Consider the following 135366-nt stretch of genomic DNA (forward strand, 5'->3'; position numbering starts at 1 on the left):
AATCCGATACCTCCTCAGCAAGCCTGCTCTAACCGGGAAGGTGGCAAGATGGTTGTTAGCACTAGGTGAATTCGAGATCACATGTGTAGCCCCCAAGGCGATCAAAAGCCAAGCCTTAGCTGATCTCCTTGCCCAATTTCCAAGTGGTGACTATGAACCAGTGAATGAAGAATTAAGAGGAGAGGTGCATGCAGCTATGGCTTCCGAGGAAAACTTCTGGACATTGAGCTTTGACGGAGCAGCAGCCGGAGGGAAGGGAGGAACCGGGATAGTCCTTACAAGCAAAAGTGGGGAAAAGTTATATTTGTCTTATAAACTGGATTTCCATTGTTCGAATAACGAAGCCGAGTATGAGGCTCTTATTTTAGGCTTGATAGCAGCTGAGAAGCACAGTATCAAGAAGATTCGGATCCGGGGGGACTCAAAGCTGATAGTGAAGCAAGTTTCAGGACAGTTCGTCTTAAAGGAGCCTGCCTTGGCCACATATCGAACAACAGTCCAAAGGCTTCTTGACAAATTTCAGAAGGTCGAAATAGAGCATGTGCCTCGCTCCGACAACAAGTTTTCAGATGCCCTCGCAACATTAGGGGCAAGAGTTGACATTCCAGAGGAAGAGGCAACAATTGTTATCAAGAAGAGAACAGAACCTTCAATAATACCCGAAGACAAAGGCCTTCCGGAGGACTGGAGAGGAGAAGTCCTCGAGCAACTCAGAAGCAAAGTTGGAAAACTGACTATGGCCAAGCTTGCCCAATTCACAATTATTCAAGGTGAACTTTACTTCCGAGGAGGTACCGGATTCCTAGCCCGGTGTATTGGCCAACAAGAAGCAAGCTTCCGACTACAACAGATCCATGAAAAGTCTTGCGGGGATGGGGATATCAGTCTGTATAGAAGAATCCAAAGACAAGGTTATTATTGGCCCGAGATGGAGAAGGACTCAAATCAATTACAGAGGGAATGCCCCAAGTGTCAGTCATACATCCGGGAGGATGAGAGTTGCTTTGAAATTGATACCCCTGACTGGAGGCAAGTCTACATTGACTATCTCAAAGAGGGAACACTACCTGAGAGCCCGAGGGACATTGCACACCTCAAGAGGAGAGCGAGGCGGTACTTTCTTGATCAGGACAAGCTGTATAGAAGAAGTATTGAGGGCACTCCCCTGAGATGTCTCTCCAAGGAGGAGTCAGATCTAGTCCTCGGAAGAGCCCACGAGATTGAACATCAAGGAGGGGCTCGGCTGTTCGAGCAACTTATACACCTTGGGTATTACTGGCCGACCATGGAGTCAGATGCATCCCATCACGTGAAGAGGTGCCAGACTTGTCAGAAACACGGAAATTTGATCCATGCTCCAGCTGTAGACCTGCATAGTATCCGAACGCCATGGCCGTTCCATACCTGGGCTTTTGATCTGATAGGGCCCATCTCTACATCTTCTAAGGGGTACAAGTGGATTCTCGCAGCCACAGAATTGAGTACAAAGTGGGTCGAAGCAATTCCTCTGAAGAACGCTACGGGGCCTGCAGTTGCGAACTTCATCAAGGAGAATATCATTTGCCGATTTGGAGTACCAAACACCATCCTCTCGGATAACGGCACTCCCTTCATAAACAAAGATGTGAAGAGCCTCCTAGAGACTTACCAAGTGAAGCATCACAAATCCACACCCTATTATCCAAAAGGGAATGGGCAGGCGGAAGCCACAAACAAGACACTGATAAGGATTCTGAGCAAGATGATGGATGAGTTTGGGGGGACTTGGTCCGAACAGTTGATAGTAGCCCTATGGGCGTATCGCACTTCGAAGAGAAAGCCAACTCAAGCAACTCCTTACTCCCTTGTGTATGGGTCCGAGGCAGTGTTGCCTATAGAGTTGGAAACGCCATCTGCTCGAATGGCTCTCGCCTCGGGAATGGTATTGGAGCCTCGAACCACCAGATTGGAAGCATTAGAGGAAAAGCATGACAGAGCTGCAAAAGTCATGGAAAGGTATCATGAGTCCATCGCCCGAGCCTATAACCAGACTGTGGTACCAAGGAAGTTTGAAGAAGGTGATCTAGTATGGAAGATTGTAGACCCAATCATGCGAGGACAGCCTTTACCCAAGTTTTCTCCAAAATGGGAAGGGCCCTACAAGGTGGTTCAGGCAAGCTCAAGCGGGTACTACAAACTTGTAAGGGTTGAAGACAGCTTCCGAACTGGCCCGCTCAATGCAAAGTTTATCAAGCATTACTACCCATAGTTGGACTCATCTATGTTGAAATTCATTTTCACTTTCTTACTTTGTCTAAAGGTTGTATTTCCCTTGCGTTATGAAGAAGCTGGTTTTCTCTATGGTGTATGTTTTATCCCATCACTTACAGTGAATCTATTATGCTTTTGTCAAGAAAGTTGAAGAACTAATGAGAATATTTCAGCTTTTATAAACATGTGCATATGATTGTTCTATCATTCGAAATAAATATTTTATCAAGTAGAATGAGAAAACAATGCGAAAATATCCAAACAACAAAAATTTTGTCATTTCATTGCATTGTCCTAGATAAAACATTTTTATCGAAAGGGGCAAGAAAGTAATGATAAAAAAAAACTCAATCTTTCCTAAAGACACCTTCGAAGAAGCTGCCCGTCACATCTACATGTGGAGGACAAACAGTAGAGTGTGCCTCTAAAGTCTCCAAGGCCCGAGCATAACCCGACTCAAGTTCACGAAGAGTTGCCTTTGTCTCATCTATAGAGGTGCGATAAGAGGCAAGCACAGACATAAGTTCCAGCCGATGACTGGCGTTCGAAGCTATATCCAGGCGCTTCCGAAGCCATGATAAGTCCACTTGGTGACGCTCCATGTCAGAGATCCCCTGATACGCCGTCTCGACTACTTTTCCATTAAGGTCACACAACCGTTGCGTGTCCAAGCTATATAAGATAGTGGCAAAAGACTCGAGAAGAGCAGTCTGAATGAGTGGACACTGGCAAGCAAATGAAGCAAAGGTCTCCGGGTAACTTGAATGCACAAGCTGTAGAACTGAAGCAAACTCAGGAGCTACCCAATAATGGAGAAATGATACTTTGCCAGAAGTCGAAGGAGGAATTGGGGCCGGAAAGTTGCTAGTCTCAGGAATCTCCCCAATGTCTATCGGGTTAGATGAACCACCCGGAGGGGTAACTCCCGGCAGAGGTCCCGAGCCTGAGAATGCCGAACGATAAGGGGACAGACCAAAAGCATCACTATCAATGTGGAAATCACTGAGATTCAAATCCAAAATATTTGAAGGCACTGGCGATGAAGAACCTCTGACAGTCGTCTCAAAGGCAGGTGTTCCCCCTTGAGAAGGAGAACCGTGAGGAGTTACAAAGAGAGTCGGAGTAGAGTCCGGGGCAGGTGAAGACGGGACCCCGGTAGCAGCTAACACTGGAGCAGAGTCCGAGGCAGGTGAAGGCAGGACCCCGGTAGCAGCTAACACTGGAGCAGAGTCCGAGGCAGGTGAAGGCAGGACCCCGGTAGCAGCTAACACTGGAGCAGAGTCTGAGGTAGGTGAAGGCAAGACCCCGTTAGCAGCTAACACTGAAGAAAAGATAAGAAGGCCTTATTAGAGGTAGGGAACAGGAAAGTCATTTAAGTAAAGATTTCTCACAGATATAAGTAAATGACAAACTTCAGAAAGAAAGATTACCAGAGGGAGAATCAATATGCAAAGCAGGGGCAACTGAAGGACTCCTAGCATCAACAAAGTCACTTGGTCGTGTAGAGACCACCTGATCGATCTCAATGTCTGATGAAGCCTGAACAGTAGTAGTCATCCCTGAAGAAGGAAGGAGGGCCGGAGGATGAGAATCACCATAAGTGCCAGAGCGAGTCTCAGAGATCTCTAGCACATCCACCTCTACACCATTCCCAGAGGCGCACCTCATCTCTACATCGCCTCTAGAAGCATGGCCCGCGACATCAATTTCTGTGGCATCAGTCCCTCCAGCAATCTCAACATCAGAACGGTGAGCCCCAACAAACTCGTCACCAAGGTAGTGCTCCTCCTCAGCTACGGTAGGGCGATGACGACGCGTGCGTGGAATAAGGTCACAAAAATGATCGGAGGACTCAGCCTCATCATCATCGTCATCTATAACTGCTATACGAGGGGTGCACATCTTCACAAGTCTTGCAGACAAAGGGAGGGTGTCGTCCAAGTCTGAGTCCGGCCTGGGGGAGGCAGCATGGCCAGGAGCCACGGTACCGAGAACGTCAACAACCGCAGGATCCTACATAACATGGGCAAATAAAAGTTTTCATTTTAGAAGGTATAGTCGCAAGAAGGAAAGTAGCTTCAAATCAAGAATTTCGGGTACCTCACGAAGCCTTTTGGAAAGGCGAGGAGCGGAAGGACTGGCATCAGAAGTCCTCTTGTGAGCCATCTTCTTAAGGCGGGTCGTCCGAGGACCAGAGGCCTTATTCAAAGGGACTGGCTCTGGAGAAGTAATTGCCAAGCTAGAAGCAGATGCCCGAGCAGAAGGGTCAGTTGGAGCAGATGAAGTGAAGAAACCCTCGTACATGTGGTCAGATTTTCGGCTCTCGGGTAGCCGAAGAGAAGAATCCTTCTTATAAATCGGCGGCAGGCAAACATACGGTCGGTCTGCTCTGGACAAATGCAATAAACGCATCGATATTCTTCTGCCAATACCGCCTGAAAGAGGGGGTGAAACCCCCTACTCGGCTCAAGCCTGGCATCGTCAAAGAGCCGGATATGGGAAGCACGGTGTGTATAAGCCGGCGACTGAAGCGCCCGTAGCTCTCTGAAAATGATAATAAATGAGGTGCTGGCCCCGGGGCACATTGATCAAACCCGAATTGACATGCTACACGGTCAGGCCTATAAACGGCACTATCAACGCCTTCCTCATGCCACACCGGTAATGAACTCGGACGGATCATAATTAGCATATCAACAAAGGGTGCAGGGATGTTCTTCGGCAAAGGAAAGGACACCAAGCGGGAGGAACCATGATAGATAAACGGTGTGGCCACACCTACAGGTGGGCATACATACGGCCGTGCCACAAAGCGTCGGGGATCATCCACCAGAGTATTCAAGGATAAGGTGGAAATAGTACGTGACCAACGTGTAATCAACGGCTGGCAAGACTTCGCTTTCTCAAATGTCCGAGACCCATCAGTATCGAGCACGGGGAGGCCATCTTTATCCACTATCTCCCGAAGAACTTCCGCCTCAAATACAGTCGGAGCAGGGGCAAATTTTGGGAACCTCTCGAAGAAGAAACATAGCAGGAACTGGCTGTGAATAAAGGAGACAGGCTCATATCGACCCACGGAGCGAACCATATCTCGATGTAGCAGATCCAGCCGATAATAGAGATTCCCAAGAAATAGGGGAGCCAAAGGGATCCGATCTCCTCTGAAGAGCCTGACTGCCAAGGGGAAGACGAAAGGATTGAGGGAATCCGGAGGTGTGCTCGGAAGAATGAAGAATGAAAGGAAGCAAGCCAGAAATCCCAAGAAATAGAGCCTGGAGCCATACATCGGACCGGCTTCATACTCCCGAGAGTCAGGATCAGCATCTCTGGCCAAGGGCTGAAGATCCTTGAAGAAGTGACGGATCCATGCAGTATAGGAGGCACGGTCCGTCCTTACTCGACTAGTCCTCCTCGCTGAACCATCAAAAACAGAACTCCACCGACCACAAGTTTGAAGATTTAGCTTCAGAGATTGGATCAAAGAATCATCTTCGGGGGGTGTCTGCTCAGGGTCGAAGGCATCAGGGCCGGTCACTTCCAAACGCAGCAACATGAACACATCCTCAAGGGTGGGCCCCATCTCGTGCTGGCCAAGTATAAAGGTGTGTGTCTCGGTGCTCCATCGAAGAGCCATGGCTTCCAGGCTAGCATTGTTGCGACGGATGGATAGAGATCTAGATATTTTCACCGGGATCAATAGCCGGGCCTCCTGAAGTCGTTGACAGAGGCTCCTGTCCGAGAGGACATCATCGACCCACTCTTGCCAACCGAAAGGAGGGTTTGAGAAGGCCTTGAACTGAGGATAACAGTATGGAAAGTCCCCCTGCTCAATTCGAAAGCGTAGCACCGAGGAAGGAGAAATGAGGGCCTCATGTCCAGAGTCAGTGTCCTCAGTGAGACATAATGGAGCCGCCTTCGGAGATAGAAGAGAAGTGGTGGAGGTAGCCGCCCGCCAGAAGGGGTCCTTCCGACCAAAATAAGGAGATTTCCTCCACTCAGATACCGGAGGTACATCCCTCTCTTTCATGAGAGCCGGTTCCGATGACCCCGGGACAACGGGTTTCTTTCGAGAAGACATATGGCTGAAATAACCTGTATAAATATTAAAGAGTTGACCGTATTAAAATTCAGAATATTGTTACATGCAACATGATGGGTTTATCAACAAATTCAACTTCGGACGTCATCAACAATTCATTTTCTTGGATATTCTTCAAGCTCAACAAATTTTAATACCAATGGGTGCATCATCAACATATAGATTTTCGTCTTCTATCATCAATAAGAGGTGCAATGTCATAGGTCGCTTCATGATGAAGTTCAATTGGGTCAATTTCTTAAAGTCACTATGTTCTATATTAAAGGTCCAATTTATACGGGGTTCAAAATTTGGACAGAGTGAAGTTCAATAGCAAATTTCAGGCCCAAGATCCGAAGTATTTTACATTTCTCATCAGTAGCAAGATTCAATGGATTGTCATGTGAATTACAAGAGTGTTCCTCCCAAGTCAATATTATTTGCTCAATTCAAGTGGCAAATATTCTATTACGAGGGCAAAATTCAGCAGCAATGGTTCAAGTTATGCAATACTCCAGAATTTCTTTGGCAAATTTCAAGTCAGAAAAATCGTTTAAATAAATCCCATAGCCTATTTCAAAAATTGCAAAATCCAAACAAATTCAGGCCTCACATTGGAATTTCAAATCATCAATATTAAGGCTTAGTATATCAAAGTCTTTGAGCTAAAAAAAAAATGGGAATTAGAAATTCTGAAAAGCTTACTCTACAAAAAAAGTTTACACCAAGATTAAAATATATATTTATATATATATATATATATACTTACCCACAGATTTGACGGAGTAGATTTAAGCCAACAATGACAAAGAAGAAGCTGAGAAATAGTGCCAACCGAGAAATGGTGCAAACCGGAGCCGGAGCAAGCCGCAGCTAGAGGCAGTGGCAAGGCCGCAAGTGTGAGACGCACAAGCACGGATCGTAGATATGAAACAAGCACACTCAAAGCCGACGACGAGCTGTGCAGTGCTAGGCAAGACCATACACGTCGCGTTGAGTGGGCGGACGTGTGTGGTCAATGTCGGACAATCCGAAGCCGGAGGCAGCAGTGTTGTCGCAGAGGAGTTGACAACCACACGGGTCCCGTTGAATGGGCAACGGTGTGGTCGTCTCTGGGCAGTCGGGATCGATGGCGAAGTTGCAGCAGAGAGGCCAACAGTGGTCGAGCTCGGCAGCCTAAGGCCAGAAGCGGCAGTGACGTCGTTGAGGAGTTGGTGACCACACACGACGCGTTGAACGGGCGACGTGTGTGGTGGGTACCGGAACAACAGTCAAGGTTGGCGGAGAGGTCGCAACGGAGAGACCGACAGTGGGTTGGCGATGAAGCTGCAGCGGAGGCGATGAACAACGTACAACCAGAAAATTTTCGATAGTGAAGTAAGGAAGACGAAGCTTGGGTTGATCTTAGTTTGCAGAGGAAGTGTGCCGAAATGGGTCCTTGGAGTTTGATCTCCTGCAAATAAATTAAAAAAAAAATTCGTTACTGAGGTAAGGAAGATGAAGCACAGAAAAGAAAATAAATAAATAAAAGAGATGCCGTGGATGCAAGTAACTGGGGTCGGCCTCTGTTATTACAGAAACAGAGCTTTCTTGAAGATGAAGAAGCTGGGTCTCTCTTTTTAGAGAGAGGAAGGGTGCTGCCGAATAGGTCTTGCCTAAAAGAGAATTAGGGTTTTTGTCCATATCTCCAAAAAGGAAAAAATATAATATAAAAAGAAAAAGATAAAGTTTGTTTCTGGTGATAAGGCTATGTATATATAAAATATGTGATTTTGAAACTTTACAGGTTGTTGAACGAAAGTAATAAAATAAAATGTGTGTAGCCGTTAAAAAAAAAAAAAAAAAAAAAAAAAAAAAAATTTGCTTGTCAATTTTTTCTGTAAATTGAAGTGCGTCATCAGCTTTATCCATAGGCTCTGTCGTGACAAAACGTTTTTTTTTTGGGGAACGTGGTGCGAAACAGGGTCGAAGAAATGACAGTATGCATGTCTGAGAAATTTAAAATTTCTCATACACGCAAGGGGCAAATGTAAGAGGGGCTAATTTGAGCCCACTAAATTATTTAGGCCCAATAGCCCAAGATTAGTGGGCCCGAATTTATCGCAAGTCCAAGAATCGATGGGCCCAGATTTATCGCCATCAAACGGATTGAATCGCTGTAAGCCTCGAAAGGGTTCGGGTCCACGAACATAGAGACTTACTCGGGCCCGGACTCGAAAAGGTATTAAGCAAGCCTAGAGATCCGAGGCACTCGGACTCGAAAGGATTCGGACCCACGAATCTAGAGATCCGAAGTACTTGGCTTCGAACGGATTCAGACGCAATCTAGAAGTCGCTCCGTTAATGAGTCCCAGAATACTTGCGGGCTCGGAGCTTTCCGGGATCTACGCACCAGAACCATGGGCGTAATGGAGTTCGAACAAAGGACCCGATCCCGAGGACGGTGAGTGGAGACAAATTCACTCTTCGGTTAAACTAGCCTATACCCGGGTCGAGGTGGCACGACCCCGGGGGGTCCATGAGACTCGGCAATATTTTTGCGGCAGGACGTCCTCTGGGACTACCCCTGACCCTTTGGGATGATTGGGGATCATTGGTTAGGTGTGGCTAAGAAGAAGGGTTCGCCGAGGGAGTGATCTCCTCTTCGGGGTTTTCTCATCCTCGGAGAAGTCACCTCCTCGGAGAGGTCACCTCCTCGGACAAGGTGGTTAGAGAGAATATCCCCCATGTGCCTTGCACATGGGCTCCATCCTATATCATGAGGTGCCTATAAATAGCACCCACCCATAGCTTTACAGGGGATGGATTTTGGAGATTTTTAACTCTTGGGAAAGAACTAATTTCCCTTCTCCATTATCAACCTTGAGAGTGAAAGTGGGAGATCAATGGGAGAGCCTTGCCATTATTCTATTCTCTAGCCATTTTGCCTTCTTCTTCACCCAATCTCTTATCTCCATCATCTCCTTTGTTGTTGTGTTCCTAAGTTGAGATTATTGAAGAATCTAAGCCTCTCATCATATTCTAGAGAATTTGAAGTTGTTCTTCAAGGATCTTTGAAGATCTTCGAATTTTCCAACTCCTTTCTTGAACCCTCTCCTACACAGACCACACCTTCCAAACAAATGGGCAAGAAACCAACACATGATTCACAGTTTCCAACTCAGCATTACAAAAAACACACAGTGTTGAAGTAGAGCTGTGAAGAACACCAATTCTTTGTAAGAAAACTGAAGTCTTAATTCTATTTCTCCATGCTAGCCAAGTAAAGAATTGGACTTTTGGTGGCATGTGATAAATCCACACTAATTTAGTAGACCTTAACATAGGGCCTGCTGAAGCCAACATACCTTTACAAACAGAGTAGATAGAGATCACCCTTGAGGATGTCGCATTCCACACTGGACTATCTATCGAATCTGATACAGGACTTGGTGCATAAACTTTTACATTATAACCAATAACTTAGACCATCTCCAACGTTATATCAGATGTTTCATCAAATTCAAATTTGATGAAAAAGAAAGAAATGTCAGTTCCAACGTTGTCATTAAACTGATATCAGATAGAGGGGGAATCAAACATTTCATCAAATGAAGCGAGCGTTATCGTTCATCAAATTTGTAGGTGACCGTTAGACCAGACATCCTCTAAACTCAGTTTTTGCCCATGTCCGGACATCTTTTCGGACAATCGGGCATTTGACGAAAATTTTAAATTTAACGTTGTTGTGCACCATGTCAGATTATACTTTTTATAAAATTTTTATTTAAATTTAATGAAAAATTTGACACAATGCTAGAGATGCTCTTAATAATAAATAATTAACTTGATGTATTACTGCCACAAAGATGTTTGACATATTACCGTATGTCATATCTGATTCTAATTTTTTTTCTAATAGATATTTTTTTTAATTAAAATTCTTATATATTATGAATTTATCCCATTCAAAAATTATTCATATCATTAACTTCGTATCAATTCCATCAATTTCTTATTTAAAAAGCATTATTACACTAGATAAAAATAACGTGTTCAATTGCTAATTAAAATAGGGATTGTTTGGGAATGAATTATTTTAGTAATTTTTTTTTTTTACCAAAAGATGTGCAATGTGATAGAGATATAATGTGACCTAAATATAAGGTGATATGGCCAAAATAAAAGATAATATAACCCAAATAGAATATATAAAAAAAAATAGAATAAAAAGACAATAAATATATACTTTTTAATAACTTGACAAACAAACCCTAAATAAATAAAACAGCTAGTAGCTGCACGTATGACCACTTCGAATTTTGCATGAATTTTTATGCCTAATTAATGAAAAATTATTTGATATAGATAGAGAACCACATGATGTTGCCCTGTGACACTTTCACACAAGTTATTAATCGTGATGAGTAATGTTATAATGCACACTTTTCAAAAGATGTGTATATATGTAATTTTATTATATATTTTTATGGTATGTATTATTTATTTTTATGATAAATATTACGTGTTTTTCTGGTAGAGTTATGATAATTTGTGATTTAAAAATAAATTACACATTTTGTAGTAATGCTATGCATTTTTGTAGTAATGTTGCATACTTTTTTGTTAGAACATGCTTGAATAAAAAAATGTGTAACATCACCAAAAAAATACGTAATATTACTACAAAATTCGTAATTTTATTTATAAACAACAAATTGTTGTAACTTTACTAAAAAATTACATCACATTTATCAAAAAATAGATAACATATACCGTAAAAATATATCATAGGTGCGTATAGGACACACCCTTTGATTCGGCCCAGCCCAGCCCAACCCACCGTCGAGCTGCGCGGGCTTTCGCCAAAATTCAGGCCTGGTCGGGCAGGCCAATGGGCCAAAAAATTAGGCCCAACCCCGAGGGTATTTGGGCCTCAGGCGGGCTTGCTGGCAAACCGGGCTTGGCTTCACCATTTTTTTTTCCCTATTTTTTTTCCACTAAATTTTTTTTTTCCACAAAAATTGAAACTAAGCCTTGGGCGGGCCAGGCCTTGAGTGGGTCAATGGGGCGGGCTCATGGACCATACCAGACAGGGTAGGGCTTCGAAACAGACTTCCCAAGCCTAGGGTCTCGGGTTCGGCTCGGGCCCAAGCCTTGTTGGGCCAGGCCGAGTCACAGGCCAGTCTGCTAAATTTACACCCTTACTTTGTGTGAGTGTGTAACATAGAGTTTCCCATATTCATGTTTTTAGGATTGGGTTTAGGTTTTTTGAAGTTGGCCATCCAACTTGAGAGAATAGTTTAGGTTTGGTAAACTCGTTAGGGCTAATTTTGCTAATTCGAACCGTTCATTTTTTAAGATTCATTGAATAAATTCATAAAAGAAAATTAAGTTCATCAAATATCGGTAAATATATGTTTGAATTACATTTGTATTACAAAAAATAAATGTCTATTATTGAAATTATATTTGTTGTTCATTTTTGTAAGACAAATGTAATTCAAACATATAACCACTGATATTCAATCATCATTATTTTTTGCATAAATATTTTATTTGAATCACCAAGACCAATCTTAAATCAAACCCACACTACAACATATAAGAGTTTTAGAGACCAAATGTTTTGGTCTCTAAAACTAAAAATTTTGTTACAAAAAACAGTTATGGACTAATTTCTATTGTCACGAGGATAGTCGCTAAAAGGTCGTCCCGAAAAGTAAAAATAAGACTTTTGGCAATAAAATTTTGAAAATGTCACTAATAAATAGATTTTTAGGGACAAAATAATTTGATCTCAAAATGATTTATTTTTTGTGACAAAAATAATAGAATTATTGAGTTTACAATTTAAAATAAGACACTTCAATAAGAATAGAAATTTGTAAGATTTATTAATTTATATTGGACTACTCTCATTATAAATGTCATGAATTCGAATGTTAAGTAGTCACCCTAACAAAATCGGTACTCAAAGAAAATGATTTGCAAACAAAATTATCATATAAAAAAGTCCATTAAATCTTTCTTTTAATTTAAAATGAATGAATATTAATTTGACATATCATTTTGTATTAATTTTATATATAATATTTTAATTTGTATATTATTCCTCGTGTCGAAAAATTACGAAACAATGTTTTGTACACAAAAATATATCAAGAAAAATTATTGTATGATCTAAATTTCATTTTAAATATGAGCCAACAATATGACTTAAATTTAAACCATATATTTTTTCCAATGCAGATTTTTAGTAAAAAATTATTCATAAATAGAAAACAACCGAGTGCCGGTGCCGAACTTTTATTGCGGGGTTAGAACTTTGAAGGTGTGTATTATGAAATGCATAAAGACCCTTTAACTTTAAACAAAAGCTCACTAGGACAACCTAGTTTTCCCATCAAAAAGAAAAAAGAAAAAAGAAAGGGTAAATTACACTTTGTACCTTTATACTTTGTATTAAATTTCACTTTGGCCCCTATATATCAAATCATAACAGCCAATCCCGTACATTTCTAGTCAAATCTCACTTTGCTCTCTACATGTGAAACCATGACAATCAACTCCCTACATTTTTGTTCAAAATCTCACTTTGGTTCTTACACATGTGTTAATATCTCTCTTCTGGTACTTTATTTTTAAATCTTCAATAAAATCTAATCATGTGACAAAAATATGAGTACGAAATGAGGGTAAGAGAGAAAAATTATCATTGTTTTCCACCAATGCACTTTATTCTACGTGATAAGCATGTATATATATATATGTGTGGGGGGGGTGCACGCGCGCTAGCTAAAAATTAGGATGAAGAGGTAAGAAATAGAACTTTTGAAATAAAAAAATGAGACAAATAAATTAAAGAGAAAGAAAGATGAATAAACAGAAGACTGTTTTACTGTGAAAAACAAAATTTCGTGATTCTAATTTATGCAAAACCCTAATTCATTTCTTAATCGTTCATAATTTGCTTTTTGTTTTAACCTTATATAGTCATAATTTGATTTAAATTTTAGGCCAAAGTGTGTATTGGTGAAAAATATGAATGATTTTTCTTTCTTACTCTCATGTGGTAGTTACATTCTTGTCTCATGACTAGAGTATGTTAAGGATTTAAACAATCACTACAAGAAAATACACCTTTGGCGACTAAATTTTTAGTCGCCAAAGGTCCTTTTTTAGTCGCCAAAGGTCGAATTTTCACTTTTCCCGACAAAAACTTTTAGTCGCCACTGTTGTCGCGAATTCATGGTCGCCCATTCCTTTGGCGACTAAAAACCTGTTAGTCGCCAATTCACAGGTCTTCAGCGACGAATTTTTTTGTCGCCAAATGCAATTCCATTTTTTGAAATTATACATTTAGCGACTAAATTTTTAGTCGCCAATAGTGATTTTTTAATTTATTATTTAAACATTTCCCGACTAAGATTTTCGTCGCCAAAAGGTATACCTTTCGGCGACCAATGCCTTTAGTCGCCAAAACCATATTTCACAAAAAAAAAAAAGTTGCCTCTGTGGAGGCCCCCAAGGTTCGAACCTGTGTTCCCAACTTGCACCCCACTACGCCTTCCTAAGGCTAGCACATTTGGCGACTAAACTCAATTTTGGTCGCCAAAACCTCTACTTTGGGCGACTAAAATATATTTTAGTCGGCAATTCTTGACCTTTAGCTACTAATTTTTTTTTTGTAGCCAAAAAACGTCACTTTCAGTGACTAAATTGTTTTTAGTCGACAAAACTACTATAATCAGCGACTAAACCTGTTTTTTGTCGCCAAAACCATAACTTTTCGCTACTAAATTATTTTAGTCGCCAAAAACCGTGACTTTTGGCTACTAAACAAACTTTAGTCGCTAAAAACCCTATATTCGGCGACTAAACTTCCTTTTAGTCGCTAAAACCCTGCTTTTCGGCGACTAAACTCTTTTAGTCGCTAAAACCGTTATGTTCGGCGACTAATTCCATTTTAGTCGCCATTTCATGCACTTTCAGCGACGAATTTTTTTTTTTTAGTCGCCGTTTGTGTTTTTTGTTGTAGTGAATTGAGTAATAGAAAAGAGATATTGACACTTGTGTAAAGATCAAAGTAAGATTTGACTAAAGGTATAAGGGGTTGACTATCACAATTTCATATGTAGGGACCAAAGTCGGATTTGACCAGAAATGTAAGAGATTGACTATTGTGATTATATGGGTAGGAATTAAAGTGAAATTTGATACAAAGTGCAAAGATTAAAGTGTAATTTACCCAAAAAGAAAAGAACAACCTAACATGTTCTTTCCATTCTCAAAAAAATAAATAAATAAATAAATAAATAAAATAAAATAAAATAAAATAAATAAGGTGATGTTTGATTGTTAGATTAGTTAATTGGCATTATGATTACAAAAATGTTAGAAATTTCAAAAAAATTGTCAAATGTCTCATATGGGTGTGGACATTTAGTAGAATTTTTGGAATTTCTATCATTACTCTTATGAGTGTAGAAAAATTGACAATGTAAAACATTTCATTATATAAAAAATGACTATATTATTTTTATAATGTGAGAGTAAAATAACTTGTTTATTTCCAATCTAATGATTTACAATTTATTCATGTTAATCTTATTACTGGAGGATCCATAGTTTTATGACATTTTTTTTTTTCATCTAACCAAACATGTTTTTTTTTTTTGGGGTAAACATCACGGGACTTGGGGATATTGCTGTGACCATTGTCACAGTAAGGTCCTATAGTGTTTTGGCGGAAGATTTTTACGAGTCTTTTTCGATGATTTAAATTGTTTATTTTGTTAAATTTATTGAGTATATCATTTTTGTAAAAAAATTAAGTTAGTTGAAAATCCATTATCCCATGATCCGATTCTAATTGTTTTAAAAAAATTATCAAAATCATATTAACCATTTATTTTTTAAAAAATAAATGTGCTTCTGTCACGAAACTATAGATATCCAATCAATTTTTTTTATTTTTTTATTTTTATTTTTATTTTACATAAATGATTTATTTAACAAACCCTACAATATGAAGAATTTGAATCATTGAAAAAAAATTTGAAAATATCCTCCATCGGGAACCACAGGACCTTGCTATGACCTACTCACAGTAGGATCCCTAGGTCCATCCCGACTTGGGTAGGCTGCAGATTCCTAATCCCAAAAATTAAGCTAAGTTGTAGAATTAGGCTTTGTTTGGAATATATTTTTTAAATAATTTTTTAGCTAATGTATGTATATATATATATATATATATTTTGTCAAGATTGTAGGATGTTACTAATTATTAGTGAAGTTAAATTATAACTAATGGGATCATTGTTGCTTCATCAGTTGGAACCCTTAATATTCCCTTCATCATACCTTAGGTGTGGTTACAAGACCATTGGATCAAACCCAAGGCTTAGTCATTAGTAGGTTGTAAAATTAGAGGAATCATATGATACATATATTGAAAAAGGTGTATAGCATATGGCCTAATTATAATATTGTGGCTTTTGATTATGATCCAATATGGCGTTAGTTTTGAAGTATATATAGTGATTATTATTTTGTTTGTGATTGAAGTGATATTTAAGAATGGTTTGGAATGTTCTAAATAAGTATTTTTTTTGACTTTTTATAAAAAGATGTGTAGAAAAGTAGAGAGGAGATGTTGATTGATGTGACCCAAAAAAGATAAAAAGATAAAAAGATGAACTAAAATAATATATGCCAAACAACCCCTTAGTTATGCCTCAAGTAAAGTTTGGTTATGACTCTTGATTGATTAAGATACATTGATGTGTTAGCTATAACTCAGTTATAACCTAATGTGATTGTAATTCCAGTCATAACAGAGGTGTTTAGTTATGTTTTAAAAATATTTGATTATGATCCAATCAATTTTAACACAAAGTGATTTGGTTATGAGATTTTGTCATATTAACATTAAAAAATTATCATAACTTATATATAATATACTTTCTTTTAAAACGGTGTATTATAACATTATCCATAAAATTAACTTTAATAGATAAGATTGTAAGTCATCTCAAATTAATAAGATAAACCATAAGATTGGATAAAATTGACAACTCACATTGAGAGTGGATATAAAATCCGCCTCACTCGTTCGTTTTTGATAAAATCTTATTAACTACGAGAACCACGACTATGCAAACTGTCAACTACCTCTTGATGAAAGCTCCCTTCTCGTGGCAACGTGGTGATTGCTATACCTATTGCACAACGGTTGTTGTTGTATAGTCATATCATATATGTTTTTTTTAGGTTTGTTTTGATAATTCAAATTATTCACTTTTTAGAGTATAAATAGTATAATATATTTGTAAAGAATTAAGTATATTTAATATTATTAATCCTTTCATCCACTCACATTTTTATTCAATTTTGTAATTCAAATTACATTTGTCATTTATTTTTAGATACAAATACAATTCGATGAAATAGTTATGATGTCCGATCAACTTAATTTTTTACTAATATATTTTACTCGACATATCTTAAAAAATGAACAGTTCGAATTATCAAGCGGTCTCCGAAATGGACCCATATAGCTCCACAACAGTGACTGCTGTGCTGGAGGTACAACAGTCACCTCATTTTCCTATATCATTATCTCTTCATGTCCCTCTTATAGTCCTAATTCAGATCCGAACCAATGATCCAAACTGTCTATTTTGGAAATTTCATAACCAATTCATGCAAAAAATGAGCTTTATTGAAAAATTATAAATATAGGAACATAAATATTTTATTTTATAAAGTAGATGGTTTAAGTTTACAATCCCATTTGTCATTCATTTTATAAAACAAAATGTGATTTTTTTCTGAAGTTAATAATTTATAATGAAACTCATTTTTTGCATTGATGATTTTTATTACGAAACTTACGAAATAGATGGTTCAGATAATTAGTGCGGATCAGAATTGGGGTTTACAAAAGAAATATGAAGAGATAAAATATCTTACATTTACAATAAATATTATAGTAATTAATTTGATAATCAATTTCTGAATACCATCTTATTCATGCATTGATTGAATGTCCCCTTTCACTAATTACCCGAAGAATGATGCTAGGGATCTCAAATAATTTATTAAATTTTCTATCAAATCTTTAGATGGGTGTGAGACCTGCGCACATGTGAATTTGTGTGGGTCTCATACTTATATGAGAGATTTGGTAAAAAATTAATAAATTATTTGTGATCTATAACATTTTTCTAATCGAAATAATATTTAAGTTTTGATACCAAAATTTGGTCAGTGTAACCATTTATTACTGTAAATATTAAATTCATTTGAGCTGCATAGGTTCAGAGTTTCCTAAGTTCTCTTCACTTCAAAGTTTTAGAAAAGATAAAAATAAGTAAAAAGCAGTGAATTTTTTGGACTAATTTTGACTTTTTCACTATTTTATTTGGATTTTTTCAAAAAATAAAAAATAATGTTTGAGAGTTCTAATATAACTCTAATGATATAAAGGTGGGCCCGCACTCCTCTATCTATCTCTCTCTACTCTCTCTTTCTTCCACCTCATTAGAGTTATATTTAGAGCTCTAGTAGTAGAGCTATGTATCATCACCCAAAAAAAAAATCTCCTCAAATTTGTCTACACTAGATTGGAAAAAAAAAACTGACATAATTTACCAAAAAAAAATATCACTGAAGACAATTTTTTCTTGTATATTTATAGAAAAAAACAACTTATTCGACAGATTTAAAACAATCCAAAAATTAAAGTGAATGCATAATGGTCCTATTGAGGGTTCACAAAGATCACATAATATCAAATGTGGTACCAACTTATAAATCAGCCTTAAATTCAACCTCAAACCTATAATTTGGTGGTTGGCACAATTTACACGTGAGGGGAAAGTTTGCCTGAGAAATTAATTGGTAAACTATCAATAGGTATTAATAGTTGAATTTAATTAAAATCAAATTTTATTGAAAATAAGTCTGAGTAAAATTATTAAAAAAAATAATTTTTTTGTGTTAATTTTTTACATGTCGTTAAAAATTAACAATTAGTGACTTTTTTTGTTTACAATTTTTATAAATTATCGTTAAAACCTACAATTAGTGACGTTTTTCTGTGATGAATTTTTCAAATTGTTGTTGAAAGTTAAAAATTAGTGAATTTTTTTATGACTATTTTTTTTAAACTATTACTAAAGTTTAAAATTAGTGATATTTTTTGTGATAATTTTCAAATTATCACTGAAAACTAATAATTAGTGACTTTTTTAATAGTGTTTAATATCATAGGACCTATTGGACAGTAAGTCCATCAATTAAGACCTACACGTAAATTTCCAAAATTAATTAATCAAAGACTAACTGATTTCATCAGGTCAGCGGTGTTGTTTGGAAATTTTGAATAATACTACATATACCAATTAATGTATTAACTAGTATACTAACGGATGATGTGGTATAATTTTAGAGGTTTTGGATATTTATAATTTCTATAATAGGTGGGGTTAGTACTAATAGCATAACATCAATTGGTACATTAGTGTGTATATTAATTGGTGCATGTAATACCACCGGAAAATTTTAAAATATGTAATAATTTTTTTTTTTTTGGTCTTTAGTGATTGTTATTCAAAATTATATTAAAAATTTGAATAATGTTATATGCACTAATTAATGTATTAACTAGTATACAAATTGATGATGTGACATAATTTAATATTTTTGGGTATAAGTAGTGCTAGAAACCTCAAAAATTTTACTAAAATTTTTACCAAATATTTCACATGGGTGTGAGATTCACACAATGTGGGTCTCACACTCATGTGAGACATTTGGTAGAACTTTTAGTAAAAATTTTGAGGTCTCTAGCATTTTTGTTTTGGTATTTGTAATTTGTATAATGAGTAGGGTCAATGATAATTTTATAACTAGTGTTGGTATACTAGTTAGTACAATAATTGGTGTATGTAGCACTACCGTAAAAATTTTTACCTTTCTGGTCCATTTTGTGTAGATGAATCTAAAAGATAATTTTTTTTAAAAAAAAAAAACCAAAAAACAATTTAAAATCTAAAATAAGCCAAAAAAAAGTTTACTATTTTTTGTGTGTGCTTATTTTTGGTTTTTTTTGGGATTTTTTTAGAATTTTATTTTTTTTTATTTTTAAAATTTTCCATTCATCTCGTTGAGTAGAATCTAAAAGGCTAAACCTTTTGGAAAGAAAAAAAAAAAAAAAAAATTACCAATGATGAAAATAAGCTAACAAAAAAAGCAATCCCCAAACATACACAGTTGGATTTCTTTCAAATTTAAATCTCAACTTGAGAGAATTTGAGAGATTTGTGAAACTCATCATGGTCCCGTTTTGATAATTTAAACTATTCATTTTGAAGGGCATTCCATCTATATTATTTACGAAAAAATTAGATCAATCTAATAATTCTAACTTTTTATTTTTTTATGTTTGTATAAAAAATAGATAGTCTTTTTATTTTATCTGTCAATACAATAATACAATATTAATGCGAGGGTAATTTATATATAAATTGGGCCGAGCTGGGTAATGGGCCGTTATGGGCCACAGTACGAAGGGCTGAGTAAAAAGGGCTTGAAATTAGTCCGGTCCTAGAAGGCCTTAATTAGTCCGGTCCTAGAAGGCCTTAATTAGTCCGGTCCTAGAGAGCATATTGTTATCTCGGACTAGGAGAGCACTGCGGATAGCTCGGTCGGAAGGTTGCCACATTCAGAATTAGCCCGGTCATGGAATACCGCAGCTAGCTCGATCAGCACCATGCTAATTGTCAACCTAGTCTAATCGCGCCGTGGTCTGTATAGGAGGAACCGATGTAAGAGCAGTAAAAGGAAGAACCAGACTAGCTATAGTACGGTCTATTCTGCGGCTCAGCATAGCCATGCTTATCTCGATCATATTGGAATCCGACCATGGTAAAACCATCTCACTTGGTTCAAGCAGTGAGGAGGGTATTGAAGGATAAGCATTATCTTTCAGGAATATGACTCCTAGGAGGACTCTACATGGAGGAGTAAGAGTCCTACTAGGATTGTGCCACGTGGAACCTATAAAAGCTCACAACATCACCTATGAAGAGGTAACACAACTTTGATTCCCGAATACACAGAGCTTTTCGTCTATTTGTCTGTTTTGCTGACTTAGGCATCGGAGAGGTATCCGGCACACACCCGTCGGCTAGCTCACGTTTGTGTTTTCAGGGAGTAAAGCGACGTCGTACGGAGGAGCGCAGACTTGATCAACAGGATTATACGAGAAGGTTTATTTCTTTCCCGTACAATTAACATAACGACTCTCATCATTAATGTATAATAAACAATGCTAATAACTGAATACACATTAGATGGTAAGTTATAATAATAAAAATAAATAAGAGTTGCAAATTTGTTCACGATGTTCAACCAATGAAAAATACACACCATCTAATTGGTTTATTTTGTGTTTTTGGTGGGTCTATCTCTATGTATCAGCCAATAAAATCTTGTGCACTGTTCACAAGTGTTTGAATAAATTTATTTAAGGTTGAGTTCTTCTTCCGTTGGTGCCAACTAGAGAGATATTGTTGGGCTTAGTAACCTGTAAAAGGTCAAAAATTAAACCCCAAACTAAGTACGGACCTAAGTACTGAGATCGCCCCAAAGAGGCGACTAGGGATAAGAAAGGAACATGGGCCAAAGCCTAAGGGAAGTGGGCCAACAAGTGGGCCGAGGCAGGTCCGACCCACCAGGGATCCAGATGGACTCAGCAAGGAAAAAATGCCCAAGTCAAGTTGCAGAGGCAACACCTACAGTAGTGAAGTTGCGGAGGAAACATGTGCAGCGGTAGAGTTGCTGAGGCACTTTGCCTCAGTGCTTCCATTCCTATTAACTTCGGTTCCGCCGCTATTTGAAGTTGCCGAGGGAACATGTGCAGCGGTAAAGTTGCTGTGGCACTTTGTCTCAGTGCCGCCATTCCAAGTATCTTAGGTGCCGCCGCCATTCCAAGTAATGTCGGTGTCACGATCATCTGGAGTTGCCGAGGGAGAAAGAAAACCGAGGTAACTAAGTTGTAGAGGAAATACTTGTAGTGCCCAAGTTGCGGAGGCATTTTGTCGACGCCACCATCTCTAATATTTTCGGTCATGCTGTCTGAACTGGCCACGGGAAATGGCTACCGCAGCAACTAAGTTGCAGAGGGAATATACTACAAAGGTGATAGCAGCCTTTGAGAGAGGCTTCCCTCTGCAAGTAGAGGCTAATGCTTGGCGCCGATAGCAGGCCCCAAGACATTATTAGCCTAGGACTGATAGCAGGTCCCACAGTCTATTAACTTGGTACTGATAGCAGGCCCTAAGACTTACTGATTGAAGCTGATAGCAGGTCCAGAAATACCAGTTTACCGCGACAACCCCGCGAAGATGGGAACAGGGTAGCCCGAACATAAGGGACTCACTTTCCATTACCCAGGACACAGACCTGCCTTAGTCGCACAGGCAGGACTAAGGAAACCCCCTTGGGCTTGGTACTAAGGCACGGTGTCACGAACCCATTCCACCCCTAGTAGAATGATACTATGATGGCCAGTAATCCGAGATTACCAAAGGCCAACTTGCAAAGTCACACACAATCAGAGTATACATATGGGGCTCACATGCGCGGAAGCAATAAATTTAAATCTAAATAGTCCATAAGAGCTGTGCTTAGATCAAATGAAATGTCATACATAATGTGGTTTTACAACTTGAGTACAAATAAAATAAATACATATTACATCTTGATCAAAAGGCTTCTCGAGCTGACATATAAAAAATGAACTACAATGACCAAGCCAAGAAGCATAATCTTCAAGATACTACAAAATATGAATCCAAACAACTTGCAAATAATCATCTAGGCGTCACCGCCTTCTTTCTCGTCACCTACATATATATATAGAGAGGGTGAGCTTGGATACTCAGTGAATGATATTAGAAATAAACGTTTAAATGAATGATATCCGAGATCTTTATTAGAACAATACATATCATAACTTGTACAAAATCAAGGGATGAACCAAGTTCATCTATCAAGTCTTTCAAAACTTCAAGAGATGCTTACTAGCATCAATATAATACAAAGGATGACATTCCGGACAAACCCACGCGGTAAACCATCGGTGGCAAGACAAAGGGGATATCTCAAACAAACGCGCTAGTTGCATTATAGTCCCTTAGCACTAAGGACTTTCCAAGACAAACGCGCTAGTTGCATTATAGTCCCTTAGCACTAAGGACTTTCCAAGAATGTCATCAAAACAAGATAATACTTGATACAAAAACTAGGGATAATCATTCATGCTTGATCAAATACTTTTCTAAAACAAAGCAAAGCTTTATCGAAACTTTATAATATAGCTTTATTAAAAATACCACTCACATAGCTCTTCGGGTGTGGGGATTAAGACAAGAGTCCAAGACCTACAAATACATGGCAAAGTCCACTGAATGCATTTCAAGAAGTCAAGAAGAGATGCTCAAGGATGGGTATGAAATGCATTCTTAAAACAAGCTTTTCATGAGTGTAAATGATCTCGGCATTTCTTTCAAAACTAAGTCAAGACAAAGCAAAACATGTTGGGGGTTAAAACACTGTCTTTTCATCTCGGGAAAACATGCTGGGTACCAACCAGGTCTTGGCTGAGGTCCTACACCTCTTGACCGAGGTATGGTCCCGATGACCACATTCAGGGAAATGGAGTCTGAAAATTCTGGGTTTCTTTTTGAAGAACATGAAGGACATGAATACTAAAGTCTAAACTTCTTTATTCAAAATCTGAGATTTCGTGAGATGAGTTCGAAAACATGGACCTGGGTACCCATATTTGAAGATCTTATGAAAACCAACACAAAAACATAAATCTTGATACAAGCTTTCGGATCAAAACATGGTTTTTCTTCAAGAACACAAGAACATTATTTTCTTTTTCTAAAACAAACTTTAAATCAATGCATGGCTCATGAATCATGCTAGATCATGCAATGTGATCAAATAAACATGAAGAACAACAAGAGCAAATCAAGAATCTAACCTCAAAACACGGATTAAACGGTTTAGACTCTAAGGATTAAGCTTGGAAATCTACTTCTCTTTCAAGAACTCCTTCTTTCTCTTCCTAGAGCTTTTCTCTCTTCCTAGGACAAAGATATAACAAAATGATATGTTTTCTCTACTGCCGGCTGACTTAACCCTCTGCTGGGACACGTGCCAACGACTGGTTGGTTCACCTCAAAAAGGTGGCTGATTGACAAGACAAGTGCATGACAAAGTGTATACCATAAGCAAGGTGACATGGGCACTCCGGCAGGTAATGATCTCGGGTTAGGACAAGGCTTCAGCAAGTAAGGTCTCAATGATCTCGGCTAGGAAGGATAACACTTGGCCTAGCTGTGCCACACCTCGGCCTAGATGTGCCACAGCTCGGTCTAGGTCATACCAGTCCCGGCACAAGGTCACTAGGTGCAAGGTTCAAGGATGTCGGATGCCTAGATGATAGCATCTCGGCCTAGATGATGCACATCTCGGCCTGGGTGATGCACACCTCGGCCTAGATGATGACATCTTGGCCAATATGCCAGGGCGAAGGTGGAGGTCAACCGAAGCGGTTCCAGGATGGTCCTAGGTGTAAGAAGTTCAAAGGTGCGACCTAGGCTTAAGATGACCTCAGCCTAACACACGCAAGCAAGGAACAAAGCATGCAAACAACACTTAGATAAAACAAATCAAAGTCTGCAAATAGGCAAGCTTATTCAAGACAAGGATCATGCAAGCATGACTAAGACAAGGTGAGGGTTGTTACACGCGGCATGGCTGATTACAGGTTTGGTTGTGGCCTTCGCCCTGGGAAACTGGGGTGTTTGTGGTTAGGTGGCTAAGGGTGGAGGTTTCGTTGAGGTGAACACGAACATGGCTGATAGCAGGCTATGGAGTCCTGAGAATGCATGTACTGGCTAAATAGAACTGAGAAGGCAACTACAGCGACAAGGTTCACCGCTGCAAGTGCACTTGCTGAGGTTCAAGCTGATAAGGCAAGTGCAGAGGGAAACACTCTCGCTGCAACTACATTTGCTGAGGCTCAAAAGGGAGTTGCAGCGCCACACACTTCCGTCGCAACTACACTTGCTGAGGCTCAAAAAAGAGGCAAACAGATAGTACACAGTACATGCAAAGGGACACGTGGCACCTTCAGCCTGGTGGCTTAAGGCAGAATATTCCATGTGATCCTCTGGGATACATGTCTTCTCTCTATTTGGCCACTTGGTGTCCTCTTGACAGCAAGGAAAAGCCAATAAATAGGACCCATTTCCCATGGTTCAAAAAAAAGGAGGAATTTTGGGAATATGGGAGAGATGTTGCTCATTTGTGCACTACCATACATTTCTTCTTGAGCCACTTACTTCATCCTCACCCAGCTATACACTTTCCAATTCCCAGATAGTTACTGTGTGGGTAATTTTTCGACCACACTGCCCGCTTAGTAACCAGCTGGAAAGCACCGGCAGAATAGATGGCACCTGACTGACCTGCAACAGAAATATAAGAATCCCGCGGTGGTTTCGACCACCCGAGGGCACTCCAACGATCAAGTCAGTATATCTCTCAAAGATAAATCAGAAGAGTTATGAAAGATTGAGCTTAATAGCAAGTAAAGAGTTTATGAACCTACAATGAACGCCGATATGAAAATCGCCGGAGTCAAATAGATGACTGGAAATCGGGAACTCACCAGAGAGTGTGAGTGGAACAGTTGCAAAGCTCTTGGAGTTTACGAATTAATGGAACCAGAACCTCGGCTAAGAGATGCGATTTCAAGTAGCTTGGAAAGCATGAAACTTGATTCTTGACACCAGTGGACAGTAAAAGGGAACTTTAAGGTCGGCGAGTTTGATCTCAGACAGAGGGGCACAGATGAACGAACAGTGTAGGTTCCATCACCTCAGAATGTCGAGGTAATAGAACCTAGGGGGTAGTTGTGGGGATATATTTTCTGAGTACCAACACGTGGCAAGGTGACGCCTACGTGTCAGCCGAGGTGCCATGTGTCCTGGTCGTGAAGCCGAGGTGATCTCGGTAAAGCCGAGGTTATCTCCGAAGATATTGGAATTCGAGATAAGTGGATAAGGGACAAGAGTCATAGAATGAGAGAAGACTTCAGTTTGTATTAAGATAAGACTCTTAGAGAGTTTATCCTAATCTTACTGGGAGTCCAAAATTAGCAGTAATCCTGAGTCCATAGAAGTTAGGCGTCTATTGGGACTAGGTTTATGTTGGCTATAAAAGAGAGGCATCCCCATGGGTCTAAGGTATGCTTTTGATACTCAAGCTTGTGAGTTTAATACTTGATTTATCTTTGAAAGATATACTGACTTGATCGTCGGATTGCCCCCGGGTGGTCGAAACCACCGCGGGATTCTTATATTTCTGTTGTAGATCAGTCAGGTGCCATCTATTCTGCCAGTGCTCTTCAGCTGGTTACTAAGCGGCAGTGTGGTCGAAAAATTACCCACACAATTTGGCGCCGTCTGTGGGAAAGAAAGAAGAATAGATGGCCAATGACAGACAGAAGGATCAGATTAGAGACAATGCCCCTGCTGGGAGTGGGAGACCTATCAATCTCGACATTGAAGGGGACGATCGCAACACAGAAACTCGTGACCAGAGTCACGGAGTGAAAGATGCCGGCCAGGAAGGTGACGCACCAAAGACAACAGATCGAAGCGGATACTACAACGAAGATGACCTCCAGGTATGGAAGGATAGATACCTGCGGAGGAACGAAGACCTTTCTAGAAGGGATGCAAAGACAGGGGGCATGAGCGCTCCCAAGGAGATAACATTCAAGTATAGAAGAGCTCAACCTGAGTGAGCAAATCCCGGATCCCAGATCCCAGAATACATGATCTTGGCCTAGATGAGTAGGTCCGAGAAAAGAAGAGCTCAACCTGAGTAAGCAGATCCAAGATTCCAAAAGATAAGATCTCGGCACCTGAGTCCGAGAAGAGAAGAGCACAATGAGCAGATCTCAAATCTCAGAAGATAAAAAGGAAACACACAAGATCAGACTAAAGTTGGCCAGAATTGAGAAGTATGCTAGGGCCGAGGAGGACATGCCGGGAACAAAGGCGTCGGAACAAGAAAAGAGAAACGGCTCGCCGATGCGAGGGCGAAAATCAAACTCAGGTTGGAGCCAAGTAAAATCAATAGAGAAACCAAGGCCGCCAACCTCGGCTTGAATTAAACCTCGGCGACAAGGTCGAAGCTACATGTAGGATGAGAACCCAAGTGGATTTTAAGTTCACACTGGGGGGGTAGAGAGAAGAAGAATGCGTTTACCACTTGTTGAAATTTGTAGCAATTTACAAGTTGGTTAAACCAATATGATGCTTAACCGAAGTTAAGCCCAGATGATGTTTAACCGAAGTTAAACCGAGACGATACTTAACCGAAGTTAAGCCGAGATGATGCTTAACCGAAGTTAAGCCCAGATGATGTTTAACTGAAGTGAAACCGAGACGATGCTTAACCGAAGTTAAGCCGAGATGATGCTTAACTGAAATTAAGCCGAGATGGTTCCTTATCTTCACTTGTTGAAATTTGTAGCAATTTACAAGTCAAAGTTAAGCCGAGATTATTCCTTAATTCACTTGTTGAAATTTGTAGCAATTTACAAGTTGGAGTTAAGCTGATTCCTTATATTCACTTGTTGAAATTTGTAGCAATTTACAAGTCGAAGTTAAGCCGAGATTATTCCTTAATTCACTTGTTGAAATTTGTAGCAATTTACAAGTTAGAGTTAAGCTGATTCCTTATCTTCATTTGTTGAAATTTGTAGCAATTTACAAGTCGAAGTTAAGCCGAGATTATTCCTCAATTCACTTGTTGAAATTTGTAGCAATTTACAAGTTGGAATTAAGTTGATTCCTTATCTTCACTTGTTGAAATTTGTAGCAATTTACAAGTCGAAATAAAGCCGAGGTCATAATTTGCACACTTATTGCAATCTACAGGTTGGCCCAACCAAAGAAGATGCTTAACACTTGTTGAAATTTGTAGCAATTTACAAGATAATGTTAAGCCGACATGTGATCATCTGTTGAAATTTGCAGCAATTTACAGGTTGAGGAAAGAGCTAAGTATATTTAAACACTTGTTGAAATTCGTAGCAATTTACAAATAGATTATTGTTTAACACTTGTTATGTTAATCCTTGTTGAAATTTGTAGCAATTTATAAGTAGGCTAGACCGAGATCACCGTTTACACACTTGTTGAAACTTGAAAAAAAGTTTACAAAGTTAACATTGAGTAGTATATGTTTCACACTTGTTAGAATTTATGAAAAGTTTACAGGTCAGTATCTTGTCGAAGTAAAAGTTTTGTAGCTATTATACCCGAGGTATGTAACCCCGGGAAGATTGCACAAAGGAGGCAAAGTATGAAAGGCATACAAAATATTCTAAGTATAGAATCATGCAAGAGCAGTTAGAAGAAGATCAAAACAGAATTCGTCGTGATTGACACGCCTTCACCTTATAACATCATCTTGGGAAGGCCATAGTTGCATGCAATGGGGGCAGTTCCCTCAACGTTGCATCAACTATTGCGGTTCCCCACAGAACACGGGATTGAAGAAGTCAGAGGAGACCAACTGTAGGCAAAGAATTACTCCATGGCAGCAATGAAAACTACCTGCAAACATTCGGGAACCAGGGAAGGCAGAGATTAAAGACGAGGACATGGAGGTCCTAGATGATGTCGGCAAGGAGCCAGCCGAAAAGAGTGAAGAGACACTGAAGAAAATACTCGTCCAGGGGGGCGACGAGGAGCGCTTCTTTCTTCTCGGCTCAGGCTTAGCCGAAGAAGAAGAAACAGAATTGAAAACAAAACTACTCGGCATCAATGACAGGATATAGAAGACAGTTGGGAAGACTTCTCAGCAGCCTTCTCGCCCTCAAGCTCAGCCTCGATCTCCTGAAGAGTTTGATCAAGGCTCTTCTCGGCGATTGGCACCTCGGAGTTTGAAGGCAAAGATTGAAAGCAAGAATTTGGAAAAAGACACAGAAAATAGAAACATGAATGTAATTCGTAATCAAGAATGATGATGAAGCTATCAAGAAATCAAGACAAAAAGATTGCACAAGTATGTCAAGCCAAGAACAGTGGTAGAAATCAACAGATGTGTGAACAGTGTGTATTCAAGAAGATGATTTGGAAATAACGGGTAAAACAAGCAATGGTGATTAACAATGAAGCAGAGCTTCTTGGAAAGCAACAATAAATAAAACCAGGAGGAATAGTGGCTTACCAGAAAGAGGGAAGCCAGAATGAGAATTGCCGAAGTCTGACGACAATGACAGAATGACGTAAAGCTTCACCGAAGGAGAGAAACGAAGACAGTTGCAGAAGCTTGAAAGCTTGGAACAAATGACGGATTTAAGCAAAAGAGCTAGAAAGAGAAGAAGCCAGAGGATTAAATGAAAAAAGAGAAAAATAGTCAAGAAGACGACAAAGTTCAAGAATAAAGCCAAGTGCACAGGCACTAAGTAAGTATGTAAAGAACAAGAAAGTAATAAACCAGACATGATGCTAGCAACAGAAGGCGGATATGACAAAGAACAGTTCCAGGCATTTTAGCAATAAGAAATCAAAAACTTGAAGACAGACGAGAACAGAAGGCCACAGATGGAAAATAAACAGATTCAAAGTAAATCAGAAGAGTTATGAAAGATTGAGCTTAATAGCAAGTAAAGAATTTATGAACCTACAATGAACGCCGATATGAAAATCGCCGGAGTCAAATAGATGACTGGAAATCGGGAACTTACCAGAGAGTGTGAGTGGAACAGTTGCAAAGCTCTTGGAGTTTACAAATTAATGGAACCAGAACCTCGGCTAGGAGGTGTAACAACCCCCATACTGTTTACTGATTAATGACCGATTGATTACCGATAATCACCGATTACTGTTAAACGAAACTGATAATGACTGATAACTGACTGATAATTGAACTGATTAAAAGTACTGAACTGACTGACTGAAATTGAAAACCGAATTGACTGAGTACATGTTAGTTAATTGCATTTTATCTGTTGACAGTATGATTATCTGTTCACGTTCATATGTTTAAACTGCTAATTGAAGGCCTTATCGGCGGCCGAATCCGAAACCGATTAGTGTTCTATGACCCTCGTAATTTATGTGATTTTATTGTACAATTATCTGAAAATTGATTAAGTATGATTAAATTAGATTAAATAAGCTAATTAAAGAGTTGGACTTATTTACCGTTATGCCCTTGAGTGGGCCACTATCTCAAATACACACACTTGAGCCTTATACTTGAATCAAAACACATTTGCTCAGCCATTTCTTCTTGTTCTAGCCGAATTTAGAGAGAGAGGAAGTGAGAGTCTTGAGTTCATTTCAATATTGCTTAGAATTTGAAGAGAATTGAAGGTTGATTGTTGCTTTGTGGTCCTACACTTGTAATTGAGGCTCTAGGTAAGAGAATTCAACCCCTCTTTGTTGTGTTTAAGCTCATTCATGTAAGATTCTTGAGCCTCTAGTGATTCAAGTCTAGAATTGGTTCATTGATGTTGATTTGGAACCCATTTCATGCATGCATGTTAGTAATGTAGATGTTTGAGTTGTTTTCATGGCAAAAGGTTACATGCATGTCCATCTTTTGGTCATACTCCATGAATTCATCATGTTCTTGAAGAAATGAGCTCATTTGATCAAGCTTTGGAGCTTTAATTTGGTTTAAAACTCATACATGACATGTTTGAATGTTATTCTTGAAAATGGGTTTGAATGTGGTTTTAATTGACTCACCTTTGGGGCTTGAATTCATAAATTGAGCTTTGAAACTTGTTATACATTGAATTTAGTGATGTTTTCCAGAATTTGGGCCCAAGAGGTCGAGTTTGGAGTGGTAGAATGCTTGGTTTGAGCTTGGGAGGCAGATCTGGAAATTCCAGATTTGGCTTCCTCGCTCGAGCGAAGGATTCCCCGCTCGAGCGAGCACCTTTGTCCAGGGCTCCGCTCGAGCGACCATCGAGCGACCATCGCGCGTAAAATCTCAGCATCCAGTACTTTTACTGTTTTGCAGACCGCTCGAGCGAAGGATTCCTCGCTCGAGCGAAGCCTTTGATTTTGGACTTACGCTCGAGCGGAGAAAGTCTCGCTCGAGCGAAGCTCCTATTTTCAGCAAACTTTGCGAAATGTTTTCTAAGTGTATTTTTGCATCCTCATCCCATCCTAGGCATTCTTAGGCCTAGTTTAAGACATTTAGATGAGGATATCGTTGTAGAACACACCAAGGCAAATTAGGGATTAAGTTATGATATTTCCCAACTGTGTAGCTTAGTGTGTGTTCAACCTGTGAACTGTGTAGGGTTGGCAACTGGGGAGACACGCTCTAGCATACCGTAGCCCAAACTCTGTGAGTAACAATTGTGTAAAGATATGTTCAACTGATATCTTTTGAATACTGAACTGAACTGTTTACTGAACTGGTATTACTGAATGAATGTATGTCCTTTATTTCTGAACTGTACTGTGGCATCCTTAGTACATACTGTTTACTGTTACTGTTACTGTTACTGTTACAGAGATCTCTGTCGGTTCCCTCGTGGAACCACTACTGTTTACTGACTGATGGCCATCATTACTGTTCGGTCTTTTAAGACCTACTGTTACTGTTATGCTAATGGATGTACCACATATGACTGTTTACTGTACTGAACAACTGAAATACTGATTGGATTGAACTGTTTTCATTACCGTAAGGACATTCATTCTAAACCCCTTTACGCTTTATGTTATTCACTGGGCTTTAGCTCACTGCTCATATATATATGTAGGTGTACAGGCACCAGATCGGAGCTAGGAGCGTCAGGGTAACTCCAGTTTTGTCAAGCCAGCCTTTGTGCCTCACTGCGAGGTTCCGAGTTGCCATGCTATGGCTTTGGGGTGTTTTGTTTGTTTTCCCCCGTCTGTCTCCATACTGTTTGGACTACTGTACTGTTATAAAGGGATTAGGTCCCTGTACTGTGTGACTGTAAATTTTGTATAAACTGTACTGTTTGTATATATATGAATGCATGAAAAATCTTTTTGGCATACAGACTGTCACAGCTCATTGGACACTGTTTAATTACTGTGTTGGCTTCCGCCAGGCCCTGTACTCTGTTATACTGTATTACTGTTAAGCAGGCCTTCGGTAATCTTGGATTACTGGCCGGTTACGGTGCTAAACCCATAGGGCCGGGTTTGGGTCGTGACAGGAGGTACGATTTCAAGTAGCTTGGAAAGCATGAAACTTGATTCTTGACACCGGTGGACAGTAAAAGGGAACTTTAAGGTCGGCGAGTTTGATCTCAGACAGAGGGGCACAGATGAACGAACAGTGTAGGTTCCATCACCTTAGAATGCCGAGGTAATAGAACCTAGGGGGCAGTTGTGGGGATATATTTTCTGAGTACCAACACGTGGCAAGGTGACGCCGACGTGTCATCCGAGGTGCCACGTGTCCTGGTCGTGACGCCGAGGTGATCTCGGTAAAGCCAAGGTTATCTCTGAAGATATCGGAATCCGAGATAAGTGGATAAGGGACAAGAGTCCTAGAATGAGAGAAGACTTCAGTTTGTATTAAGATAAGACTCTTAGAGAGTTTATCCTAATCTTACTGGGAGTCCAAGATTAGCAGTAATCCTGAGTCCATAGAAGTTAGGCTTCTATTGGGACTAGGTTTATGTTGGCTATAAAAGAGAGGCACCCCCATGGGTCTAAGATATGCTTTTGATACTCAAGTTTGTGAGTTTAATACTTGATTTATCTTTGAGAGATATACTGACTTGATCGTCGGAGTGCCCTCGGGTGGTCGAAACCACCGCGAGATTCTTATATTTCTGTTGCAGGTCAGTCAGGTGTCATCTATTCTGCCGGTGCTCTCCAGCTGGTTACTAAGCGGGCAGTGTGGTCGAAAAATTACCCACACAATAAAGTTCCCTTTTACTGTCCACTGGTGTCAAGAATCAAGTTTCATGCTTTCCAAGCTACTTGAAATCGCACCTCCTAGCCGAGGTTCTGGTTCCATTAATTCGTAAACTCCAAGAGCTTTTCAACTGTTCCACTCACACTCTCTGGTGAGTTCCCGATTTCCAGTCATCTATTTGACTCCGGCGATTTTCATATCGGCGTTCATTGTAGGTTCATAAACTCTTTACTTGCTATTAAGCTCAATCTTTCATAACTCTTCTGATTTATTTTTGAGAGATATACTGACTTGATCATCGGAGTGCCCCCGGGTGGTCGAAACCACCGCGGGATTCTTATATTTCTGTTACAGGTCAATCAGGTGCCATCTATTCTGCCGGTGCTCTCCAGCTGGTTACTAAGCGGGCAGTGTGGTCGAAAAATTACCCACACAGTTACTGCTACTCATTCTCCAGCCATTTCCACCATTAGTGGACCATTAGCATAGTTTTGCCTCTCTAATCACCTCTCTAACCTTGAACCCCCCTACATAAACTTATTTTGGAGTTCACCTTAAATGATTCAAATTTTTAATTTTTTGAATTCATCAAAAAGAATATTTATGTAAAAAATTAGATTGATCAAATATCGATAAGTAGATGATCGAACTACAATTATTTTTTTTAAATAATTTATTCTTAAAATCATATTTATAGTTCAATTTTAAGAGATAAATGTAATCCAAACATATAATTACCAATATTTGATCAATTTAATTTTTTATATGAATTATTTTATCAACAAGTGTTACAAAATGAAAAATCCGAATGACTAAGATGAACCCAAAATAACTCGATCAAGCGCAACAACTCCTCTCTAGTTTCAACTAAGGAAAAGCCATCCTAAATAATTACTCACATTTGGAATTAGGATGGCCATTTGAAACCCTACTCAATCAAACAACATAAGTTTCTAAACACACTTTATAATTTTTTTTACTGTAGTTGTTATATGCATAATGCTACTATTACCTTAATATTGTACAACTAGGTGTATAGACATAAATTTCTAAATACACTTTCTAAAATTTTTTACTGCAGTTATTACATGCATCATTCCATTATTACTTTGGAAAGAAAATATTGTACAACTAGGCTTTCTCAAATAGGCTTTCTGGCTTCCATTTAGGGGTGTAAACAAAGTCCGTGGCCTGTGGTCGGCACAGGGTGGGCTCGGCCCAGTTAGGCTCGGGCCCGAGCCCAGTCTGAGACCTTGGGCTTGGGCTTGGACCGTCATTTTGAAGCCCGACCTGGCCCATGGGCCCTGCTCACCTAGCTCGACCCATGACCTAACTCATCGGCTCACTCAAGACCCATTTAAGGCCCAATGTCATTTTTAGTAGAAAAGAATAAAATTTTGATAGAAAAGAAAAATTAAAAAATGTTCAGGCCAGGCCCAAGCTCGCTAGCCCGCCCAAGGCCCGAATACCCCCTGGGCTTGGGCCTAATTTTCTGGCCCGTTGCCTAGCCTGACCCGACATGGGCCGGGCCGAGCCCAAGCTCGGGTGGGCAGGGCTGGGCCCAATTTACACCCCTACTATTATTATCATGGCAAATTATTCAATGCTCTATATGCATCGCATGGCCTAGGAATAATATCATGTTTTTATATAATGTTAGGTTGATTAATACAATATTTACTAATGACATATTAAATTATGAGGTGCACTTCTCTCAACTTCAATTCTAAATTTTAGAGAATTTGAGGGTCTTAAGGCTCACTACAGGTTTTGTTTTGATGATTCGACCCACTCATTCTGTAAGACTCTCTATATATATCATCCATGAAAAAAATTAAGTTGATTAGATAATCGTAACTTTTTTTATTTTATCGTATTTATTTTCAAAAAAATAGACGATGTTGTTGAAAATAGACCATTCAGTTTTATTTTTATTTTTATTTATATATATATATATATATGTATATTTTTGTGGAGAATGATGCAGATGAGATTTAAAAATATTATATATTTTAGAATTAATATTTAGTTAGGAATATTTAATTTAGTAAAGAATAGTATAGATTTATTAGTTTCTTAATTTGATTTGATACAATTTCCTATTCTATTAGTTTTTGTTTTTATTTCCTATTTCATTAGTTTCTTGTTCTCCAAAAAGTATATTTATTATATATAAAATTGTAAGTTTTAGGGCTATTCAATTTAAATTATGTTTGATTAATAGGATTTGAGAGTTTTCTCAATATTGTTTGTTTTTAGAGAGAGTATTTCTAGTTCGGATATGTTTGTGGTTCGATCTTATTGTTTGCTATTTTTTTCTGATATGATTATTTGTATCAATTGGTATCAGAGCATAGACTTGATTCTGACCATGGCGCAACAAAGAGTATGTGGGGTTTAATGTGATGTTGTTTAAGAGAGATATGTCAGAGATAATGTGGCATGAGATACCTAAATAGAGGAGTAATCTCAACGTTGAGAGCACCTTGAAAGAATGCTTCCAACCTTGTTGAAGTGTTTTGAGGCCATGGATGTTAGAAATCGACTTGGCAACCATCAACCAAATCCATGATTTGTGGAGGAGGAGGATGTATATGATATCAAGGATAATGATGAGAACCCGTTTGGTGCATATGAAATAAAAGAATTTATAACTAAAGTTCAAGGGTTGTTTACAACTTGAAGAATTTATAAATTGTGTAGATGTAATAAAAGAATCCAATGAAATATTTTTGGACACATTTTTTATCATTACAATCACATATTGATTGGAATTTGCCTCTGAAGTACGATGAGTACTTAAAGGAGGAAGAAGAAATTGAAGCTCATGAAGTTAGGACCACTAAAATCAATGAGTTACAACTTAGAGAAAAAAAATTCGATGCTACACAAAGTAAATCAGAGCTTCAAATAATATTGGTCATGTCATTGTCCATTGATATAACATGTTCAACATACTTCAACTTATATGACAGTTTAACCAAGGTCATGATTAGACGATTCTGATGAAAAGATAAAACTTGATAAAGAGGTAGCAACAAAATTCTCGCCATTAAACTACAATATGTGAAGCTTCCAATATTGTTCCATTATTTGAAGAGGAAAAACAATGTTTGTCTATATAAATTCATGCTTATGTGAAGATGGAAGAAATTCATTTAAGAAAATTATTTCTTTAATTTGGAAACACCATATTTTGACATTTAGGTTTGAGAAAATAAATCTTAAATACAGGATGGATGCAGACGAGTTAAATTGTTTCAAGTTATGAAAACTCAAGGACGAGTTTTTTTAAGTGGAGGAGAATGATGCAGATGAGATTTTAAAATAGAATTAATTGTTGAAAAGTCCAAGCTAAGGAAGGTACAAGGCATTACGTTCAGTGGATATTTTTTTATTGGTAAGATGTCCACCTTTTGTGAAATAATTTGGTGAGAAGTCATTTTGTTGTTTTGAAAGTCATTTTATTTTCAATTTTATCCCTTAATTTATTTGTTGACTATTTGTTCAAATTATTTTCCTATCTGTTCAAAAAATTTCCCTCTCTGTTCAAAATTTTTCTTATTTGTTTAATTTTTTTCCTATCTATTTAATTTTTTTTACCCTATATGTTTAATTTTTTAATGTTTTCAATTCAAATTTCCTTTATTTGTTTAAATATTTGTGCAAATAAAATTTTATCTATCCAAATTTATTATTTGTTCAAATTTTTTAACTATTTATTTAATTGTTTTCCTTTATATGTTCAAATATGTGACCAAATTTGATTATCTGTTAGTTTTTGTTCTATTTGTTCAAAACTTTCTTTTCTCTTCCTCTCTGCTGCAATTTCTTTCATTATTAACAAATAACAAAAACTCAACAACAACCACTACCAGAAAAATCAATACCTATCTGTTGCAATCTCATTCACCAACATCAACAAACAATAACAACAAAAAAAATTAACGACAACAAAAAACTCTTCAAAATTACTATTATCTGTTGCAATCTCCTTAAATGAAAAATCAAAAGAAGACAAATTGAAAGAAGAGTATTATCAAACATAAACAGATCAACACTTCTTTTATTTCTTTAAATCAAACATATAAACATATCAAACACAAACATAAACAAATCAACTCTCTTTTTTATTTTTTATTTTTTATTTTTGTCTATTTAAAACAAACACAAACAAATCGAACTCAACGATTTCAGAATCAAAGACAAGTCCATGGTGGAACCGACGATTTGAATTGGTCGTGGAACAAATTTGAGCCTCAATAGATCTGAGCTCAAATCTGAAAAAGAAGAAGAAGAAGAAGAAGAAGAAGAAGAAATATCTGAGGTGGAGGAGAGAGATCGGCAGATGAGGGACCTCACCACCATCAGGCCGGCCATGAGATCATGTAACTGAAAACACCGCCTTCAGATCAAAGTTGAAAACGGTCGACGACGACTGATTTTGATGGCGACTTTGGAGCCCAACAAACCCCATGAAAATAGCTTCTTCATTATTGTCCAAAATGGAGAGCTCCAGAGAGTTGAGATCATCATTTATTGGAAGAAAATGAGAGATGATAGTTCAAGTCTTCTATAGCCTTCGGGTTAGAAGGAGAAAATAAGAAGCAAAGCTTGAATTGCTTCTTATTCTCTCTCTCTCTCTCCTCTCTCTTCTCTTCAAAATAATGGTCGATGCCATCTAAGCCGCAACACCATTTGTAACAACTCCGACACGCTGTACATTACCGAGAGCAGAAATTAGTCAACGACATTGTGCGAGAAACAACAGCGACGGATACAATCACCGCCTAGAGAAGATGTGAGAGATCAGATAAAGCTTGGAGAGAGAGAGAGAGAGAGAGAGAGAGATTTGTCAACTTATTGGAGAGATAGACAGAGAAAGTGGGTTTGATTTTAACAGATAAATGGGTTTGCTTTTATTAGATAATAAGCGTGAATTCAAGAAAGAGAGAATGAAGAAAGGCAAGGTTAGTTTGGTCATTTCACATATGCTTGTCCTTATAGACATAAAATGTGATGTCCTGGGTTTTGGGGCTTGAATGGTATTGTGTGGTTCAGTAGTATGCACTTATTTCGATGTTTTGTTCATCGTTTCGAGTAGTTGAAATTTCTTTCTACTCTTACTTAACTTCTTTTTACTTTTCCGAGTTGAAAACTTTGAGTTTTGGGCATTGGAACTTGCCTTGGTTTGCAAAATTATTTTTTGAGTTTCTGGGAAAAACAGCTTGTGTGGAATTGGAATCTACCAGAGCGGATTCTCACAGAGTTTTTCAAAATTTTCAATGTTTTTTGGGCAGAAAACCGCTCGAGCCGATTTTGGGTCCCACTCGAGCAAATTTTGGCAGTATTTTCTAGGTCGCTCTCTGGAGCAATTCTCCATTAAGGCTAAAACTTCCGCTCATGCGGTTTGGGAATTCCACTTGTGCGGAATTCAAACCGCTCAGGCAGATTTCGGTGCGTCTGTCTCGATTTTAGCGCTCTTTTCCTCAAAACTGATGCCAAGAGTGCTTTAGGCTCAGATTTTTTTTTCTCTCTCTCTATATCCATCTATTCTCTGCCTTCTTTCTAAAGACACACCAAAAATCTAACTTCTCTTTAAGACTTAGCTCAAATCTTCAAGAGTTTGAGGGGGTTCTTACACCAAATCAAAGAGGGCGACGAGGGTTAACGTTTATAACCATTTGACTCGTGTTTTTGTTGACTTTGATTTCTAGGATTTCATTCTCTTCAGTTCCAAAGCTTGAGGCAGGGATAATCTTTGAGTTATATATACATTTTTGCAAGTTTATATATGTTTTGAATATTTTTATCATGTTTTGAGTTATGATTTTGGATTGTTGAACCCTAGATGACGTTTGGAGTTGATTTTATCTATTTTTCCCAAAATTCTTGAGAATATGAATATGTTATAAAATGTGGATGTTGTTTTAGAAAAAGATTCTTTCGATAATGGAACAAAAACTTTGTTTTGATGGAAACCCTAGAATTTGAAAATTTTGGAAAAAAGTTTTAAGATTGGTAAATTGATGCTTGATAATTTACCATGTGAGTAAATGACGGAGCAAATTCTATAGTTGTATCAAATGAAGAGATTTCATGAGAAAATGAGAAATTGTAAAATTTGAAAAGCTTGAGTGTGTTGGTGTTATTATGGAAGAACAAATGCTAAAGATGATGTTTAACATGTGGAGAATTCAAGAATGTTGTTATTGTTATTTTGTCTCTTGGAAAAAATATAATATGATATTATATTGATAAGAGACGTGAAATTTGATCACAATGAAGGATTGTGTGGATGAATTAAGAAATTGAGAATTTTCAAGGTGTTGATATAGAAATGTATAGCATTAGCACGTGGTTTAATTATTATCACCTTTCAAGTTGGCATTGTTGAGATGTTTAAATGGAACCTTATTATTACAATGGGCATTTGTATAGTCATTTCATTTTGTTATTAATACAATTGATTTTGAATATTGAATTGGAAAAAAGTATTGTTTTGAGAAAGGAGATTGTTTTGTAAAACAAGATTATATTGATTTGTTTTTGGGATAAATACGTTGGTAAGTCCGAATAGGAGGTGTAGTTGGTATTGGTTAAGTTGGCCTGAGTGTCCATAGTGAAAGACCGAAAATACGCACGGGGGAGATACTACGTGCCTTCCGGTTAGCTATTGGTAAAGTTAGGATTGATAGTGCTTGTTATGCCTACTTGCAGACACCAACCTAGGGATTACTTGGGTCGTATTTACCATCTCGTTGAACTACATTGAAATTATTGAATTGTTAAATTTTCATGATTTCATTTGTACAAAAGTTTCTAAAGGTAGAGATATATGTTTTTTGAACACGGCATGGCATATGCATTTATCCCGTGAAATTGTATAATATATATATATATACTTTGTGAAGATTTTTCCTATTGGGTTTTATGCTCACGCCTATGAGATTTTGTGCAAGAAAGGATGTGGTGATCCCATCGAGTTAGAGGCGTGAGATATGTTTTGAGAGAACAATGCTCTTTTCTTTTGTTGTAATTATTTTGATAAGCCAAGGATTTTACATGTATGGGTTTGGAGAACCGTTTTTTGTGTAACAAAGCTTAAGCATTGAAAGTTGTAGCCATTGATGGCATTTGTTTTTACTTCACTTATTATGCCGGATGCTATTGATTCATATACTAGGAATGTTGAGGTACCGTTTGGTAACACTTACGTTTTCTGTTTTCTGTTTATATTTACAAAAATTTAAAAAACTCAAATAAAAGCTTGTTTGGTAAAATTTTTTATTTATAAATCAGTGGTCTCAGTTTATAAATTTGGCCAAAAAATGAAAACACAAAAAATGTGTTTCCATTTTGAGTTTTCAGTTTTTTTTTTTTTTTTTACCACCCAACATTAACCATCACCCGCCACAATTTTCCACCACCGTTTTCCCCCACCACCACCCACCACCACCACCACCACCACCACCTGCCACCACCACTCACCACCCACCTGCCATCATCACCCACCATCTGCCACCACCACCCACCATCATCCACCACCCACCTGTCACCACCATCTACCCCTCGCCACCACCATCTACTCACTCGCCACCGCCGACCACCCACCTGCCATCCACCCGCCACTACCATCCACTGCCCGCCACCGCCACTCACCACCCACTTGCCACCACCAGCCACCTGCCACCACCCACCACTACTACTACCACCACCCACTCGCTACCACCTACCACCCGCCACCGTCACCCACCCATCCACCCGCCACCACCACCACCACCACCACCACCCGCCACTTGTCACCACCCGCCGCCACCACCACCACCACCACCCACTTGCTACCACCCATCACTCGTCACCATTACCCACCCACCTACCATCACCACCCACCACCCATCCGTCACCACCCACCACCATCCGCCACCCGCCTGCCACCGCCACGCACCACCCACCACCACTACCCACTCGCTACCACCCGCCATCTGCCACCGTCACCTACCCACCCACCACCACCACCACCACCACCACCCACTACCTACCCGCCACCACCACCCGCCATCCGCCACCTACCTGCCACCACCACCCACCCACCACCACCACCACCCACTCGCTACCACCCACCACCCGCCACCGTCACCCGCCTACCCACCCACCACTACCAGCTACCCCCCATCCACCATTATCACTTTCCACTACCATCTTCCGCCGCCACTTGCCACCACTTGCTATTTCTCACTCTTTTTTATATTTATAAATGTTTTTAAACATTTTGTCAATTAACAAACGCGTTTATAGTTTATGTTTTTCTAAAAATAAACAAAAACCAGTTTATAAAATTTTTGTAAATATAAACTGAAAACGTAAACGTTACCAAACACACACTGAATGTATACTCCCATGTGGAATATTTTTTGTAAATCTCTTGATGGTTATGAACACAAATGTTGGGGATTTGAGAATGATGTTAATATTGAGACTTAATTCCATTTACATTAAACAATGAAAGGTGATGAATTTAGATTGTATAAATTTTTGGGGCATGACATAACATTTTACCGCGTGGACCTTTCGACAAGAAAAATACATATCTGGATTTATTTCCTGAGTGCCTTTAAAAATATTATATATTTTTATTTTATATTTTGGAATTAATATTTAGTTAGAAATATTTAATTTAGTATAGACTAATATAGATTTATTTAGTTTCTTAATTTGATTTGATGCAACTTACCTATTTTATTAGCTTTGTTTTTATTTACTATTTTATTAGTTTCTTGTTGTCCAAGAAATAGATTTATTATAAATAAGGTTGTAAGCCTTAGGGCTATTAGGTTTAAGTATATATTTGATTAATAAAATTTGAAATTTTCACAATATTGTTCGTTCTTAATGAGAGTATCTCTAATTTTGAATTTGTTCGTGATTCGATCCATTTGTTTGCTATTTTTTTTGATATGCTTCCATACATCAAACATGATAAAGTAAAAAATGTTAAGATTATTTGATTCACTTGATTTTTTCATAAATGATATAAACAGAAGACTCTACAAAATGAATGGTTCAAGTCATCGAAATGAAATCTGTGTACTCTCAAGTTTGGATTTGAATTGGACAGAAACCCAACCTACATTGAAGGGTTTAGGGGGTGTTTGGGAAGAAAAAGTTTTGGCTTTTTTCGTTAAAATAGCATTAAAAGACAAAATTAACTAAAATAGATAATAAGACAAAATGTCACATCAACCCATAATTATTTTATTTTTTTTCTCACAAACATCACATCTAATTAAAAAAAATTCAACTCTCTTCCTAAATACAACTATTTTAATTTACTGAAATAGTCAAAAATTAAAATAATTTATTAAAATAACCACGATTCCAAACACTCAAATAGTGGCATTATTACATTTTGTGTTTTTTCATTCTTTGGTTTACCGGAAATGAAGACACATAAATGAATTGGGTGCCATTGCTACACGAACCACTATTCAACAACCCAATCCCAGTAACAGTACGTATAATAAATGTAGCCTTCAAAACTGGTACGATTGTCACTGCAACATGATGAAAGTTTTATTAAAAAAGATATTTATGAATAGTTTTTATTGCTGTAAAAATAATCGTTAAATCGTCTACAAAAGGCAACTTTTTTCAAACACAACTATTTTAATTTATTAAAATAATTAAAAATTAAAATAATCTATTAAAATAACCATATTTCCAAACACCTACACAGTGACATTATTACAATTTTTTTGTGTTTTTTCATTCTTTGGTTTACCGAAAATGAAGACACATAAATGAATTGGATGCAATTGCTATCACAAAATACTATTCAACAACCCAATCCCAGGAATATTATGTATAATAAATGTAGCCTTCAAAATTTGTACAATGGTCACTACAACATGATGAAAAATTTATTGCAAAAATATTTATACACCAATTTTTATCGTTGGAAAAATAGTCGTTAAAAGATTATTTTGAAAAGTTAAAAATATAACTTTTAGCGATAAAATTTTAAAAATATTACTAATAAATAGACTTTTAGGGATAAAATAATTTGATCTCAAAATAAGTTATTTTTTGTAACAAAAAATTTGGTTCCAAAAGGATAATAATTCATCACTAATGTCTAATTTTTGTTGTTAAAAATATAATGATGGCATTTTTTACAGAAAAAATATTTGGTCCCTAAAAAATAATTTTATCCCTAAATTTTAGTTTTTAAAACCTTAATTTATTGTAGTGTGTTTTGACTCTCCCAAGTTCGATATGTTTCTAGTTTTTCTACAATTTTCTTTGGATGTGTCATATATATATATATATATATACTACTTTAAGAAGGCTCGCGCGATGCATGAACTATTATTACAATATATTTAAATTTTTTATTATGATAATTTTTTAGAACTTAAAATATTATTCTATAAAATTGAATAGAATAAATTATTAGATATATGGTAGAATTATGTAGTATGATATATATCATTTTTTGATTTGTTATACATCTAATGATGTAAATTCAAATTCTATTATCATATCATTTCGGGTGAATTTATGAGTGTTTAACATTTCTTCCGAATTTAAAATAAAAATTATGGTGTGTAGCTTTTCTTAATAGAAAAATATAAATAAATACTAACATAATTCTTCCATCTAAAAAAACTACTAAGATAATTCACTGAACTAATAAATAAACAGAAGAAAATACATATATATATATATATATACACAAATGACTAATTTTATTAATACATAAAGCATACTCGCATAACAAATGACCAATTTTATTAATAATAAATTATTAAGTAAATTAACAATTTTTAATGATATGAAAAATATTTTTTAGTTAACCATTTTGTTAATAAATAAATCATTAAGTCAACTAACAATTTTTAATGATATGAGAAATATTTTTCAATAAATAATTTTGATAATTTATTATTATATAGAAGGATAGTTTTTTTTTTTTTTTTTCACTGAGTATTGTATTAAATTAAAATTTATAACAAACGATAGTTGTAATTTCTAATATTATAGGACCGATTCATATTTTAATAAATTTTTTGAATGTATTTGTAATTTGTTAAAAAATAAAAGATTTATATTTCACAATTGACTAAGAATGTTTGTGTAATTATCAGAAAACTTGTTTTATAATGAGTGGTGCTATTAGCATCCCATGAATTATTTTGGATCCTCCATTTCTTTGGGCCCTGACTTATAAATTTTGAAACCCTCAAAATTTTTTCCCCCCAAATAATACCAAAATTATCCTTGTGAAAACATTCCACAAATTAAATGCAAACCCCCTACACCCCCAAAAAAATCCCTCTTCCAAAAAACCCTAACAAAACTCACCAAGAAAAAGAAGAGTCAATGTGATTATTATCTCATCTGCCTCATCCACCATTGTCATAGTTGGTATGCGCTCTCTCTCTATATATATACATAATTTTTTAGTTTTCTCGCAATAATTTCTTCTCTTGTAGGAAAAAAATTATAATAATTAGTTTGGTTGGTTTTGTTGGTAGATATTATAAAATTGTGAGTTCAGTAGAGAATTACGCATCAATATTATCAAAGCTATGTGATGAAGGAATAACTTTTGAACCTGATAATGGATTTAGGCTACTTTTGATAACTTCTACAAGTGTTAAAAATTTCGACCATTCAAAGTATTAAGAAATTTCCATGTTCGGATCTATATTCCCGAACATTACTTATTTGTTCGAGAATGCCTTCCAAAACAAATAAGTAATGTTCGGTCCTGTATTCCCGAACTTGAAAAAATAAAAACTTCTACAAACGTTAACAATTTTGATCGTCCAATGTGTTAAAAAATTTTCATGTTCGAACCTGCATTACTGAACATTACTTATTTGTTGGCAAATGCCTTTCCGAACAAATAAGTAATGTTCGGGCCTATATTCCCGACCTTGAAAAAATGAAAACTTCTGCAAGTATTAACAATTTTGATTGTTCAATGTATTAAAAAATTTTCATGTTCAGACCTGCATTCCTGAACATTACTTATTTGTTCGGCAACGCTATCCCGAACAAATAAGTAATGTTTGAGCCTGTATTCTGCCAAAGGGTTGCCAATGTTACCGCTAGAATATTGCCATTGCCTGAGAAGTGTAGGTAGTCAAATAGTTGTCACTGTTACCGCTAGAATATTGCCGCCAAAGAGTTTTCAAGGTTTTGAGGGTGGGTAGGTTTTGAAGATGGGATTTAGGAAAGATGGATGGGTGGTGGTGGAGGTGGGTGCTCTCATAAACCCTAATTCATGATGTAGTGTGTGTGTAAGTTTAATTGTGATATGTGATGTTCCAAAATTAATGATGTCTTTTTTAGTAATTTTATTTGAGGTTATTATTGTAATAAAAAAAAGTTAAAAATTGGGAGGTTCAAAATAATTTATGGGGTGCTAATAACAACACTTTTTATATTTGACTAAGAATATTTACGTAATTACGAAAAATTCTGTTGTATAATTAACCAAGAATGTTTGCGTAATTACGAAAAAAAACTTGTTGCATAATTGACCAAAAATGTTTGCGTAATTACGAAAAAATCTTCACTCAATCTATAGGCCACCATTAGTAATTATTCAAAATAAAATGATAAAATCAATAAGAAAAGATAAATCTAAAGTAGTTAAGCGATTCTTATATATATATATATATATGTATATTTTCATTGTGAGGATCAAATAAATTTACTAATGTCACAGCTGTGAGAAAGTCACTAAAAGTGCACTTTTTGATTTATTGGTTTATATGGGTTGGGTTTGATGTGATGTATTAGAGAGGTGATGTGATTTAAATAAGATGGTATGACTTAAATAGGGTAGTAACTTTTAACTTTTTGTATTATTTAGTGTACCCCAAACCAAGTCTAAGTTTAATGGAAAAGTGTTGGAAAATAGCTGCAGAGAATGCATTCATGACAATTGGCAAATGTAAGTGTAGACATTTATTGGAGTGAAGCTCTATAGAGCTCTATATATAATATATTGGAGTAGAAGATAAAGGAAGAGGAGTGAGAGAAAGAGGAAGTATGGCTTCTAAACCTGGAGTGCTCACTGACTGGCCATGGAAACACCTTGGAAGCTTCAAGGTAGGAATGGCAACGGGCCGGGGCGGGGCCGGGGATCACACTCCCCGTCCCCGATCCCCGATGGTAGAACTTTCCCCGTCCCCGGTCCCGATCCCCGACGGGGAGCATATCATCACCCCCGCCCCCGTCCCCCAACGGGGATCGGGTTTCCCCGACCCCGATAATTCCCCGGCTAAAATTAAAAAAAAAAAAAAAAAAAAAAACAAGAACATCATAAACATCCAACAACAACAGATCTGCGCACAGACTCATCAACAACAACAACAATCATCAACAGATCTAAATAGATCATTTTATCCCTATATTTATAAAAATATAAAAAATAAAAATAAAAATAAAAAATAATTGTAAAAAATGATCTAAATATATCATTTTATCCCTAAATTCATCAAATGTAAAAAAATAAAAATAAAAAATAAAAAAATCTAACAAATCTTTTTCAGATCTTCATTAGAGGCTCAGATGGTTGAATGAGGCGGCAGAAGCGAGGCAGATTGGAGAGGCGACAGAAGCGAGGCAGATCGGAGAGACGACGACGGCGATCTGAGCTCAGACGGAATGGAGGGAGAGAGATCGTCGTGAGGCAGATCGGAGGGAGGGAGAGAAATCGGCGTGAGATCAGAGGGAGGGAGAGAGATCGGCGTGAGGCAGATCGGACGGAGACAAGGATGGAGGTCGGGGTGAGGCAGTGAGGTTGGAAGGAGGGATGGAGATCGGATGGAGGTACATCGGAGGGAGACGAGGGTTTGACAGAGAGAGAGAGAGAGGAGGCGAGGGTTATATCTGTGGTAGTGTTTACATCTTCAATAGGAACATATATATATATATAGGGGTTATATCTGTAATTTCCTATTGGGGAAACGGGGACAGGGGCCGGGGCCGGGGCGGTCCGGGGCCGTAAAACTTATCCCCGTCCCCGGCCCGAAAATTATCGGGGATTTAAATTTTAATACCGTCCCCGGCCCTATGGGGATAATTTTCGGGGAAAAACCGTGTCATTCGGGATCGGGGGGTCGGGTCCCCATCGGGCCGGGTTTAAATTGCCATCCCTACTTCAAGGTATTCCTATCCCACCAGTGCATACATATATACCTAGTTATTCTATTCATTTGTTGCAGATAAGATAATGATATGTGTTCTCTCTATTTTTTCCTCTATATATTTTTAGAGGAACGCTTCTTTCCGTTACAAATTGGATTGGAGGATGTTGTTGAGTCTCATCGGCCCATCACAAAATCCGCATTGATAATCCAACTGTTAAATATATAGGACTCATCTAATACTTTATCCTTATAAAAAAATTACGTTGATCGAATATCGATAGTCACTTGATCAGATCATATTTGCATCAACGGTATGTATAATTTTTAAAATAAATTGTTGATACAAATGTAATTTGATCAAGTGACTATTGATATCTGATCAACATTATTTTTTATAAGAATGAAGTACTCAACGAACCTTACATATTGTACAGTTCGGATCATAGATGAGGGTTTCGTTGTAGGTCCACGGAGGTCCAACAATACTCTCCAATTGAGAAACCTAATTAGAGGGAAGCCTCCCCATATTTTTATACTATTATATAAAATATATAGTTCTTTGAAGCTATGTTACGATTTTCCCTATCACTACAACTTGTTTTAGGAATTAAACCGTTTTTTGTTTTTAAAAAGTGAACATTTTGTTGGAAAAAATATTTGGAAACTAATTCACGTCTTTATGAGAGTTGTGGTCATTTGAGAAAGTCAAAAAAAATAACTTTCAGTGACAATTTTGAACATGTTTATAATCAATTTATTTGTACGGACAAAATAATTTGATGTAAAAAAGTTTTATTTTTAAAACAAAAAATTTGTTTCTAAAAAGATAGTACTTCATTACTATATATGCCCAATTTCGTTGATAAAAAAAAAGAAAAAAGAAAAAGAAGAGACTTTTGACAATTAAACTATTTTAGTCTATAAAAGATAGTACTTCATTACTATATATGCCCAATTTCGCTGATAAAAAAAGAAAAAGAAGAGACTTTTGACAATTAAACTATTTTAGTCTATAAAAAGTGATTTTACTATTAAATTTTTGTCTCTAGAATTCTAATTTGTTGTAGTATTCCTTTGAGATCTAACTATTTAAACTTAGCAATTATCATAATTAATCTAACTGCTTCACATACACATATTACATCATGCTTACCCTATGTAGGTACATATAAATATGTTGCATCTGTTACATTTGTATCTATGTTAAATATTCTTTTAAGTTAGATTCTCTTTGCTCTCTAAGATTGTATTTGAATTATGAATTTAAGTAAGTATTTAGAATTAGAAAGAGAAAATATAGATAAAATGTGAGTGGAATATAGTTATATTTCACTTATTTTTTTCCCTTTCGTTTTCTAAAATTTCAATGAAATTCATACTCCAAACACAACCTAAGTGATCATTGTTTGATTGAAAAAAAATGGGAGCTTGAAGTAGTGTGAAAAGTGATAAAAAAATAAAAATTAAAACGTGTAGTAAATTTAAATTAGTGATTCAAATTGTACTTAAAATGAATTTGGTTCACTGATTTTACTTTTTTTTGACTACTTTTCAAATAACGTTTTATTTTTTTAAAAATTTAAAACTCCGTAATATTGTTCGAGAAGTAGGATTCTTCATGTTACCAATGAAAAATGTTCCACATCAAGGAAGGGAAAGCACCTATACATGTACTTATTGGAAACAATAATATCATACAAACTAATAAATATTACAATTTTTTTTTTTTTTACTTGCAAATAAAATTTTCTTATAAGGATTTTTTTTAATTTTTATTTTTTACATACTAACAAGACTTGCAAAAGTAAACCCATGTTTTTTGAAATGAAACCCACTAGAATTAAATTATAAAAATAATTTATTAGCACATCAATTTGTAAAATGGTAAAAATAAATTAAAAAAAAATTTATATACCATTACTCATATTTAATTTGTTTTGCCAGTGTTTTCATGACATGGAGTTGAAAGTATTGTGGTTCATTCTATATTTTTCCAAAATCCAACCAAGAAAATAATACATACATAATCATAAAAGACTTGGTTTCTAGAATAACCACATAATTAACATTCATCATTGAATGGCAATGGGCCGGGGCGGGGCCGGGGATCACCCTCCCCGTCCTCGATCCCCAATGGTCGAATTTTCCCCGGCCCCGGCCCCGGCCCCTATCCCCGACGGGGAACCTATTACTGCCCCCACCCCCGCCCCCAACGAGGATTGGGTTTCCCCGACCCCGAGCATTCCCTGGCTAAAAAAAAAAAAAAAAAAAAAAATTCAGAAAATACAACAACATCATCATCATCATCCGAGGCAAATCTGAAACAGATCTAAAAACAACAAAAAAAAAAATTTGTGAGACAGATCTGAAACAGATCTGAAAAAAAAATTAGAAAATACAACCATCATCCGAGATAGATGAGATCTGAAACAGATCTAAAAACAAAAAAAAAAATTGTGAAACTGATCAGAAAAAAAAAAATTCAGAAAATTGATCTGTGAGCGGTGGTGGTGGTACGAGCTTGACGGCGGTGGTGGTCAGCGACGTCGAGAAGGGAGGGAGTGGATGAGAGACGCGGTGTGGGGGCGGTGGATCTGTTAGAGAGAGAGAGAGAGAGAGAGAGAAGCCAGTGAGCTAGAGGGAGATGAGAGACGAAGACGGTGTAGAAATGAGAGAGAGATGAGATCTGAGGGTCAAAGTCAGTGATTGGTTTATATATATAAAAAGGGTAAAATCAGTGGCTTAGTCAGTGGCTTATATATATATATAAAGGTAAAATCGTAATTTAATATCGAGGATAAATCGGCCGGGGATCAGCGATGGGGCCGGGCCGGGTACGGGGTTGGGACACTGATCCCCGTCCCCGGCCTGAATATGTTCGGGGATTGATTTTTAAATACCATCCTCGTCCTGTCGGGGGTATTTTTCGGGAAAAACCCGCTCAATTCGGGGTCGGGTCTCCATCGGACCGATTTCAAATTGCCATCCCTATTCATCAAAGGTGTTTCCCTTCATGCTAGAAGAGCTCACTTAAGCATATCTACAAAGTTCTAGATCATAAAATTTTAACTGGTTATTTATTTACTTGGTTTTACTTTTTATTTTTTTTATTTTTTTTCATGTGCAAAAAATTTATATATTTCGAACAAAGATGGTGTAATATGACCTTATTTTCATGGAAATGTTATTTGGTGCCTTTAAAATATTATTATAACGCTTTCGAAAGTCATATGATTGTATATGCCCTTTGCATTTAAGAATATCATGTGGCACTTAAGAGAGTTAGGCAATGCCCCGGAAGTCACATGATTGTATACGCCCTTTGCATTTAAGAATGGCTAACAAGATCATGTGGCACTCAAGAGAGTTACGCAATGCCCTAGGCCACCAAATAACTTCTCTTCGTGTACTTACTGAAAAAGAAGAGGAGTTAGTTAACAGTTGGGTCGAAAAAAAAAAAAAAAAAAAAAACAAACAAATACATAGGAATTATAAATACATAAAGAGTGCAAGTGATTCATGATTTTGGATGAAGTACAAGTAAAAAGCCATAAACCCTTCGTGTTTGTGTATTTTTTTTTTCTTTATGTTACACCGTTAAGTAATTGCTCCTTTAAAAAAGGAAAAGTGCAAAAAAAATAAAAAATAAAAAATAAAATAAATAAAATAAAAAAACTTTTAGGGGTTTGCACTAGGAGTGGCCCCGGTTCGATGTTTGCCCAATTTGATAGTTTTAGGGTATGAGGTGAATATTTAACTCATAAACTAAAAAAAATATAAAAGATAATATGCATATGCTTTATTTTAACACTTAAATTCATATATTTTTTAAAAGGCTCAATTCAAACATTTGCTAAAAGGCTCAATTTATTTAATAATTCATTGATTTTTTTTATTTTTTTACTTTTTTAAAAAAAGCCTTCTTATATTTGGTTAAACGAGTTGGCTTGAGATTTAAAAACAATATGATAATGTCATTTTTATATATTTTTTAAAGTGAATGGTGCACATTGAATCATATTATTATATATGAAAATTTTGTATGAATTTTTTCCTTACTACATTATGGTCATTCTAGAATATATACATTCTTTGTACCATATGAAATTATGATAAATGTCACAATTAAATAATTTTCTGTCATAATTGGAAAAAAAAATATAATGAATCATAACCAAATACCACATAAGGTATAATCAAAGACTTTTACAATTATAACTAAAATAATAAACACATTAGATTATAACTAATATCAGAATTAATCATAATTAACACTATAATCAATCATAATTAACACTACCCTAGATCATAACAAAAAATCACAAACGTGATAAATAGGTATAAAATTTCCCATATTTATTATTCTGTTTTAATGAGGTAGTGGTGACATATAAAAGGAAAATATTTAAGATTTTCAAAAGCATCCACATTGATATAATAAGATATGTGCCAATTTTTGATTTGTTACACATTTAATGATGGTAAACTTAACACTCATACCACATTATTATATAGATAAATTTGTAAATATAAATATATGATATCTAGTATTACTCCATAAAAAAATGGTCAATTCTAAATCTCCACGAGTCCCTTACATGTCAACTCATTTCAATTAGAATGAAATATTATTATATGATAATGAAGTAATTTAAGGGACAGAAATTGTGGAGGGTAAGGACAGGGAGGGAATAAATTTTTTGAATGTTTTCGAAAAAATATTTTTAAATTAGTGATAATTTCTTAATTATTAAAAAGTAAAATTACATTTTTTAAATTAATTTTTTTATAAATTTCTCTGACGTGTGATTTTTCTAAAGGAAATCCATTGCTCCACTAACTTGTGTGACTTGGCTGGCACACTACCATCGGCTTAGAACCAGAATAGCTCATTTCTTTTGAAAAACACTTTTCCTGAAAATAAATTATATGATGTAAATTTAATTTTAATATAGTGGGGTCATATGTAGTCCACACATTTTATCTTTAGAATAATTTTTCTAAATGCATAATATTGTTATTTTTTTAGTCTTTTATTATTAGATTGTGTGAACTTGCAGTTTTTAATTTGGATTGAACAGTCTAGTCCTGATCTGTTAGACTCACAATAAAGTCTTCACGTTTAATGATTCATTTTGTTTCATTTTTACAATTTTATACGTAAATCATTATTGAAAAAAAAATAAAATATAATCAATCTCATTATTAATTTTTTCTTAAAAAAGAAAAGTAAAAATAAATATAATTTTGTGATTGTATTACAAAAAAAAAAAAAAAAAAAAACAACTATATGACCATTGTAACAAAATAGGCCTTGGATTTTTAATTTTATTAATTTAAACCGTAATCTTTTAATTTATTTTTAATCGAAACTATTTGTTTAATTTTGTAGTAAAACCATTGGAAATGAAAGTATTTTTAGTCATTACATTAAATGTAGGCGTCCAAATTTTTTTTTAAAATATCAATTGTTATTGAATTTAATGATTAAGATATCATTTTTTCATCAAACTAATGACATAAACTGAACGGTTCGATTATCGTAGGTTACAAACTAGTGATATTCTATTTTTTTGTATAGAAAAAAAAAACTCTTCTATTGTTGTTACTAACTTTCATTATTTTTTTTAAAATTTTTTTTTTTTGGTTTTATAATATATAGTACATGGTATTGGCACCGTGGGTGGTTCATAGCATATACTCATACATGATGAAGGATGAGAAAGAGAGGGACTTAGGCAATTTGCTGATATTCCCATTTCTAATGTCAAGAATGCTTCACAACCAAATCTGGATCAGCCTCTCTCGCTACCGAACTGCCAAAGGCACCAACAGGATTGTAGATAAGACCATTGATTTTGAGCAAGTTGACAGAGAAAGCAACTGGTCCGTACTCTCTCTCTCTCTCTCTCTCTCCCTCTCTCTCTCTCTAATTATTTTTAGGACAATTACTATTTTAAACTTTTAAAAATAATTTCAGTTTAGTGGTAAAGTTTATGTGCATTAATAATTAAAGCCTTAAGATTTTTCATGAATTTGTAATTGTTTTGTAAAACTATCACTGAGTTGTGATTTTTTCTTATTTTTACACACCATTCACGAGCACATGCATGATCAAATTTGAGTGTTCGGAATGAGAATGTGATTTTGAGTCTTCATCATTCTGTTTGGTTTTAAGATTCACTGCAATATATAAGAGTTTTAGAGATTAAATATTATGGTCTCTAAAAGTGAAAATTTTGTTGCAAAAGATATTTAGGGACCAATTTCTATCTTCATGAGGATAGTCGTTAAAAAGTCATTTTAAAAAGTCAAAAACAAGACTTTTAGTGACAATTTTGAAAATATCACTAATAAATTGACTTTTAGGGACAAAATAATTTAGTCTCAAAATGGTTTATTTTTTGAGACAAAAATTTGGTCCCAAAAGGATAATAATTCATCACTAATATCTAATTTCCGTTGCTAAAAATATAATAACAACATTTTTCGCAATAAAAATATTTAGTCCCTAAAAAATAATTTTGTCTCTAAACTTTGGTCTCTAAAATCTTAATCTTTTGCAGTGATTCAATTTTTTATTTTTAAATTTGGAAAAATTATGAAAAGGGTTTTTAAATTTGTTTGTCGTAACAAAATAAATCTTAAATTTTTAATTTCATCAATTTAACATAATTTATTTATTTTAATTTAGACCATTTCAATTAAAGATAAAAAAATATGAAAAAAATTTAATTAAAGATAAAGAAATCTGAAAAATAAAAAACTAAACCAAACAGAGTGCGTAGTTCTAATATTCGGAATGGTTCTATTTCAATTAGGCTGTTTTTATGAAATTTTGTCTTTAATAAATTAATAAATTCAAAGAGAAAACAACAACAAATAATTAGAAGATTTTTTTATGTTTGGTTTCATTCTTTGAAAATCTTTCTAGATTTTATTTTGAAAAATTAGAAATTATTTAAAATAATAAATATAAAAGATGTATATTTAAAATTTTTTAAATTATTTTTGTCCTACAAAAAAATATAACTATATAAAAATGATAAGTGTTTTTTATTTTTTATTTATTTATTTTCTTACAAAATTAATTTTTAGATTTTAGAGAAAATTTCTAAAAAGCAAACCAAACACAGCTTATGCCCTAGTGTGCGGAGTTTGTGAATTAGATTAATTTTAGGCGAGGTTTACAACACATTAAATTTGAGTGTACAATGGTGTTTGGGAAGTAAAAAAATAGCCTAATTTAGGCTAAAATTCACAAAAAGACAAAATAGGCTAAAATAGCTAATAAGACAAAATATCACATCAAATCCATAATCATTTCATTTTTTCTCTCACAAACATCACATCCAACCATAAAAAAATCCAATCATCTTCCCAAACACAAAAATTTTAGCCTACTAAAATAGCCAAAAACTAAAATAGCCTACTAAAATAACAACTTCCCAAACTAAAATAGTTCGTGTTTTTCACTTTTTGTTTTGTGTTTTTCTTCTTTTATTTTATTTTATTTTTTAATACTGTTTTGTTAAGTTTTCAAGATTTACTTTTGAATTTTTTTTTAAAAAATTTGGAATTAATTTGATAAAAATAAATATTAAAAAAAAAGATATTTTAAAAAAATTATTTCAGTACCCAAAAAGAAAAGAATCATGTAACAGAAATTAATTATTATTTTTTTATGATCAAAAACCAAATTTGAAAACTCAACAAAATGAATTAGCAATTACAATGAGTGGTCCTCAAGGGCACACCACACAACACAATATATATATATATATATATATATGAAAGTTAGATGGAAGCCAGCCTTTTAACAGTAGGAACTTTTGTTACGTTTTTTGGTAGGTGTTACAACATGCATTAATCAATTCTAAAAACAAAAACAAAATCAAATATTAAGACAGGGGTTTAAGTTCTCTATTTGGGTTTAGACATGATATTTTAAAAAAAGGAAACAAGAACAAAAGGTTAATTACATTTTATCCTTTCAATTATTACTGAATATTACGTTATTCTTCTTAACTTTAAAATCATACATTTAGAACCCTCAACTACAAAAACAAAATGTCCCCCTTTTAAAGGGATGAAAGTGAAACCAAGTACGGTTATAAAGTTGAGAAAATAACATGATATTTAATAATAACTGAGAAAGGTAAAATATATTTACAATAATGCTATCACTACAAAAAAAATTATTTTTTGCAACGGCAAAACGCCGTCGCAAATACTCCCGCACGCCGTCTCAAAAGCTATTTGCGACGGTAATTTTTCTTTTTGCGACGGCAAGTGGGGGTCGCAACAAAGGGGGTTGCAAAAGAGCTTTAGCGACGGCAACTGCCGTCGCCATTGTGTTTGCGACGGAAAATTTTCTTTTTTGTGACGGCAATTTTCTGTCGCCAATAATGAATGAAAATCTGGGTTTTTTTGCGACGGCACAAGTTTTCCGTCGCTAAAATAGGTTTGTGCGACGGCAAAAATCTGGCTTTTGACTATTGTCGACGGCAACCTGAGCCGTCGCTAATGACTATTGGCGACGGCAATTATACCGTCGCTAAAGCCTTGTTTTTCAATAAATTCCATACCTTTTGCGACAGTATGGCTGCCGTCGCAAAAAGCTTGGCACTTTTTTTTTTTTTTTTTTGCAACGGGATGTGCTGCCGTCTCAAAAAAAATTAAAAAAAAACCCTGTTTTACAATTATTAAAAATATAAAAATAACCTGTAATGTTGGCAAATGATATAATAATATAAATACATAAATAAAATAACTAATGTTGGCAAATGATGTAATGTTGGCAAATGAAAAATAACTACAAAAAAAATCCAAAAATTACATAATAATATAAATACATACATAAACAAAAGTTGGCAAATGATGAAAATACATAATGTTGGTCACATGATACATACATAATGTTGTTCACAAATTTAAATAACATAAATCAAAATCAAAATCAAAACCAAAAGTTTTCCTCTTGATTCTTTCGTGGGTTACAAAAACAGAAGTTGGTCATAATCTTTACATGCCCACATTCCACACGAAGCAAGCTGCTACTCAGGAAATATCTGAAAAAAATAAAATAAAAATAATTAATAACAATATAATGGTTTTAATATTTTAATTACAGAAAAATATAAAAAAATTAACTACTATATAATTAGAAAGATAGTTTAGTAAATAATTTTGACTAGACCGAAATCCGACTCTAACTCCCAAACCGGAAACCCAATTCGAGCCCCGTCTTCTCTCACAAGTCTCTTGTGCCTAGGAGGTTGTGTGTGCCAAGTTTCGTGCTAAACCGACGCCGATTGGTGAATTTGGGGCATTAACACCTCGAATTTAAGTTTCTTAAGGAACTAGTTTGCCTAAAGTAAAATCCGGCTCTAACTCCCAAACCGGGAACCCGATTCGAGCCCTGTCTTCTCCCACAAGTCTCTCGTGCCTAGGAGGTCGTGTGTGCCAAGTTTCGTCCTAAACTGACGTGGTTTGGTGATTTTGGGGCATTAACTCCTCGAATTCAAGTTTCTTAAGGAACTAGTTTGCCTAAAGTGAAATCCGACTCTAACTCCCAAACCGGGAACCCGATTCGAGCCCCGTCTTCTCCCACAAGTCTCTCGTGCCTAGGAAGTCGTGTGTGCCAAGTTTCGTGCTAAACCGACGCGGTTTGGTGATTTGGGGGCATTAACTCCTCGAATTCAAGTTTCTTAAGGAACTAGTTTGCCTAAAGTGAAATCCGGCTCTAACTCCCAAACTGGGAACCCGATTCGAGCCTCGTCTTCTTCCACAAGTCTCTCGTGCCTAGGAGGTCGTGTGTGCCAAGTTTTGTGCTAAACTGACGCCGTTTGGTGAATTTGGGGCATTAACTCCTCGAATTCAAGTTTCTTAAGGAACTAAACGCCTAAAGTGAAATCTGGCTCTAACTTCCAAACCGGGAACCCGATTCGAGCCCTGTCTTTTCCCACAAGTCTCTCTTGCCTAAGAGGTCGTGTGTGCCAAGTTTCGTGCTAAACCGACACGGTTTGGTGATTTTGGGGCATTAACTCATCGAATTCAAGTTTCTTAAGGAACTAATTTGCCTAAAGTAAAATCCAGCTCTAACTCCCAAACTGGGAACCCGATTCGAGCCTCGTCTTCTCCCACAAGTCTCTCGTGCCTAGGAGGTCGTGTGTGCCAAGTTTCGTCCTAAACTGACGTGGTTTAGTGATTTTGGGGCATTAACTCCTCGAATTCAAGTTTCTTAAGGAACTAGTTTGCCTAAAGTGAAATCCGACTCTAACTCCCAAACCGGGAACCCGATTTGAGCCCCGTCTTCTCCCACAAGTCTCTCGTGCCTAGGAAGTCGTGTGTGCCAAGTTTCGTGCTAAACCGACACGGTTTGGTGATTTTGGGGCATTAACTCATCGAATTCAAGTTTCTTAAGGAACTAATTTGCCTAAAGTGAAATCTGGCTCTAACTCCCAAACCGGGAACCCGATTCGAGCCCCGTCTTCTCCCACAAGTCTCTCGTGCCTAGGAGGTCGTGTGTGCCAAGTTTCGTGCTAAACTGACGCCATTTGGTGAATTTGGGGCATTAACTCTTCGAATTCAAGTTTCTTAAGGAACTAGTTTGCCTAAAGTGAAATCCGGCTCTAACTACCAAACCGGGAACCCGATTCGAGCCCCGTCTTCTCCCACAAGTCTCTCGTGCCTAGGAAGTCGTGTGTGCCAAGTTTCGTCCTAAACCGACGCGGTTTGGTGATTTTGGGGCATTAACTCCTCGAATTCAAGTTTCTTAAGGAACTAATTTGCCTAAAGTGAAATCCGGCTCTAACTCCCAAACCGGGAACCCGATTCGAGCCCCGTCTTCTCCCACAAGTCTCTCGTGCCTAGGAGGTCGCGTGTGCCAAGTTTCGTGCTAAATCCAGCTCTAACTAGTCCCGTCTTCTCCCACAAGTCTCTTAACTTAGAATGTAAAGAATGCAAAGATACATTTTAGCTTAGAATGCAAAGATACATTTTATACCTGATCTTCTGGTGGTGGTGTATATGGATTCTCGTCTTCTGCAGATTCCCTAAATGCCCGGTGGCCACTCGATGCATCAGGAACCTATGTTAGTCAATGCATAATGTGTTAATCATATTCGAATTTTATACATAATCTTGAGTGAAAATTGAACTATCAAACAATTTAATTTATATGGAACCTGTCTGTTGGGATCCACACTTGCCCCCTATGACACAAGGGCCATCATCTCAGCTCTCATCTGCTGCAAATGTGTAGAGAACTCTGCTCGTAGCTCCTCCCTCAACTCATCCCTTAGCTCTGCAGGAACCTGTTGCGTGATCTGATCAATAGTCGATGGCTGGGGTGTTGACTGTGATGGCCCAGAACCATCTTTATACACTGCTCTCCGAGGCACAATTCTCCCGTATGTGCGAATGTGTAGAGAACTCTGCTCGCAGCTCCTCCCTCAACTCATCCCTTAGCTCTGCATGAACCTGCTGCGTGATCTGATCAATAGTCGATGGCTGGGGTGTTGACTGTGATGGCCCAGCACCATCTTTATACACTGCTCTCCGAGGCACAATTCTCCCGTATGTGTGACAATATCCATGTCCGTCATGATCTATCAACTCATGGAAAATGGCATTCCTAGCCTCCAAAGTCCGACCATCCTCAGGTAGCATAGAGAGTTGACGATTAAACTCATCCTGTATTGAATAAGACATACAAGTATATGCCAAATTAAGATGGTTGACACACAAAAAATAAACTTTAAATACAATCAAAGGTGTTTGGAAACTACCAAGGTCTGGATAACCTCTGGGTCATCTACTCTACGTGTCATAAGCCAAACATTCATCTTATCAGTAGACTCCCCCTTACTGGTCATCTACATTTTTTTTAGAAATATGAAAATTAGAATCCAAATAATTTGCAAATATACAATGTTTATTTATATACAAAAATAAAACAATAAAATGTAAACCTCATGCCGTATTTGAGAGAAAGTAGTACGCCCTGTGGTATGAACTATGCCATGAGCTCGCCGATTTTTAGCGTTCCTATTTGCAATTTTCTATAACAGGTTCAACAAATGTAAGTATGTAAATATGATTTGTATGTTTACATATCATAAATATAACATAATTGTATACCTCAGCATCAGAAGTATGCCAATACTCCACAAGTTGTTCCCATTGGCTTGGCACAATGTTCATAGGAACATCAAAGCAAATTTATATACCTGCGGATGGCTCATAAGCTGATGATGATAGCTGCTATGGTGCCACTGATGGCGGACGCACTGATGGTAGGCGTGGAGGCTGAGTACATGGTAGCTGTTGTGGTGCCACCGATGGTGGTCGATACGGTGGTACTAATGGCCCTTCAGATGGTTGTGGCACTAATGGCCCCTCCGATGCTGGCCGATGTGATGCCTCCTCTGATGGTGGTGCTACTGATGTCCTGTTATGTAGCACATCAGACATCATGCGCCGGGGATGATCAGGCTTCCTCTTCCTTCCCATAATAATCTGCAAGCAATATAACATTAATTGACATTAGAAACATAGACAATGGTTTGTCATCAACTATAATATGACATTAATTGAACTAATACAATTACAAAGACAAAGTAAATTAAGAAATTGATGATTAACTACAACCTTGGCCTTAATTGAATTACTAATGTTGATTAAATATCAGCCTATTTGAACATCAACTGTTTCCCCTTCTGCGGCTTCCCTCACCCAACCAACTTCTTCATCACGAAGCATTATATTTTCTTCCAATTGTTGGCTCATGTATGGCTCAATTTGTGGATTAGTCGAACTCATATCAAATAAACCTCTTTGAGACATCTTCACCACGACTTGCCAGTCTGGTTGTAACGGGTCTGCAACATACCAAACTTGCTCTGCTTGGGACGCCAAGATGAAAGAGTTCATTGGTAATTCGATCATCTCGGTACAACAAATGATTGAAGTTCACCAACGTGAAATTGAAGACATCTTCTTTCTTTCTGTGAATGTTGTCAATCTAATCACACTTAAACAACACATGTTTCTTCTCATTGGAATATCGAATCTCAACAATATCTGTCAATTGTCCATAATAGTACACAGACCCCAGACGAGGATTCTTGTCTTTTCGACTAGCATAACTTATGGTATCTGCCTTCAAAGCTACACCATAATTTTGTGTGGCTCGACGATCATCCATGGCCTTTACTCGATACCGAAACCCATTCAGTATATACCCGTTGAACCTCCTTGCCAGGTTATGAGGACCATTTGCCAATAGAATAATCTCTTCAGAAAATATGACATCAGTAGTCCTTCGCAAAGTTTGGACCTATTTAACACGAAAATGTAAAATTTAAAATGTAGATCGACTTAAGTAACTAGAATCTATAGAGTTAAATACATACATGTTCCTTGAACCAAATGTGAAAAGTTTCAAAATGTTCACGCCGAAGTTGATAATCGTCGACACGAGGCATTTTGAGCTTAAGTACTTCAAGGTGTTTGCTGTGTAGATTGAAATTTTAGCAATACAAAAAATTTAGTTGAAAATTCAATAAAACATAATAAAATATTGAATGAGTGACTTAACCTACTTTATGAATGGTTGAACCGCGCTTGTATTGAATAAGATGTACCGATAAGCTTGTACCCAAGCAGTATTATCAAGATAAATGCTTGTGTTTTCACCAATAGCATGACCCAAATTATCAGCACCACTATAGTTCCTCACGGGTCGACTAGATTTGGTTTCCACATCATTGAGATATTGTGCACAAAAATTCATGCATTCTTCCATAAGATATCCTTTAGTAATTGATCCTTCAGGATGAGCTCTATTACGCACGTATTGCTTTAAAGTAAGAAGATACCTCTCAATTGGATACATCCATCAAAACTGAATCGCTCCACCCAATAAGGCTTCATCAGCTAGATGTATAGGCAAGTGCTCCATTATATCAAAAAAACTCGGAGGAAATATTTTCTGTAGATGACAAAGTGTTATAGCGATACGATCTTGAATATATTGCAAATCCGTCGCACGATTCACTTTTGAACACAATTGTCTAAAGAAATTGCTCAATTCAATCAAGGGTTCAATTACATTCTTCGGTAACGATCTTCGAATAGCCAATGGAATAAGTTGTTACATCAGAATATGACTATCGTGGCTCTTAAGACCCCCAATACTTTTATCATGTGAGCGCACACGACGTGATATATTGGATGAATACCCGTCGGGAACTCTTACTTCCTTCAACACTTTCAAGAACAAATCTTTCTCATCCTTGGTCATCGTGAATTGTGCTGGTGGTAAATAGGCTTTATTCGACCCTCTTAACTGCAAATGTAGGGGTTTTCTAATATTCATATCTTGTAAATCACGCCGAGCATTAACACCATCCTTCGATTTTCCTGCAACCCCTAATATTGTCCACAACACATTGTCACAAACATTCTTCTCTATATGCATCACATCGAGGTTGTGTCTTATTAGATTGTGCTCCCAATATGGCAATTCATAAAAGATACTCTTTTTCTTCCAACTGTGGGTGCGATGTCCAGCTTTCTCCTTCTCTACCTGTCTCCTATGCCTCTCCATAAGGTCATCCCTCTTGTATTGGGTTAAAATACCCTCAGATTCTAATTGTAACAACATCTCAGTTCCAGACAACAATTTTGGTTTGAGTCTGACTTCCCGACTACCATCAAATGATACTTTATCCTTCCGTAATTTATGGCCAGTAGGTAAAAATCTGCGATGACCCAAGTATGATTGTTTCCTACTATGCTTCAACCAACACGATGTAGTTTCCTTATTGCAACAAGGACATGCATATTCGCCTTTAGTGCTCCATCCTAACAAGTTTGCGTATGCAGGAAAATCACTAATTGTCCACAGTAAAGTTGCATGCATTTGAAACATTTGATTTGTTGATGCATCAAATGTTGACACACCCTCATTCCATAGTTCTTTCAACTCCTCAATCAACGGTTGCATATACACATCAATCTTGTCACCAGGTCCTTTTGGGCCGTCAATAAGCACGGCTAAAATTAGAAATGGTTGCTTCATGCACATCCATGGCGGCAAGTTGTATGGAACGAGCACAACAGGCCAAGTGCTATGAACTATGTTCATCGTTCTGAATGGGTTAAAACCATCGGATGCTAAGCCAAGCCTTACACTTCGGCAATCATTACTAAAGTCAAGATTCCGACGGTCAAAATCTTTCCATGCAAGGGAGTCAGCAGGATGCCTGAAGACACCATCATCAGTTCGTTCCTCTGCATGCTATCTCATTAACTTGGCCGTCTTGGATGACATAAACAACCTCTGCGACCTTGGCTTTAAAGGAAAATACCTCATCTATTTTGCAGCTATTCGTTTGCCACCTTTGTTAGGACCATTTGAACCACCATCACCATTTGATTTCCATCTAGAACTGTTGCATATGACACATTTATCAAGATTGGTGTTCTCGTTTCGAAACAACATGCAACTGTTGGGACATGCATCCCACGTCTCATACGTGAAGCCCAAATCTGTTGTGACCTTTTGAGCTTTATAATATGAGTCCGGGAGTTTCACACCCAACGGGAACGCCTCATTCAATAACTCAAGCAACATGTCAACAGACCTGTCTGTCCACTGATTAAGCACCTTCAAATGTAAAAGTCGAACAATGAATGACAAAGATGTGAACTTCTGACAACCCGGATACAATTCACTTTGTGCATCTTGAAGAAGTTTGAAATACTTTGCAGTCTCTGCATTTGGACCGAGCTGGGGTTCAGATGCATAGGGATCAGGCCCCTGTGGTTCATTACCCTCAACACTTGTACCGGCATGTGGATTTCCCATAGCCCCTTGTATCATTCCAATCATATCATCCCCAATGTCTAAATTAGCTAATGTTTCATTCTCTCGATTACCATGCAGAGATACGTAAGATTCCCCATGATTAATCCAATGTTTGTATTTTTTAAAAAAACCATTCAAAATCAGATGCTCACGTACACCCTCTCGTACAAAATAGTATCGATTCTCGCACTTCCTACACGGACAACTGATCATCGATCCTTCAACCCTATTGATGTAGGCAAACACAAGGAATTCATCAATCCCATTAATGTATTCGCTCGACATCCTATTTGGCAAATCAATCCAACTCTTATCCATCATCTGTACACATCCACAAAAATATCTCATCAAAGTAACTCTAAATATAATACCTTTAACTCAAACCTATTCAAAAAAATACTCAAAACTCATCTATTTAAGTTTGTCTAAAAAATACTCAAAACTCATCTATGCTCTTTAACTCAAACCTATTCAAAATTAAATTCTACTTTTTTTTTTTTTTTATTACCCAAAATCAAGAGATCCTTTTAGCAAACTCAAAACTCATCTATACTCCGTCACCCATTGGCAACCCCTCTAACCACCGTCACCAGTTACCACTTTCAACAACTAAGACGAACAAAATTTTCAAATTTTTTAGAAGAAAAACAAAAATGAAAACCAAAATACAATCTTTTTTTTTTTTTTTAAATTCAAATGAAGTAAAAAACAAATAGGTGCAGAGTTATAAAAGAAAACCAGAGGGCAGAGGCTTAAGCCCTCCTGGAGTTTGCAGATATCAAGTTTGAAAACCAAAATATAATCAAATACATATATAGGACTATATAAATTCTCAGAATGACTCATCCCTCTCCAATCAAGATTTCATGGTCAGGTTAACGTGCCTATTTTGCTATAAAAAAACAAACAGACACAGATATTTATTAAATGATATTAAAAAGAAGGTTTAATAAAGGTAAATGAATACAGATATGTTTGGTCTCAGTTTTGATTTTTCACTATTGTTTGGTCTCAGTCTCGGTTCTTCACCAAGCCATTCAATATGAGACACCACCCAAAGAAACCACAGTGCGAGAGTTGAGACCAAACATAATTGAAAACACACAAAAATAATAAATAAATCAAGCACAAATATACAGCAAGATTTATTTAATTTTCTCACATCACTAAAAATATAAGCAAGATTTACACCAAAATTAGTCTAGTTAATGGGGTCTGGAAGGAGTAAACTATAGTCTCAGAGGGGTGTGTTCAATGGAAATGAGGGGTAATATGATAAAAATAAATCATTAAATAACTTATTTGAGTGTTCCCAAACCATGCCTTAATACATATTGAATGCCTCTTTATCAAAATAATTTTAATTGTGAAAGTTTGAGATATTGTTATAAATTTTAAATAAAATTTACAGTATTAAAAAAATAAAATTAGATTATGAGTAATTATAAAGGGCCTCAACTAGATATTTCAAAGTCATTTTTTTATTAAAAAAATAATAATAGTAAATAAATAAATTTACAAATAGAAAAAAAAATTTATATTCATGTATATTTTTTTTATTTTTTTTTGAACAGGTAATACATATATATATATATATATATATACACAGAGAGAGAGAGAGAGAGAGCATACCTGAGTAGCTGTCGTTGTCGAAGCACCACCGCACCACCGCTAGCCCTTCGCCGTTCGTCGCTCGTTGTCGCCGCACCACCGCTAGCCCTTCGCCGTTCGTCGCTCGTTGTCGCCGCACCACCGCTAGCCCTTCGCCGTTCGTCGCCCGTAGCTCGTTTGGGGATTTTGGGGGAAAGAAATTTTGTTTCAAACAATTTTAGGGATTTTGATCCAACTGAGCGGCAAAATGAAAGGGAAGAGGGGGGGGAAATTTTTTTTTTACTTTTTGCGACGGGACGGTTTACACCGTCGCAAATGATACAAAATTATTAATAAACCGACGCCGTTTTGGTAATCCTTTTTTCGCGACGGACATTTGCCGTCGCAAATTGTCGAGTATTTGCGACAGCAAACTTATGCCGTCTCAAACATTTTTTTTTGGCGACGGTTCAACACGCCGTCGCTAATACTTCCGCATTTTAATACTTGCCCGTGTAGTTTTATTACCGACGGTTAAACGCCGTTGCTAAAACTATTTTTTGCGACGGTTAATTTTGCCGTCGCAAAAGACCATTTTTTGCGACGGGGAATGCGCCGTCGCAAATGTTTCCGTGTTTTTTGCCCTCTTTTCTTGTAGTGTATGAACCCAAAAAAATTATCTATAGTTGTGATTTGTTTCAAATATAGTTTCCAATATACAATAATTGAATCGAAACTACAAATTACTTTTCAGGATAAAATTCTTTACAATTTTACATGATTCCTAACGTTTTTTGATATAATTCACATAAAAAAAATATTTCTATAATTTGGATGACTTGATTATATATAGATATATTATATTTATGGCATGATAATCCAAATTGTTCATATTAAAGGGCTCGTTGAGAAGATCATCATTGTAAAGAATTAGATTAATCGAAATATTGTAGAAGCATTATTAGATTGACTTTGTCTTCAAAATAATAAATAGTCCTTAATCAAAATTATAATTGTCATCTATTTTTTTTTTTTTAATATTTATGATAAATGTGATCTAAATATGTGATTATGGTTGTCCAAACAATCTAATTATTTGCAAGAATAATCTTTTTGATGAGCATTTTGAAATGAATAATGTAAATTATTGAGGTGGGTCCATGAAGACCCAACAACACCTTAGAATTTATTTTTTCAAGTGAGTGGAAGCCATTCCCTTATATGTACCTGCAACTCAAATATTTTTTTTTTTTAATTTTTTTTTTTAATAGGGCTCACAAAATGGTTGGTTGGTTGGTTGGTTTGGCAGGGATGACCAAATCTTGTTCAATGGGACACTATTCTACGTAGGGAACATGGCACTTAAGGGTGCTTCTCACCTACCTATTTGGAGAACAGATGGTGTAATCATAACAATTTTGCTGCATATGGGACCAGTGGAGTTCCTCTACTACTGGCTCCACAGAGCTCTTCACCATCATTATCTTTACTCTCGCTATCATTCCCACCATCATTCCTCCATTGTCACTGAGCCCATTTCATGTAAGATCACATTTAATATTTTTTCTCTCTTTAAGCATCTATACTCTCGTTTGTTATTTAGGTTGCTATATGTCACTGAATATTTAGTTGGAATTTTACGTCCCCAATTTGAGTCCGAGGTCTATCACAGGACTCACTTTGATAATTCAATTATAGATATTTTAAACACAAATGCACATATCATCCATATAATAAATATAAAAAAAAGAAATGAATCAAATTGATCTAATAATTCTACTAAATGATTTCATCACATGATCTTCAAATGAGAGGTTAAAAAAAATTTAGTGATTTACTTTTCAAAAGTGGAACCCATGGTAGGCCTATGAGCCAGTCCATTGTGAATTGGATTGAGTATTTTTTTTAATTTTTTTTTTTTTTTTTTTTTTTTTTTTTATGATGATTCTTATAAATTCATGGGAGGTGATTGATAAGACGTGGTATTACCATCCAATTATAACTTTTCATGTATAGGTGAAATTAAGGGGTGGCCATACCCCCATTAACTTTCTATGTTATGAATAATTGTACATTATATATAGAATAACTCTTATGCTATGTTTGGTTGGGAGATTTAGGAAGGGATTTGGAAAGGGAAAGGGAAAAAGTGTGTGAAACTAAGTAAAATATAGGTATGTTTTATTCACATTTCACCTACCTTTTCCGTTTCCCTTTCTAAATCCCTCCTCAAATCCCCCAACCAAACACAACATTAAGGTTTTGAAAAATTCTTCTATTAGTTTCCTACATTGCATAAGTATTCTTATAATGTATAAAAAATAATCCCAAATTATTTAATGTAATAGTATATATTCGTATTGATTTCATTATTAAGTTATTGATTAGTAAATTTTCCCTTTTGCTAAAAGATATATTTTTTTCACTATACTTATTTTGACCTATTCTAAAATATATTTTTGTGTTCATCTTTGCTTCCATGTAAGGACAAAATAACCCACTATGCACATCTGTGAGTTTGTGAGTTAAATAGATAAATAATTATATTTATGTAGTGGAAATTACTCTGCCTATATGATGTTTTACGATTAGTTAATAATACCACGTGATGTAATATTTTAGTAATAACAAAATAAAATTACGCAGAATTCCCAATTTTTTAGAAATTAAGGGGTTGTTTGAGATGACTAAAATAAGTATACTTTTTATCTTTTTACAAAAAAATGTGCAGAAAAGTAGAAAGATGATGTGATGAAAAAAAAAATAAAAAGATAAAAAGTGTATACTTATTTAAGATAGCCAAACTTGACCTAAAATTACAAGATTTTGATAGCATTAATTATTAATGGGATATGTATGTGGATGTGGTGGCAGCTGTGATTCATCCATTTGGGGAGCACATTGCATACTTTATGCTGTTTGCAATACCAATGCTGACTGCTGTGTTTTCTGGGACTGCCTCAATTGCATCCTTAGCTGGCTATGTTTTTTTCATTGATTTCATGAACAACTTAGGTCACTGCAACTTCGAGCTCATCCCCAAGAGACTCTTCTCCCTCTTCCCTCCCCTCAAATATCTTGTCTATACTCCTTCGTAAGTCTTTCTTTCCCTCTCTCAATTTTTTTATTTGCACATAATCTCATTTCAGTTTTTCTGACTTATACCATTTCATATGAGTATAGGACTCATCTTATAAGTAAGGGTTCTGTTTGGTTCTGTAATCAGTTTCTATATTTTAAAATTCAATCATGCTAGAGACTTTTAATTTGGTAGCTCTAACCCACCACTAATAAGGTGGAAAAGAAAAAAAGAAAAAAAAAAAAAACAGACACAACACACACTGTGACAGTAGATGGGACTTACTGTCACATCATTAGTGATGACACTAATTAGTGCTCTCACTCATTTTCCTTTAAAATTTTTCTTTTTCTATCTACTTGAAGCTAAAGATATAGAAAAATATGGAAGAAAAAGTATTGAGAGGTTGAGGTTCATTTTAAATAAAAATAAATGATAAAGAAAGTAATATCACAATATATATGTTGCTCAAATGGCGCCGTTTGGGAAGAGGTGGGTGAGGCTAATATAGCCTAAAATGAGAAATAAGCAAAAAAGCGGCACTGTTCATAGTTTTTCAAAAAAAAAAAAAAAAAAAAAAAATAGGCTCTGCGCTGGACAGTGTAGGTGCCTACACTGTCACAGCCTGAAATTGGTACATCAACGGCAAAATTACCATTTTGCCCCTTTATATCAATTTAAAAAATAAAAATTAGGGACAAATTTGTCATTTTAAATTTAAACATCATTCAACACACTTTCCAATACAAGAACTCAACTAAAAATTCATCTCATCTTCGCAAATACAAAATTAAAATAGCCTACTAAAATAGTTAAAAAATCAAATAGCTTACTAAAATAGTCACTTCCCAAACGAGGCCATAGAAAGAACAAATTCAAAGTTAAGATTTCAAGTTTGTGTACTTTTTTAGTAATTTTTATTTTTGTTTTAAATAGAGAAATAGGAGATATGTAATGTAAGGAGAAGTAAACAAATGTTTGAAGACCAAAACTAACCTTTGCTTAATACAATCATATAGTCTGGTTGACATATCACTTTTTAAAATAATTTTTTTTTTTTGACAATTTCTACAAGTGCATATATTTTTGGATAAATTACAAATACATTTTCTGAGATTTGTTTAAATACGAATTGTCTTTTGTGGTTTGAAAAATTAAAAATACCTCCTGGTCAAAATTTTTTATTTAACAGAATTAATTGAAAAAGTGAAATTTCTAACTATTCACCTATACAATAATAAAATTATCTAAATTATTAATTGAAATAAAAATTTAACATTATTAAAAACTATTAATTAACTTGATAATTTATTAATAAAAGGACCTATTTGTTATGAAATTAGAAAGTTTAGGGACATAATATAATTTTTAAAATAACAGGAAATAATTTATAATTTCAGTAAAACTTAAGAGATGTGTTTATAATTTAACCTATATTTTTTGTCTTTATTATCACTGTACAAATAAACACATTTATGAATGTCAGTGTATGATTTTTGTGCTTCAATACGGGCGCATATAAGCTAGTAGATATTTTAGTGAAGCCTACAATAAACTTTAAACAATAATTATTAAATTTTCCCTATTTAATAACTGAGGCCTTGTTTGGCATAAATTAAGGCCTCGTTTGGGAAGGATCAGTTTAGCTAAAAAGTCAAAAAATTATTAAAAAAGTCAAAAAGCTAACAACTCATATCAAAAAGTCAAAAATTCTATTTTCTCTCTATTTTTTGTACATCTTTTCGTAAAATGTTAAAAAGTCATCGCAAACATACTAGTTTTTTTTATCTCATATTTTAGTCAAATAGCCAAAAAATTACAAAATTAGCATGTTCCCAAATGAGGCCTAAAAAATCCAAAAAATCAAAAAGTTACTATCATATTTAAGTCACATCATCTTATTTAAGTCACATCACTTCAAGCCCAACCCATACCCAACTCATATTTCACAAAAAGTCAAAAAGTACACTTATTTAGAACATCCTAAACCACCCCTTAATCTTGACAATTGAATATTATGTCTTATGTGAAATTTGACAAATTGCTAAATTTTTACAAAGTCGTAGTGCCCTCTGGAAAGTAATAGTTTTAATTTAAAAGTCAAAAAATTATAAAAAAAAATTAGAAAGTTCATAATTTATACAAAAAGTCAAAAAAAAAAAAAATTACTTTTTACACATTTTTTTTATAAAAAATTAAAAAATCATTCTAAACATACAAAATTACTAAAATAAAAAATAAAAAATAAAAAATTATTAAAATAATCTATTTTCAAATGAGGCCTTATTATATCTATGGAAAATGTTTGGTAACTCAAAATTTTGTGGCTCAAATGGTTCAAATCTGTCAAAACGACGTCGTTTTGCACTCAAAATCTGTCAAAACGACGTCGTTTTGAGTGATTTGAGTCATTTGAGTCACAAAAATTTGAGCTACCTAGCATTGTTGTATATCTATTTCTCGATGGGGTCCACAATGTCATTTGTATTTATTTATTATTTTTTTAAAAAAAAGAAAGAGTAGAAGAAGTAATTTTCATTTTTGTTTGTTAGAACAACCTGTATACATAATTTCAGAACACAAAATTGTTTTGCTTTGGATCATCTACCATATGTATCATCAAGAAATCAAGACAAAAACGTACCCGAATCAATCGATGAACGGTTAAACGGAAGCGTGATTATCAATAAACCGTTTGTTATTGATTTTGTTATTGCCTTCTAATCCTTTTTTTTACCAGTGCCTTATCATTTCTCCTTGAGAGGATATAGAAGAAGAATGGTAGTTCTTGTCTTATTTGGCAGGATTAGGGACCATAATAATTTAAAGGTAAAATCGGTTTTTTCAAAAAACAAAACCGTGTGGCAGTTTCTATGAAAACCAACTTAGCCAATTTGTTTTAATTTCTATTTCTGCCCCTCATAGAAATAGAAATTATACAACTAGTATCTACACATTAGGTCCATGACACATATACCCTTAAGCCTATTAACTAAATTGAATCACTTAAATTGTAGGCTTCTTATAAATGATAACACCACATTTAAATATGTGGTCCCATTGAGACATTATCTAACAATCTCCCACTGAACCACATATGTAACCTGACAAATGTGCTTAACTTTAGTGAGCTCAGAAATTTGTTATCATGACCTGAGGGTATCCAAACAATCTTGTCCATTAACTATATTGACATAGGATCAAAGCGGTCCTCGTTACATTAATCGTAACTCGACCCACCAATGGTCACGTATACCAATACAGCTAAATGACATAGATCAATCATGGATGCGTAGCATGGAAATTACATGTAATGTGATCCATATATGCCTATTTCCAATTGGTCCTACTAAACTTTATTGAGATCAATACTTCACAATACGTAACAGAGTGTAATAAACTAAATACTTCATTTCTGCGTAAATTAATCTAATTAATCTAATTACATAGATAAAACTCAAGGCTGACATAAAGCAGTAATATAAATACAAACTCCCACTAAACCAAAATGTTCTCAAATAGAACAACACCCATATGAGCAGTGTGCTCATGAAAGACCTTGGGTGGTAGTCCCTTCGTAAGTGGATCCGCTATCATGGAGTTTGTCCCAATGTGCTCTATGGAAATCTGTCCACTCTGCACTCTTTCTTTTACAACTAGGAACTTGATATCAATATGCTTTGATTTTGTCAAGCTCCTGTTGTTATTGGAATATAAAACTGCAGACTTATTGTCACAGTATAACTTAAGTGGTCTTTCAATGCCTTCCAAAATACGCAACCCAGTGACAAAATTCTACAGCCATATCCCTTGGTTTGATGCCTCATAACATGCTACAAACTCTGCGGCCATGGTGGATGAAGCTATGAGCGTCTGCTTTGCAGACCTCCAAGAAATTGCTCTGCCAGCTAACAGATAAATATAGCCTGATGTGGATTTCCTACTGTCTTGGCATCCAGCAAAATCGGAGTCGGAATATCTAATGACCTCTAACTTATCCGATCTCCTATATGTGAGCATATATTCCTTTGTTCTCTGTAAATATCGCATAACACGCTTGACTGCTTTCCAATGATCCATGCCAGGATTACTTAAATATCTGCCTAACATGCCAACTATGAACGCAATATCCGGACGCGTACATACTTGAGCATACATTAGACTTCCTACAGCCGAGGCATAAGGAATCTTCTGCATTTCTTGAATTTCAAGACTGTTCTTCGGGCATTGACTGAGACTAAACTTGTCTCCCTTAGCAACCGGGGTTTCACTTGATTTACAATTTTGCATGCCAAATCTATTGAGTACTTTTTCGATATAGCTCCTTTGTGATAATCCCAGAATACCCCGAGAACGATCTCGGTGTATTTCGATTCCTAATACAAAGGAAGCATCACCAAGATCTTTCATTTCAAAATTCTTAGATAGAAATCTCTTGATGTCATGCAATAAGTTTATATCGTTTGTGGCAAGCAATATATCATCAACATATAAAACCAAAAATATGTGTTTACTCCCACTGAACTTGTGATACACACATTCATCAACAACCTTAGTTTCAAAACCATACGAATTGAGAACTTGATGAAATTTGAAGTACCACTGACGAGAAGCTTGTTTGAGTCCATAGATGGATTTAGTCAATTTGCAAACCATATTCTTTGGGTCACCTGATACAAAGTTTTCTGGCTGCACCATATAAATTGTTTCTTTAATGTCACCATTAAGAAAAGCTGTTTTGACATCCATCTGATGCAACTCAAGATCAAAATATGCAACAAGCGCCATAATTGTCCTAAAAGAATCTTTCAAAGAAACTGGAGAGAAAGTTTCTTTAAAGTCAATTCCTTCTGTACGGGGAGCAAATATTCTGGCGTGCCCATATTCCTTTCTTCCGAGCTCCGTCTCAATCCGATCACCTGCGAGCCAATAAGGGTGAGCTACCCGGCGGTGTGTGGCCGGAAAAACCCTCCAACGAGCAAGTTAGCACACACCTTAGGATGGATAGAGAGAAGGGAGAGGGTATTTGAGTGTAAGAATTCCTTACAGAGATCTTCGAGTGTCGTGTATGGGGGGTGCAGACATGCTTATATACCCTCTGCGCCCCATATCCACTCCCAGTCATCTCCTGACACGTGGCTCTGCTATCCCATCTGTCAGCATAAACCTTGCTGAACATCACCTAATCTCAACTGCCTGACCTCACAGCTGGAGCTCGGCAGCCGAGCTGCTCTACCACGGCCATACTATGCTTCAGACCCAAGCACCTCACTGGATAAACACAAGGAGGACTGGGCTAAGCGGCATCTCGGCAGAGCCTAGCCCGGGCACCTCCTTTGGTCAGCCTTCCTGCCGATCAAACGGTCTCCTTGGTTGACCATGCCTTTCCGGGCGCCGGACACTCAGCTTGTCTGGCTTCAGCCATCCCTTGATCAGACAGCTCGGTCCAACCGAGCACTACCTTGCCGAGCTTCTCTTCGGTCCGGGGTGGCTCACACTTGGCCCAAGTTCTGTCCGGCCCAAATTCGGGCAGCCCATCTCTAGGCGGATAGTCGATCATCTCGGCCCCATGCACCGTTGGGCTCTCAACCTGTTCGGCCGTTGCCTTAACCCAACTCCAGATCACAAATCACCCTCTCACCTTCCTTTTGAGTAAAGCCTTTGGCTACAAGACGTGCCTTATACCTCTCCACATTGCCATTTGAATCCTTTTTGGTTTTAAATATCCATTAACAACCTACGGGCTTCGCACCAACTGGTAATGAGACAAGTTCCCAAACTTTATTATCTTGCATAGACTTATATTCTTCATTCATAGCTTCTATCCATTTATGAGAGTTGGAACTTTCCATGGCTTGACGAAATTTGATTGGATCATCTTTCGACATTCCATTTTCTACCTCATGTTCCTGGAGATATACAATATAATCATCCAAAATTGCAAATCTCCTTTCTCTTGTGGATCGCCTTAATGGCACAGGTTCTTGAGGTTGAGGTTGTAGAGTTTGTTCCTCAGGAACAATTACCTCATCTTGAATGAGGGGTTGAACTATATTATTTTGAACAACATTGTCTGGTTGAGGATCCGAAGTTACTTCTCGAGCAATGACAGGTATAGGAACCTGTAATTGGTCAAAAGTAGTAGTAGGAAGTGGGATTACTCCTGCTTCCTCCTCAAAGACAATGTCTCTAACTGGATTTCTCCCCCCAAACTCAACATCCTCAAAAAATGTTGCAATTCCCGTCTCAAATATAGACCTATTTGTGGGATCATAAAATTTGTAACCCCGTGATCGTTCGGCATAGCCAATAAAGTAGTTGCTAACAGTTTTAGAGTCCAATTTTCTTTCATGAGGTTTATAAGGCCTCGCCTCAGCAGGACACCCCCACACATGCAAGTGTTTTAGACTAGGCTTTCGCCCAACCCAAAGCTCATAAGGTGTTTTTGCAGCTGCTTTAGTTGGCACCCGATTTAAGATATAAGTTGTTGTCTTTAGAGCCTCACCCCAGAGGGACTCTGGTAAAGTAGAATGACTGATCATACTTCTTACCATATCCTTAAGAGTCCGGTTTCGTCTCTCAGATACACCATTCATGCTAGGGGATCCTGGCATGGTGTATTGTGGGACGATTCCACATTCCTCCAGGTATTTTGCAAACGGTCCTGGACGTTGTTCACCTGATCTATCATATGTGCCATAGTATTCACCACCACGGTCAGACCTGACACTTTTAATCCGTTTGTTGAGTTGTAACTCAAATTCGGCCTTAAATTTTTTGAATACGTCCAAAGACTGTGATTTCTCATGGATAAGAAATAGATACCCATATCTGGAATAGTCGTCTATGAATGTGATAAAATATTGTTGACCATTCCAAGACGCCATAGGGAATGGTCCACAAATGTCCGTATGAATTAATTCTAAGACATCTGTAGTCCTATGGGCACCATATTTCTTCATTTTGGTCTGTTTTTCCTTGATACACTTAACACAGACATCAAAATCTGAAAAATCAAGAGAGTCCAAAATTCCATCAGACACAAGGCGCTCAACTCTAGATTTAGAGATGTGACCTAGGCGTTTGTGCCATAATGAGGCTGAATTTTCCTTAGTTAATTTACGCTTCGTACCTCGTGATTCCACGTGCAAGGTTTCATTATAAGATGCAATAGTTTCTAGCAAATATAGATTATCAAACACATTAAGTAAACTAGTACCAACAACATTTGAATTAATAGACATACTAAACTTCATATTTCCAAAAGAACAACAATATCCCAATTTGTCCAATACAAAAACAGAAATTAAATTCCGTCTAAAGGACTGTACAACAAAAGTGTCTAATAAATCCAAATAATAACCAGTTTTCAACAATAATCTAAAGTGCCCTATTGCCTGCACTTCTATGGACTTGCCATCACCCACAAAGATGTATCTTTCAGCATCAGTTGGCTTTCGGTAGTTCAGGCAACCCTGCATAGAAACACATATGTGAGTAGTAACACTAGAATCTACCCACCAAGTGTTTCTTGGTACTGAAGCTAAATTTATTTCAGAACAGACCAAAACATAAAATGTACCTTTCTTTACACGCCAGGCGACGTATTTGGCATAATCCTTCTTTTTGTGTCCAGGCTTGCCACAAAAGAAACAACCATCCTGCACTTTCTGTTTCTTTGGTTCCGGACCCTTAGGAGCAGCAACTTCCTTTCCCTTATGCTTTCTTTTGCCCGTATGCTCGGAGGTGCTTGCCAGATGAGCACTTTTAGTCCTTTTTTGCTTCAATCTTTCTTCCTCTTGCACACAAAATGAAATGAGCTCATTGAGAGTCCATTTCTCCTTCTGGCAGTTATAACTGACCTTAAATTGGTTAAATTGTGCAGGAAGAGAGATGAGAACTAAATGCACGAGCAAATCATCAGATAGATCGAGCTTTAGTGCCTTAAGTTTTGAAGCAAGATGAGACATTTCCATGATGTACTCGCGAACATTACCCTTGCCTTTATACTTCATTGAAATCAAGCTTGCTAAAAGCGTGCTTGTTTCAGCCTTATCATTTTTAGCAAAACGCTTTTGAATTTCTGAAAGAAATTCACCGGCAACAGTAACATCCTCTGTTATTGCACCCCGAAAGACTTCTGGAATCCCACGCTTCATGATCATAAGACTTAGCCTGTTAGAACGATCCCACTTTTCAAAGTACACAATGTCCTCAGGAGTACTTTGTTCAGTGAGATTATTCGGTTTTGGCATTCTTAATGCCAAGTCTATGTCCATGCAGCCGAGAACAATCAATATGTTCTCTTTCCAGTCCTTAAAGTTTGTTCCATTTAACATTGGAACATTGTTCATGTTGGCAGAGATTGAAGTAGTCGACATTAAAGCTGAATAGAGAATAAAATAAAATGAATAAACAATTATGCTCACATTAAGTAACCAAACAGATAATCTCTAAATAAATTAATTTAATGACAACATCTCAAGATACCTAGCACAACATTAATACCAAACCTTTGGGTAGTGATATTAACTGTAAGTGGTATTCTTGTTGTAATGATCAAACATTGACAATAAGTTATGTCAAACAACAAATCTATCTTTTGATGGATTTATTATTCACATTAGGTTGCTTTGACAATTGGCACATGTTTATCACCACAAAATGTGTGTGTAATTCGGCCAAGTATTAATCATGTCTTTGGACCGATAAATACCCGCATGAGGTACACATACATGAACATCAAAACATTCCATATAAAATAATCTAGACAAGAGAGATCACTTTTGTGACATCTTGTTTTAATTGACCCATATTTAGAATGTTAGAAAATTAAATTTCAACCGTAGACGTTGTATGAAATTTCCTTAAATTTAAAGATTTCCCCATGTGTTACCCCGTATATATTATATAATTTGCAGCAATCCCAATTATATTCATATATATATATTTGTATATATATATAAAAAAAAATTCCAAAACAATTCGTTATAAGAAAGTAATAACAGAGTGGTAGGCCGATTCAAAACACCCAGGAAAACAACACATGCATGGATAGATGAAGAAAATGCCAAAAAAAAAAAAAAAAACAAACCTGTTATATAGTCACAAAAGACATGCAAGAATTGATGACAAAATGCCAACCAACACATGCATGAATAGATTAAGAGACATGCAAGAATTGATTATTAAATTCCAAAGACCAAGCCACAACACATGCATTAAGAGATTAAGAAACTGCCCAAAAAAAAAAAAACCAAACCGTTTGAAACAGTCACTGTTACCATAAAACTGTTCTGTTTTCAAACATACAATCACCCATATATATATATATATATATATGCATATATATATATATATATATATTCACTTATCTACCCACCGAATCCATCTCAATTAGTTTACATTTTCAGAAAACAGATCACAATTTTCAAAAAAAAAACAAACATAAAATACAGAATTTGTATCAATAAGAAAATTCAAAATCTGATTCTAGGAAACTAAATAGGATGAATAATAGCATATTAATTCTGATAATACACATGATATGTTTGCTCTGATACCAATTGTATACATAATTTCAGAACATAAAATTGTTTTACTTTGGATCATCTACCATATGTATCATCAAGAAATCAAGACAAAAACGTACCCGAATCCATCGATGAACGGTTAAACGGAAGCGTGATTATCAATAAACCGTTTGTTATTGATTTTGTTATTGCCTTCTAATCCTTTCCTTTACCAGTGCCTTATCATTTCTCCTTGAGAGGATATAGAAGAAGAATGGTAGTTCTTGTCTTATTTGGCAGGATTAGGGACCATAACAATTTAAAGGTAAAATCGGTTTTTTCAAAAAACAAAACCGTGTGGCAGTTTCTATGAAAACCAACTTAGCCAATTTGTTTTAATTTCTATTTCTGCCCCTCATAGAAATAGAAATTATACAACTAGTATCTACACATTAGGTCCATGACACATATACCCTTAAGCCTATTAACTAAATTGAATCACTTAAATTGTAGGCTTCTTATAAATGATAACACAACATTTAAATATGTGGTCCCATTGAGACATTATCTAACACAACCTTGTTTAATTTTACTATTTTGGATACAGTGACAATTCGATATGATACAAAGAGTATGCAATAATAATATTTTGGCATGTGAAATTATTAATTTTTGAGGTATTTTTTGGTTAGGTATTTATAGGTAGACTTATTATCTAATAGATTTTGTGAGCATTAATGATAATTTTTATTAAACACTATTAAAAATATCACTAATTATTAATTTTTAATGACAATTTAAAAATTTTATCCATAAAAGATTATTAATTATAAATTTTAACAGTAATTTGAAAAATTAATTACTATAAAAAATCGTCACTAATTTTTAATAAGATTTTATAAAAATTAAATTTAATCTATTAATAACTTGTCTCTAATTTTGGACTATTTTAAAAAGATGGTTATAATCAGTTTTTTAGTGAAAAGCTGCTTATAAGTATTTTATAAGCAGTTTTTTTATGAGAGAGAAAGTGAGTTATAATCTGAGAAGTGGATTATAATTCACTTCTCAAAATAGGTATAAACCATGATAATGACCCCTTTCAATTACCACCCCCACCACCTCACATACACGTAACGGATGGTGATTGAAAGAGTTAAAAAAAAAAAAAAATGTAACCAACGAGAGAAAGAGCGAAAGGGAGAGGGGTCAAAGGGGGATGGGGGGCAAAACGAGCCTGAAACATTTTTGTTTTCATTAATAAAACGTACACCTACCACTAGTTACTAGTACAGCTAAAATCAGACATATTTGTCATTTATGAGGCAGCAAATCAGTCATCCAATAATCATTCCTCACTGCGCCAACCAATCAGAGATTTTTGTCATTTATGAGGCATAATAATATAGAGACCCTCATAAAATATAATCTTCATAATTCTTAAAACGATTTGAATTATTTATGTCATTATCATATACTATTCTTTAAAAAAATTCAAACATATTAATAATCATTACATTAATAAAAAACATGAGAGTCATTTTTGTGGGTCCAAACATTTTTGTGTGAGGCATCAAATTAGGCATCGTTTGACAAGTGTCTATTTTAGTCAAAAAATTTAAAAGTTACTAAAAAATTAAAAAGTCAACAATTCATACAAAAAAATCAAAGATTCTATTTTTTCTCTATTTTTTGTACATCATTTTATAAAAAGTCAAAAAATCATCTAAAATATACTAATTTTTTTTATATTATATTTTAATCAAAAAATCAAAAAAATTAATAAAAAAAACTTATTCCTACATGAGGCCTTCGTCATCCAATAATCATTCCTCACTCCGCCAACCAACCATACGCCTCACCTACACATGGCTATATATGTGCGCACAAATCATGCGCATTCAACCTTGGATGATTTTTTTTTTTTTTAACAAATTGATAGAGCGATTTTAATTTTTTTGTTATAATTTAATGTACTAATCCCTAATATTCTATCAAAAATAAATAAATAATTATTATATATATTTATTTTATGGTTGTACAATGAAAAATAAATTTTAATAAAAAGTTAGTTCAATAGTCTATCTACTAGTCTTTTGGAATAGTGAGAAAGACAAAAATTTATGATTCGAGTTGATGGGGGTGACTTTAATCTTTTTGTTATAATCTAACTTATTAATTCTTAATATTCTATCAGAAATACATAAATAATTATTATATATATTTATTTTATAGTTTTTTAACAAAAAATAAATTTAAATAGAAAAAATATTTTTCACCTTTCAAAACTACTATCTTTCTAATGCTACTACACTAATATCGTCATTATCATCATCACCGCCACTTCTACCACTATCGTCATTCCAATACTATTAATACAACTACTAGTTCGTTAACTTTAAGAACTTAACCAAATATAGAAAAATATAAGTATCGTTTGGTAGAGTTTTTTAAATATAATTTGAGAATAGGAGTTGTATTTTGAATTTGTGAGTTATAAAATTATGATTTGAGTATGAAAAATTTATTTGGTTATAAGTTTTAAAAAGAAAGTTAATTCTACTAGGCACAAGAAGATCAGAGTGACGACACTTTAATATGATGTATAATGATAAAGTCGGGTTGGTTTGGGATGTTCTAAAAAAGTGCACATTTTGACTTATTGGCTTATATGGGTTGAGTTTGATGTGACGTGTTAAAGAGGTGATACGATTTAAATAAGATGATGTGACTTAAATAGGATAGTGACTTTTTGACTTTTTGTATTATTTAGTGTACCCCAAACCAACCTCCCAGGAATTAAATAACAGAAAGAGTAGATTTTTTTTTTTAATATTTTTTTTAAAGTTGTATGATGTATAATGATAAAGTCTTAAATAAGACCCAGAAATTAAATAATCGAAAATGACTGGTAGCTTGAAAAAAGTGGCCCGATTTTGGCTCGAATTAGAATTCAAAGACAGAGACAGAGGAGAAAGAGGGAGAGAAGAGAGGAAGAAGAGAGGAGAAGAGAAAGAGGAGGAGAGAGGGAGAAAGAGAGAGGAGGAGAGGAGATCGTCGTAGCACCACCGCCGTCGCCTCGCCGCCGCCGATCGCCGCAGCACCAGAGATCGTCGGAGCACCACCGCCGTCGCCTCCGGCCCCGCCTCCGCCTCCTCCTTCCGCTGTGATTATGCCTCCTCTAATCCTCCTCCTTCCTCCTTCCTCTTTCCTCCTCGTCCTCCTCCTCCTTCCTTCTCTTCTTCTTCTCTTTTTCTCCACCCTTCTTCTTCTTCTTCTTCTTCTTCCTTTTGCAACAAAAACACAGGAAAAAAAAAAAAAGACACTTTTGGTGTTGAGCCAAATTCTTTCGAGCTGCGTAGCGGGGTCGTTAAATAATAGGAACAACTGCCATACAATTTGTAAAAAATTGCTTGTATGACGTTACTCATTTATAAACCAGTTTTTACCCTAATCTCCATGGAAACTAATGCTCATAGGCACATTGATTATCATTTATTTTAAAAAATTAATAATTATAAAAACTCAGAAAATATATACAAAATTTTAATTGGGAAAATAATGTTGATCACGTTCATTCCATTGGGCAGCACTACACAAAAGTTGAATTTGGATACTACATTGTTTTTCAAAAAATAAAATTTTAAGGGTAAATTACATTGACACCCCTTAAGGTTTGGTCCAATTACTATCCATTCTCTGACGTTTTGAAAATTACATTTCCACCCCTGTGGTTAATAGTCTCATTTCACAAACCCCTGCTTATATAAAATGTAATAACTTTTAGTAGAAAAACAGAGGAAATTACATTAAAAAAAAAAGTAAAGGAAAAGGGAAAAAAAGAGAGAAAGTAAAGCAAAGCAAAAAAAAGAGAAAGTGCATGAGTTCAATGTTTTCATTTCGTCTAAATAATTACAATGACAAGAGAGTTAGTGTAATTTTTCAAACGTCAGGAGATGATATGTATTAAACTCAAACCTCATGAAGTGTAACTGTAATTTACCCAAATTTTAAATAATTTTTTTAAACATTCATAAAATAATTTGTGTACACTACTTTTAGAGTAATCTTATAATGATTATATTTTTAATTATATTTTGCATATCACTTTATGTGATGAACAACTTTACTACATATTAATGACATTTATATGCCACTATTGGAGCATTCTGGCAATAAGTTAAAAAAGTTAATTTTTTGACTTTTTAGCTTTTTTTAGTTAAAAAAAACAGTTTTTTTTTTATCCAAAAGAATCCAGTTTTTTGCCAAAAAATTCATCAAAAAAATCAAAAAGCAAAAAAGTCAATTTTTTACCAACTTTCCAAAACACTCCATTATACTCAACAAGTTTTTGTTTTTGTTTTTTTTTTTATTTTTTTATTTTTATTTTTTTGTTTTTGTTTTTGTTTTTGTTTTTCTGTGTCATATAAGATGTTAGAAGTTACTGAGTTAGATTAGAATGACACAGTTACTATTTCTGTATCAATTCAAACATTGAATTTCTGACTTTGTTATTATTTTAAGAGATAACTACATAAATCACTAAACCAACTGCCATCTTCTACATTTGACAAGTTACATTGTATCATCTTGTCCAATCAGTTGTTGAATTTAATGCTGGGAATCACAAATTGTAGCTTGTTCTATATTTGACAAGTTACATTGTATCATCTTGTCCAATTAGTTGTTGAATTTAATGCTGGGAATCACAAATTGTAACTTGATTTTGATTTTTGGAGGAGCTTGTCTCCGGTTCACAAAGTAAATTGGACAGTATTGTTAGGCTTGTGGGATCCATCACGGGTTCTATTTTGTCAATCCGAACCGTTCAATATGTAGAGCTCGTCGAGTACTTTATCCTCATAAAAAATTACATTAATTGGATATCGATAGTTACTTGATCGGATTAGATTTTTATCAACAATTTTTTTTGAAAATTATATTTACCAGTGACAAAAATCTGGTGCGATCAAATAGTTATTGATATCCGATCAACGTAACTTTTTTTACAGAAATGAAGTACTCAACGAATTTTACACATTAAATGGTTTGAATGATTGAAATAGAACCCATGGTAAGTCTTCACGGATCCAATAACATGCTCCAATCTGATTGCAGACTGGAGGAAACCTGAACCTTGATATTGTTTATGCGGTAATGATACATCCCACTAAAAGTGGTGCTCTAAAGCACCACTAATGAGTTGGCAATCACTTTAAATAAAAAAAAAAAAAAAAACAAGACACAAGCAGTGGGTCCTGTCCACTGTCACATCACTAGTGGTGCTTTTAGAGCACCACTTTTAATGGTCTCAAGTATTATTGTTGTTTATGTGGCAATCTTATTGGTCATGCAATTAAAGAAGTGTACTTTTGTTTCATTTGTATTTAAGACTAAGCTGTCATCAAATTGAACAATTGTGGGGATGCTGGCTGTGAGGGTGTAACCTGCGAGCGCGGATTCTCGGCCGCATTACCCAGCAGCCGCTTCCAACAGCCCCCAAAACGACGTCGTTTTGGGGGCAAATTTTCAAAAAAAAAAAAAACGCAAAGGAAGGAAGGAGAGGAAGAGGGAGGAGGGAGGAGGGAGGAGGAGGAGGAGGAAGGGAAGGGAAGGGCAGGGCAGGGCCGGACTGGAGGGGGCCATAACCAGTGGGGGAGGAGGAGGAGGAGGCGGCGCCGGAGGCGGAGGAGACGGCGGTGCAGCTGCTGCGACGAGGTGGGTCGGGTGACGATCGGACGACTGCGACGGCCGGCGGCGAGTCGACGGTCGCAGCCTCCTCCCTCCTCCTTCCTCCCTCTTGTCCCTCTCCGCTCCCCTCCCTCTGGTTTCTCTGCGAAGAGAGAGAAAGCAACAACGAAGAAGAAGAAAAGAAAAAAAAAAAAAAAAAAAAACCCCAAAACGACGTCGTTTGGGGGCTGCCGGGTAGGGCGGCCGAGGATCCGAATTCGTAACCTGCTGCCACTAGATTTATTTGGACTTAATAACTACAAACGAAACAAATTTGAAATAAAAATGCTTAGAGATCTTAAAAGTTTTATTAAAATTTTTATCAAATGTTTTACATAAGTATAAAACTCATATGATATAAGTCTTATACCCATATAAAATATTTGATAGAAATTTTAATAGAACTTTTAAGATCTCTAACATTACTCAATTTAAAATGTTTGGATGTATTAAAGTTGTTGGTCTTGCCCCCAAAGGGTTTGACCTTATCAATGAAATTTGGGATGGATTAGGGGTGGCTCTTGTAGTACTACTGCTGTACAGCGAAATGGATCTATTTTAGGACTCATTTCGATAATTCGAACCATTCACATTTTAAAATAGATTAAGTAGAACATGATTGTAAAAAATTAAATTAATCGGATATCGTTTATCTATTTATCTACTCACATTTATATCTACAAAAGTAAATAATAATAGTGATTTATTAAAGTATTTAAGTAGATACAAATATGAGTGAATGAATGGATAAACGATATCTGATTAATTTAATTTTTTACAGCCATATTCTACTTGATATATTTTAAAATATAAACGATTCGAAATATCGAAATGGGCCCTCAAATAGGCCCATTTCACCGCACATCAATCGTATAGAAGCCATCTCAAATCCATTTGGGATTTGGGAGTTTGTTCTTTTTAAGGTTTTAGATTTGACTCTCCTTGCTAATAAAATTTTTGGGGTCACAAATTGTTGAGAATAAGTAGGTTTGTTTGAACGGTAAAAACTCAATCTAATGCAAGTAAACTAGTACATAATATCTTACATATAATATATCTATCTATCTATACTATATATATAATCAAATGTAGTTATTTTGTCAAAAGTCTCCAAATATTTATTCTTAAATTCTCATAATTTTAAAACACTTTCTTTCGTACGTGGCAACCTTCTTTGATTGCCTTTCATGTTTTCTATTTTTCTTCATTTTTTATTTGTTTGATTAATTAAAATTAAAATTAATTTCATTACTTATGGATAAAGATTTGAATTTTAAAATTCCTCCATATAGATAAACATATAAAAACTGAAAATTAATTTTATAATCTACAGATAAAGATAAAAAATAAACAATTAATTTAAAAAAATTAATTTCATAATTTATAGATAATTTAAAATTTCTTCCCATAAATAAACAAATAAAAGTTGATAAATAACTTATAAAAATTAATTTTATGGCCGACAAATAAAGATAAAGATTAAATAATTGATTTTTTTATTTAAAACAAAAACAAAATTACTCTCTTCCCCTCCCATTTCGTACTTTAATTAATTTCATTATAGATAAACATATAAAATTCATAAATAATTTATGAAAATTTATTTCATGACTTATAGATAAAGATAAAAATTTTAAAAATTATTTAAAAAAAATAATTTCATGACTTATAGATAAATAAACATATAAAAATTGATAAATAATTTATAAAGATTAATTTCGTGGCCTAATAAAGATAAAGATTAAATAATTGATTTTCAAAAAATTAAAATAATAAAATTTAGATAAAGATATGATTTGTTAATCTATATATCTATCAAAAACCTATATATCTAAATCTTTATTTTGATTTACTCATTTTTTTCCCCTCCTATCACATATTATCTTTTTTTATTTTAAATTTTTTATCTTATGAAATGCTCTTATTTATAACTTCTTATCTCCTATTAAATTCTTAACCTTCTCTTGATAATTTTTATTATTCGTTATTATCTACCAAATGATAAAGATTATAAAAAAAAAAAAAAATTATTGCTCTGAATGAGAATAGTATTAATAATGAAATAATAAAGGCTACATGGGAGAAGGTAGCACAAAAATCTCACAAAATTAATTTTCTTCACTATATTTATAAAATGTAATAATTTGAGATTCTTTCTATTAGTTATTAAAAATAATTTGCATTAGATCATTGTTATGTTTTTTTTTTAAATTTTTTTTTATAAGACTGTCATTCGTTATAATATTTCTTCAATCCCATCTCTAAATTCTCTCTTTGAAATTTTTATTTCTTCAATAATTAAGTTTAGAATCAATTTCTTATCAAATTTGTTTTCTTGATCCTTATTTTATTGAAGGATCGAGACGAATAAAACTTTCATATAATATATGAAATTAATGAATATAATACAAAGATGATAGGGAAGTACTACATATTTGTCAATATCTCTATGTTATTATTAGTTGATTTGCTAGATTATACTATCAATTTAGAGCCCATATGATTTAATTCAATGTTCATGACTCTATTTGTATTTGACCATTTTTTCGTTGAGTAACCGATATAATTTTTTTTTGAGTATATAATGATTAAAGCTATCATTTGTTATATTTTTTTCAAGTACAATTCAAATAATTTTTTATCATTTTTTTTATAAATAAAATGGATTAAAACTATTCTCTTATATAATTTTTATAATACTATGACATTCTTATCTTGATTAATTTTTTTAAAATGATGTAGGAACTATGCAAGTATTATTCAAACTATGGAGAATGATTTATACTTTGATATGATATGAGTGTGTCATTGATAGAGGAAATCAAAGATAGAGAGTTGCTAATATAATCAATTAAGGATTTGTTTGAGAAGTTCTTTTTATAAGCAAGGCAACAAACTTAGATTAATTTTTTTAAAAAACTACTTATAAATTATAATTAAAAGTTGATATTTATTCATAATTTGATCCCACAATAATAATATACACCACTAATTTAAAAGTTCAAGTAAATTTATGATAACTTTTCTGAGCTTATAGAATTTCTCTCTTTTAATGTTTTGTTTAGTTTGATACAAATTATTTATGTTATCAAGTGATTGTGATACTATTATTCTCAACAATTTTTATAATTAATAATTTCTTATGCATATCAAATTTTATTGTAAATTTTTGTGGGTTAATTATTGTTAACATCTACCTAGATGGCTTAATATTATGGCTTGTCACTATTAAGATATAATTTAAGATTAAAATGATTTATTTATCACACAAAATATATATAATCTATTTTTTCGTGCATCGCACGGATTACCGCTAGTATATATATATCTATATAGTTGTTGATCTCATCGTTAAGTTGGGTGGGGATAATGGTTGGGAATTGTCACCAAAACTACTTGCAAGTAAACTAGTACATAATATCTTACATATATATATATATATATATAGTTGTTGATCTCATCCTTAAGTTGGGTGGGGATAATGGTTGGGAACTGTCACCAAAACTACTTGATTTTTTCTTATATAGGGAGAATTAGTGAAATATCAATCTCAAATTTTGGATAGTATGAGAGGTTTAATATATTTTTTATTATTAGTTAATATTTCTCAATAATATAATTATAGAAATTTCAGCTTGTTACAGAGAAATTTTATTTGAATTTTGTTTTTGAAAAGCTGAAATTTTCCTGTAAAAAAAGAAATTTCTCTGTGAAAATATTGAGCGATCTCATCTACTATGAAAATATTGTATGTCATTTATCTTAGAAAATCCTAATATTAGGGACCTTATTGAACTAAAAGCATCTTTCTTATATTGTGATCTAAATAATAAATAGTTCAAATTATCGAGTGAAGACTCGTGATAAGTTCTACGGGCCTAAACAAACTAGAGACAAGTTCGTTTCTAACCAAAAAAAAAAAAAAAAAAATTGTCATAAACATTTTTCCACATTGATGTGACATTTATCACATTATTAAATTAACTTGTATTTTTTAATCCAAAGTTTCTTGACACTATTGTAGTACATTAATTATATATATATACATAATTTATTAGTATATATAACCTTTTTCATTTCTAAATTAATATTAGATAATTGACTATACTTATTTATTTATTTATTTGATGTGTGTCATAGGTTTCACTCTCTGCACCATACTCAATTTCGAACCAATTACTCACTCTTCATGCCCATCTACGATCACATCTATGATACTTTGGACAAGTCTACGGACACCTTATATGAAACCTCACTCCGTCGACCCGAGGAATTGCCTGATGCAGTGCATTTGACACATTTGACAACGCCGGAGTCCATCTACCACCTCCGGCTTGGGTTTGCCTCTCTTGCCTCTAGGCCTCAGGCCTCCAAATGGTACTTGTGGGTAATGTGGCCTGTGACATTTTGGTCCATGATGGTTACACGGATTTATGGTAGAACCTTTGTGGTTGAGAGAAATATTTTTGGAAATCTCAAATTACAAACTTGGGCTATACCTAAGTATAACATTCAGGTGAGATCTACAATTTCAATCCATTTTTCTCTCATTAGTAAGGGTCTGTTTAGTTGAGTTTTTATTTTTTGTTCTTGTTTTTCATATTTTTAGAATCCAAACAATCAAAAGCTTCACAACTCTAGTAGTTTTCACATTAGTTTTATTTTGTGAGAGAACATTTATTAAAGGAGAACAGTTTCTTTTCAATCCACATAAAATGTGGGTTAGACTGTCCAATTGGGCCCTAGCGTTTACTACGAGCTCCATTTAAATAATCCTCTATTTATTTTGTATGTTTCATGTGTAAATCATTCGTAAAATGAAAGAAGACTAATTTGTTAAATTGAGTTATATTATTTTGTTATATTTGTCTTCAAAAAATATATGATTTATTTTCAAGTTTATTATTTTTCTTCCTACTTTTAATAAATAAAAAAAAAATGGGTCCAATTATTAGATCAAATTGATAATTTCATAAATGATTTACACATAGAGACTTACAAATTAGACATATGAAATTATTTAAGTGAGGCCCATGGTGGAGCCACGAACCCAATTGAAGAAACTAGTTCACAATTGTGAACTAGCGGGAAGCTTTCCCCTCATAAAAAAAAATTGAAAACAACTTTTTGATGCTTCATAAAACGATGGGTTCTTTTTAGAAATTTTATTTTCTAAAACGAATTATGAAAAATAATCCTCCAAACAAAATTTCTATATTTTTTAGCATTAAAAAAAAAGAAAAAGAAAAAAGACAACTAAACATTTATGTGCAAGTGTTATATGTATGCATGTGGGCGGTGGCGGAGCCACATAAGGACCGGGGGGTTAGGTTTCCCTCCTGAATTTTGTGATTTTTTTTTTTTACTAATATAAAGAAAATATTTTAAATAAAAAGAATTACAAAAATATTATTAAAGTGAAATGTCAATGACATTTTAAAATTTATGAAAATAATAATGATTGTTTTGATTGAAAATGAAGAGATTACTATAAACCATATTATCTATGAAAATTTTAAATGTAACGGTGATGTCATTATTATTGACATGCAAGTATAAGTAATCTCATTGTAAAGATATGAAATTTATTGAATTGTTAGTTACATTTAACATGTGAGGTTCACTTTCTATGTGTTTATTTACTATTAGTTGGTGATATCGCATACTAATGATGACGTGATATTACCATTAAATTGAATTTTTAATCAAATTTTGTATAAAAAAATAATTTATCATTATATAATTTATTTTAAGACTTATATCCATATTTTTTCATATTGTCCATGATATATTAGTTGTAAATAACATTATTTTTTTGATGTTTCTCAAAATCAATTATAAAAACTTGCGTGAAATATTTTTGTAATTTTTTTAATATTGTAATTAATAAATACCCCATCTAATTTAACTTTTTGGGTCCGCCACTGCATGTGGGTATCACATTTCTTGGTTAATACCGCAGTACTTGATGCAATGGCAAAGAGAGTCAATCAATAGCTTAATTGAGGATGCTATAATGGAAGCTGAGGGAAGAGGCATTAGAGTTTTGAGTCTAGGTCTCATGAATCAGGCAAGTTCTCTCTCTCTCTCTCTTCAACATAAATCTCACATTTAAGTTGTTTGTGTTAAAATTGATGTATAGAGAAATAGAGAATTGTATTATTGATTGATTGTATGTTATCTATTACAAATGGTGAGGGGCTCCTTATATAGGAGATGTAGTGGAGTAGGTGGAGTAGGTGGTAGTAGGTGGTAGTGGTAGGTGTGTAGTAGGTGGTAGTAGGGGGTGATAGGTGTAGTAGGTGGAGTAGGTGATGGTAGGTTTTAACAGCCCCCCGCAAACTCAAGGGGGATAGGAACTAACCAACGTGAGTTTGGAGAGAGGAACAAAACAAGAAAATAGACTAATACATAAAATAAAAGAGAATATGAGACACTGTATGGTCGTGTCAGACCGTTGGTGAAGACACTGGATGGTTGTGTCATAACGTTGTAGAGGACACTGGATGGTTGTGTCATAACGTTGTAGAGGACACTGGATGGTTGTGGCAGACCGTTGTAGCAGCTAACCGGAATCAAATGTCGGGAGCAGTTTATGGGGTCATGTCGGACCGTTGGAAAAGCTAACCGGAATCAATGTCGGGACAGTTTTATGGGGTCATGCCGGACCGCTGGAAAAGCTAACCGGAATCAATGTCGGGACAGTTTTATGGGGTCATGCCGGACCGTTGGAAAAGTCGCACCCTCAAAAGGTGTGCCCAATCTTTCAAAAGGCGTGCCATCAAAAGGCGTGCCCAATCCATAAAAAGACGTGCCATCAAAAGGCGTGCCGTCAAAAGGCGCGCCCAGGTTGTCGTCTAGCGCCGAGCGGCGCATGATGCGCGTGTCTGCCTTGGCTATTTAACCAAGACGGAGGCTGAGGCTGAGGCTGAGGCTGAGGCGAAGACAAAAAACTTGCGAAAAAAAACTTCTGAAAAACTCTGCGTTTTCTGAGAGAGAAACTCTGTAACACTCTGTTGCCCAGAAAATGGCCTCGTCTTCCCGTGGTCTGCTCACTCTCTTTCCCGACCTCAACGAGTCAACAAGAGAGATAACTGGTGCGGTGGCCCGTGAACCTCAACCAAACACCTCTGGTTTTGCTCCGTTAAACTTTTCGATGCGGTTGGTGGAGCAAAAAATGGCAGTGCAAACGGATATTGAGGCCAATCAGTATACATTGAAGTCATGTGTCGAGACCATGACGGCGGTCACAAACTTGTCGCACCGGCTTCAGAGTAGGACAAATGAGGTGCAACAGTTAAACGCCTAACTGGCTTTGCTCCAGCGCATGTATAAGGATGCGCGAGCAGAGATATGTGTGCTAAAAGCGAAAAACAAGGAGCTGAAGCGGAAGGCCACCGTGATGTTCCGATTTGGAGATCCGCCATATGCTGCAGTGGAGGAGCAGGGGGGAGTGACCAGGGTCAGCGAGGCAGCACCGTCAAGGGCCGCCCAGGACATAGGCAAGAAGAAGAGACCTGCAGCAGAGTAGAGAAGAAAAATCCCACTGTGGGTGTGGTTGTTTGTTTTTTTCTTTTTTTTTTTTTGGTGTAAAATTGTGAACGGGGTTGATCCCGGCATGAATAAAATGAGTTTGGTGTGCAGTTTTGTTTTTTTTTTTTGTTATATATATATATATGAAAAACGAAAATGATAAATACGGGGATAAGAAGAAGAAAAAGAAAAATAACTTGTCAAAAAAGCTGAGGGACATGCCATGTGGGTGTCATGATAAGAAAAGGCAAAAGAAAGAAAAAAGAGGAAAATTCAAACAGGAGTGGGGACAAGTTGGGTGGTATTTGGTGGAAAGAATGACACAGAAAAGGCAAATTAGTGAGGTGGTGTTGAATGTGGGTTGGTATTATAATAAACAAAATATGTATGTAGAGATAGAAAAGAAAAGAAAGTTGAAGAGAGTGTGAATATACTGATGATGAAAAGTAAAAACATAACATAAATTAAAAATTAAAAGGGGTAGTGGGGAACCGAGTGGTGTTTGGTATTTTTTTTTTGTTTTTGTTTTTGTTTTTTTTTAATAATAATAATAATATATTAATGGGGAAAGCATGTGCGCTGGTGGGTTGGAAAGTGAAAAAATGAGAGAGAGAGAGAGAGTGGGGTACATGATGATGAGGTTGGATCCATGGAGAGAGAGAGAGAGAGAGAGAGAGAGAGAGAGAGAGAGAGAGAGAGAGAGAGAGAGTAAAGCTGTGTATTTGTGTGTGTTTGTGTTTTCAGCTCAGGTAAAGAGAAGCTCTCTTCTCATCCCCAACGTTTTAAACCCCCGGCCGCTCATGAAACCAACAGCTAGCAAATAACAATTTGACTTCAATCCAGCAAGCCTCAACCCATGTAAACTCATCTTCAACGGAGGGCCCCACCTTAACCCACTGTAACTCCGGTGCTGAGAGAGAGACCACCGACAGAACACAACCAGGGATAGGGTCTTTGAAAACTCACACCAGTGAGCTTGCTCCTTAGAGACAATTGAAGCAACAGAACCAAGTTTTCTTCCCTCCGAACATCACTGACACGACACTGGAGTAACATCCATCCAACCAAGCACTCAGCAAACAGAGCTATCACAGCCAGCGAAGGTGTTAAGATAATGACATAGTAGCTCGCGGACTAAGCATACAAGTTAGCCTGAGCACAAATTGCCACCGTGAGAACCAAAAACCATCATGGTGAATGGAGGCCACTGTCAAGACCATTAACCGTCCTCCACCACAGAAAGTGGAGATCACCTTCACTACAGCCTTCAACCGATAAACTATGAAGGCTCAACAATAGCAACCCGTCCACACGACAGTACACAGCCACTGAGCAGGGCGATAAACACAGACCACCAGAGAGAGAAATAGTATGAGAGTGATGTGTTTTGAGTGTTGATGAGAAAAGAAATTTGCTTCAGCTCTGCTTCAATTTTGTAGTGATACAAAATCAAGTACAAATACAGGACCAAAAAGAAAATCACAGACACTTTCAGGATTTGTCTCGCCTTCGATGGAGCAATCGGAGGCTTCGTGGTTTTGGGTTGAGTTTCGGTGGTGGTTAGAGGCTTCGGCGACCGGAGAACCAGGTCGAAGTCGTCTCCATGAGAGAGAGATCATGGATTGGTGTCAACGATCATGTAGGAGATGCAGTGAAGCCAAAGGTGATTGGTGATGATGCTCTGATCTTGAAGGTGAATGTTGAATTGGGTTTAGTGGCAGCGGAGTCAAGGTATGTGTAGAGGTCCGGCGGGCGGCCAAGGCGAGGCTGCCGCCCGCCGGTGAAGCAGAATGACTAGGTTCTTAACCTCGCTCTGATACCATGTTAAAATTGATGTATAGAGAAATAGAGAATTGTATTATTGATTGATTGTATGTTATCTATTACAAATGGTGATGGGCTCCTTATATAGGAGATGTAGTGGAGTAGGTGGTAGTAGGTGGTAGTGGTAGGTGGTAGTAGGTGGTGGTAGGTGTAGTAGGTGGAGTAGGTGATGGTAGGTTTTAACAGTTTGGCAAAATTTATTTGCAGTTGGAAAGGCTAGCTTAAAAAAGTATGCCCAAACTTAGCATAAAAGAAGATTTTTTGAACGTATTTTGAATTTTTAGCTGAAAATAGCAAATATGTTGAAATTGAAAAGAAAAAAAAAAAAACCACATACCCTAACTTTCAAAAACGCAATTGCTTAAACATGAAATTTGAATTTTAAGCTACATAAGCTATAAATAAATTTGTTAAACGATTGTGTAAATACTAACATATATATGATTATTTTTTCCTAAAAAATTACAATTTCTAAATGATCAAAAGTAATCACACAAACATGGGATGTAACTCCCCCTGTGCTAAAAACCCATAGAAAGTGTTGCACCCTATGCCTCCCTGTAATTATTTTTAGTTTTCTACGCTGATTTGTAATTTTCCATTTTTTTCCATGATATATATGAATTGATTACTCTCTCTCTCTCTCTCTCTCTCTCTCTCTCTCTATATATATATATATGTTGTAGGGGGAGGAACTAAATAAGAATGGAGAGCTTTATATAAGAAGGAACCCTCAGCTCAAAGTGAAGGTGGTGGATGGGAGTAGCTTAGCAGTTGCTGTTGTTTTAAATAGCATTCCAAAAGGAACAACACAAGTCCTCCTCAGAGGCATTTTATCGAAAGTTTCTTATTCTATTGCCTTAGCTTTATGCCAAAGAGGCATCCAGGTATTTATGTTCTTATTTTCAACTTCTTAAAAAAACAAAGGGAGTACATTACATAGACTACATTTGTGGTTTAAAAAAATATAATAAATCCTATAAATATACCTTAATTATACCAATTTCCTTTTTAGCAAGGACAATATAAACAAAACTAACACACAGATAATTGATAGTAAAATATATATTTTAGTATAAAATAGATCATAATATCATTTTTTTCCCTATTAATACGATTAATGAATGACTGACGGACAGGAAGCTATATATGTATTACATGAATTAAAACTTTAAAAAAACAATATAATTATGTCAAATTTGGGTGTTGGGTGTAATTTTTTTTCTAAACCTCAAGAAGAAGTTAGATGCCTTTTTATATGGTGTGAGCCGCATTCGTGTTGAATATGCTACACAAATTTAAATTTAGCCAAAAAAATGTGTATGATATTAATTTAAATTTATTATGGTGTGAGCCGCATTCGTATTGAATATGCTACACAAATTTTAAAATTTAGATGCCTTTTTATATATTTGTTTAGATACGTAGCATTTCTAATTCAACGTATAGCATTTTTGAAAAAATTGTTGAGAAAATTATATTTATGCAGAAACAACTAAAAATAATTGTACTTTTATAGAGATGCAATCCTAAACAAGTGAAAACTGCATTGGACACAAACTCACTTGAACTTCCAAAAAATGTAATTATTTTGATATATTCCCGCTTTAAATACAGTTTCCTCAAAATTGTTTAGGTCAATCTTAGCCTCAAACCATGCCAATGTACTTCTTAATTTTGCTTCATCTACTAATTACACAACTTGAATATCCAATAGGTGTCCACACTATATGAAGATGAGTATAACAAGCTTAAGTTAATGCTTGGCACTGAGGCTTCAAATAATTTGTTCCTTGCCAAAACTTATGCTGTCAAGGTAAATTTTCCTTTAATTTCTTCTTTCTTCTTTATCCCAACGTAATCTATCATTTGCAAATAGAGTCCCTTTGTTTTAAATGTGAAAGATGATTTGAGTGAGCATAATTTTTAAATAATGTTCAATAGATTGAAATTACACACCAAATTACTAATCAACTAATTAAAAAAAAAATTTGGAGAAAAGATCATCTTTATAGAAAAGGGTAACTTCGATTAAAAGCAATCACTAACAAGAGATTCAAAGTTGCTGTATGTAGAGACAAAGTGAGAATTTTTATTCACCGGAGGCAGAAAAATATACACATTATCACAAAAAAATTTAGATAGGTAAAAACAAAATTGGATTTTTTTCAAAAACTACACAACTAGTAAATTATAAGCAGTGTTGAAATTATAGAGTAGCAGAAAACAAAATTTTGGGCGCGTAAAAATTTTAGTTTTTTATTTTATTTTTTGGATCAAGCATAAAAATTTTAGATTAGAAAATTTATTTTCCACAATTTTAGTGGGGAAAATTGATTTTTTTATTTATTTATTTTAAAACAACAGGTAAATATAGTATTTTGAAAATTACAACGAGGCCATTTTGAAATATAAAAATAATTATAAAATCATATGAAAAAAAATATAAAATAAAATTTTTAAAACTCACTTACACCACTTGCATATAATGGCTCCGGTCATGGCTATAGGATTCTTTACAAACACAAAATTAGGGGGAAAAAAAATGGAAAATTTTTGCAAAAATTTATGTTAGATGCATGATTTTAAATAAGGATAACAGGATATTTATCCATATAGGTGATATAGTCATATATCTCGGTAAATAATGGTATTAAAAGATCAAAATCTGATATTTAAAACCTTCATATGAGAAAATTTAGATTTATAATTAATTTTGAGAAGTGATGGTGATGAATTGAATATTTTGCAGACATGGTTAGTGGGAGAAGGGTTGAGAGAAGGAGAACAAATGAAGGCATTAAAGGGAACAATGTTCATTCCATTCTCACAATTCCCTCCACAGAAAATTCGCAGTGACTGCTTCTATCACTACACACCCTCATTGGCCACTCCCAAGTATCTCCAAAATGTTGACTCTTGCGAGGTTAGAGACAACATCTTTTTCTTTCTTAAAGTTATTAGTATTATTTTTTTCTGATTATGTTTGGTGGATTACAAATTTTTATTTGATTAGAATCTCTGCACCTTACCGAGAGGTCAAAAGTTTAAATTTTGGCACATATAAGACTCTCCATAAAATTACTTAAAATAAAATGCTTTTCACCACAAAAAAAAAAAAAAAAAAAAAAAAAAAACCCCACAAAAATGAGTGCAAAAAAAAAAAAAAAATTATATATATATATATAATAAACATGAAATCTTATAAATCAAAAACTCATTTCTTTTTTTGATCAGCAAAAGAAAGAAATTTTATTGATGAACAAAGATATTACATCAATAAAGGAGAAAACAATGAGTGCAAAAAAGCAACATGACAAAACAAATCAATCCCAACTAGGTTGGCACTGATAGGATCACCCAATCATATGTAAGCATAACAGCAAAAGTTGGCTAGTAACCAACACAAAAATACCAGCCACACCCAAAATAATTGGGGTGTTTGGGAAGTTAGTTTTTAGGATTTTTTTTTTGTTTTTTTTTACTAAAAGAAAAATTAGTTACAAAACCAAAAAAAAACAAATCCAAACAAAATATCACATCAAACCCCATAATGATTTCGCTTTTTTTCTCACAAACACCACATCCAACCACAAAAAAACTCAACTATCTTCCCAAACACAAATTTTTTTTTCTCCACTAATATCCTACAACTTAAAAAACCTACAAAAAAAAACAAATTCCCAAACACCCACAATATGTAGACAAAACAGACCCAAAAACCTATCCAAAACCAAGACCACCAACTCACTACCCAAGCTGATCAAACCCAGTAATCAGAAGCAAGAAAACCATCCACAACCAGCACTAGCAAGCTCTGTCCTTCTCAGATCATTCCTCGAGCAAACCTACAACTACTCAGAACACCACCCCAGACCCATCCCTAATAGATACCAATACAGAGTCCAATCAGTACAATACGCCGAAGCAGAGAAACAAGCACCTTTGCTGCAAGGAAAACCCATCTGCGTCACTTTGAACATTGAATTTGCTGCCAATTAAACACCAAATCATGAACTGTAAAGTTATATCTTGGATGATGATACCTAACCCAAAGAGCAATCCGAACCTTTACATGATCAGAGAGCAAACCCAACTGTGGTTGCGAACCTAAGAACACACATTCATTCCTACATTTCCAAATGGACCACAACAGAGCCGCTGGAATAGACTTCCACACTGCTACCTTGAACTTTTTAAACTTGACACCCGCCCATCAGTCAAGAAGGCCCCCAATTGTCCCAGGAACAACCTATTGTAAGCCCCACCAATCCACCAAACTTGACCACACCTTCCAAATCATCGGGCATAATAACAACACATGGTTAACAGACTCCACTTTGGAGTTGCAGAATTTACACAGATTATAAACACTACCACTTAGGACGCCAACTCTCTGAAGGTAAGCTACTATCTAGACTCTATCTTTCCATGCCAACCACCCAAAAAATTGCATTTTCAGAGGGGTTAAATTATTCCATAATAAATATGGCACGTCAGAGGAAACACCTACCACATTCCTATTATAAAGAGAAGCAACCATGAACTCACCTGAGGGGGATGGCTTCCAACATAGTCTGTCTTTTGCCCTAGAAGAATCAAAACTCGTCGCATTTAACATGGCACAAAGTTGACCCAGTTCCTCCACCTCCTAAGCTTGGAGAACTCTTCGAAAATTAAAGACCCATTCATCCGACTGCCTTTTCCTTTCCACAATGTTACACAGAGAAACCTCATTCTCAACAGACAAAAAATAAAGTCTTGGGAACTCCCAACACAAATGGTGACTACCAAGCCACAAATCAACCTAGAATCGAATTCAAGACCCATTCCCTGGGATTATCATGCAGTTGGCTATGTAAAAATTCCCCAGATTTGAATTACGGCTAACCACTGCTAAAATTCCTCCCCACACAGTGGATAGTCTACATGACTCATCCGCGAAGAAAAACCAGGACCCACCCAATAAGGCGTACTTTGCACATAAAACGATCTTCCACATTGCCTTGTCAATCTTGCCAAATCTCAACCACCATTTTGCTAGCAAACAATCATTGAATTCTCTAATATCCTTGATACGCAAGCCGCCTAGAAGCCTGTTTTTTGTTACTTCTCCCCACTTTACCATGTGCAGTTTCCGCTTCAGATTAGAACCTCCCTACAAAAAGGTTGCTTGCACCCCATCAAGTACCTTTGCTACACCTTGTGGCATTTTAAATAAGGAAAGATAATATACCGGTAAACTATTTAGCACTCCTTTAATCAAGGTAACTCTACCCCCTATAAGAGAGAAGCTTTCGTTTCCATGATGCTAACTTAAGTTTGAACTTTTCAATTACTAGCTTCCAAGTAGAGAGTCTTCTAGGACTTGCCCCCAAAGGTAGTCCTAAGTATGAGAAAAGAAGTTTTTAACTCTTGCATCTTAAAATGTCAGCGAAGCCCTCCATTACACTGTCCTCCACGCCCACCCCACAAATACGAATTTTATGGAAATTAATTTTGAGCCCAGACATTAACTCAAAACACCGAAAAATTCTTTTGACTGTAGAATCTCACATCTATCAACTTCACAGAATATAACCGTGCAAACTGTAAATGCGATAATACCTCCTCTCCAGTTCCTATCTTCACACCTCTAATTAGGCCCAAATTGCTGGCTCTGATCATTAAAATATTCAATGCCTCAGCCACAACAAGAAAGAGGAAAGAGGACAGTGGATCACCCTGTCGAAGTCCTCTTTTAGAGCAAAATTCATTCGTAGGCGACCTATTCCCCAACACTGATACTCTTGCCGAAGAAACACACTCCTTAATCCACCCCATGAACCTAGAGCAGAATCCGAATTTTGCAACATATGCAGTAGAAATCCCTAATTTACTGAGTCGTATGCCTTTTGGAAATCAAGTTTTAGTATGATCCCTTGCTTATGGCTCTTTTTCCACCAGTCAACAACTTCATTGGCTGTCAAAACCCCATCCAAGATATTCCTACCTTTCAAAAATGTTGATTGTACACTGCTAACCACCCTAGGTAGGACTGACTTCACTCTATTAGCAAGCACCTTAGTGAGAATTTTATATATCAACCCAATTAGGCTAATTGGTCGATAATCCAGCAAGGTAACGGGGCAATCCTTCTTTGGAATTAGAGTGATAAAGGAACTCTAAATACCATATGATAATTTTGCATGACGATGGAACTCCTTGAAAAACTGCAAAATGACTGGCCTAAAGATCTTCCAGCATTTTTGGAAACAAGCCATGTTGAAGTGATCCGGAGCCAGGGGTTTATTACCATCACACTCCTTTATAGCCATCCAAATTTCTGCCTCTGAAAATTCATCTTCTACTGTCGAAGCCACAGCATCACTCCTAATGGTGCTAAATGGCCCATTCAACGAAGGCCTAACCTTCCAATCATCCTTGAACAAGGTAGCGAAAAACTTGAACGCTTCTTTTTTGATTGTTGCGAGATCATTACACTGAGAACTCTCCACTACTACAGAATTTAACAAGTTCCTACTCTGCCTACTGGTTACCATAATGTGGAAGAACTTAGTATTACGATCACCCTTTAACGTCCATGATAATCTAGACTTCTGCAACCACATCCATTCTTGTTGTTTGCTCCACTTCCAAACCTCATCTCTGAGAAATCTAGTTCTAGCCAGTTCAGTGACATTAAGTTCCCTAGATTCCGCACACAAATCTAGCAAATGGAGCTCATCCTCAGCTTCTTTGAGCTTCTGCTTAACATTACCAAATACATGAATATTCCACTCCTTTAGTTTAGCTCTAAGGGCATTCATCTTGGAATGAATGACAAACCCTGCCTATCTAGTGACCACCAAGTCCTCCCACAATGTTTTCACTACTTGGAGAAACTGTGGATGCAGGGTCCAAGCGTTAATGAACTTAAACAGTCTTGTCCTCCAGTCCCGAGCATCTTCCATTAGTATAATTGAACAGTAATCGGAGACAACTCTTGGTAGCCCCCACACCTTACAATTGAACACTCCCAACCATCCCAACCATTCCAGAGATATAAGAAATCTATCAATTTGACTCCATTTATCCCTTTCAAAGGCATTACACCACGTAAACTTCCTCTCCAACATTGTCAAATCACACACTTCCAATGACTTAATGAACTGTTTAAATTCCTTCATCCCTCGACCCCTAGCAGAACAACCTTTTCTTTTCCCAAGATTCCTTATTTCGTTAAAATCACCCTCTAGACACTAAGGAAACACAAACAACGGTTTTAACCTGATAATTGTGTCCCATAAACATTTCCTACGTGACACCTCATTTGAGCATAAACATTCATTAGGACGCAGTCAAAAGCAGGGAGAATGGTACCTGAAAGCAGGACGAAATTCCTACTACCATAGCAACTACTCAACTTGAACACTAATGGGTTCCAAACACAAAGTAAACCAACTGCAAACCCTTCAGGATCAATTACCATGAATTCCATCTCAGCCCCGGGCCAAATAGACCGGATAAAATTTTCAGTGACTCTAGTTTTCTTCGTTTCCTGGAAAAAAACAACATCCACCCCCCGATCACGGAATACTTTAGGTCAAATTTGACATATTGTAAAAAAGTCAAAAAGTTAAAAACTTACTTAAAAAGTTAAAAAGTTAACCCTATTCACCAAAGTCAACAATTACGGCTGCACAACTCTCAATCCTAATTTTTCTGTACAAATCAATTTTTACAATTTTTTATTATATATTTTTTTTATAAAAAATCAAAAAGTTAACACAAACATCCATATTTTCTTTATCAATTTTTTAGTCTACGACAAAAAATACACTTATTTAAGACACCCCCAAACAATCCTTAATCTTCCTCATCTTCCTATCTCTACCAAACCCTCTTATATTCCATGACCAAATCTTTATTTAAAACTGGGCAAATACCAAAACCACCTAACCATGAAATTCATGGACGAGCTGTCCTCCCACAGTCTACTGTAAGCTCCGCGTCTTTCAACTCCAACTCTACACACTTAGCCAACACTTTTGATTCTTTCCCATTACAATCTAGCTCAAGACTTTTCGCCAGCTGTACCATTGCATTAGCTTCATCCAACAACCATTACATTAGCTTCATCCGACAGCCACCTCTCCCTCTGGTTGGCCGTTGATGAGGATGAGGATAGGGCTACCATAGCTGCCCAGCACCAAGCTCCCCTGTGCCAACTCCTAGTTGGCGTTGCCCCTTTTATCCTGGTAACCTTCGTCCCTCTTGCCATTCTTTGAACCAGAATTGTTTCAGACCTTGATAATTTCCTCCCTCCCCTATATTTATTTTCCCTAATTCGTGGCCTAGGGCATATAGAACTCATCATATGGTTGCTTGTATCTCCCACCAAAAGCCCACATTCTCCAATCTGGTTTTGATTTGAACCCCTTAGTGGCTGACTAAGGCCCACAACACCACCTACCTTTGCTTCAGGACACGGTCCACTAGCAGGGCCACCTACTTGAGCTTCCCTTAACACAAGCCCAAGCAAATGGGCTTGTCCCAACATTACCTCAATATCAACAGGATGCCTTCCAAAATCTGCCCCATTTACATTCCGAACAAAACCGGATGTAATAATTGCATCATCCACATTCAATTCATTTGCACTTTAACTCCAAACTGAGTTACAACTACCCCAGCACCTCTGCTGTCGGGTGCTATGTTTGGTCTTCCAAGACCAACAACACCCCTTTCCGCTACTATTGATGGGGAGGGCCTTATAACTTCACCGGCCACTCCAACTCCCAATCCCATCCCAGTCGTATCTCATAGCAACATCCCATCAGTACATGCCACCTCACCATCCTCATGGAGCCGCTTAAGTTGAGATTTACTGGCAAGTCACATCAATTTTTCTGATGTGATTTGCCAGTAAATCTCAACCACACAATATAGCACTCTAGGAAACTTTAGGAAAATTTCACTCTAGAGGATCCTTGGTGATGGTTGCTACCTTATTCGGGCACGCCACCTCATCATCCACATTAGCATCCTCTTTGCAAACCAACTCCTCGTTCAGCCTCCCTGCGACTGTAGAAGACACGACTGTAGACACTGGTTCAATAGACATTTGCAAGCTTCAGTAACCACCTTTGATACAACCATTTGTTCCTCATAGACCCGAACTAGGTATGATCTTCCCCCACAATTGAGACTAATGACCTGATTAACGGAACTCATGTACTTTGTTGCCATCTTAAGCTTACCGCATCCAAAATAGAACATTTTAGCCGTGTCTTCTACAATTTCAACAACCTCACCCCAAATCTTTCAATAAACATACTATAGCTCCACAGATTCAATGGGACTCCAAAACAACTAAGTCATACAAAACGTTCTTGACCCAAATGCATACCTTGTTTCCATTCTAAAACAGATTCACACTATACGTCCAATAGATCACCGAGCAGAATTAATTTTTCTTTCATGTCCTTTACCGATTGAAATGTCGACACTGCATCTCTTTCTTTTCCTTGCCTGACTACTATGTCATCAGACCCCTTCAGATGTACAACACCTTCAAATTCCAAAAAGCTATACTGACTTCTCAATTTAACAATGACACTTTCAAATAACCAGCCATTACCCTCTTCTTTTGCCGAAACCACCACGGCACCATCGTTCTTGGCTCTTGTAACTTCGGCAACTGATCTTATCTCATACCCTCCATATGGCTGTTGTCTATGTTCCCACCCCAAACTAGAAACATGGCCGTTTGCTTTACCTTCCCCTGGTTTGATAACAGACGCATGTTGGCTGCGATACTGGGTCTTTCCAAACTTGGCCATCTTGACTTTAATAGCTTGATCATCACACCATAACCCATTAGCTTTTTGGATAGCCACCTCTGCAGCTACAGTGCAATCGAACCGAACAAATCCAAACCGTGTCCTCGTAGCTCTCCTAGTCTTATCTGGTATGAACACATCCTTCACCACTTCAACCTTGTTGAACAATAAGGATAAACCTTTCGAATTCATGGACGATGGCAAACTGTCTACGAAGATAGTAAACACCTCTGTTTGATCCCTATTTGGTACAAACCTTTGTGTATGTGGCCCTTTTGGTATAGTACAGGCTGTCATCCTTTCCCAAATCAAAAACTATTTATCACCAATTGGATAAATCATATTGCAATATAATTGATTCTATTGTTTGATACATATAATGCAATTTATTTTTCTTATTATGGTTCATGTTCACATTTTTTGAGACATTTATATTTTTTTGAAGTGCAGTACATTAGTTATAGCCCAAAGATAAATGGATTAAGATAATAAGAATAGATTTATGGATAAATTACAATTACATTCCCCAAAGTTTAATTAAAATACAAATTTTCCCCTATAATTTTAGAAATTACAAATATCCCATTGTCATAATTTTTTATTTAATAGAATTATCAGAAAAAATAAAATTCCTAAATACTCTTACATGTAATAATTAAATTACCATAATTGTGAATTAAAATATATTCTTAACATCATTCAATACTTTTAATTGGCTTAGTGATTTATTTATAAATGGGTAATTTCTTATGTGATTAGAAATTTAAAAGGGTAGGATCAAGGTTTTAAATAATGGTGGCGGTTACCATAATGGTAGCAGTAGCGTTGACATGGTTTCGAGGTGTAATGGCCGTAACATAACGGTTGCAGCAACCCAAACCATGAATTTTTAAATTTTTTGCACAATTTTAGGAAAATATACCAATACGCATGTTTTTATTTCAGAATCACATTTAGTGAGGTTCAAAATAATTTTTAATATTTTTGTTTAGTTTTAAAATATAATTCAATATGTATATACTAATTTTTATATTAGTTATAAGTCATTATGGAGAATTTTCCTACTGTTGGATTTATATAATTTTCTTTGCTTTACTAATTATGAATTTGTTAGGAAAAAATGTGAAGTATCTTTAACATTAAAAAAAATAATCTCATAAGCATAAGTTCAAAATACAAACATAATAATGTAAAAATACATAACATGAAATGTAAATTTTGTTCAATAAATTTAACATAAGAGAAATAGATATAAGTTTTTTCTCCTGTTTTTTTTAGATAGGAGAAGCAATTACAAAGTAGAGGTAGCCTTAGAAGCAACCAATGCCACTATGGATGAAGGCACAGTTTTCATTCAAACATGTGGAGAATCAAATTCAAAAGCTAACCTATGTAAACAATCAAGTGAAAAAGTAATGAAATCTTATAGAATTAGAAGATTGGATAATCAAAACATATATAGATAAGATTTTTACTTAAGTTCTATGCAACTAGAAAACAAAAAGGGAAAATAGTATTATTATTATAAGCAAAATTTATATAAAAAAACAAACACTTGAAAAATAGTGGTTGTAACGGCCGTAATGGTAATGTAACGGTTGTTACGGCCTTTACGTAACGATTGAAACGTTATGATTGTGAATTTGTGTCACACCGTTAGAGTGGCCGTAATGGATGGTTAATAACCACCACAACCATTATGTAACGGTGTTTGCGGCCACTTTTTAAAACTTTGGACATGATGTAATTTTTAGAATCACAATCGATATTTTAATCAAATCTCAGGCACTGTATATGTATTTTTGCATATACTTTATACACATCTATCTTACATTTTGATTTTAATTTTCTTATCATTGTCTTTTAAAATTTGAATATCATGTGTATTTGTGAAATAGAATTGGTTGCCGAGAAGGGTGATGAGTGCATGGAGGATTGCTGGGATAATACATGCTTTGGAAGGTTGGAATGTGAATGAATGTGGAAACTTCGTCTTCAACATTGATAAAGTTTGGGAGGCCACTATTCGTCATGGCTTTCATCCTCTGAAGATGTTGAATCACTTCGACCCTTGATTACAACTCTCTCTCTCTCTCTATATATATATATATGCTAGGGGTATGAAGCCAACCAATGAGTGGGCTTAAAATATGAATTTTAATTTTAAATTGGAAACATATCTTTTATATTGTTTAAGTGGTGAAATTTTTATTTATGAAGTTAATAACGGTCATAAGTTCAAGTATTGTACCCTTCTTGTAACTATCGACTTATTCACTTTTAATAATAATATAGATATATATGAATTTGATATGAAAATATTACTATATATTTCTTGAGTATGTGTACTGGGCTATATTTGTATGACCTTTAATATTAATTTATGTATCATATAAATTACTTGAGCTTTTCTATATTTTTTTATTTTTTTGATCAATCAAAAGAAGACCTTTATTGATGAAGCAGTCAATACAAAGTAAATGAGCAATACATCAATAAAGGGAGTGAAAGATGGTGCAAACGTCATCATAGTTTACACTCCAAATCCCAACTAGGTTGGCACCCAGAAGTAAACACAATAATTTAACAGCGTCACCCCAGGCTGGTGAAAAACCAACCAAAAAGAGAATAGAAACCGGACAACGACATTAACAGCCCACCCACAATCAATGACTAGGCATATCAGCTACCAACACCTAGTCATCTCAGATATAGAGCCTCACTTGACTCAGATTTTCCACGATTTGATGCACAGAGTACTGGACAGAAGGCATGGAAGACTTAACCCACAGCCCAACTCTCACTTTCACTACCTCACTCAGCTCATTCATATCTGGTTTCTTTCCATTAAACACAACCTTATTTCTTAGCCTCCAAGTGGACCGCAACATTGTTACAGGTACCAACAGCTAGATTTTCTTGACAGATTTTTTATGCTTTGTTCCCATCCACCAAGACAACACTCCATCCACAGAAGTAGGGGATACCCAGCAGAGATTCCACCACTGTAGCAAACATCCCCAAACCTTCCAAATCTGAAAGCACTGCACAAAGAGATGATCCACAGATTCTACTGCAGCTGAACAAAAAGGGCAATCAGTCACAAACAGTATTCCCTAACACTTCAAATCTGCAGAATAGTAGATGCTTTGATCCTACCTCTTCAAGCCAACCAACTTATAAATTATGCTTTGGGTGGTGCTTCATTAATCCAAATCATCTTATGAACAAGTAACATGGGGCCAGACCTTAACAGAAGCCATTTTCTCACAGATGCCACTGTAAACACACTAGAGCGAGATGCAATCCACCTTACTACATATTGCATATCTACATTCAGCCTAGGGACACCCCTTGTCAACAATTGCAGCTTCCTTGCCTCATTTTCCTCCTAAGCAAATAATGACCTTCTAAATTGAAGCCACCAATCACCCTCACTGTTCCTCCTCTGCATAAAGGAACTCAACAGTCAGTCTTTATCCATAGAGAGCGTAAACAATCTGGGAAACTCCTCTTTCAACTGTAAATCCATGAACCATCTATCATGCCAAAACTTAATCCTACACCCATTCCCAACCACAATCTTACACTGAGCCAAAAAAAAATTGAAGAAGCTCCGGATTAGATCTTTCCGTACTTAGAACATCACTCCACAAAATCGATTCCTTACCCTTTCCATCCTTCAGTGGTAACCATTTGCCACCTGCAGACCCATATTTGCTGATAAGAACCTTTTTCCACAGTGAATGATCCTCCACCCCATACCTCTACCACCACTTTAATAACATACAATCATTAGTATCCTTTGCCTTCTTGATACCTAGCCCTCCTTGGTCCTTTCTTAATGTTAATCCTTCCATTTTACCATATGTATCTTGCTTTTTAACTCTGAACTGCCCCCATAAGAAAGCTGCATTCAACTTATCAATTTCCTTAGCAATACCAATGGGTAATTTGAATAAAGAAAGATAGTAACCAGGAATACTGTCCCAAACTGATTTCACCATAGTTAGCCTTCCGGCAAATGACAAGAGCTTCCTTTAACACATAGCTAACCTTGACTTAACCTTATCCACCATAGGTTGCCAAGTCTTCTTCTTTCGTGGATTCGCATCCAGTGGCAATCCTAGATACTTTAGAGGTAGCTTTTGGCATAAACAGTGCAGTGTTGAAGCAAATCATGGATCATAGTATCACTAACTCCAACTCCACACACCACACTTTTATGAAAATTAATCTTCAACCCTAACATTACCTCAAAACATCTAAGAATTCTTTTAACATTTACAATCTCCTCCCACTCAGCTTCACAAAACAAGATAGTGTCATCTGCAAACTGAAGATGAGACAGCTTCAATTTTGCAGACCCAATATGTAACAACCCCGACCTTTGATTAACGTTAATTCATGATTAAATATGCTTAATAAGTAATTAAGGTGAAATCCTGAGTTAATTACACGTGCATTGCATTATTTGTGTTTATATCTGTCTAATATAGAAATATATGTTTCTGTTTCTGATTTGTTCTGCGAATTGAAAGCCATATCGACATCCAATCACGAAATCGACTTGATATATGTGTTAATTGGAATTTTTAAAGCATTATGGCAAGTTTAATTAGAATTCGATTCGGAACGATTTAATTAGAATAATTGATGCTCAATTAAGCTTAATTAATGAATTGTTTAATTCAAGCCTATATAAGGCACTTATTGTGCCTCCACTCATCATTTTCCTTCATTTTCAACACATTTTTGAGCTAGCACACACAAACCAATGTAGGAGAGAGGGAGAAGAGGAGTATGAGCTCAAATTAAGAGGATTGCTAGAGAACTTAGAGATTTTGGCTTGGAACCTCCAACAATTGATCATCTAGAGCATCATTGACAAAGCCTAGGTTCTTCAACCATTAGATTGTACAATTATGATGTGTAGGACATGAATTCTAGAGAATTATGTTGGATGATACAAGAATTGAGCTAGAAATGAAGATAATTTAACCATATCATGCATCATGCATATATCATAGCATTTTGAGTATGCTTCTAAAGAATTTCCACACGCATGTATCTATTTTGACTTGGTTTTGAGAATTCACCACATTTCTTACCATTTGATCTTAATTGATCATGTTTTGGAAAGCCTATGTTCTAAATAATTCATGCATGTCATGTTTATGGCATATTCATAAATTTCAAGTTGGAGTTTTGATCAATTGGCATGCTTTTGGGCCTTGACTAAGTGTGATGATCTTCAAATCAATGTATTTTACAAGTTTCTAAATGTTTTCTAGAGTTTTGGCCCAAAAAGATGAGTTTTGAAGTATCTGATTCGAGTTTGAAGCTTAAGAGTGCAATATGGAAATTCCAGATTTTGCACTTCCACTCGAGCAATAGAAGCTGCGCTCAAGTAGCCGCCCTGTGATCTTGCACTTCTGCTCGAGTGAGAAATACAAGCTCCCAGAAGTTTACACATTTTGTAGACCGCTCGAGTGACAGAAGTTGCGCTTGAGCGGGGACCTCAGTCTTACACTCAAGCGACCGTCGAGCGGCCATCGAGCGGAGAATTCACACAACCAGTTGTAGACAGCCCAATTTTAACCACTCGTAAGACTTAGCCGCTTGATTCCAAACACTCGATGATGAATGTTACATTGTGTAAATGGTTTGAATTCTCAACAAAGAAATTCGATTTCAAGCTCTAAACAATCTTAACTTGTCATATCCACTGTATTTCTACCCCAGGAACTCAATTTTGAACATTGTACCAACCTATATTGAACCTGAAAGTGAAAAACAGTGGAATACACTGAGGCCCGGTCGTGCCTCGGTGATGGTCGGCCGTGGGTATCAATGCCCGGCCAGGCCTCTTGACTTTTCAAAGAAGATTATGTAAATATCTGCCAGCTATCTATTTCTGCAGATATTTTGATTTACAGCTCAGTCTCTATAAATACGAAGCTGCTGGACTGAATTGAAGAGGTTGAGAGGTTGATATATATCAAGGTTTAGAGATATCAAATTATATAAGCATAATCCTTCTTTTGTAAGTCATCTTCCTACTTTCATAATCTTATATCATCCATTCATACCATATCAACATAGAGCTTGGACTTGGAATTTGATTGAGATTTGCAAACCATAACTCAAACTTGAGGGTGTTGGAATCAAGTTTGTTAACTAATAGCTTACCTCTTTTTCAAAGGTATAATTTTGCACTTTCTTCTTTCATCTTCTTATACTCTTTTCCTCTATTTTTCTTGCCTTTATATACTGATTTTCAGAGCTGAATTGAGACCCAAAAAAACATGATTTGAGGTTTTGAAATTGGAGGGGTTAACCACCCCTCCTTAGGCTTTGCTCCATAACTTTTTCTCTACTCTTTTTACTTACTTTCTCTTGCTTTTAGCTGCTATTTTTCACCCATTAAGGGGCTGTTTTAAGGCTATTTTAATTTATTTAGATAGCTTATGCTTTGATTAGTTTGCTTGTCGTCTCATAAGTTTGCTTGTATAGTTTATTACATGTTGTTCTAGCTTTTCTTCAATTCATTTAATAATCTCATTTTAATAATCAAGTTAACACTCCTTTATTCCATTTGAGATTTGTTTCAACCAGTTGACGGTTATTCAAAACATGAACTAGCGATTTACACTTAATGGCTTAATCTCTACAGAGGTTCATTGCCAACGGTGTAGTCTCTTTTTCATGTTAAGAATTACTTGCCATTTGACACTTCTTTGCTTTTAGAGGACTTAATCATCATTTCGGACAAATGGACTAAAGAATGGAAATGACTAAACAAATTGGTTTAAAATTGGATTAACACACATAAAGAAAATGACTTAATTTGTTTAGGCTTGGCCAGACGTTATGCCAAGTTAATCAAGTCAAGAATAATCATACACTAATTCATGGCGTTTTGATAATTCTTGAAGCGTCTCTACCACCCTCTTAGAGTTCACTCCATGACAAGAGGGAGGGGTTGCCATGTTCATTTCATTTATCGATTCTTGTCCAAATTGTATTTGAAATCATCAAGTAATCAATTTGCCCATTGATGGATTTGGAAACAACTCTACTCTTCTCTCAAGGCTTTCCCATGACAGAGAAGTGTGAGATAGACAAATAGAGTCTAGAACACTCTGTCTGCACTGTTTTCACTTCAGAGCACCAAATGGAGTTACATGAAACAGAGCCGCGGTTGGCCTTCCTTCGGCCCGGCCGGGTGTCAGTGAGGGCCAGCTGGGCATCAATGAATGGTAAGGCAGTGTGTTGTGCAGAAACAGAGGGCAGTAGCTAAAGGTGAAACAAAATAATCTGGATAGACAGAGCAACTTTTGGACGCTGCACATGTGAGCATTGTGCATCTTCGGATTTGTAGCTTATTATTTAGTTATTTATTAATTCATTTGGTTTTGTAATAATTAGTTTAATTTGGACTATCGAACATTGATTCGGACCCTCCAGCATGAGGGATCAAATGATGTAATAATATGTATGTCTTCCAACCCCACGTCTTTCTCTCTTTTATTTATTCGCTTACGATGTTTAGTTTAGGGAATCACGTTTCATTTAGCATACTTCATGTTTGCATTCACTTGTATTGCATGCATCGAGGCTCGGTTCATCATCGTAACTTGCACTGTTATTGTTTATACTTCTTTGAATACATGTTTAGACCACATACTATCAAATTGATCCATATGCCATATTAGTAACTGAGCCTAGTAATTACATGTCGCATGTGTTACATTAGTCATGTTGCATAGGAATCATGCATTTTTGTAACTAGTTTCTCTTTTTGGCTTAGAGTACAAGGTAAGCTTTTATTTGCTTTAGCACGTTGCATGAGTGTGATTATTGCCATATCTAGTATACTTGCCATGAGGCTAAATGCTTAATTGATAAATTGCTTGAATGCCTGTGGATGAAGGCTATTTGCTTGAATTGGAATAATTTGAGTAATGTTCATATGCGATCACTTTTTCAAGTGGTACATATTCAAAACACTTTTTCAAAACAAACATGAATCAAGTGTTCCAATACTTGCAAAATTAGTCTATACTTGTATGCATCACATAGTAAACTTAACCTAATAATTGGAATAAGAACATATAATGTAATAAGATTCACATCATGATTAGTAGAGGCCGATCTTTGATCAGGCGAGTGGGGTGTTCAATTCATGGCCTTCCCCTCTCGTACCTAAGTTCCCGAGCCGAGACACTTTGGTGATGACGGACTAATGGCCTTTGGCACGAGTCTCGGGTTCTCTAAATTTTCCAAAACAAAATATTCAGGTGGCGACTCTGTAAATCTGGCAAAGCAGTCCATTTTTGATATTTGATTCAAAACATCGATTTTCCAAAAAAATTGTCAGATTTGGACTCTTTTGGTTTTTCATTGTTTCACATTGCACTTGTGAAATCAAATTCAGAACCACGAGAGTTCGACACTGTAGGGCTTATTCTCCTTCCGAAAGGGGGCGCAGAAAAGTCAAGCTATAGTTTCTGCCAAATCTGCTAGGAAAGTAGAGAACTTGACTCGAACTTTATGATGTGAAATTTTATCTACCTATATAGGTTCTTTGCATTGCATTTGAATTGGTGTGCTTAAGTCACTGTGTTTGCCATCTGCTATCCTAGACGGTTTGCCAGACGCTCGCTCAAAAGGCTTGCCAAAAGGCTGACCAGTCGTAGGCTCTGCCATGTTGGCAACAAAACCCTTGGATCTAGATTACTGCTATATCGTTTGATCCTCCTTTCACTTCTCAGTGTTAGGTGCAAGAGGTATATTAGGTAGTTTTGCTGAGGTACCACCTTTTGACCATTCGACCTAGTTGCATATAGTAAAGCTATAATGATTGTTCTAAAGTAGGACAGGATGCTCACCCAAATATAGGATTGCGTGAAACTCATTGTTTGAAATAGTGCAACCTAGATCATGCGAAAATCTAGGATAGGGTAACCCTATCCCCCTCATAAGGGTGTTTTGGCTCTTTTACTTGATATGTGCTTTTACAGTGAGACTGGACAAAATGGTTCATATCAGTATGAGTTTGAGAACAGAGTTCAGTGGGGATTACAGTTCAGCTATGAATGTTGGGAATTGGGGCCGAAGAGTTGTCTGGTTTTTTATTGTTGTTTTTTTTTTTCTTTTTCTTTTTGCTAGGTAGTTTACCATCATAGCTTCAGAAAGACCCAATATTTCCTAAGTTGTGTGGACTCGTTCTGGTAGGCTTTGCAAAATTCAAGACCTTGTTGGTGGTCAGCCAGTGTTAGTGTCTCTCCCACCGGTCACTCAACGAAGAAGGAACAAATAGGCATTAGTACCAGTACAAAGCACCCCACAAACACCTATTCTTACCCACAATTCACTAGTATCTGACCAACCTAGACTAAGAATGGTGCAGAACACAGAAGAAATTGTTGCCGTGATGGCAACTTTGAGAACCATGGATCAAAGGATAGCCGCACAGGATGAACTCATTGCCGATCTGCGACGCCCATCTGGGCCATCCGCATTTACAGTGCATCCAATCCCGGTCACTCAGCCAAATCCCGATCTCCTTCTACCAGTGGAAAATCCCTAAGTCCCAGATCCCCAGGAGATATTTCCACAGGCTCCAGCTTATAAACCCTCGGTGCCTCATGGGGAACTTCTTCCCTTTGACATTAACAATGATCTAGCTATGATAAAAATTGTCAGGCTAGAGAAAGTGCTGAAAAAGTCCCAAGGCTTCAATTCCATTCCGGATATTGAAGACGGATACACTGAGGCTTCGGTTAGATTACAAGAAAAGTTTAAGATGCCCCACATCGACAGATTTGATGGAAGTGGGGATCCGATTGTACATGTCTGCCTATTTTCGGATGTTCTGAGGCCTATGGGTCTTTCTCGTGTTCAGAAATTGTCATTGTTCGGGAGAACTCTGTCTGATATAACAGCCATTTGGTATGCTAAACTGGAAAAATCTACTAAGTAGAATTGGGAAGAGCTATCTGAAAGGTTCGTGAACTAATACTCTTATAACACTCAGATAGAGATAACCATCAGTGAGTTGGAGGCAACTACCTAAAACCCCAAAGAATCTTTCATCGATTTTGTCGCCAGGTGGAGAGCCAAGGCAGCCCAGATGACAAATAGGCCTTCTGAAAAAGAGCAAGTTCGGCTAGTAGTCTTGAATCTTGAGCTTGATCTACTGCAAAGAATGATACTGGCACCGTTGTCTACATTTGCTTCACTACACGAGTTAGGGGTCCAAATTGAAAGTGCATTAAAAAAGGGGATCATCTATAGAACTAGTGAACCTGCAAGAAGGTCATTCACCAAGAGTACCAATGCAAGCACTATTCCACGGCCTGCAGATATCAGTATCGTTATTACATCGGCCAAGATGGCCGATCTCTTGCTGCTGCCACAACCTCACAACCTTCATAAAATACTAGTCCACCCCGAAATCGAAGAATTTTTACCCCCTCCATATGACCCCGACCCATGCCTTCAAGCTGTTAATGAAAAATGAACATCTTAAGCCTCTCGATCCTCGTCCACTTCCAGACTCATTCCCACCCAAATATGACCCCACCCAGTATTGTATTTTCCACCAACAATATGGCCATCCCACGGATATGTGCTACTGTCTGCGTCATGAGATCCATGATCTCATTGATAACAAAATCATCGCCCCACCTTCCAAACCAAACATAACAACCAACCCACTTCCTGCATATAACCAAGCTCCCCCACCCAGAAATATTAACCATATCCATACACTACCACCCACCTTCAACCCTAGCACCTACATTATCTCATCTCACTTATGAAAACCGAAGGTGGTTATTCCAGAAAGCACAGACATGGGCATGATGGATTTGACACCACAAACCCAATCTCAGCTTGCGACAGTAGAAATAGAGAGGGAGTAGAATCCATTAGAGGTAGAGTCGTTTGTTACCCGTGTCATAGAAAATGGGGCTTCACTTGTAGAGAAGTATGACCCAAGCTTATACATTGTGGCCATTGATCAACGAAAGCCAGTAGTCATACTACCGGATTTTGTCATAATCAATGCTATCAGGGAGAATGAGCTGGGGCAACGTCAGAATGATTGGCCTGGACAGGGCTTGAATGACTTAGCAAACCTAGAAGACGATATGACAAAATTGGAAGAGGATCTGGAGGGCCTCTACTCGTTCGAGGAAGAAGATACAAGCTGTGTGCAAATAGGATGGTGGAATCCAAGCCAACTAGAAACAAACGAAGAGCGGTTAGTGATGAGGAGGCAGATAAGGTAGAGCAAACAAGAGAGATTAGGAAAAAAAAGGCTGAGGTAACACCCTTGACTAGAAAAGAACAAGTGTTAATGCAATTCCAGCAGGAAATGATAGAAGAGATCCAAGGGCAGAAGGCCTTGAAATAAGAAAAAGGAAAAGGGAAAGAAGAAACTAAGTCAACCATAATCACCAAAAAGACTGAATGGTAGCCTAGAAAGCTAGGAATGCTTAAACAATATTGGGATGCAGAAGCCAAATCCGTCGTGGAAAAGGAATGGTTTGTTAAGAGGTGTGATGTGAACATGCTCCAGGTGAAGCCTGACAATAGCTTGGCCATGACTACAGGTGAGTGGTGGGAAGATAATGTTTTGAGTTATACATACACAGACGAAGGGTGAGACTCTACCCTTGACGATACGTGGTATATGGACAAGATTAATCACATGACCTGGAGTGATCGATACTTCAAACCCGCAGCTTTAGATCAACCAAAATCCTCCAACAAAGAAGTTGAGATATCAAAAGAGAAGGATGTTGAAGAAAATCTGGTCTTGAAACAGCTCAAGAAGATTCAGGCTGACATATCAATCTAGGGGCTGATAATGGCATCTCGGGAGCATAGGCAGGCACTGTTAGAGGCAATGAACCGGACTAAACTGCCTATCAATACCACTGTAGACCAATTGGTATCGTTGGTTACATTAGGGGATGTTACGCCAGTGATATCTTTTATAGATAAAAAGTTACCACCTGAGGGCGCTAACCATAACCGTCCTTTATATGTAACCTTGGAAAGTTGAAAGAAATGGATCCCGGCGGTGCTAGTGGATATCGGATTGACAATTTATGTGTGTCCACTGAGGATTGCCTATGCCATCGGTCTGAGGCCGATTGACTTTACACCCACAACCCAAGCTATCTGGGCTTATGATAATACAAAGTCAGGATGTCATGGGAACGTTTAAAAGCAATATCTTGATCGGCCCGTTTGAACATGAGGTGGAATTCCATGTCATGGATGCACCAGTAAGCTTCAATCTACTGCTGGGAAGGCCTTGGTTGCATCAGATAAAAACTGTATCATTAACAATTCATCAGTTAGTGAAATACCCCTTCAAAGGCGGGATCGCTACTGTGTACGGTAATTCTGCTATGCATCCTCCCCAGGGAACTGCCACGCCAGAGTTGGAAATCATATATGGAGAGGAGGATGTATTCCTCTCTAGCTTTTCGCTAACAGAGGCCCGGGCTGTCTAATCCATCATGGCAGAAGACGACGGAACTTATGTGAGTGCTCAGTCCATCTATATGATGAATAAATAGGGATATATGCCTGGATCAGGGCTAGGCCAAAGTGGCAGACATGGGGGCACTGTTGCTAAGGAAGTGAGCCATAACCGCCATTCTTTCGGACCGGGATACAAACCTACAGCCGTAGATTGGCAGAGAAAATGGTAGGAGTTGAGCAAAAGAATGAAAGCAAAGAGGACTGGGAAGCAGTATGGGTTAGTCCACAAACCAATACGGGGAACCCTGAATGGACGCTTTGTCCACCAAGTGGAAGATTTTCCCTTCTGTGGATTTCCAGAGCCTTGGTTTGACCAGGAGACAAAGACAATATATCCAGGATTCGAGATCTTCTTCAGGTACCAATTACCAGAAGAAAGGGATGAGCAGACAGACCTGAGCATTAATACAGATCAAGGTAGGACTGCAAGTTTGGATATCGAAGAGAAAGAACTGTTGGAAAAAGCACTGGCTGACCTATTGATAGGTTTTATTGTTGAAACTGAGACCACCAACTTGGGGGATAGTTTTACTCTCTCAATGATCGGGGGTAACTCAACAACGAATTTCTCTAAACCTATCATGGATGCGTCTGAGGCTCCACGTTTGGCCTGGAAATTTGAGCATGGTATCGTCAACAATTCTGAATCGGATAATGAGTCTGAATATGATTCCATCGAGTCTGTGGAGTTAGAGTTATATTTGAATCTCTCTGAGTCTGGTACTTTTGGGAGTGGTAACCTGGATTCCAAAGTCCTGTCTAAGTTATCTTTTAGCTTTTCTTTTGAGTCCACTGTAACCGAAAACCTGGACTTTTTGAATGGGAATGCTGTGAATGTTGCTTACTTCTCGGTGCCTTTTGTTTGTTGTACTGATCTTAATTTTCAAAATTTTGACACAAACGAAGAGGAATAAATTCCTCGGGTTTTGAAAAATTTGGTTGATCATGAGGAGGAAAGGTGTGTTAAGCCCAGTACAGATGAAATCGTATAAATTAATGTGGGTACTGAGGAAGATCCTCACTTGGTCTAGATCGGGTCCACGCTATTTTTTGAGGAACGCGAGCATTTAATCGCTTTACTAAAAATTTTAAAGATGTTTTCACATGGTCCTACGAAGATATGCCTGGAATCGATCCTGAGATTGTACAGTACCGAATCCCTCTTGACCCTGAGGCACGGCCAGTTAAGAAAAAGATGCGCAGAGTTCGCCCAGATTGGGCTTTGAAAATCAAAGAAGAAGTTACCAAACAGATTGAGGCAGGGTTCTTACTTGTATCTGAGTATCCAATGTGGTTGGCCAATATTGTTCTAGTTCCAAAGAAAGATGGTAGAATCAGAGTCTGTGTCGACTTCAGGGATCAAAATAAAGCCAGTCTGAATGATGATTTTCTGCTGCCGCATATTGATGAGTTGGTAGACTTCACCGCAGGCCATTCGTTACTCTCATTCATGGACGGATTTTCCGGGTATAACCAAATTCTGATGGCACCTGAAGATAGGGAGAAGATAACTTTCACTACTCCATGGGGCACCTATTGCTACTGAGTCATGCCGTTTGGGCTGAAGAATGCCGGGACAACTTATCAAAGGGCTGCAACTACTATTCTGCACGACATGATCCATAAAAAGGTTGAAGCATATGTGGATGATATGATTGTCAAGTCTAAAGAGCAAGAAGGCCACTACACCGCATTGGAGAAATTCTTTGAACGGATCAGAGAGTATAGATTGAGGTTGAACCCACAAAAGTGCACCTTCGACATAATGACAAGGAAAATACTGGGATTCTTGATCACATAAAGATGAATTGAGGTCAATCCTTCCAAAATCAAGGCCATCTTAGAAATGCCACCACCGAGCACTGGGAATGAGGTGCGCGACTTTTTGGGCAAGGTGCAATTCATAAGATGATTTCTCTCAAAATTAACGTTGACTTGTGAACCACTGTTTAGCCTGTTGAAGAAAGGAAAAAAGTTCCAATGGGATGATAGATGTCAGTTTTTCTTCGAATAGGTTAAGTAGTACCTTTAGAATCCACCTGTATTGTCGCCACCAAAACTGAGGAAACCACTGATCTTGTATTTATCGATAACAGATTCGACTATGGGGTGCATGCTAGCGTAAGAATCAGAAGCTAAAGCGGAGAATGCCATCTACTATCTAAGCAAAAAGATGCTGGATTATTAGACCCGCTACACTCCCCTCGAGAAAGCTTGTTTAGCTTTGGTTTGGGCAACAAGGAAGTTGAGACACTACTTGTTAGGTCATTCTGTAATTCTGTTTTCGGCATTAGATCCTATCAAATATCTCTTTGAGAAACCAACACTTATGGGTAAGCTAGCTCGTTGGTTGCTTCTTCTCTCCGAGTTTGATCTCAAGTATGTCACTCGTAAATTAGTCAAATGGAGAGCTGTAGTGGAATTTCTAGCAGACCACCCAGTAGAAGGAGATGAAGCAGTAGAGTATCGTTTCCTAGATGAAAACATCCTGCAGATAGAAGAGGAAACATGGACAATGTACTTTGATGGAGCATCAAACCAATATGGTTATGGGATAAGTGTATTGCTCATAACACCTGATGATTCCCATATACCTCTAGCCTTCAAACTTTGGTTCAAAGTATCCAACAACAAAGTAGAATATGAGGCATGTATTGCTGGTTTGGAAGCTGCCCTAGAATGAGGGGCAATAAGGTTGGACGTCATCGGAGATTCAAATTTGGTTGTTTCTCAAGCCAATTGAGATTGTAAAGTTAAAGAAGAGAAGATGCAGGTTTATCATCAGGCCCTGGATATGCTAATTCTGAGGTTTGAAAAATTGACGTTCACACATCTACTAAGAGAGAACAACCGATTTGCTGATGCGCTAGCAACTCTATCCTCATGGAGGACATCCCGCTTGGAGTGAAGATGCGTCAAAGATACGCTTTTGGGAAATGTTGGAAGCATTCAAAAGGGTGCCATATATTTAGTGGCTGCTACTGTTAGTGGAAAGGAATGCAAAATTACTTTAAGGAGTCAAATGTACTTTAAAACTGTTTAGAATTGTAATTTGATGTATTTTTATTTTTAATGTTCAGGTTAATGGAGGTGGGCGATATAAAAACTGGGGTTGTTGAAGGTGTTTCGGCAAGCAATTTCAGTTGTATTGAACTTGCGTTGCCTAATTTATTTTCTCAATTGAGGTTAAGATACAAACAAAAAAGTATTAAGGTTGATAAAATATTAATAAAATATTCCCCCTTTTGCGCACCCAATGCTAGTGGGTTGGTCAGAGTAAATGTTTATGATCGGAGGTTAGACGGTAATGACAGTTTGCAGGCATGGTTTATTTTCCCAGTAGATTGTCAATGCGAGTTAGTCTATTATGGGAATGGTTATTGTTCAATTAACGACAAACAGGTGCCATGGATGGTGAAGTATCGACTTGAAAATTCTAATATTAAAAGGGGGGTTACGTATTGTAAAATGAAGGGGTATCTGAAGTATTCTACGAGTGACATGCCAGAAGATTCGCAAATGAGGGCCCCCTCTATTGTTGTGTTATCTAAAAAATACACTAATGATAATGTTGATGTCTAGCATTGTCCTCCAACGAAGGCCATTCTGATTCTGACACGGACTAAGTCTGTTGGTTTACCGGAGAGGCGAAGAGATTTGTTGTTAGGAGGTTTTGGGGAAAATGGTTCAGTCATTCATGAACGCAGAGGTCGTCTAAGTTTGTCAGAGATTGATGTACGCAGAGGTGGTGATGAATCTAGTGATGTTGATCCTAGTCCGTCGATTTCAGAGGTTGGTGTTAGCAAAGAGGAAGTTGATTGTAGAGGATCAGTTATTATGGATGCAACAGAATTTTCTAATGTTTTACGAAATGTAATCATCAGTGTAAAAAATAGTGATGTGACTCAAGATGTAATAGTGGATGATAAGGGAAATGTAGTAAGTAAATAAAACTTTGAGTGGTTTCATAAATAAAATTAATAAAATTTTTCATTAATCATGACAGTGGTTACATTAACATCAAACCATTCTCTCATTTTTGGGGATATTGCATCTAGCCAACTACTGTCCCCATTTGTTAATAAAATACAAGGAATTCCTCCTCTAATAGTGAGATCTGGTTGGAACTTAACAAATACATGGAAATCTCTCTGGCAGCCTACTAAATTCTTCATTAATTCGGTAGGGATTGTCGAGTATTTGATGTCGTCTATGACGTTGTAGACGGCATCTTGGTCGTAGTCCTTGAAGCTTATTCTGCCGGAGAAGTAATTGTGTCGTCCGAGGCTTCTGGCCCAGGCGGTTTTGCCTGTTCTTGAGGGTCCTTCGAGGTAGAGGGAGATTGGGCGGGTGGGTCTCTGCTCTAGTTCCTGTTATCAGAGGAGGAGGAGAGTTCTTCGTCAGTATATAAATTGTTTTATTATTTTTGTATATCCCTAATCTAAGGAAATCGTCTTCCCTCCAAACGGAGAGACAACAATTTTGACATAACTCGTATTGAACGCAATTTCGACTTACAAACAAAATATTATTTTCTGCCCATTTTTTTACTTCTTCATTTAAGAAAGGAAATGAATTAAAAGGGCTAGTATATGGGGGCCTCTCTCTTTTGTAATGATCCCTGGAAAATGTTTTTAATTGGGGGTATTTGGTGACGTAATCGGTGGGACATTTTTCTTTACAGAGAGCAAAGAATTGTTCCTCCGTTTCTGCTTCGCCAAGTATTCCCTTCCAGAGTTCGTCTCTGTTTTTCGAAGGACTTCTCCCCTTAGATGAAAATTCTCCCCATTCGACGAACTCGCCCCCTTTCTGTATATACTGTCGACTTGCTGTTGGCGAGTGGAGTTTTTCTATATTTGGATGGTAGATCTTCCCATTGGTTCCAGTGAGATCGAAAAATCTCGGGTTGGAGGTTTGGATCTTCTTCGTGCATTGAACCATGGCATGAAGGTGAGGGTTTCCATCTTCATGGAGCTTGAATCTCATTTTCTTTGGCATCCGAAAACGGTCGGACTGGTCAGGATCAACAATCCAGGTCTCAGGATTACCCTCGCCAACTCCAATAAATATCTTGTCAGGTGTAGGGACGGAATCTGACGGATTATTACCACTGATGACAAAAAACAACACGTGGTGGACCACAGCTTTGTCCTTAGCATCCTGTCCCAATTGAACATTACCAATGGATTTGATACCCTTAACCACGATCTTGTCTGATTGACGGTCAGATCTCTTATTACCCAACTCAATACCATTAAGTAATCTCGCCACACCTTTATTATCAAACTTAACGTCCCTTAATTGTTCATCGTATAGCTGTAATTTCCTTACTCCCCTCTTAGTCTTCTTAATAAATCGGGGAATATTCTGAACGTACCGTCTGCGAACATACTGGGTCTTAAAAGGTGCACGACTACGGTAACTACACCTATATCCACTGGCTGCCGGTGTCCTTGACCTCCGGTACGCAAGGGGGGTCCGGTAATGGCTGCTTCCTATTCCTTCCGTTTTTTATAAATAACTCCAAATCTTTTATACGAACACTTCTACAGGATCTGTTACCTCTGCTAACCCTTCTGTTCAGACACCTTAGCTTTGATATTTTTGCCCTCTGATCTTCGTACACCGGAACAAACTTCACCGGAGCTCTCCGCCGGCTCTCTTCCCACAGTCCTAGTTGCCACGTCAAAAAGCAATCTACACACATTTGAGTGAACTGCTCATAATTCTCGGGATACTCTTCTAAGGAGTACAACATTGTATACCAAATAAATCGACAAAAATGGCAGAAAGAAAAGGAGGGACGAAACAAGGTACCAGAAAATCACCTCAGTGTAATAACTCTCCAACTGCAAAAGCATATCTCTCATATCTCTCTCCACTGACAAATATCTGAGGCTGGACCCAGATATATAGACAGCTGTAAATACGGAGATTCGGAATTTAAAATTTGAATTCCCGCCCATTACTGTTCATTCACGCGGAATTCTGTGCACCTTTGCTTTATCTCCAAGCAAAACCACCACGATCGTGACACGTGGGTGGACAGGATCCGGCCACGTCTACTCACACCACTCACACCAAATAGTGATTACTATTTGGTGTGAGTACGGATTTAATCTCCACCTTACACGTCACCATCCGTACGTCCATCGACGGATGAAATTGCCTATCGGGTACAATTTCAATAGGGGGGCGCTAGTAATATTATATATAGCGCCCCCCCCAGCTGGTGTGACCTCCCCCTATATAAAGCCTCGACAAACAACATTCACACATGTGTAAGTTAAGTGTTAATTACTAAATAAGCTAAATAATGCCTCGCCAAGCCTCTTTCCGTTTTTATGCCAAGAATGTCTTCCTCACCTACCCACAATGCCCATGCCCAAAAGAAAAACTCTTAGAACTCCTCCAATCTCTCCTTCAACTAGCCTGTCAGCCATACTACATACTTGTCACAAGGGAGCTCCATGAAGATGGAAACCCTCACCTTCATGCCATGGTTCAATGCACGAAGAAGATCCAAACCTCCAACCCGAGATTTTTCGATCTCACTGGAACCAATGGGAAGATCTACCATCCAAATATAGAAAAACTCCACTCGCCAACAGCAAGTCGACAGTATATACAGAAAGGGGGCGAGTTCGTCGAATAGGGAGAATTTTCATCTAAGGGGAGAAGTCCTTCGAAAAACAGAGACAAACTCTGGAAGGGAATACTTGGCGAAGCAGAAACGGAGGAACAATTCTTTGCTCTCTGTAAAGAAAAATGTCCCACCGATTACGTCACAAAATACCCCCAATCATTATTGAACAAAGGTATACACCTTCTTATGAGACCATCGCCGCAATAGATGAGGTTCAAGACACAAACCGCTAGTATTACGACATTTGGAATTTTCTAAAAAAGGAAATGTATCCACTAGGGGCAAATGCCAAGGATAAACGAGGAATACGGCGTATGGCCATCCAATTCATCACCTGCGGGGGCAAGTTATACAAGAGAGGTCATCTGGGAATGCACAAGTTGTCTGTCGAAGAAGAGGAATCAAAGCGCCTGATAGAGGCCATCCATGGAGGAGAGTGCGGAGCGCACATGGGCGGAGTAATGTTAGCCCGAAAGATTCTCATGCAAGGTTATTACTGGTCTACTATGGAGAAGGATTGTATCAGTTTTGTACGGCGATGTCACAAATGTCAAATCCATGCCAATCGTATGAATATTCTGCCGTCAAAATTGTACAACATGACTTCGCCATGGCCTTTCTTAGTTTGGGGAATCGACATTATCAGTGCAGTCACACCAAAAGAGTCAAACAGACATGAGTTCATTTTGGTAGCAATCGACTACTTCACTAAGTGGGTAGAGGCCCAGTCCTATTCCATGCTAAAGGCGTCACATGTGGCTAAGTTTATCAAGAACAATATCATCTATAGATATGGGGTACCTAACGAGATCATCTCAGACAATGCCTCGCACTTCAAGAAAGATGTCAGAAACTTTTTGACCAACGCTGGGAATCCGATTTGGATGAGCAAATCTGCAAATTCACGCTGTGGTTTGTCCAAGGGTGGCACGATGCTGCCCCACATTGGCCTCGCTCTCCTCCGCCATGTCGCTGAAGCTGCATACCGCTTTTTGTTGATGACAAAGGGGGAGAAGAATGTCTGTCTCTCTCTTTTGTCACTAGTTTTGGTGTCAGTCATTCAGTATCTCTAAGGGTTAAAACGGTTAAAACATTTTGTCAATATTTAGTTGTTAGTTGGCTATATATGTATGTTGCACAGTTAGTATTTCTTGGATGGTTGTACATGTCTTGAACGGTTGTACTTATCTTGTCTACAAACCTCTTTTAGAAACACAAGTTGGAAGATTATGTTTGATGTTGTTTTGGTATTTCCACTTAGCTATGTGAATCTTGTCGATAAGGAAGTAATAACTTATGCTCGTGGGAACTTATTTTTTTTGAACTTGTGATTTCATTCATTGCTTGTGATACAAACAAACACATTGACAAGGGGAAGCTCACTCTATATTAAGCTATCTCTTTATCTATTCATCTCTCACTCTCTTTACTTTGGTCTTGAAGCCCTATTGATAGGGGGAGTTTTTGATTCGTTTCAAAACATATAGTTTGAAAACTTTAAATATTTGTCATCATCAAAAAGGGGGAGATTGTTAGCCCCAAGGTTACTCAAACTTGAAATTCTATTGATTTTGATTTATGACGAACACTTTATTATTTGAAGTTTTCAAAATTAACATTTGTACTTCATGATTCTAATTGTTTTGAAACTCTAGAATATTATGTTTCAAAAAACCTTTTAAGTTATCAAAATTTAAGCATTAGCTCTTGGTTGCAAAAATCTATCTTTGTCTATCACAGGTCCAAGGAAAGACACTAGAATAATTATCAAAAATGTTAAGTGTTCCAGAATAGAGGGTCGACACCAGGGAAAGCTGGAAAAATAACTAAGTGTTCCAGATGCAAAGATCGACACCAACAGCAGCAAGGGTCGACACCAAAAAGCAATATACACTTTAGTTGTAAAGGTTAACACAAACAACAGTAAGGGTCGACACCAAAAAACAGTATACGCTTCAGCCGCAAGGGTCGACATCAGGAACACATGTAACTCAACTCAGGAAAGAAAAATCAGAGCACAGCATCGACACCCAACTTGCAGGGGTCGACACCCTTATGTCTGTGTTGAACAAAACCTAGCCGCCATCTTCCAACTCAAAAAAGGGTATCTGTGACATCATTCTCTGACACATATTATTATAATCAAAAGGAACTTTGGGATAATGTTTTCTGACAAATGGAGGGAACATTCTCAACTCACACCTCTCCCAATATCAAAAAATGGAAAGAACATGGAGACAACATTATATCCCTCCACTATTATCTTATCTTCTAAGCATGTGCATCACTTCCTTTGAGGAAGCTCCATCTCCAATGGTCAGAAAACATCCTGTACCAAACATTCTCCACTCACAACAGCTGGAAACGTTTTGTTTGCCCAGCTCCAACGAATAGTTTACTCACGTGGGTATGTTTCTTCTTCAAAGAGTTGAGTCGGATGAAAGCTATAAATCGGGAATGTTTTCTAGATCTGAAGACCATCACATCCTACCGCAACTACACCAAACATACTGACCATCATTTTCATATCCGTGATATGACTTGTGTTCTTCCATTTTCAGATTTAAACAAGTCCAAAACTTCATGTGAGCTTACACTTTCTTAATCCATCTTTTGAGATAGTTTTTGTAAAAGAGGACAGTTGAACCTATTCTTCTAGTTTCTTAGTTTCTGAGTGAAACATTTGTAAAGTGAGGCATTTTGTTAGGTGAGGTCCTCAACAGATTGAAGTAAGTCCTTTTGTAACACACCTCAAGTTGGAAGAGCTTGGTTGTGCATCGATTCATAGTGAAGAAATTCTCAAGGAAGATTCTTGAGGAGTGGACGTAGGCCGGTGAGCCGAACCACTATAAATCTCTGTGTTAAGTTCTTCTTTCCTATTCTCTTTACTTTCTGTTAATTATTTGATTATCTGTTGCATTTAATTACATAAAATCTTTTGAAACCCTTTTTGAATTAAATTTTTAATTACCCAATTCATCCCCCTCTTAGGTTGCCTCTTGTTTAACAATTGGTATCAGAGCCTCGTCTCTAGTAACGTGACTTAACCGTCTTAGAGTAATCCATGGCAAACCCTAGTTCTTCTCTCCCTGAAGGTCAAGCCTTATACAGACCTCCCTTCTTCAGTGGAACAAATTTTAACTATTAGAAAACCCGAATGATTATGCACATTCAATCTATTGACTATGAAGTTTGGAAAACCATATGTGAGGGTCCTAAGGTACCCACTAAAACCGTAGATGGTCTGCTAGTACCCAAACTTGAGAGTGAGTGGACAAGTGCTGACTACAAAGATATTCAATTAAATGCCAAAGCTGTTAATATGCTGTATTGTGCACTTGATGCTACCGAGTTTAACAAAATATGCATTTGTACCACTGCTAAAGAAATTTGGGATAAACTTGTTGTAACTCATGAGGGAACCACTCAAGCTAAAGAATCTAGAGTGAGTTTACTTGTTCATAACTATGAGCTCTTCCAGATGAAGCCAGATGAAACCAGATGAAAACATATCCCAAATGATCCTTCGTTTTACTGATATTATAAATGGTCTTAAATCTCTTGGGAAGACTTACACGAATGCAGAAATTGTCAGAAAAGTTCTTCCATCATTTCCAAAAAGTTGGGAGTACAAAGTTATTGCAGTGATAGAAGCAAGAGATCTATCAACATTAAGTCTTGATGAGCTAATGGGATCCCTTCTAACCCATGAGATCATTTTGCAAGAAGGAAAAGAAGAAGAAGATAAGAATAAGAAGAAATGGATAGCTTTCAAATCCACCACAAAATCTCAAGAGGAAGAAGAAGATGCTTTGGAAGAAGACGAAGAAATGGCTTTCATTACCAAAAGATTCAAAAGATTTGTACAAAAGAAGCAAGGGGTAAGGAAGTTTTTCAGAAAAGATTTCAACAAAGATCTTCAAAAAGGAGAAAGTCATAAAAAATCCGAAGTGATCTGCTATGAGTGTAACAAGCCGGGTCATTACAAATCAGAATGTCCAAAGCTTAAAAAACAATTCAAGAAGGATAAGAAGAAAGCCATGATTGCAGCATGGGGAGAAGACAGTGATGACAGCAACTCAGAGACGGACATTTGCAAAAATGAAGTCGCAAATCTATGCTTAATGGCACTTGAAGATGAGGTAAATGATGACTCCTTTACTTTCGATGAATTACAAAATGCTTTTGATGACTTGCATGATGAATTTAAAAAATTGAGTTTGAAAAGTAATTGTCAAAAGAAAATGATTTCAAATTTATCTCAAGAAAAGGAATTCTTAACTTCTAAAATCAATACTTTAGAAAATGAAGTTTTGACAATGAAAGAAGAGAAAGAATTCTCAAAGGAAAAAGAATTTTTACAAAAGGAAAATGAAATTTTGAAAAATGAGAAAATTGTCTTAAATGAAAACATAGAAGATTTAAAAAATGTTCTTTCAAAATTTACTCAAGGGAGAGATACCTTAGACAAAATTCTCAAAAGTCAAACTCAAACCTTTGGAAGAATGGGGATTTGCTATAAACCATTTTCAAAAGCTATAACTTTTCAAAAATCCTTTGCATATGCATCATCTAATCATTCTCATATCACATGTCATTATTGTGGAAGAAAAGGCCACATCTCTCCTTCATGTCCTGCTAAGAGAAACTCATTCAATAGAATGAAAAAGAAGTGGGTTCCCAAAAACACTTCAACTTCTAACTCTCATGGACCCAAAAAGGAATGGGTACCAAAAAGCTAACAAAAATCTGATTCTTGCAGGTGTGCTTAGGGTCAAAATTCAACAACAACCGGTGGTACCTCGACAGTGCTTGCTCAAGGCACATGACCGGAGATAGAGCAATGTTCTCAACTCTTAAATCCAAAGACGGAGGTCATGTGACCTTTGAAGACAATAGTAAGGGAAGGATCATAGATGAAGGTAGTATCGGTAAAACTTCGTCACCCATTATTGAGAATGTATTGCTTGTTGAAGGATTAAAGCATAATTTGCTTAGTATTAGTCAAATGTGTAATAAAGGCAATCATGTTTCCTTTGATAAGTCCTACTGCACTATTAAAAATTCTACTGATAACTCAGTGCTTTTTGTTGGTCATAGGGATGAGAACGTGTATACATTTGATTTGCATAGTTTATCTCCTAATCATAATGTTAAGTGCTTATCTGCTTTAAATGAATCTAGATGGTTGTGGCACAGGAGGTTAGGACATGCTCATATGGACTTACTTTCAAAAGTTGACCTGGTAGTTGGCTTACCAAAAATTGTCTTTGAAAAGAATAGACTTTGTGATGCTTGTCAACAAGGAAAACAAACACGAGTCTCTTTCAAATCCAAAAATATCATTTCCACATCTAGACCACTTCAAATATTGCATATTGACTTATTTGGACCATCTAGAACCTTGAGTCTTGGAGGAAAATCTTAATGTCTTGTTTGTGTGGATGATTATACTAGATTTACTTGGGTAATTTTCTTGGCACACAAAAGTGATACTTACTTTGCTTTTTCAGCTCTTTGTAAGCGTATTCAAAATATGGTTGGTCTTACTATTTGTACCATTTGAAGTGATCATGGTAGAAAATTTGATAATGATGAGTTTGTTCTATTTTATAATGAGCATGGCATTGATCATAATTTTTTCGCTCCTCGAACTCCTCAACAAAATGGTACGGTAGAAAGAAAAAATAGAGTTATTGAAGAAATGGCTCGTACTATGCTTTGTGAAAATAATTTGCCAAGATATTTTTAGGCGGAAGCCGTCAATACTGTTTGCTATATTATTAATCGTGCAATGATTAGACCCATGTTGAAGAAAACACCATATGAACTATGGAAAGGTAGAAAACCCAACATTGGCCACTTTCATGCATTTGGTTGTAAATGCTTTGTACTAAATAACAATAAAGAGAATCTTGGGAAATTTGATGCAAAATCTGATGAAGCTGTATTTCTTGGCTATGCAAATTCTAGCAAAGCTTTTCGCGTTTTTAATAAAAGAACCTTACTCGTTGAAGAATCCATACATGTTGCTTTTGATGAATCTAACTCATTTGCTTCCAAGAGTATTGTTGTTAATGATGCTGCAGATTCTAATCCAAGAATTGAAGGCATTTATTTATCAAAAAATGATGAACTTCAGTCCTCGAAACCCAATGTTGAAATCTTTATGGAAGATCTTCAAAAAGAATATGCCCATTCCATAAAGGAACAGGATCTACCCAAAGAATGGAAGTATGCTCATGGACATCCCAAGGATCTCATTATAGGAGACGCCACACAAGGAGTAAGAACTCATTCTTCTCTTAATAATATCTGTGGAAATTTAGCTTTTGTTTCTCTAATTGAACCAAAAACTTTTTCTGAGGCTGAACTCGATGAAAACTGAATTTTAGCTATGCAAGAAGAATTAAATCAGTTTGAAAGAAATGAAGTTTGGAATTTGTCTCCTCGCCCTACAAAACATTCTGTTATTGGAACCAAATGGATCTTTCGAAACAAAATGAATGAATCCGGTGTTGTTATTCGAAACAAGGCTAGACTTATAGTCCAAGGTTATAACCAAGAAGAGGGTATTGATTTTGACGAAACATTTGCACCTATTGCACGTCTTCAAGCCATACGTATGTTGCTTGCATTTGCCTGTTTTCGAAATTTTAAACTTTACCAAATGGATGTGAAAAGTGCCTTTTTAAATGGTCATATCTCAGAGGAAGTGTATGTTGAACAACCTCCTGGTTTTGAAAACCACAAACACCCAGACTACGTGTATAAACTTTCAAAAGCCTTGTATGGCTTAAAACAAGCTCCTAGAGCCTGGTATGAACTCTTGAGCAATTTTCTTATTGAAAAAGGTTTTTCTCGTGGAAAAATTGATACCACTCTTTTCATAAAAATAAAAAATGATGATATGCTCATTATTCAAATTTATGTCGATGATATCATATTCGGAGCTACTAATGAATTTTTGTGCGAGGAATTTGCTAAGGATATACAGGGGGAATTTAAAATAAGTATGATAGGAGAGTTGACTTCCTTTCTCAAACTACAAATAAAACAAACCCAAAATGGTATTCATCTATCTCAAGCAAAATATATTAAAGATCTTCTCAAAAGATTTGAAATGGACCTGTCCAAATCCACAGCAACTCCTATGAGCACATCGATTATAATCGACAAAGATGAGCAAGGTAAACCTGTAGACGAATAGAAATATCGAGGTATGATTGGTTCTTTGCTCTGTCTAATAGCTAGTAGACCTGATATCATGTTTAATGTATGTGTGCTCGTTTTCAATTAGTTCCAAAAGAATCACAAATCACCGCAGTAAAACGCATTTTTAGATATCTCGTAGGCACTCCTCTTTTAGGTCTTTGGTATCCCAAAACAAATGTTTTTGATCTTTATGGTTACTCTGATGCCGATTTCGCGGGATGTAGACTTGATCGAAAAAGCACTAGTGGTACTTGTCAATTTCTTGGAAATTCACTCACTTCATGGTTTTGTAAGAAACAAAATTTAGTGGCTTTATCTACAGCTGAAGCAGAATATATTTCAGCTGCTAGCTATTGTGCTCAAATACTTTGGATGAAACAACAACTTCTTGATTTTGGATTTCACTTTGATCACATTTCCATTAAATGTGATAACACTAGTGCCATTAATCTTTCAAAAGGTCCCATACAACACTCACGCACTAAACACATTGAAATAAAGCACCACTTTCTCTGAGATCATGTACTTAAAGGTGACATTGAACTCAAATCTGTGCCTACAAGCCAACAACTAGCCGATATCTTTACCAAGCCTCTCAATGAGGAACAATTTTACCTTATACGAACTGAGCTTGGCATGCCAAATATCCCTATATGATGGTTCCTAGATATTATTATGCTTCCTTTAGAAATTTGTTGTGTTTTGTACTAGTTCTTGCCCTTCAGGACCCCTAAGGGTCGACACACTGTGAATCAGCCTTGTGCTCTTCATGACTAAGGGTTGACACCCATCTTCTCTGGTGTCGACACCATTCAACTTTTGGGCATTGCTTTTTAGTGTGGACACCCCGTTCCTAAGGGTCGACACCTGTTAGTTACCCAAAGGCTTGCTGCGCGATCCTTTTATATTCGAAGGGTCGACCCCTCTCTTTACTAGGGTCGACACCCGCTCAAAAATGTTTAAATACTCCTTGACCTTCCTCTCTCTCTCACGACACCTTTCAATCCCTAGGCCTAACCCCTTTTTCTATTCCGGCGATCCACATTCCGATCATCTTCCCTCCTTCTAACGACCGCCCCCTTTCCTCTCACCATGGAATCTCAAGATCCTCCTCCAGTTCAACCTAGAAGGTGTCCTCGTTACTTCACCTCCTCAGCCGCTGCTGCTACCTCTTTCTCTGTCCAACGGTTCAAGAACAATGAAGCTTGATCGTCCTTCAACAAGGACTTCATTCGTCGAAAGGTAATTTCTGGCAGAACCATTGATCTTGCTTTCTTTGAGAAACATTCCATCCCTATAAAAACTTGGTTTGACAACCAAAAATGATCCTCCTTGTTAAAAATTGATTGTCATTTACCCTACACTGATCAAGGAATCCTTTGCAAATCTCTCTTATGATACTCAATCCTCTTCTCATACCGTAGAGTGTTTTCTCAAGGGTGTGTCTTTTACTTTAAATCCCACTGTCATAAACTCCATTTTAAAAACTTCCAATGACGGTGAGAGGGTCACACCAACTGTTAGTGCCCTTAACTTAACCAATTACTCTCACCTTATCGGTCTTCAGTTTATCACAAATAACCCCGAGTTACATGGTAATGCCCCCGTCTCTGGGAAAGACCTCCCTGTCGAACTAAGACTACTCCATCACATCATCATCCACAATATCATTCCCCGTTATAGCCATTTCGATGCCATCACTTACGGCCATACATTTCTAATTTGGGCCATAGCCAATGGTTACCTCATTGATTTTGGCTTTCTGGTAACTCATTGTATCATTCCGGCTCATAAACAAAATAATCAAGCCCTTCCCTTTGGAATGATTTTCACAAAACTCTTCAAGCATTTCAACATTGACCTCAAGGGGGAAGAAAAAGTCCCTCAAGATCCTTCTCGGTATGGGGCTGAAACTTTGCGAAATATGGGATACTCTCTTATCAACCGAATTTGGACCAAAACCAAGAAACCAAGTCTCTCTTCCCCTAGTTCCTCTCTTCCCAATCCCTCCACTCGTCACTTCTCCTCTCCTGATCTCTCTTCTTCACCATCTTCTTCTGATCTCTCCTCTCTATCTCTCAAAATTGACCATCTTGATTCCTTGGTTCAGGGTCCCCTTTTTGATGGGATTGCTTCAATCAACTCTAGGCTCAATGATCTAAACCTAGGGTCCACCTCTATTCCTGCCTCTAACATTCCATCCTCTTCTCACACTATACCTGCCTCCTCATCCTCTGCCACGGAAGAAAAGATCGATGAACTGAGCGCCTTGGTTTTACAACTTGTCACTCAGCAGACTGCCATGCAGCAAGACATTGACCGTATGAAGCTGCAGCAAGAACAAGTCATTGCCACTGCTAAAGAAAGTGTTGAGAACATGGTAATAGCTGTCTGCGGGATCAAAGCCTCCAACGAAGAATTTCGGAAACTTTTTGACCAACGTTGGGAATCCGATTTGGGTGAGCAAATCCGCAAATTCATGTTGTGGTTTGTCCAAGGATGGCACGAAACTGCCCCACATTGGCCTCGCCCTCCTCCTCCCTTTTGCTAAAGCTGTGTACCGCTTTTTGTTGATGACAAAGGGGGAGAAGAATGTCTGTCTCTCTCTTTTGTCACTAGTTTTGGTGTCAGTCATTCAGTATCTGCAAGGGTTAAAAGGGTTAAAACATTTTGTCAATATTTAGTTTTTGTCAATATTTAGTTGTTAGTTGGCTATATATGTATGTTGCATAGTTTGTATTCTTGGATGGTTGTACATGTCTTGAATGGTTGTACTTATCTTGTCTACAAACCTCTTTTGGAAACACAAGTTGGAAGATTATGTTTGGTGCTGTTTTGGTAATTCTACTTAGCTATGTGAATCTTGTCGATAAGGAAGTAATAACTTATGCTCGTGGGAACTTATTTTTTTTGAACTTGTGATTTCATTCATTGCTTGTGATACAAACAAACACATTGACAAGGGGAAGCTCACTCTATATCAAGCTATCTCTTTATCTATTCATCTCTCACTCTCTTTACTTTGGTCATGAAGCCCTATTGATAGGGGGAGTTTTTGATTCGTTTCAAAACATATAGTTTGAAAACTTTAAATATTTGTCATCATCAAAAAGGGGGAGATTATTAGCCCCAAGGTTACTCAAACTTAAAATTCTATTGATTTTGATTTATGACGAACACTTTATTATTTGAAGTTTTCAAAATTAACATTTGTACCTCATGATTCTAATTGTTTTGAAACTCTAGAATATTATGTTTCAAAAAACCTTTTAAGTTATCAAAATTTAAGCATTAGCTCTTGGTTGCAAAAATCTATCTTTGTCTACCACAGGTCCAAGGAAAGACACTAGAATAATTATCAAAAATGTTAAGTGTTCTAGAACAGAGGGTCGACACCAGAAAAGTAGGGGTTGACACCAGGGAAAGCTGGAAAAATAACTAAGTGTTCCAGATGCAAAGGTCGACACCAACAGCAGTAAGGGTCAACACCAAAAAGCAGTATACACTCCAGTTGTAAGGGTTAACACCAACAACAGTAAGGGTTGACACAAAAAAACAGTATACACTTCAGCCGCAAGGGTCGACACCAACAGCAGCAAGGGTCGACACCAGGAACACATGTAACTCAACTCTGGAAAGAAAAATCATAGCACAAGGTCGACACCCAACTTGCAGTGGTCGACACCCTTATGTCTATGTTGAACAAAACCTAGCCTCCATCTTCCAACTCAAAAAAGGGTATCTGTGACATCATTCTCTGACACATATTATTCTAATCAAAAGGAACTTTGGGGTAATATTTTCTGACAAATGGAGGGAACATTCTCCACTCACACCTCTCCCAATATCAAAAAAAGGAAACAACATGGAGACAACATTATATCCCTCCACCATTATCTTATCTTCCAAGCATGGGCATCACTCCCTTTGAGGAAGCTCCATCTCCAATGGTCAGAAAACAGCCTATACCAAACATTCCCCACTCACAACAGCTGGAAATGTTTTGTTTGCCCAGCTCCAACGGATAGTTTACTCACGTGGGTATGTTTCTTTTTCAAAGAGTTGAGTCGGATGAAAGCTATAAATCGGGAATGTTTTCCAGATCTGAAGACCATCACATCCTACAGCAACTACACCAAACATACTGAGCATCATTTTCATATCTATGATTTGACTTGTGTTCTTCCATTTTCAGATTTAAACAAGTCCAAAATTTCATGTGAGCTTACACTTTCTTAATCCATCTTTTGAGAGATAGTTTTTGTAAAAGAGGACAATTGAACCTGTTCTTCTAGTTTGTTAGTTTCTTAGTGAAACATTTGTAAAGTGAGGCATTTTGTTGGGTGAGGTCCTTAACAGATTGAAGGAAGTCCTTTTGTAACACACCTCAGGTTGGAAGAGCTCGGTGGTGCATCGATTCATAGTGAAGAAATTCTCAAGGAAGATTCTTGAGGAGTGGACGTAGGTCGGTGAGCTGAACCACTATAAATCTCTGTGTTAAATTCTTCTCTCTTATTCTCTTTACTTTCTGTTAATCATTTGATTATCTGCTGCATTTAATTACATAAGATCTTTTGAAACCCTTTTTGAATTAAATTTTTAATTACCCAATTCACCCCCCTCTTAGGTTGCCTTCCTGTTTAACAAGTTTGGATGTAATTGATAATATATTAATATTTTCCTTATTTATTTTATTCGCAGATTGGTTTTTGATGACGTTTAGAAGCATACTTGTAAATCAATATCGATTGTTGAATTTTTTTTCCCTGAACTGATACTTAGTTCTAGTTGCAAATCAGGATTGAGCGTTGATTTTTTTTTTTTTTTGTGAACTCCACGTTAATTCATTTTGGGATTTACTATGATGGTCTTATTGCTATACTTGATGGATTATTATTAAATTTGTTTGATTGATATATTTTGATTTATAATATAAATTGTTTAGTGAATTTTTTTTTTTTTTTTTTTTGTGTGTGTGGAGTGATGTATAATAGCTAGTAGATTTATTAATACATTTTAAAGGCTATTGAGATATGAGTAGGGATATTTATGAAATAATAATTTAAATTGAAATATAAAATATAGAACAACAAGTTTAATGATGAATTTTTTTGTTATCTGTACTTGTTATTGTGACAAAGTGATCATTCTTCACTAATAAATATTTTTTGTGACAAATTTATCACTGCTTATATATGAAAGTTTTCATTGATTTTATTGTTTGGTGAATAAAAATTTTGTCATGTATACATATTTTTGTTATGAAATATATTGTCACTCATATCTTACTTTTGGAGCAGAAAAATTTTGTCAATTTTACATCTTACCGTGACAAAATTATTTCTTTATCAATGATCAATATGTGTGACAAATTTATTCATCAACTAAAGTTATATATACGGTATTGAATAACTATTTGGTGACGAAAATGGTCAAAAAATGTTGTTTTGTAGGTGAAAAAAAATTTCGTCACTAAAGTAATTTTATTGGTGACAAAATTTTTTTTAATAACGTAATCAGTGAGGAAAATATTTCCTCACAAATATCTATAGTGATAAAATTAAGTTTTTAGAGACCAAAAAAACTCATCATTCATGACCGAATTTCTTGTAGTTGAAGCTTCTCCCCTACCCATATGCAGAACAGGTGTAGTCCTCACAGTATTGCTACACATGGGACCAGTGGAGTTTCTGTACTACTGGCTCCACAGAGCTCCTCACCATCACTGCCTCCACTCACTGCCAAAATATATATATATATATATATATATATATTTAAGATTTTAGAAATTGAAATTTTTAAAAAATATATTTTTTAGGAATCAAATATTTTTGTTACGAAAAGTGTTGTCATTATATTTTTAATAACGAAAATTGAACATTAGTGATAAATTATTATCTTTTTAGAACCAAATTTTTAGTCTAAAAAAATAAATTATTTTGAGACCAAATTATTGTCCCTAAAAGAATATTTATTAGTGACATTTTTAAAATTTTGTCGCTAAAAGTCTTATTTTTTACTTTTCAGGACGACGTTTTAACGACTATTCTCACAACGATAGAAATTGGTCCCTAAATGTCTTTTGCAACAAAATCTTCACTTTTAAAGACAAAAAAATTTGATCTCTAAACCTCTTATATATTGTAGTGACTCACCCTACCATTCTTACCAGCACTTCCATTGTCACCGAACCCATTTCATGCAATACATAAATATTTAATAAATTATGAATATATGATATACTACAGACCTATTAATATGTTGAAATCGACTTGGTGTTGTTGATTGCGTTTGGTGCTCATGTGTGTAGAGTCCACATTAGAACCAAAAACCATTTCAATTGATTTCGACAATTTTTTTTTTTTATATCAAAAATAAAATTTTATTAATAAAGCCAAACGAGACTTACAGTGGGAAGTCCATCCAACAGAAAGCTTACACAAAGCAAAGAAAAAATAAATCAAAGAACATACAGAAATAAACACATGTTGAAAGTTGATTTCAACATGATTAGAACCAAAAATATGTTGGGTGGTTGGTTGGTGCATAAATGCATATGTTTCAAACCATTTCAGTTGATTTCAACATGTTTAGAACCAAAAATATGTTAGGTGGTTGGTTATTGGTGCATAAATGCATATATTTGTTTTAGAAATTGGATTGGTGAACCCATGTGAGGACTGATCTCGATGTCTTTCACTTTGTATGAATCGTGGAGTAAAATCTCTATGTAGAAAATTAGAGTAATTTATATTGGTAGTACTTATATTTTGGTTATTGTGTCATTTTCGTTCATATTATTTTAATTAACTTGATTTTGATACTGAAAATTTGATTTTATCTTAAATTAGTCCAATTGATTCAGTAATTACCATTTTTTTAAAAGAAAATGCTCGCATAAATGGCATGTGTGATGTTTTTAGGGACAAAATTATAAACTTGATCAGCTAAATGAGTTAACCTCAACTAACTTAGTGATCATTTTCTATCAAAAATCTTAACAGTATTATTAATTGGACCTAATTGACACAAAATCTAAAATTAAATATCAAAATTGAGTCAATTGAGAGTGTAAAAACCAAAACCAAAATGACACAATAGACAAAATATAAAGACTACTAGTATAATTTATCTAAAAAATTAAGATGATCGTTTGTTAGAGGTTTGAATTGTATTTGTTTTAAGGAAATAGACTACAATTATAATTTTAAGAGTAGTCATCTATTTTTTGTAATACAAATGTGATTTTAATAAATAGCTACTAATATTTGATTATCTTAATTTTTTGCATGAAAATTTTACTCAACAAGTATAAAAAATGAACAATTCAAATCATTAAAATTAACCCCAAAATGGGTTATCATTATCAAATGTTCTCAAATTGAGATGATTAATTTGAGAGAATCAAAACCCTAATTTTAATATTAAAATTAATGAAGAATTCATCAGTTTGTAACTTT

The 135366-nt window shown here is 36.3% G+C and overlaps 3 protein-coding genes and 2 long non-coding RNA genes across 7 annotated transcripts; 1 reads left to right on the plus strand and 4 right to left on the minus strand.

Annotated features, from left to right (window-relative positions):
- Positions 1-2360: 2360 nt before the first annotated feature.
- On the minus strand, positions 2361-5010 carry LOC145820493 (uncharacterized). Its single transcript, XM_082916350.1, has 3 exons — positions 4351-5010; positions 3681-4263; positions 2361-3571 (listed from the first exon to the last, which is right to left on the minus strand). Exons 1-3 carry the CDS (start codon positions 4660-4662, stop codon positions 2598-2600), a joined length of 1869 nt encoding a protein of 622 aa, XP_082772476.1. The 5' UTR covers positions 4663-5010; the 3' UTR covers positions 2361-2597.
- On the minus strand, positions 4732-7781 carry LOC145819295 (uncharacterized). The gene is made up of 3 exons (XM_082913269.1): positions 7101-7781; positions 4988-6345; positions 4732-4794 (listed from the first exon to the last, which is right to left on the minus strand). Exons 2-3 carry the CDS (start codon positions 6329-6331, stop codon positions 4732-4734), a joined length of 1407 nt encoding a protein of 468 aa, XP_082769395.1. The 5' UTR covers positions 6332-6345; positions 7101-7781.
- Positions 7782-45308: 37527 nt separating this feature from the next.
- On the plus strand, positions 45309-103797 carry LOC114261760 (very-long-chain aldehyde decarbonylase CER1). Of its 3 annotated transcripts, XM_082916351.1 has the most exons (10): positions 45309-45466; positions 52172-52395; positions 65286-65518; positions 66851-67070; positions 86438-86813; positions 88260-88367; positions 92341-92541; positions 93372-93470; positions 94407-94580; positions 103377-103797. In XM_082916351.1, exons 1-10 carry the CDS (start codon positions 45407-45409, stop codon positions 103551-103553), a joined length of 1872 nt encoding a protein of 623 aa, XP_082772477.1. In that variant the 5' UTR covers positions 45309-45406; the 3' UTR covers positions 103554-103797. The 3 variants fall into 3 exon arrangements, with proteins under 3 accessions (XP_082772477.1, XP_082772478.1, XP_082772479.1); XM_082916352.1 differs by lacking the exon at positions 93372-93470; XM_082916353.1 differs by lacking the exon at positions 88260-88367.
- Positions 81711-83211, minus strand: LOC145820494 (uncharacterized). Its single transcript, XR_014362192.1, has 2 exons — positions 82523-83211; positions 81711-82014 (listed from the first exon to the last, which is right to left on the minus strand). It is a non-coding gene; the product is annotated as an uncharacterized LOC145820494 (long non-coding RNA).
- On the minus strand, positions 95171-100506 carry LOC145820495 (uncharacterized). Its single transcript, XR_014362193.1, has 2 exons — positions 99597-100506; positions 95171-99194 (listed from the first exon to the last, which is right to left on the minus strand). It is a non-coding gene; the product is annotated as an uncharacterized LOC145820495 (long non-coding RNA).
- Positions 103798-135366: the final 31569 nt, after the last annotated feature.

Source organism: Camellia sinensis, chromosome 2 (assembly GCF_055761805.1).
Source record: "Camellia sinensis isolate YWXY chromosome 2, ASM5576180v1, whole genome shotgun sequence".
NCBI classification, from domain to species: Eukaryota; Viridiplantae; Streptophyta; class Magnoliopsida; order Ericales; family Theaceae; genus Camellia; species Camellia sinensis.

What these genes read in the sequence shown, in the direction of transcription:
- LOC145820493 (XM_082916350.1), bottom strand. Translation starts at nt 4,662, where the DNA reads ATGCGTTTATTGCATTTGTCCAGAGCAGACCGACCGTATGTTTGCCTG. An exon ending in TTTCCAAAAGGCTTCGTGAG is followed by an intron (nt 4,264 to 4,350) that starts GTACCCGAAATT and finishes CATGTTATGTAG; the next exon opens with GATCCTGCGGTTGTTGACGT. An exon ending in GCATATTGATTCTCCCTCTG is followed by an intron (nt 3,572 to 3,680) that starts GTAATCTTTCTT and finishes TCTTTTCTTCAG; the next exon opens with TGTTAGCTGCTAACGGGGTC.
- LOC145819295 (XM_082913269.1), bottom strand. Translation starts at nt 6,331, where the DNA reads ATGTCTTCTCGAAAGAAACCCGTTGTCCCGGGGTCATCGGAACCGGCT. An exon ending in ATCATGGTTCCTCCCGCTTG is followed by an intron (nt 4,795 to 4,987) that starts GTGTCCTTTCCT and finishes TATCATTTTCAG; the next exon opens with AGAGCTACGGGCGCTTCAGT.
- LOC114261760 (XM_082916351.1), top strand. Translation starts at nt 45,407, where the DNA reads ATGGCTTCTAAACCTGGAGTGCTCACTGACTGGCCATGGAAACACCTT. An exon ending in TATGCCAAAGAGGCATCCAG is followed by an intron (nt 92,542 to 93,371) that starts GTATTTATGTTC and finishes AATATCCAATAG; the next exon opens with GTGTCCACACTATATGAAGA. An exon ending in AAAATGTTGACTCTTGCGAG is followed by an intron (nt 94,581 to 103,376) that starts GTTAGAGACAAC and finishes TTTGTGAAATAG; the next exon opens with AATTGGTTGCCGAGAAGGGT.